The sequence below is a fragment of the Geotrypetes seraphini genome, chromosome 11, assembly GCF_902459505.1.
Source record: "Geotrypetes seraphini chromosome 11, aGeoSer1.1, whole genome shotgun sequence".
NCBI lineage: Eukaryota > Metazoa > Chordata > Amphibia > Gymnophiona > Dermophiidae > Geotrypetes > Geotrypetes seraphini.
Window position 1 is genome coordinate 6,582,163 of NC_047094.1, and position 144,179 is coordinate 6,726,341.

Genomic DNA, 144,179 nt, shown 5'->3' on the forward strand with positions numbered 1-144,179 from the left:
GTGGAGGGTTACAACCCCCCCAAACCCCCCATAACGCCGGCGCGATGTCTATTAAGTAAAGTGGGGGGGGGTTCCCCAACAAAACCCCCCCGTCGGAGCCCCTAAAAACAGTCATTTTGAGCGGCGCGCGCCTCCGCGCTGCGCTCAATTGTCTGGGCGCGCCTTTGTCTTTCGTGCCGTTGTCTATGAACCCCTGCATAGTGTTGATATATCTTAAAGATGGAATAGAAAGCAAGTGCTGATTGACAGATTGGAGAGATCGTGGGGGGAATATGGAATTAGGAGCTTATTAATAAACTCAGGTTGACCAGAGGCTTTAGTTTTGAACGTTAATAATAGAACTTTATATATGATTCGATGCTCTACTGGTAACCAATGTACATTGATCATCAATGAAGTTACATGGCCAAATTTACTTGCATAAGTGTTCTGTACAATTTTTAAGCATCTTATATCTTTTTTGGTTATTCCGTTATATAATGCATTACTGTAGTCAAGACATGAGATCATCAGTGAATGGATTAGAATGTTTAGGGCAGATGTGTTTAGCAATTTGGCGAGCAAACATATCATACGTAAGCGGTGGAAGCACTTTTGTACAACTGAGCTAATTTGGTCATAAGATAATTTCATGGATTGACCCATGAATTCATTAATCTTATGGAATTCAGTCAGATAGGGAAGGGGGTCTTGGGAACAGCCAAGGATTCGCCTTGTTCAATTTCCACTAAGCTTCCATAAATTGAATCCAAGGTTCTAATTTTAAGTTTCACTGCTTCACAATTGCTATAATTGGTCACGCAAAGCTTATTAATGAAGGATAAACTACAGCTGAGTGGCTACGTGAGGGAGCGGCTGCTCTTTGCAACCTGCAAATGCAGGTTTGAATAGGCCAAGGCTTGTTATTTTTCCATTCTCTGTATTATGTGTGCAATTCAAATCAAATGTTATTATAATTTCTTGAACATGACAATGAAAACGACTTGAGTTAAATCAGCAGTACGGTTCTCAGCTTTTTGCTTTAATCGCTGGGCTTCCAATGGCGTCCATGCTCACAGTTTCAGCTTTCTTCAGGGTGTTGCTTTTTTAAAGATTCATTTGGCATAATCAATAGTGCCTCTATGAGACTCTTGAGTCCATCTGTCAATCTGTCCGTCCATCCTCATGCATCTGTTTATTTGAGCACGTGCAAGCATATGGATGCATGTGCTTTAGTTAAAATCCACCTGTTAATAATAATAATCATTTTATTTTTATATACAGTTCACATACAGTAGTAAAATTATACAATCGATGAATAAAAATACAATGCTCTAAATAGTACTATAATTATACAGTAAAAGAATAAAATACGATTTACTAAAATACAATAAAAATCCTCAAAAATGTTCTAGCTGTAAGGTCAATTTGCAATTTGCCTGTCAATATTCTGGAACACCGGTTTACAAATTTATCAAATAAATTAGTTTTTACTAGTTTTCTAAAGGACATATATGAGTGGGAAATAATAGTACTTAGCCATTGGTCCATTTTACCTACCTGAAAACTGACCAATTTATCGAAAAATCTCTTGTAACGACAAGGTTTGATGGTCGGAAAAACAAATAAATATTGCCCTCGAGTAATTCTTTTAGGTTTGTATCGTTCAAAGCATAGAGACAAGTAAATAGGAGCCAAACCAAACAGTACAACCAAACTAAAGCAATATTCTAGCCTCAAAAGGCAACCAATGTAACTGTCTGTAAGATGGAGTGATGTGCTCATACTTTTTCAACCCAAAAATCAGTCGGACCGCCGTGTTCTGTATGAGTTTCAATCTCTTTTGAAGCTTTTTATGAGATCCCAGATATATTATATTACAATAATCCAGTATGGACAGAACGGATGATTGTACCAGTAATCTAAATGATGCACTGTGAAAAAATTTTTAACGTCCGAAGTTTCCACAAGGTTGTGTATCATTTTTTTACTAGAAAAAAAAAAAAGAAAAGTTACACAACCTTGTGGAAACTTCAGACGATAAAAATTTTTTTTGATAGTGCATCATTTAGATTACTGGTACAATCATCCGTTCTGTCCATACTGGATTATTGTAATATAATATATCTGGGATCTCATAAAAAGCTTCAAAAGAGACTGAGACTCATTCAGAACACGGCGGTCCGACAGCAGGTGGTGGGAAGATGAAGCCTCACCCTTAGGAAAAGAAGCTAGCTGGCTGGGGGCAAAGAGGAAAAAGTTACAGGAAGTGGAGATGTTTGGAATAGACCTGTTTAGAAGCGTCTAAGTGCCGCAAAGGGACCCAAACTGACCAGATACATTAAGGTCTGACCCCTCCAGAGACCCCCCTCGCAAGCCCCCAAATCTGAATGAAACAGTACATATAGCAGCAATTGGTTTGAGAAATCCTAGTAGAGCATTGCACAGATGTCATAAGTAGCCGGGTGGGTGGGTTAGTGAGCCATAGACAGGAGGACCCAGGAAATAAAACACTCTTACCACTACATTTATGGTAGAAAGTATGAGCCCACTAAACCTCACAAAAACCCTAGTCTGATGCCACCTGTAGCCATGAGGGATATTGGAGTGGTAGACAGGTGGGTCTAGTATAGGGTTACCAGATTTTACATATTAAAGTGCTGGCTTTGGCCCTTAAAGCATTTTACAGACATTTTACAGGATATCTGCTACTACTACTATGAATTATGCCTATAGTGCTACCAGACATACACAGCACTGTACAGAGTCACAAAAGAAGTCAGTCCTTCCTCGAAAGAGTTTACAGTCTAAACCAGTGTATCTCAAACTGTGTGCCTCCTGGTATTCCAAGGGTGCCGCGGTACACTGAGGAGGAAGAGAGCACCTGCCAGCTGACTTCCCTACGCGGTACAGCGCCAGTGCTGCCCGATATGTCGAAGGGCTGCATGTTTCCCCCCTTCTCTCTAGCGTCCTCCGGCTTCCCCCCTGGCCTCCCGGTCTCACTTTTAATGCTAATTACAGCAGCCTGCAGAAGATCACCGGTAGGTAAAATGATTTTATTTTCAATGTAGTGATTGAAATGTGTCAGTTCTGAGAATTTATATCTGCTGTGTATATTGTGTGTATGTGAAAAATGAATGGAAAAAAATTGCATTTAGTAAAGGGGGTGGGATTTGGGACAGAGCTTGGGTGAGCCTAGGGAGGTCTGTGGTTGGGGTACTCAGTTGATATTTGTTAGACTTAGGGGGTACTCAGCTTGAAGTAGTTGAGAAACACTGCTTTAGGCAGTGCCTCTTCTTCTCTCCGGCCCTCTTCCCTGGTGGCACCCTCTACTGGCGTATCAGGGAGGGTCTCTGCACATGCGTGGACATTGATGTGATGATGTCATGCATACGTGTGATGTCATCACAGCGACGTCTGCGCACCTCTGGGTGCCTCAAGCCATGGCCACTACCTTTAGTGTGCTCCGGTTCGAGAACGTTTGAGAGACACTGATCTAAATAGACAGGACAGACAAACAGGATGTCATGGATCCAGTTAAGGGGAAGGGTTAATCAGCTGGCTGGGTTGGAGGGCAGAGGAGAGTCCAGGACAATCAAGCCATTGTAACATCACTGATGAGGTTGGCTCTTATTGGTGGAATGAGGCATTATGACATCACAATCTCAGCTCTGCTGCCCAAAGACTGAAACTCTTCACCCTACTACTATGAATTATTTCTATAGCGCTGCCAGACGCACCTAGCGCTGTACAGAGTCACAAAGAAGAAGACAGTCCCTGCTCCAAAGAGCTTACAATTTAAACAGCTAAGACAGACAAACAGGATGTCATGGATACAGTTAAGGGGAAGGGTTAATATCTGTATTCTATGCCCCACCCCTATACTCCAGTTACAATCATCACAAGATAATAGACTGATTAGACCAGATTTTAGAAGGGTTACATGAACCAAGGCCTTGAATGATATGGCACCTGTTTTGTGAAATTATTTATTTAAAAGATTTCTATACTGCCCATAAACAAAGCGGTTTCCATAAAAATAAACATACATCATTATAAACAGAAAAAAAATTACAGTTCCATTAATTTCATTCTCAAAGCAAAAAGGAAAAAATCCTTCCACAATATGCTCGTGCAGAAGCCAATTTTAATCATTTCAAGGTTTTGTGACAAACCATTTTCTTTAAACAGGCTTTTGAGGTCGATTTGGAGGATTAAAGCGGCAGAATATTCGCCGTTCTGCAGGTCACAAGATTTCTGAGACAGACTCTTGATGTGAATCTTTCTAGGCTTTCCTAGTGTATCAATGGAGTTACTTTAGTTTTATAGACTGTAAACCGCTTTGTTCGAACGTTAAGCGGATTATGAAGTTTAAATAAGCCTAAATATAAACATCCTAACATATGAGTCTGGGCCGCTGAGCCATCCACCCGTTCTATTCCTGCGGGCGGCTTGACACTTCTGATGCGCTGCGTGGCAATAGTGCAAGCCAATCAGATTTCATTCTGGTCGAGGTAGCTTGAGACCCTATTCTGAAAATGGCAGCTCCTCAGGACCATCTAAAAACGAACCTCGTTGTCATCCTTGTCATTTCTTCGTACAGCTTCCTTTTAACCCTTCAGGTGCTGCAGGCACTGATTTCCCACTACGATTTTGTGATTCATTGCCCAGGGCTTCCCAGTTCATTACCTTCCACTTTTCTTATATTTCTAATTATGTGTCTTCATTATCTATCAGAATGTTGACACGTGCATTCAACTCTTCAGACGTGCTAAGGCTGCAGATAATTTGTCCTGTACATATTCATTTACTTGCTCTGTTATTTCAAATTCAGTGACATTTACTGCAGGCTGGCTCACAGCTTTATCCCACAGACCTGATCAAAATTCGTGAAAGCCTGGCTATGCAAATGTCAGGATGGGTGCAGGCAGATCACTGGAGAGCACTTTGTAACCTGGACAATAAGGGGTTTTACGAACTCACACCAGAGATCAGAGCTGGAGAATGGGCATCTCTCCCACTGCAGGGGGTGGGGGTGGGGGGGTCGTTTCTCAAAACGGCTTTTCTAGCAGTCTCCGACACTGCCGTGCCGCGGTTTTAAACAGTGCCGTCACTGTACCGGCACCCCCTGGACCAGTCACAGATTTTTGTCGCCAAAAGCCAACGCCGTTCTTGGAGAATTGCTCGGCGATCTTAAAGAATCCACCGGAGTGCTCATTTTAATGTTGAAGAGCCCGTTTGCATGTCAGTGTCGGAGACTGCTGGAAATCTCGCTAAAGACAGAGATAATCCGTTTTGATAATCTACCGCTGAAGTGCGTGCAGGCGAAACCGTCGGAAAACAGTTTAGTGACGGCGTTAAAATTTTGAGAACCTGGGCCTGGGTCTCCGAACTCATGACACAGCTCCCTCACAAATAATGCAGTCTAGCCCTTAGTGCCAGACATACTCCGAAAGCCTCAACTAGCATCAGTGCAGAGCTATGAACCAAACCGATTTTATTCTCTTTCATTTGATTTTCTATTTCTCTTGTTTTATGTTTCTCTTCATTTATTTGTTCAGTTTCTTTACAGCAGGAACCCCCCCCAAAAAAAAAAACAAAACTGATTGACAACTGCCAAAAGAAAAGTGTAAAATCTGAACCTCATTCCTCTGGCCCATCATCAGTGCTGAACCTCCCAAATACTCTATGTTCTCTTATCCCATCTATCAATTTAAATAGGACAATAGGGGTCCCCAGTTCTTCCAGTGATGCTTTATTTCAAATTGACACTAGCTGGCCGGAGGCTGTTCAGCTGATTCTGCCATGAAACAAACGGTACATCCCTCAAGTTGACAAGCAGCAAACAGCCCCTGCTCGATTTAAATGCATAGATTTTGACAAAGTTCCTCATGAGATGCTCCTCAGAAAATTGAAGTGTCATTGGATAGGTGGCAAAGTTCAGTTGTGGATAAGGAATTGGTTATCGGATAGAAAACAGAGGGTAGGGCTAAATGGCCATTTTTCTCAATGGAGGAGAGTAAACAGTGGAGTGCCACAGGGGTCTGTATTGGGACCGGTGCTATTTAACTTATTTATAAATGATCTGGAAATTGGAATGACGAGTGAGGTGATTAAATTTGCAGATGACACCAAACTGTTCAAAGTTGTTAAAACGCATGCGGATTGTGAAAAATTGCAGGCAGATCTTAGGAAATTGGAAGACTGGGCGTCCAAGTGCCAGATGAAATTTAATGTGGACAAATGCAAAGTGATGCACATTGGGAAGAATAACCTGAATCACAGTTATCGGATGGTAGGGTCCACCTTGGGGGTTAGCATCCAAGAAAGGGAACTGGGTGTCATTATAGACAATACAATGAAACTTTACACCCAAGGTATGGAGAACCTGGACTACGAGGACGACTTAGGAGACTGGGATTGTTCTCTCTTGCTTGCTCTGGATCGGTAGCATGGAATGTTGCTACTCTGGGGATTCTGGAATCTTGCTACTCTTTGGGGGTTCTGCGTGGAATGTTGCTCCTATTTGGGGTTCCGGAATCTTGCTATTCTTTGAGATTCTGGAATGTTGCTACTCCTTGGGTTTTGGCCAGGTACTAGGAACCTGGACTGGTCACCGTGAGAACGGGCTACTGGGCTTGATGGACCATTGGTCTGACCCAGTAAGGCTAGTCTTATGTTCTAATGACATTTCTCATGCTATTTCAAATGACTGCACATCCCCTAATACCCAGGTTTCTCTTCCAGTTTGTACTTCAGACTCCTCCAATAAGTGCTTAGAAATAATCAACAAAATAGGACATTGAGTGTAGTTTTGGGAAAGGACTCTGAATACGAAGGGGGATAGATTCCGTGCAAACGTAAGGAAAGTCTTCTTCACCCAGAGAGTGGTGGAAAACTGGAACGCTCTTCCGGAGTCTGTTATAGGGGAAAACACCCTCCAGGGATTCAAGACAAAGTTGGACAAGTTCCTGCTAAACTGGAACGTACTGAGGTGAGGCTGGACTCATTTAGAGCACTGGGCTTTGATCTGAAGGCCACCGCGTGAGCGGACTGCTGGACACAATGGACCACTGGTTTGACCCAGCAGCGGCAAATCTTATGTTCTTATGAAGTTGTCATACCAATAAGACAAGGGAAAATCTCCATAGCTGTAAGTTCACACTCTTGAAAGCAGAGGCAACGCTCAGTACTCAAATTAATTAATCAAGCCAGATGGTAAATGTGGCAACAAAGTCTTTTAGTCTCAAGTAGATTTGAAGAGTCTTTAGCTTCAAAGACATTCTTTATTCCTAATACATCTGCCAATGGGAAACCCAAAATGAGGGTAATTATCAGAGTCTTTTCTGCACCTAACAGGATTTTTAGTTTTTTTTTAAAAAAGGGCATTTTCAAAATTGCCCATCCTATCTTTTGTAATGAGACTCTCATCAGTAGGAAGGGGGAGAGGGGTGACTGTCCAAAGTACGAGGCGAGAAATAGGATGGAAATCTCCTTTTATCTGCCCCCAGAATGAGGAGGCTGTAGCTGCTTTCCCCTTGGGTTGATCACTTGGATGCTAGCGGCCACAAAGCCCTGGCTGCATCAGATCTGTAGGTAGTGGCATGATACTGACTACAGGGAAAGCGATAACATGAAGACAGAGTGGCCTTACTTCTTCAAAATATACTATTTATCTGCCTTTATGTTTCTATGTAATAGGAAAGAACAATCAAATCCCTTTCAAATTGCAATATCAGCAGAACCAGCCCACTGAAGAGCAGGAACAAAGAAGGCCTAAAGACGCAAAGAAGGGAAAGCCATCAGATTGGGCCAAGCACGTCCTGAAAAAAGAACATCTTCAGTTTCTTTTTAAATACTTCCAAAGAGGAAAAAGGGAGGGAAGCCTAGCGCAATGGCCCTGCCACACTGAAAATGTTTTAGCTGAGAGTATGCAAGCAGATAACACGAAAAGAAGGTGCCACTAATTGATATATCTGTTAGGAATAGAGGGAGTCAACAGCAGGAGACAAGGATGATAAATTTTGGGAACTAACAAAAGAATCCTAAATGTTATTCTGATGGGCTACTAATGCTCCTGGGAAAGCAGTGGAGATACTGGGTCAGATTTCCTAGCATTTGGCGGCCATATTGTGTACAATTTGTAATCTTCTAACTTGGAGGTTCAGGTACCACTGAATACATCATTACAGTATTCTAATCGCCTAATAATACACTCATGTACAAGGACACGTGAAATAGCCGCTTAAAAGCTGCTTAAAAGTTCTCAGGCCAACCAAGAAGAAAAAGATGTGGAGCCAGGAAACTTACAAGTTATTCCACACTTTTCATTTCAATGAGGCAAATGCATCTAGTAAATGGGCTCAAGTGTAGGGACCAAGCTACTGTGACATCACCGATGAGGTTGGCTCTTGGGCATTGGTGGAATGAGGCATTATGACATCATAATACGAGGGGCCGCTGAAAAGTTCTGAGCCTAGCCAAAAAGAGAATGGTGTGGAGCCAGGAAACTTACAACTTATTCCACACTTTTTTCAACACTTTTCGTTTCGTTTCATATCATTGAAACAAAAAGTGTGGCATAACTCGTAAGTTTCATGGCTCCCCATCATTCTCCTCTTGGTTGGGCTCAGAACTTTTCAGCGGCCCCTCATATAAACGCTGCATGGAATAGCACCTCTGAAGCTGAAAACCTCCCCAACTTTATTCACTGTTATTTGTTGATTTAATTGTACACCGAAAACTTTCACAGAAGTGTTAATGCAAAGCTGAGATCCAGCAATTATAACAAGGGCAGAAAGATCCGGGCCAGTTGTCTGAGTGAACAGACTTTCCAGGGTTTAATTTCAGCCAAGGGCAGCTTGACACTTCACATCCGTATCAAGTTAGCTATTAAAATCACAAGACTCTTGTGGACCCTGAGCTCCTGCAGCGGACGGACAGCTCTTCCCATCCTTGAGCTCTGCCATGTTTCTACTAATTACTGCCAGACAAGAAGCAACAGGGAGATCAGTTAATAAGAGATGCCTTATTAATCGCTTCAGTGCTGGAGTGCCAAATTAGTGAGCTCAAAGCAAAGCTTTTCTCTTTCCTCTCATTAATAAATGCATTTAGAAATATGATGGCAGATAAAGGCCAAATGGCCCATCGACAGTAACCATTATCTCTTCCTCTCTCTAAACCAGGGGTGTCCAACCTGCGGCCCTGTGAAGTATTTTGTGTGGCCCCGGTCGAGGGCGATGCAGTGTTTTCCTCTGCTGCCCCCTGGTGTTTACCGTCTTGCCGGCTCCCTCCTCTGTCTTGCTGCAGCATTTGCACGTTTGTGCAGCCCCAGAAAAATTTTTTTTCGGTCAATGCGGCCCAGAGAAGCCAAAAGGTTGGGCACCCCTGCAAGAGATCCCACGTGCCTATCCCAGGCTTTCTTGAATTCAGACACAGTCTCTGTCTCCACCACCTCTTCCGGGAGACTGTTCCACCCTTTCTGTAAAAAAGTATTTCTTTAGATTACTCCGGAGCCTATCACCTTTTAATTTCATCCTCTGCCCTCTCATTCCAGAGCTTCCTTTCAACTGAAAGAGACTCAACTCATGCGCATTTACATTACATAGGTATTTAAATGTCTCTATCATATTTCCTCTCTCCCGCCTTTCCTATTTGCAAAGATAGGGGATCAGCATGGCCACGAATACAGAAAAACCACAAATAACTACATATGTTATTTGCGGTTTTTCTGTAAAAAGCCCCCAAAAGAAACAAAATCACAAATAATCTTACCTGTTCCTGTGAAGAAAGTGCCGTGATTTTGTCTGTGCATTGCTGGGAGCAGCGACTTCCTGTGATGTAAATTTGGGGAAGGAGCCTGCGCACAAAAAAAACAGCAAATAACCGAAACTGCGAATACAGAGGGGGAATGTATGTGTACGCTACTGGGTTTTGAGAAGGGTTTGGATGAATTCCTGAAGGATGGAGAATTACTATGCAGGTCCTTGACCTGATGGGCCACCGCTGGAGCGGACTGCTAGGAAGGATGGACCTCTGGTCTGACCCAGCAGAGGCACTGCTTATATCCTTATTTGTGTGTAGTATATGTTGGGTGGGAGGTGGGGTTATTACATATTTGTAATTACTGTTCCTGCTGGACAGGAGAGGGGGAGGGGGGGGGGCTTTTGTGGGAATTTTCCACATTCCAGTCTGAACTCCCTTCTCCACATCCTTTCCGAAAGAGGATTCCATGAGTCCAAAGTGATGAGGATTTATTTCTTTCGTTTTCTGTCAATCCCTCCCCCAAAGAGCTCAGAACGGGTTACAGGTTAACATATATAATATTCCACAATATCACACGCAGTTCTATGGTTCAAAAAATTCTTTTAAATTCAAAATAATAAAGAAACAAAGAAAAATATGTTTTAAATAAATACCATCATACTTCTAGCGTAGTGTTTATGGCGTGCTCAGTGCTCCAACATATAAGTAGATAAGACTAATATGAAGAGGAACCATCACCGTTGCACCAAAGTTCCTCCTGCAATAAAGTTGCTTAAACAATTACCTATTTTGTTACTTTTTAGCTAAGAATTATAATGTGTTGCGTTGTCGACATGGATCTCCTGTCTGTCACGTCTGTCACTAAGGGCTTGATTATATAAATGGCACCTAGCGGAATCTACATTTTGTCCCTTAGGTCCTCTTCATAAACTGAATGTTGTCAACGTGTCACTACTCATGACATGAATATGTCCTTGTGAAAAAACCGAATAAACCGAATAATCCAAAGCCAAAATTTGTAAAAAAAAAAAAAGTCCAAAACTTCTGATTATCCAAATATTTTAAAAATCCTTGGAGAGACTCCATAAATATAACATATATAATCAACAGATTTAAAGGAGATTTTGATATCTGAAGGTATATTTTATGGCTTTTAACCAAGAGTGCTCATTGGAAGGATTTCAGGAGTGGTTATAAGGAGAGCACAGGGAACAGAGACAGTTGGAGGAACAAGAAGACTAGGAAGGAGAACTTTGAAACAACAAATTCTTGAACAGATGTTAGTCCTTGAAAACCTGAGTTGTCGCTTGAGATTGATTCTTGGTATAGGAGAAGTGATTGGTGTTGCTATTTTTGTCAGACTGGATCTCACATTGTTCGGGACTTGGCGAGGTTTCCAACAATGCCGGAGCGACTTCTCCAAATGCCGCTCTCGAGTCATCCGAATTCCCCACTCCTGCTACAGATGACAAAAAACCTCGGACAGAGGGCTGGGCCTGCACTAATCATGGGCGGGTGAGTAGGCGCTTTCACCCGCCCTTTCCTTTTCTTGCCCATCCTCGCAAACCGGAGAGCTAAGTTAGCATCTGATCTCTCTGCCGCCATCTTGCCTCCCACTCTGAAAAATCCATCTTGGTTGTGATTTATTTATTTATTTAGATTTTTATCCCGTCCTCCCAATAGCTCAGAACGGTTTACAAATGAACATACACAGTGGGGAGAGACAGGCTTTTCTATAGCGTTTGTGACAGGTTTATCTAGTCAGTCTCTGGTTTTTGGTACAAGATGTCATTACCACCACATTCTTGGTCATTTTAGTAAGCTGAGGTGAAGCAGTACCATGGGAACAGAAAGACATTTGTTCTGAGACTAGAAATACATAATTTGATTGTAGTTAGATCAAGCAAAAGAGAGCAGAGGAAGGAAGGAAAATGTCAAGGTTTGCTATTATCTAGGAGAAGATGTCTGGAATGAGAAATGTAAGTCATATCGCTTGCAGCTCTTTGAAATAAAACCTTACAATATTACTTAGAAGGAATGTAAAAATGCCATCTTATCTCCTGTGTTTCCTCTTATCTACTGGAAATGATTATAATCATCCAAAGTACTTTGGGTAGATAGAGGTTTGTCGTCTAGAAAGTGAAATCACTGCTATATGTAATCAAAATGAGGGAAGTATAGAGCAATCAAGCCTTTGTGACATCACTGTTGAAGTTTGCTCTTATTGGTGGAATGGGGCATTATGACATCACAGTATCTGCTCTGGCTACCAGAGACTGAAACTCTTCACACAAAGGGGGGAGGGGGAGGATGAGTTATCAATGTGGGCATCTCTGAACATTTTAATACACTCGTTAGTCATATCAAAAATTGACTACTGCAACGCTTTGTACAAGGGAATAACCTTAAAAGAAATATGTAGATTACAAATCCTACAAAACACGGCAATAAAAATAATTACTAAAAGGAAAAAATTTGATCATGTGACTCCCCTTCTAAAGGAAAAGCATTGGTTACCTGTAAATCATAGAATCTAATATAATAAAACCCTAAACCGCGCATGCGCACTCCCACCTGCGTGTGTCCGTTTTCCGTGAGATGTAGGGCACCGCAGGTAGGAGTGCGCATGCGAGCGAATCTCTCTCTCTGGCCGGCAGAGAGTCTGTACACGGGACTCCCTGCTCTTCAGCTCCTCCAGGCAGTGGCAGACCAAACAGGACCCGATCGCGGAACCCAAGGTAATGTTCTGACCAAAGTTAGTTTTAAGTTCTAAGCCGCCGCCGCGGCTTTTCTCACGAGCCGCACCTGCGTCGGAGAAGGCTTCCGACGCAGGCAGGGATCTTGAGAGAAGCCACTGCCGCGGCTTACAACTTAAAAACTAACTTCGGTCAGAACTAAAGGTCGTCGGCGGCGTCTTCACTCCTCTCCCCGGCACACCCGAACCCCCGTTCAGCCTCCCATCCGACCCTACCTTCGGCTCCCTTAGTCCCTTGCCGCCGCTCCTCTTCTCTTCTCGCCCCACGGTCCCGACAAACGTCCTTACTCCAGCAGGGGCCACAGCACTCTAAACACGCTGCTTCACGGCCTGCTACTGCCCTAATTTGCTCTGCTTAACATGGCAGAGCAAATCAGGCCAGTAGAAGGCCGCAAAGCAGCGTGTTTAGAGCGCTGCAGCCCCTGCTGGAGTAAGGACGTTTGTCGGGACCGTGGGAAGGGGGTGGCAAGGGACTAAGGGAGCCGGCCACACCGCGGGATGGGAGGGAAAGGGGGCTGCTTTGGGGGAGGGGTGTGCTGCGAGGCAGACAGCTTTGCTGGGGGGGGGGGAAGACAGAAGAGGGGTCACGGAAACACAGTCAGGGACGAACTAGAGAGGGAGAGGGAAAGGGGGCTGCTTTGGGGGAGGGTTGTACTGGGAGACATACAGCTTTGCTTGGGGGAGGGAAGACAGAAGGGGGGCCATGGAGAGACAGTCAGGGAGGAACTGGAGGGGGAGAGGGAAAGGGGGCTGTTTTGGGGGAGGGGTGTGCTGGGAGACAGACAGCTTTGCTTGGGGGGAAAGACAGAAGAGGGGCCACGGAGAGACAGTCAGGGAGGAACTGGAGGGGGAGAGGGAAAGGGGGCTGCTATGGGGGAGGTGTGTACTGGGAGGCAGACAGCTTTGCTTGGTGGAGGAAGACAGAAGGGGGGCCACGGAGAGACAGTCATGGAGAAACTGGAGGCGGAGAGGGAAAGGAGGCTGCTTTGGGGGGGTGGGTGTTGGGAGGCAGACAGCTTTGCTTGGGGGAGGGGAGACAAAAGGGAGCCACAGAGAGACAGTCAGGGAGGAACTGGAGGGGGAGAGGGAAAGGGGGCTGCTTTCTAGCTTTAACACTACTTACATATAAAATAGCATTACTTGCACACAAATTTTTAACGAATAAAGCGCTTGCATTCTTAAAAAGGCTTCTAATCCTTATATTCCTACAAAATCCTTAAGATCAGAAGAGAAATCTCTCCTCTTAGTCCCTTCATTAAGACTCATTTATTCAAGGAGAGACACAATCTTTTCCGTTACGGCCCCTCAAATCTGGAATTCGCTCCCAATCAATATAAAGGAAGAAATTTACTTAGTAAGTTTAAAAGTCTCCTAAAAAGCTTTTAAGTGAGTTATGCAAATTTTATATATTCAGGATGTGTGTTAGAGGACTAGTAATGCTGATAGGTGAAAACTGAGCAGGTATCCTTTTCCCCATCCTATTGTTTCATCACCTCGCCCTTTTTATTTGTTTATAAATTGTATTTAACCCTTTATTTTTTACCTTATGTGTTTGGTTAGTCTAAAGTTGTTTTAACCGTCTGGTTTGATTAATGTGTTTTGCTTTTTTACCCCAAGTTTATCATTATTTGTAAATCGCATTGAATTATGATTTTGCAATCAAATCAAATTTTTATTAAACTTGAAACTACTGTCAAGATGGGTTATTCTAACACAAATCCCCTTTTATGAAGTGAGACCTAGTTAGCAATATCTGGAGTTAACTGTATATAACTCGTCTTAATGGTTACTAACACTGACAACTCTATGTAGGGTTACTAGCAAGGCAGATGATGGGATGTATCAGTAGAAGCTTTGTCAGCAAGAAGCCTGAAGTCATAATGCCATTGTACAGAACCATGGTGAGACCATAATCTGGAATACTGTGTACAATTCTGGAGGCCACATTACCGTAAAGATGTGCTTAGAGTCGAGTCGGTTCAACGGATGGCCACCAGGAGGATCTCGGGTCTCAAAGGTCTCTCGTACGAGGAGAGACTAAACAAACTACAGCTCTACACTCTAGAAGAACGTAGGGAGAGGGGAGACATGATTGAGACATTTAAATACATCACAGGACGTATCGAGGTGGAAGATGATATCTTCTTTCTCAGGGGACCCTCTGCCACTAGGTGGCATCCGCTCAAACTCAGGGGCGGGAAATTTCATGGCAACATCAGGAAGTATTTCTTCACAGAAAGAGTGGTTGACCGTTGGAATGAGCTTCCAGCGCAGGTGATCGAGGCCAGCAGCGTGCTGGACTTTAAGAATAAATGGGATACCTATGTGGGATCCCTACGAGGGTCGAACTGGAACATCGGTCGCTAGGTATAGACTTAAGAGGATGGGTCAGTAGGGTGGGCAGACTTGATGGGCTATAGCCCTTTTCTGCCGTCATCTTCTATGTTTCTATGTTTCACTACTGTAAAATCCGGACCCATGGCTCCACCCCTTTACCGTACTCTTACTGAACTGCATGTCCTGTAGCTACAGACAGAAATGAGATGGACTCTCCCGGATTCATGTTCACTGGGGATGGGGGAAGGACACCTATTTCAAGGCTTTCCTTGTAGGCAAAATCAACTCCAAGCTTGTTATGCAAATCAAGATACTATAGGCTCAAATCAGCTTCTAAAGATTTGTCATTTAGGGATGCACAAGGCCAAAACCAAACACAAAAAAGTTCATTTTCATAATTTAAGAACATAAGAACAGCCTTACTGGGTCAGACCAATGGTCCATCAAACCCGGTAGTCCATTCTCACGGTGGCCAATCCAGGTCATTAGTACCTGGCCAAAACCCAAAGAGTAGCAACATTCCAGAATCTCAAAGATTAGCAAGATTCCAGAATCCCAAATAGGAGCAACATTCCGCGCAGAATCCCAAACAGTAGCGAGATTCCAGAATCCCCAGAGTAGCAACATTCCATGCTACCAATCCAGGGCAAGCAGTGGCTTCCCCCATGTTTTTCTCAATAACAGGCCATGGACTTTTCCTCCAGGCAGATCTTAGGAAACTGGAAGAAGACTGGGCATCCAAATGGAAGATGAAATTTAATGTGCACAAATGCAAAGTGATGGACATTGGGAAGAATAACCTGAACCACAGTTATCAGATGCTAGGGTCCAACTTGGGGAATAGCACCCAAGAAAAGGATCTGGGTGTCATCGTAGACAATACGATGAAACCTTCCACCCAATGTGCAGTGGTGGCCAAAAAAGCAAACAGGATATGCTGGGAATTATTTAAAAGGGGATGGTTAACAAGACTAAGAATGTTATAATGTCCCTGTATCACTCCATGGTGTGACCTCATCTAGAGTATTACGTTCAATTCTGGTCTCCTTATCTCAAGAAAAACATATCGGCACCTAGAAAAGGTTCAAAGAAGAGCGACCAAGATGATAAAGGGGATGGAATTCCTCTAGTATGAGGAAAGACTAAAACGGTTAGGGCTCTTCAGCTTGGAAAAGAGACAGTGGATCGATTTTTCACTCCGTCAAAAATTACAAAGACTAGGGGACACTTGATGAGGTTACAGGGAAATACTTTTAAAAGCAATAGGAGGAAATATTTTTTCACTCAGAGAATAGTTAAGCTCTGGAACGCGTTGCTAGAGGATGTGGTAAGAACAGATAGTGTAGCTGGTTTTAAGAAAGGTTTGGACAAGTTCCTGGAGGAAAAGTCCATAGTCTGTTATTGAGAAAGACATGGGGGAAGCCACTGCTTGCCCTGGATCAGTAGCATGGAATATTGCTACACCATGGGTTTTGGTCAGGTACTAGTGACCTGGATTGGCCACCGTGAGAATGGGATACCGGGCTTGATGGACTATTGGTCTGACCCAGTAAGGCTAATCTTATGTTCTTAAAACCAGCTACGCTATGCACTGTTACTACAACCTCTAGCAACGCATTCCAGAGCCTAACTATTCTCTGAATGAAAAAAAAATTTCCTCCTATTGGTTTTAAAAATATTTCCCTGTAACTTCACCGAGTGTCCCCCTAGTCTTTGTAATTTTTGACGGAGTGAAAAATTGATCCACTTGTACCCGTTCTACTCTACTCAGGATTTTGTAGATTTCAATCCTATCTCCCCTCAGCCATCTCTTTTCCAAGCTGAAGAGCCCTAATCGTTTTAGTCTTTCCTCATACGAGAGGAGTTCCATCCCATTTATCACCTTGGTTGCTCTTCTTTGAACCTTTTCTAGTGCCACTATATCTTTCTTGAGATAAGGAGACCAGAATTGAACGCAAGGCTGCACCATGGAGTGATACAGGGGCATTAGAACATTCTTCAGTGCTGAGCAGCTAAAGTTAGTGGCCGGTTAACTTTTTAGTAGCCAGGAAACCCTTGATATCCAATGCCGGTCACTGGATATGGCCTGACATTGAATATCCGCAGTCAGTGCCAACTACAGAAGTAGGTAGAGCATCTTTAACAATCTCATTAATGCTTCTTAACCTTTTACAGGGCACACTATCAAGCTTGCTCAAGGTCTTCAAAATACTGAGTGGAGTGGGCACTGCAGATGTGAATTGCTTGTTTACTGTTTCCAAAAATACTAGGACCAGGGGGCATGCAATGAAGCTACAAAGCGGTAAATTCAAATCAAAGTGGAGAAAATATTTCTTCACGCAACATGTAATTAAACTCTGGAATTCGTTGCCAGATATGTTGTAAAAGCAGTTAGCTTAGCAGGATTAAAAAAAAAAAAGTTTAGATAACTTAAGCACATAAGCATTGCCTCTGCCGAATCAGACCATAGGTCCATCATGCCCAGCAGTCCGCTCCCGCGGCGGCCCCCCAGGTCAATGACCTGTAGTGATCTATTACTCTAAAGCATTTTGTACTGTATAGTAACCCTCTAATTGTACCCCTGGATCCCCTTTTCCTTCAGGAACTCGTCCAATCCCTTTTTGAAACCCAAAGTCGTACTCTGCTCTACCACCTCCTCTGGAAGCGCATTCCAGGTGTCCACCACCCTCTGGGTGAAGAAGAACTTCCTAGCATTTGTTCTGAACCTACCTCCCTTCAATTTTTTAGAGTGCCCTCTAGTTATTGTTGCCCCCGCCAGCTTGAAGAATCAGTCCCTCTCTACCTTCGCTATACCCTTCATGATCTAATAAGTTTCTATCATATCCCCTCTAAGTCTCCGCTTTTCCAGGGAATAGAGCCATTATTAACAGAGACTTGGGGAAATCCATTGCATATTTCTCGGATAAGTAGCAAAAAAATCTGTTTTATTCTTTGGGATCTTGCCAGGTTACCTGGGTTTGCCACTGTTGAAACAGGATCCAGGGCTTGATGGATCTGTGGTCTGTCCCAGGATGGCAACTCTTATGAGACTTGCTCAAGGTAAATGCCGATGGCTTGATTCACATCTTCAGTGATTCAGTCTGAAATGGATTTTTCTTTCCTAATATCCTTTCTTCACCTTCCCAGTGCAACAGTGTTTCTGATGGATCGTAAGCTTTTACAATTAATGTTACCCAATTGAATATAAAGGCTATAATTTAATTTCAGGAATCGGACTTTCATAAACGATATGAGCTTTCCAATTATGCTTAATGAGGTCAGAAGGACTCCTTGACTGAATTAAAGCTTTGGATTTAATCAGGCAGAATATGATTTATGCCGTCCAGTATATATTCCGGCACAACCTCCCTGAGCATTTCAACCATTCAAGTTGTCTCTGCAATAATCAGCTTTTCTCTTGAGTAATTAAATTAGACCTTCCTTTGTAATTCAACAACCACACTCTATAGAGATGAGCTAAATCTATCCCTTGACAACAGGACATTATAGTGTAGACTCGGATGCTTAACTCCTGTTCCGCTTTGATCCTTTTCCTTTGGTTCTGGTCACAGAACGGATGCTTTTAGCAGTATAACTCACTGCACTTTATCACGGATCTTGCCTAGGCTGGATTGCAAGATGATGACAGGTTCATTGAGTTCAATCTAGAGAATGACATGGGGACAAATTTTTCCCTGTCCCTGTAGGAACTCATTTTCCCATCCCGGCGAGTTCTTTTTCTGCCTCCTGCCCCCATCCCTGCAAGCACCGTCCTCATCTGCATAAGCCTCAAACACTTGAAAATCATAAGGGTTCAAGTCTTGTGCGTTTAAGGCAGAGCTTACAGGAATGGAGCAGGGATGGTGACAAAACTCACAGGGACGGAGGAAATTGAGTTCCTGCGGGGATGAGGACGAATTTGTCCCCGTGCCATTGTCTAGTTCAATCTTTACCTTCAAGTCATCTCTATCTGATATACCAGAGAGAGACAAATATATATTTTTAAAAATAGTGATTACGTATTTCAAGCCAGTTTTTCAGAATAATCTTTCCTGACCCCAGAAATGATCTGCAAAAGCCCCCGAGCCAACCCTCTTCCAATCTAATTAAATCTTAATTAAGAATTTTCTGTAAGCTCCCAATATACGTATTCCTGCTATCAAGACAGACTTCTTGGGTCACCAGGCCGCCTAGTGGTATAAAATATTAAGTGGATTTACTAAAAAGAAATTAAAAACTGGTTTAAGAGATATTTGGAGCATTGAGATTAAGCATGAAATTACTGCATCTCAATGGCCACGAATTTGGTCTTGGAGGATGAAATGTACGGTGTCGGCATCTATGAGACAAACTTGGTTTTTTCTGTTGCATAGAGCGTTATGGACCCCTGTTAGGTTACAAAAATTAGATAGTTCTTTGTCTAATAGATGCTGGCATTGTCATCTAGAAGTAGGAACTTTAGATCATTTATTGTTCCATTGCCCATATATTATGAATTTTTGGAAATCAAATTGGGACCAAATTAATAATTTATTAGATAACCCAGTGGCATTATCTTATGATACTGTGATATTTGGTATGGAAATGAGAGCAAAAAGTCAGATTTCTGCAAATAATAATAAATTACTGCTTATAATGACTGCTGTTGCCATTCAGCAAATTACATATAATTGGAAGGATTGGAGGAGATTAAATTATAACTTTTGGTGGAATTCTTTATGCCATATCTATAAAATGGAAAGATTTATTGCTTTACAAAGGGGATACTTTAAGAAATTTCAGGATGTGTGGAAACCATTAACAAAATATTGTAAGGATTAAGTAAAATTATTTCCCTTTTAATTATCAGTTCAGGATATAGGGAGAGGGGTATTTTTATTATTACATATATTATATAATAATGGAAGATATGGATGGGAGGGATGGGAAAGGGGAAGAGATAAAATTTATATAATGTACCAATGATTGTTTATAAGTGATATATTTATTGTTACTGTGAATGAATATATTTTACACTTAATGTAATTTTGAAAATGAATAAAGAATATTAAAAAAAAAAAAGAATTTTCTGTAAGCTGTGATACTTTTTAGTTTGACCAACATAAGAATGATCTAAAAATGATGCATAGGAGCTTGTGTGACCTCATAAGTTCTCTTTTCAGAACATTTCAAAAACATTTGTCTCAAGCACTCTTCCAATGCTGGAAGCTAAGGTGAAAACCAATCATAAGGTTGCAGGTTCCATCCACATTCTCTTTCTTTAATCTCTCTTCTTTTTTGTGGAATTATTTTCTACACTTTTCTTAATTTTGCTTTCACTTTGTTTCATCTGCTGTTGTATCAATCCTTGATTGTTTCCAGGTCTTCTCCTCTTTCATGGGAATGGCCTTTGGTATCTGGTCAATTAGAGTCTTAAGCCACTCTCTGTGTATGCCAGAATGCACTGGGAAGGAGGCCTAAGACTCTGATTGGCCCCTCACTGGTGCATTCCAGGATGCACTGGAAAGGGGGAGGCCCGCCATTGTGAAGAGGCAGGCCTGGCAGCTGGAGGAAGTAGGTATCCCTCCGGTTGGGGGTCTTTGAGGGGGGGGGGCGGTGGCAATGGGAGGGATTGGACATCCCTCTTGCCGCAGACAGTGTTATGACCACAGACTTCCCTGCCAGAATTTAAAATTAGGTCCAAAGCACGTTCCCACCAAAATTGAAATATCCTACCAGAATTCAAATCTGTGACCAACAAACTTAAGAACAAAAAACATAAGCAGTGCCTCTGCTGGATCAGACCAGAGGTCCATCATGCCCAGCAGTCCGCTCATGTGGCGGCCCATCAGGTCCAGGATCTGTATAGTAACCCTCTATCTATACCCTTCTATTCCCTTTTCCTTCAGGAAATTATCTAATCCCCTCTTGAACCCCCAAACCGTACTCTGTCCTATCACACCCTCTGGAAGCGCATTCCAGGTGTCCACCACCCTTTGGGTGAAGAAGACCTTCTTAGCATTGGTTCTGAATCTGTCCCCTCTTAATTTTTCCGAATGCCCTCTCGTTCTTGTAGTTTTCAAACGTTTGAAGAATCTTTCCCTCTCCACTTTCTCTATGCCCTTCATGATCTTGTAAGTCTCTATCATGTCCCCTCTAAACCTCTGCTTTTCCAGGGAAAAGAGCCCCAGTTTCTGTAATCTTTCAGCATATGAAAGGTTTTCCATACCTTTTATTAATCGCATCACTCTTTTCTGGACCCTCTCAAGTATCGCCATATCCTTCTTAAGGTACGGCGACCAATATTGGACGCAGTACTCCAGATGCGGGAGCACCATCGCCTGATACAATGGCAGGATGACCTTTTTCGTTCTGGTTGTAATACCTTTCTTGATAATACCTAGCATTCTATTTGCCTTCTTAGAGGCTGCTGTGCACTGTGCCAACGGCTTCATTGTGTTGTCCTTTTCTTGGGTATTTTCACCCATTACTAGCCCTCCCATTGTATAGCTGTACTTCGGGTTTCCATTTCCTACATGCAAGACTTTACATTTCTCTACATTAAACTTCATCTGCCATCTCGTTGCCCACTCTTCTAGTTTGTTCAGGTCCCTTTGTAAATCCTCACAGTCCTCTTTAGTCACAACTCCACTAAATAGTTTGGTGTCGTCTGCGAATTTTATTATTTTGCACTTCGTCCCTGTTTCTAGATCATTTATAAATACATTGAACAGCAGCGGCCCGAGTACCAACCCCTGTGGAACACCACTCGTGATCCTTCTCTAGTCAGAGTAATGGCCCTTCACTCCTACCCTTTGCTTCCTACCCGCCAACCAATTTTTGATCCATCTATGTACGTCTCCTTCCACCCCATGGTTCTTCAGTTTCTGTAGTAGGCATTCATGGGGTACCTTGTCAAAGGCTTTTTGGAAATCTAAGTAAACGATGTCTATGGGGTCCCCTTTGTCCATTTGTTTGTTAATTCCTTGGAAGAAGTGCAATAAGTTCGTTAGGCACGATCTTCCCTTGCAGAAGCCATGCTGGCTTGTTTTCATCAGTTTATTTTTTTCTAGATGCTCATCGATGCTGTCTTTTATCAAAGCTTCCGCCATCTTCCCCAGAACCGAAGTCAGACTTACCGGTCTGTAGTTCCCCAGGTCACCTCTCGATCCTTTTTTAAAGATGGGCGTAACATTAGCTATCTTCCAATCCTCCGGGATCATGCCTGTATTCAGGAATAGGTTACAAACGTGCCATAGTAGTTCCGCTATTACCTCCTTCAGTTCCTTCAAAACCCTAGGATGGATTCCATTCGGGCCCGGAGATTTGTCACTTTTTAATCTATCTATCTACTTATGTACATCTTCGAGGCTTACCTCCATTGAAGTTAATTTTTCTGCTTGATCTCCTGTGAAGATTTTTTCAGGTTCCGGCACATTGGATGTGTCCTCCTTTGTAAATACTGATGAAAAGAACATGTTTAGTCTATCCGCCACTTCTTTTTCTTCTTTTACCACTCCTTTTTTTATCTCCGTCATCCAGCGGTCCCACCTCCTCCCTAGCCACCTTTAACATATCTTTCCTGCCACTTTTCAAATTTGTGACCAATGAGCTTTCTTGCCAAAATTCAAATTCATGACCAACAGATCTCCCTGTTCTCATTCAGGTCAGTGAACGCACTATATTTAAAGAAAAACTGCAGACCTCACAGCATACTCTGAAGAAAGCCAGAGCATGATTACGGAAATGTCGGTTCTACTTGACAAGACACAACGAGATCCGGAAACCTGCAAGAAGCATGATGCCATGGAAGCCTAAGAGAATATAAGGGTAGATAGAGTGTGAGCCCACCGGGACAGATAGAGAAAAATGCTTGAGTACCTGAATAATTTGTAATCCGCAAAGTAGGATATGTGGAATATAAATAATTAAAATAATTAAAAATTTTTTATGATACAAGTCTCACTTCTCCCTCTTATGTCCAGAGTTGAGGGCAAACCTGAACATAGCAAAAATGCCCAGTGCCTTCTAGTCCTGTTTCCATTTCTATGGTGATTCTAAGATTAAATACTGTGTTTTCCTGAAAATAAGGCAGTGTCTTATATTCATTTGGGGCCCAAAAAAGGCACTAGGTCTTATTTTCAGGGTATGCACATGATCATCTCTCTCTTCCTCTCCTTCACCCTAATTCTTCCTCTTTCCTTTCTCTCCCCCACATGTGCAGCATCTTTCCTGCCCTCCCTCCCATCCCCCTGTGCAGCAGAAGTTTGCCCAGTTTCTATCCTTCCCTCCCTCCCTCCCTCCCTCCCTCCTATCCCTTGTGCAGCATCCCTTGTACAGCAGAACCCTAGAGCACCCCCTGCCCTCACCGTGCAGCCGAACCCCTGCTGACCCTCCATCCTTCCCTTCCCGCGAGCGAGCCCTACCTTCAACCGAAGCAGCGTTGGGCCGGAAGCACTCTACACAGGCTGCTTGGCCTTGTCAATCGGGAATTTCACTCTGCTGCGTTGCTGATGTCATCCACGACGGAGAAGGCCAAAGCAACCTGTTTAGAGTGCTGCTGGCCCGACGGTGCTTTGGTTGAACGTAGGGCTCGCTCGTGGTTAGCGGGGAGGGAAGGATGGAGGGTTAACAGGAGTTTGGCTGCACGTGGGGGGGGGGGGGGTTTGAAGAGTTGAAGATTTGCTGGCGAATACTGGGACTAAGGCTTATTTTTGAGGTAGGGTTTATATTAAGGCTTACCCCGAAAATGATGCTGTCTTATTTTCAGGGAAACACGGTATTAGACTCTCCCATTTATAACTCTCCCCATCTCACCCTTTCCATTATCCTTGCTACTTATCACTAGACTGCAGCACCTGTCTGCTGCGTTCACTTTAAGTATTACCACAGAGAACAGAAAGCCTGCAGAAGCTCGAGATACGCTTTTTCGTTTAGAATAATTCTCACCTTCTGAGAATTCTGATCATGCCCTGAAATTAATGTCCCTGAACTAAATAATAATTCTTCACTTGCCCTTATGCAAAAAGATGATGCATTTATTTTCACTAATGAAATACATCTTTGGCTTTCAGCTAGAGTGAAGTCCATTATAAATTGCCCTTGTAACATTTACAAGTTCGAATAACAAGCAGAGGGCTTGACCTGCCCCATAGATCTGATGTTTGCTGTGCAGAAAACATTGCTTTACAATTGCAGGATCTTTTTTTCCTTATGGTGAAATTCAATTTTGCTTGACGTGTGGTGTCCAGGAAAACCAAGCAGCTCATTGAGATTTTATTGCATCCTACTTGGCCTAACTTTCTCTTTAACTTGCTGAATTATGAAGAATGAGTAATATCTTAGATCAAAACTTTTAAAGATACAGTTAAATCAGGTCTGACTTAAAAGTGTTGTGGGGCCACTTTTAGCTCCACCCCTTAGGTCACAGAAACTTCTAGTGCTTGGAAGACCCGTTCGATGCATGGGGTTCCTAGGAGCACCAGGCCTGGGATGGTCACCTTTTGCCCTCCTCTATAAAACACCTTTTTGAGTTAAAGATCTTAGGACCAGCTTTAGACTATGAGCAATGCAAAATGCCCTCAAACTAACTTCCCCTGCGCAATTCTTTCTGTTTTAGTACCCAAGATGTGTTTCATAGCAGATTCTGTACAACTCTTTATCGTGCATACAAATTAGAAACATTTCATCCACAATTTTCCCCTTTTCAGGTTAAACAAGCAAGACTTTACGACTCTGAAACTTCTTTTGTCCTTCACGACTCTGGGGCTATAGAATTATTTTGCTCGTTCTCTCTCTCTCTTCCTCTCAGGGTGCAAAACATCTGTGAGGTTTGCCCAATGTAGATCTTTTTACCCATTGCATTTGGGCATGGACGCTTTCTTTGTCTGATGCACTATCATCTTTCTTCTTTAGTTCATTCAAATGATAGTCTCTTCATAGCGACATGCTGCCATTTTGGGGAGCGAATAGCGAATAACCTTTAAGAAAGGTTTGGACAATTTCCTGGCTTTTGGGCTCCCCTGTTTCCTTTGGCCATTCTGAGTAGCACCTCCTCCTTTTCTAGTAAATTTTCCCTCTTCACATGTCCAAAATAGGTCAGTTTCTGTCTGGTAATCTTGCCTTCCAGGGACAACTCTGGGTTTATATGATCAAGAGCATCTTTGTTGGTGATCCTAGCTGTCCATGGGATTCGTAGAAGTCTTCGCCAGCACCACAGCTCGAAGACTTCAATTTTTCTTCTATCTGCTTTCGTGAGTGTCCACCACCAGGAGTGCCTCTCACTTTCACTATGCCACTGGCCCCTGTGTTCCTGATACAGTTTAATTAATCGCTGGCCATCATAGGACTGAAACTTCCTTGAAGGATATTTATACAAGTGAAATACTAAAGTTAAGGATATTTTTCATCAATTGTTTTTTTTTGGGGTCTTTTAAAAAAAAAAAAAAAAAATATTAAAAATATATAGAAGGTAAGTTCATAAGAATTGCTGCTGCTGGGTCAGACCAGTGGTCCATCGGTGACCCTTAGGTCAAAGACCAGTGCCCTGAGACTAGCCTTACCTGCGTATGTGTGATTGTCCTACCGGACCCTACATGGTCCTTGTATCAGCAAAACTGCCTTCCTCAGGACCCCCAAAACACGGACTATGTAGGGTCCGGTAGGACAATCACACGTGTAGTACAAACCCAGACTTTTATTTGTGTTTTTATGTTGAAAGAAGAGTGACCAGGATGGTAAAAGGGATGGAACTCCTCTCGGAGGAGGAAAGACTAATAAGGTTAGGGCTCTTCAGCTTGGAAAAGAGACAGCTGAGGGGGAGATATGATTGAAGCCTACAAAATCCTGAGTGGAGTAGAACGGGTACAAGTGGTTGATTTTTGCTTGTAAATGCCAGGGCACCTGCATATAATATGCAGTTGCTTACCTGTAACAGGTGTTCTCCGTGGACCACAGGATAATGCAGACACACCTGGGTAGCCTCCTCATGTGTCTGCATTAGCCTGTTCCATGGACAGTGCCTTTTATAAAATACCTCAGATGCATAAGTAGGCATAATGGCAAGATCACACCGTACTTGTACATGTGTTTGATGCAGGCATCAAACTGGGGCAGAGTATGGGTGAGTCCGGCCCTACTAATGTACTTTATAAAATACACTTATATTCATGGCGTGCTCTGAAGCCGCTGTAACACTAGCACCTTCAATCTAAGGGCCATTTCTGCAGGATTTATGATGGTATTTTATAAAAATATCGTGCTACCTTGGTGCCTTTATAAAAGGCATCCTGTTGCTTCCTCAATCCAGGTGACCAGTTATAAAATTACACCCTGAAAATTTACGTGCTGCTTCGTCCTGCGACAACTTTTTAAAAAGCACATATTTTTCCTTTGAAAATTAGGCACAATGCACTGTGGAAGTTTGCTTTTAAGCAGAAACTTGAAAATTGCCCTTTAATCTGCTCAGCCAGTCACTGCCATGAGGTATATTTCACGCAGTATGTAGGAATGCACCGCTGTTTTCAAGGAGATTACAACAGCATTTGATGCTTCATTTTGTGTTATCTATCTTTTAGCAAAACTAACAGCAAAAAAAATGAATGAAAAATAAAAACAAGCTTTGTTTTACCATGCACAGGCCTAAATTGTGACTGGAAGAGCTCTTCATTAACTTTTCTGTTATCTCTGCTGCTATTATATTTAATTTAGGACTTTGCTGAACTTTCCATTTGCCCTTCGCTGGATTTGCCATTTCAGAAATTTGACCTGATGGAGCAGAACTCGTTAGCATAAAGACAGAAGATGGTCATTTTAATTCTGCAGCATGCGTGACTGCAGGGACTTTGTATAATGTCAACCCTGTACAGCAAATTCACGTGAGATAAAATATAGCAGATGGAACAGCTCCACAATTCTTGCTTTCTTCCATTGAGTTTAACTAAGTAATGAAAGATGAACTGTAAAACATTTGCTTGAATACTCCCCCCCAAAAAAAATGGGCCACAGAGGGTAGGCCTACTGCAGTCATGGGCAGTCATAGTTGCAATTTTCAAAATGGCCCCATGGAAATTGTTCATAGGTGGACAGTACCCACAGACTTTTGCATCTAGTTTTTCTGGGGATAAAAAATCTTCTAGCCGTCCTTCTCCCTCTTCACTGAATGTGAAACCAACAAGGGATATCTGTTTCTATGACAGCTTCAGGTATTATAGACATTTTTAACAGAGTAGCATGAGGTGAGGAGTAAACTAACAGTTAATACAGTGGACTGGGCCTCAAGGGAGCCAGGTTCAAATTTCACATCAGGTTTTGGGTTTTTTTTAAACTTCTGAGTCCTCTGTATACTTTGGAGGACAGGCAGGAGAGGGGAGATGTGATAGAGACGTTTAAATACCTACGTGGCGTAAATGCGCATGAGTCGAGTCTCTTTCATGTGAAAGGAAGCTCTGGAATGATAGGGCATAGGATGAAGTTAAGAGGTGATAGGCTCAAGAGTAATCTAAGGAAATACTTTTTTACAGAAAGGGTGGTAGATGCATGGAACAGACTCCCAGAAGAGGTGGTGGAGACAGAGACTGGGTCTGGGATAGGCACGTGGGATCTCTTAGAGAAATAATGGTTACTGCGGATGGGCAGACTGGATGGGCCATTTGGTCTTTATCTGTCGTCATGTTTCTATGAATATATAAGACATAAGCAAGCCTGAAGACTATTGAAGTGCTGTACCTTCAGGTGCAATAAGAATTTTTCTGTTCCTGGAAGGCTCGCAATTGAAAAAACAAAATCACAAACAGCTGAACTAGAATTTGAACCTTGGTGCCCTGATTCTCAAACCTCTACTGTAACCATTAAGCTACTCTTCTGCTCTGCATGGACAGCTCTGTGACCATTTTATAAGATGGATGTTCCAATTCAGCCACACAGGGTCCATGTCCCATGTTTCCCCCCCGTTCATAATCTGGACATTTCAGTTTGTAAAATGGATGTTCATGCTGGAAGTTTCCAGCACATCTCGCATCTTAAAAAAACGATCTTAAAAAACCGACACTGGATCCAAGATCCTTGAAAAGACTGTACTATCACAATTCCTAGCCATTGTTGACAGACAGAAAGCCCTCTCCCCTTACCAATCAGGATTCAAAAAATTTCACAGCATGGAAACGGTCTTAGCAGACTTTATTGTTGACTGCTGGAACATAGTAGACAAAGGGAGCGATGGACTACTGGTCCTTCTAGACCTCAATGCCGCCTTCATTACCATTGACCACTACTGCCTCATTGCCAGACTCTCAACCATTGGAATAAAGGATCAAGCGCTCCAATGGTTCTTGTTATTCCTGAGCCATAGGACCCAAAGCATTCTACTAAAATATACTCTATAGTGAGCTAAACCGATAAAATATGGAGTACCGCAGGGCATCCTCCTGTCCCCTTTGCTTTTAATCTCTATATCAGACAATAATCAATAATTAACAATCTCTAATTAAAATATCATCATAACATGAATATTACAAGAAGTCATATAACAGTTTTCAAATTTTCACAAAACCTTAAGTAATTGAAATCAGTCCTAATATAAACATGGCAGTGTAAGCAAAATGTTTTGCTTGCATGTTATCTATCACAACCACTGATGACTACCCACCCAATCAAAGACCATTTCTCTTAGCTCCAACTTCTTCACATCACCTCCCAGTCTAGGAAATCAAATATAGTTCAGCCAAAAAGGTTTTCTCCCCCTTATTCATAACAAAAATCTCATCCTGCATAGCAATACAAGGCACAAATTCTTTAATATGCTCCCAGTGGAACAACCCTGGTAGGACAAGACTTATGTTCTTCACACCATCACATACACTTCATCTTCCGTGGCGTATGTCATATGCCCTTCCGCTTTAATATATGTTGGATGGACTACCAGACAAATCAAAGTTTGATTACAGGAGTATAGAAGCAGCCTACACACTGCTGGTTACTGCTCCTATGGTCCCTCATTATTTAGAACAGAACCATGTGGTCGTGGATGGGTGTCATGATCCAGACTTTAGCAGGGATCTGCGGTCTGGTTTGGTCACCTCTTATCACCATGGCCACTTTGGGTCACTCTAGTAACATAGTAAATGGCAGCAGATATGGACCTGAATGGTCCATCCAGTCCTCCCATTAGTTACATGCATTATAAATTCATGATTAAATTGTCTTTTTTCTTGATATTTCTAAGTCTACCTGGCACTGTCCTTAGGCTGTCAAAGCTAACTCCAGCCCATCTAACCATCTCGTCATTGTAAACTGCGCTCAACTGCATATTACATTCCCTTGCATTGTATTAGAGAATGACACGGGGAAAAAATCTGTCCCCGTCACCGCCCCGTCACCGGCCCACCATCCTCTGCACCGCCCCGTCACCGCCGATCCCTTCACCGCCCCGTCACCGTCACCGCCATCCCTTTCACCGCCCCGTCACCGCCACTGCCATCCCATTCACCGCCCCGTCACCATCCCCGCTGCATCCATATAAGCCTTTTTCCTTTCACTCCCTCCTTCCAATTTGAGCCGGGAACACTAGCGATCGCACGGTCCCCGCGGCCACTACCTGCCTGCCCGGTCGATCCTGGTGTTTGGCCGGCTCTCTCCCTTCTCCTCACCTTGGTTTGTGGGTTTTCTTTTTCGGCAACCTGCGCGCTTTCCCAGGGAGCCGCACACGCGCGGCTGCTCAGTGTTCGATCTTCTGCTCTGCTGCAACTTCCTGTTTCCGGTTGCGTCAGAGCAGAAGATCGAGGCTGAGCAGCGGCGGGTGTGCGCGGCTCTCTGGTAGCGTGCGGGTCGCCGAGGAGGAGGATCTGCGGACTGGGGTGAGGAGAGGGGAGAGAGCTGGCTGGACACTGGAATCGATTGGGCGGGCGGGTGTGAGCTGCGGGGACCGCGCGATCCTTCATGCCTCACTGCGGGGGACAAGACCATTCACCGCCCCGCGGGCGGTGAATGGCCTTGTCCCCGTCGCCGCAGTGACTGCTAGTTTTCTTCCCCGTTTTCGGCGGGTGACCCGCGGCTAAAATGCGGTGGCCGCGGGTAAACCGTCACCGTGTCATTCTCTACATTGTATCTTCGCTATGTATGTACAGTCTCTCTTACATTGTAAACCGCTCTGAACTGTTTATGGTATTGCGGTATACAAAAATAAAGTTATTATTCTTATTACAGATATAGACTGTAAAGTCTGCCCAATAACATCCTCATGTTACAAGTTGCTGGAGTGCCCATCAATGTCCTCCCTTGCCCATCCTTGCCATATTCAGGACACAGACCATGCAAATCTGCCCAGTATTGGCCTTAGTTCTTGAATATTTACCATTCATTTTCTAATTAGAAATCTGTATTTATCCCCTTTTAAAAAAATTAATTCCATCAATGTTTTCTTTTCCATCTCCCTGGGGAGGGCAAACTTTTCCACCATATCCCTCCGGTCACTCCAGGTCGCTCTGATCACTCTCATCGTTTTGGGTCACTTGGAGTATATTGGTCTTTGGCCACATAAGGTTCTCTGTCTCTTGGCCCTGGATGTCCTCTTCACTCATCCCTTTTCTGTTCATGATGAAGCTTAGGAGTCTTTGTAACCGTTTCAGAAACTTGTCAGTTCCTACCTCCTAAGGTTCAGAAGATGGACTTGCTTCAAACATAAGCATAACAGAAAAACTTGCTTCTATTGTCCTGGGAGGCTGCTTGAAAATTTGGAATCCATATATTCAAAATCTTTCCCATAAGAGCTCGAAGTATGATTCTTAATGTTTTATATTGAGGAATAAGAGACTTTCATTGCATCTTAATACTTTGCATCTTTGTAATGTGTCATCTTTCATTCTGGGGGTGGGAAGGGAATATGATTGATGATGGTAATAGTTGGAATTTCTTGAACTGCATATTTGTATAATTAATTTATTACACTGTTATAATTGGAAATAAAATTTAGGGGGACTGGGAAAGGGTGGGAAGGGGGAAGGGGAGAAAGGTATGGTATTATGAATAGGTAATATGGAAAATATATTTTGGAGGAATGATAAAACTATTTATGGAATATTTGAATTTAATTGTAATGAATATTTATTGTATTATTGTAAATTTATTTGATTCCTTCAATAAAATGTTTTAAAATAAAATATTTTTAATGAATGAGAAATGATAAAAAAAGGGTTTGAAAATGAGAAAAATGACCAAGCACACTTTCAAAATAATGCACACATTTTGCAAAAAGAGCACCCTCCTTCCTTTGTAGAAAAAGATGCCACTCAGTTTCTGCCGAATGCTCTTCTGTGCTGGGTACGAGTAAAGGAGGAAGGTCACTGACAATCTCTTAGGGTGATATTATAGGTTGAGCAAATGTGGCAGACAGCAGGACCTCTCAGGTCTCCAAATCATGTCTCTGGGTAACATAATGCCATTGAGAAATGGGTTACCATATGGCTCCAGAAAAAAGAGGATGGAATGAGACATCCAGATTTTACTTCCTCTGCTTTCAATGGATGTAAAACCCGGATGTCTCAATCCATCCTCCTTTTTCTGGAGCCATATGGTAACCCTAATTGCTTAACTGGATAATGATCCTGAGTTGAAACAACAAAGACAGTCTTAATTTTATCTGGTTAGTAATCCAGCACTAGCAGTCACTGCTAAATCTGGATACCAGTGCTGGATAGTCAGCATTAAATTCTCCCCTCCTTAGAAATGCTGACCATCCGGCCAAATATTAAGTCAGATGTTTTATGTAACCTCGTGTTGAGCAAAATATTAGCATGATGCACTTGGATGCTGTTATTAAAACAGATATCCTGAAACCTTCATCTTTCTGTGGACAATACAAATGAAATCATAGAAACATGATGGCAAATAAGGGTAAAACGGTCGATCCAGTCTGCTCATATGCAGCATCCACTATCTCCTCCTTTCCCTGAGAGATCCCACGTGCCTGACCCACGTTTTCTTGAAGTGTAATAGTATCTAACAAGAGTCACATATAACCCGATTCGCTCTTGGTCCTACTTGGTGATTATGTCATGGAAAATAAAAGGCCAAATGGCCCATCTGCAGCATCCACTATCTCCTGCTCTCCCTGAGACATCCCACATGTCTGTCCCATGCTTTCTTGAACTCAGACACAGTCTTTGTTGCCACCACCTCTACTGGGAGAGTATTTTTTTATTGTATTGGCTCGTGCTGTTTAGAATAAAAACTTTTGAGCCTTGTCAAGATTAAAGAAAGACTGAAATGGGAGAGAGACATTAAACTCCCGGGTCTCACTGTTTCTACAATATTCAGAGTTGTGGTCAGGAACCGGAAGTAGAGTTTATAGGAGTTTAGTGCTTTTAACAAAAATATTACCCAGATCAATAAGAAATGTCATAGTGATGTTTCTCTCCTGGATAAGTACTGAGGACAGGGTCATGAATTGTTTTTGGCTTGCTTTGCCTCCTCATACAGGCCTAAGTGACATTAAACCACAGTGTGCATTATTTTTAACATTTATGGTCAAAGTTTGAGTAAGGTTTAAACTAATGCCCAAAATTAAACAGGGATTTCACAAAAATGCATTCCTTTGGTTGCTGAAAGATGATCTTTAGATGTTACAAGCAATACTGTGAGAATTATTTAGCTGTTCAGTAGATGGAAAAGGCTCTGTATTTATGTTTGCCCTAGAAAAACTCTCAGGGCCAGAGGCACAAAGCTCGGACACCACAGGCAGCATGCTAGCAATGCTTAGCACAATAGAGCATGCACATTATATGCACACAAAAAGGGGGGGGGAGGGGAACTGTGCCTGGCGCTTGCTCATAACACTCACTAGGCACAGCTCCTCCCTCCTGTTAAGCTAGATGCTCTCCTTGTCCCAAACAGCTGAGTGGCTTCAGGGCAGGGGGAGAGCCCAGATGTGCCCATTAAAAAAAAAAAAGTTACCACCCCTTGTACTTTTTTTTAATAAGCAGAAAAGATGCCCACTTTCTTCTGCTGCTGCCGCGCCAACAACCACCCACCCCAACAAGGGGCCTCCCCCCAACCCACTCATGTCTCCCCGTACCTTTAAAGTGAAGATCGACAAAATGACGAGCCTACCCCTTCCTGATGCATCCTGGGATGTACCGGAAGGGGCCTAATGCCCTGATTGGCTCAGGCACATAAGGCCCCTCCTCAAAGATGCACTGGAAAGGGTTAGGGCCCACTATTTTGAAGAGACAGGCCTGCCAGCAGGAGGGAGTGGGCATCCCTCCTGCCAGTCTTCATTAGAAGGTAAGGAGGTTGGGGTGTGTGGCGGGGTCTAGACAGCGGGGGCTGAGACAGGAGGGAGGGACTTGGGAGCAGCATCAGGAGGGAGGGGGGCTCAGCATGAGGAGGGACGGGATGGCATTAGAGGGGCTTGGGGGCATACATGAGGGGATCGGTTGGAGGGAGGGGTTGGTTTTTTTTTTCTAATGGTTGCCAGGGCCTTTGCTGGCAGGATGGACTGCCACAGCCTTACTTTCCTGTCAGTGCCTGAGCCAATCAGCGTTCAGGTACTGACGGGAAATTAAGACTATGGCAGCTCAGAACCTCTCGGTAAAGTTTGCATGGGAAACAACACATTTCTCTGCTTTGCATTACATAGAATACTAATGAGCTCCTTATAATGCATTAGCGGAGGATTCTTGGTGGCTACTACTGATGATAGGTAGCAGCCATGGATAACCCTTTTGTGCATCAGCAGGAGACTTTCTTTACAACAGAATCTTTTATGTATCGGACCTCAGTACTCAATCTTTATGCATGTACAAGCTGTTACTAATTAGAATCTCATTTCTAGGTGTTATCTCTATCCGGGTTACCAGATTTTGCAACTGGAAAAAGAGGATGTGTGGCCCCACCCCATTCTGCCCTCCAATCCCAGCCCCACGCAAACCTTGTCTCTTCGGGCTGAATTTGGAGTGTCGCATGCATGTGCTGTCACATCCGCACATGCGTTAATGCACTCCAGACTGGCACCGATCTCAACAGATTTTCAAAACCCGGACAAAGTGCCAGCATTTGAAAAGCCATCCGGATGCCCAGACAGTCCTCTGAAAAGAGGACATGTCTGGGTAAATCCGTACTTCTGGTAACCCTACCACAGATCCCTCTCATACAATAAATTAAAGCACTGCACTACAGATAAACAATCTTATCCTGTTATCTACCGAGTGTAAAATTTCACTAAAAAGTTTAACATTTCTGTTCTCCTTCCAAGCTAGTCACTAGTCATAGCCTAACAGTTTCATTATAGTGGGATAGCGAGTGCGATGGGTCATGCACTTTTCTCTGTCAATAAACAGACTGTTGGTTTTAACAGCGATCTCCTTTTCTAGAGACATCCGTGTATCTTCCAGGTTCTTCAGTGACTGCTCAGCTTCTTCCAGCTTGCGTTTCAGAGCCTCTATGGAAGCAAGGATTTCTTCGACTTCACTAATCAATCTGCAAGTTGAAGGAAATAAAAGATATTGATAACCATCATCAAAAACACAAGGTGAGTGGCCAGTCTGAAGGTACTATAAGAACATAACAATGGCCTTACTGGGTCAGACCAAAGGTCAATCAAGCCCAGTAACCCATTCTCATGGTGGCCAATCCAGGTAACTAATATCTGGCCAAACCCCAAAGAGTAGCAACATTCCATGCAAGCAGTGGCTTCCCCCATGACTTAATAACAGACTATGAACTTTTCCTCCATGAATTTGTCCAAACCTTTAGGAATTTGTACTATTTCTGTATGGAGGAGAAAGGGAAAAAAGAAGCCAGAAGCACTAACTAGTGTCTGATAACAGGATTTATTTGAGAAACTATCTATCAAGGCAAGGTCATAAGAACATAAGCAATGCCTCCGCTGGGTCAGACCTGAGGTCCATCGTGCCCAGCAGTCCGCTCATGTGGCGGCCCAACAGGTCCAGGACCCTCTATCCCCTTTTCCAGCAGGAAATTGTCCAATCCTTTCTTGAACCCCAGTACCGTACTCTGCCCTATTACGCCCTCTCGAAGCGCATACCAGGTGTCCACCACACATTGGGTAAAGAAGAACTTCTTAGCATTCGTTAGGAAGGTCTTACAGCAAAGGTGATTTTGTCAAAGCCTGATATGTTTTGGCAGCTAGAGTGCCAGCATCAGGGGCACATTCGGTCTTTGTAAGAAGAGCAAGATACACCTTGAGATAGGAATTTCAATGCAAAAAGATTGCCTACAAGTAAAAACATTTGTCCAGCTGCCGAAACATCCTTTTGCCAGCCACTAGTTGGTTCTTCTGGCTGCTTTTTTCTTTTCGCTGTAGCTTAACTTTGCCCGTCTGCTTCCCCAAGTTACGCAGTTTGGTAGGATGCAGAAAAGCATTCACAGTTTTTGATCAACATGGGAGTCCCTGCTGTCTCTCAAAGATGACATCTACTGATTCACGTACGAGGGCTGTTCAAAAAGTATCAGTAGAGCAGGTTTCAGAGATAACTGGTCTGCAACTCCTGGCTAAGAACTGTTGATGTTATGGCTGAACTTGACAGAAGAGGGTTAAAAACTGCCTGATGGTTGCAAATGAAGACTCGCAATGATGAAGCTCTTCGGACTGAGATGGAAATCCATAGGAGCAGAAGAAAATTGTCAGACCACAATAAAAACCGGAAATCCACAGCAAGACTGTAAGAAAGCAATCTTTGTCTTCAGACTTGCCCTGTTTGGGACAGATGTTCTGTCATTGTGATTTATCACCATGCTGAAAGTATAATAATTACGATCCATTTTACCAGGGAGCCTAGATTATCTCCAGGTTCCTCAGTGTAAATAGAAGCTGGTTCCGCTTCACTGTCAGGTACAGCACGTGAAATCCTACCTTACCCCTGACTGCACCACAAGCCATTATCTTACTGATAACACTGCCACGTCTCAGGTTCTTATTCTAGCTACTCTGCAGGAGCTCATAAGCAGCATTCCTCTCCCTGCAAAAAAACATTTTATCCTGCTCAGTTATTGCTTTCAAATTTGAAAAGTATTCTGAGCCGTTCCCCTGAACATTTGGAAGCTATTAGGATCATGTGAAGCATTTTGAATCCATCAACTATGATATGAACGTAAGTGATGTTTGAATTCTATGAACTGGAATCATACAGGTTGTGATCTTTCAGTGGACTAATGTGGTTTAAACAGATGTTGTTCCGAGTAAACTTCTGAGCCGGCTGTGATTAAAAGAAGAAGAGATCTGTGAGGTTTCAAAAACTCATTTCCAGCATTTTCATAATGTTCAATAACAGGGAGAATAGTCTGCAATAAATCCAGGACTGATATAGTTAATAGAACAAAAGACTCTAAAGCAATCACAGTCCTGTTTAGTGGAAGGTAATGCATGAAACCCTTTTGAACACAGCTGAGCTCAAGCAAAAAGCACAGGAGCTGTTTCAAGGCTTTCAAAGAGAACTGCAGTGGATGCTGAGTGCATAAGAGCTTTTGAAAAATCATTTTGCAGGTACATTTTGGCTGTAGAGAAGTCACTCTGGGAGTAATTCCATAACTGGGTGCCTCATATCGACTCATGGCTGAACTCCCTGTGTGCCCAGGCTCCTTTATAGAATGCCAAAGTAACCCACAAAAGAGCCACCTGCCTTTCTGTACCTGTGGTCGATGGCGTAGCGAGGGAGGTTGGTGCTTGTGGCAGTGACACCCGGCATCCCTGCACCGTGCGCGCCCCCTGCCACTTGCGCGTACATCTTGAAATATTTGCTGATACGAGCAGCATTATCCACCCACTGCCGTGCCAGTGTCAGCTCCCTAATGTCAGAAGGGAGCCGACCCCAGCGCAAGCAAGCAAGTGGAAGATGATACTCACACCACCGAACATTTAAAGAGGTACGGGGGGAAGCAGAGAGGAAAAAAGGCACCATCGTGCTCCCCCCCCCAGCTCAGGGGTGATATGATAAAGGTCTATAAAATGTTGAGTGGAGTGGAAAGGGTAGATGTGAATTGCTTTTTAACTCTTTCCAAAAATACTAGGACTAGGGGGCATGCGATGAAGTTACTAAGTAGTATATTTAAAACAAACCGGAGAAAATATTTCTTCACACAATGTGAAATTAAACTCTAGAATTCATTCCTGGAGAATGTGGTGAAATCAGTTAGCTTAGCAGGGTTTTAAAAAGGTTCATAGGCTATTATTGAGATGGCTAGGGAAAATCCACTGCTTATTCCTAGGATAAGCAGCATAAAATCTGTTTTACTACTTGGGATCTAGCTAGGTACTTGGGACTCCAGGATGCTGGGCTTGATGGACTTTTGGTTTGTCCCAGTAAGGCAATTCTTATATTCTTATAGGTATTTAAATGTTTTTATCATATTGTGGACCCCCTCGTGGTGGAGTACGGTTCTACTAATAGGTGTAGAATACATACGAATAGACAGAGAAATCCTTGCCTTAGAAAATTCACAGTACAAAAAGAAAAGGCAAGGAAGATGTCCTTCCAAAACAAACCTTTATTTGTTTAAAGTCTGAACCAGGATCCTAGTTTCGGTGGATCTAAACGCCTTCCTCAGAGAACAATGGTCAAAGTGGTTGTAAAGGCAAAAGCACTTGGTAAAGCAGTCAAAAAGCCAAGAGAAACGCATCAGGTAAAAGGATGATTCTCTTGGCTTTCTAACTGCTTTGCCAAGTACTTTTGCTGCTGTTTTTTTTTGTTGTTTTTTTCAAATTCTTTATTTGTTTTTCCATCTTACATCAAAAACACAATATTGCATCATTTAACCTTAAAAACATCACTTGTATTTCTTATAACTTCATCTTAAAAACATAAATTTAAACCCTCCCCACCCACCCTTCCTACAAATATTTTAATCAAAAAGTCATATCTATTAATCAAATCTTTAATATAACTTTATACCCTCCCCCTCCCCACTATGTATGAGAGTACTTTCATTGGATAAATGGTGTCTAATCATTGCAATAATTTGTCATTTGGACTCAATGGCTGGCAGGGATGTCGAAGCCCTGCCAACCACAAAGATTCACTGCCTGAGCCATTCCCCTCCTGCTTGTGTTGCTGAAGCTGCCAATGTCGGCACTCCCCGAGCATGCTCAGCTCTTGTGCAAACTGAGAATGCTAGAGAGGCTAGAGAAACTGGGCCTCTTCTCCCTCGAATAGAGGAGACTGAGAGAGGACATGATCGAAACATTCAAGGTACTGAAGGGGATAGACTTAGTAGATAAGGACAGGTTGTTCACCCTCTCAAAGGTAGGGAGAACAAGAGGGCACTCTCTAAAGTTGAAAGGGGATAGATTCCGTAAAACGTAAGGAAGTTCTTCTTCACCCAGAGAGTGGTGGAAAACTGGAACGCTCTTCCGGAGTCTGTCATAGGGGAAAACTCCCTCCAGGGATTCAAGACAAAGCTAGACAAGTTCCTTCTGAACCAGAACGTACGCAGGTAGGGCTAGTCTCAGTTAGGGCACTGGTCTTTGACCTAGGTCTGCTGGGCACGATGGACCACTAGTCTGACCCAGCAGTGGCAATTCTTATGTTCATAGGAGATCAGGTGTCAGTAGCTGGAGGCATGCCTAGGATTCCCATATTTGGAGCCTCATGAACCCAGACGCATAGCCCTGCCCATTCTGCCCCATCCCGCCTTGTTCCACCTCCAGCCATACCCAAATGTGCCTCAAGTCCCACCCCCAGCCCCAGCCCTACCCTCTCAAAGCCTCTGCTTCCCCGACGAGCTCTGGCTGCATCTGGAGGGCCTCGAACATGCAAGGGTGTGTGTGACATCATCTGTGCATGTTCAGAGGCCCTCCAGAAGCGGCCAGAGCTCATCAGGGCTTTCCAAAACCCGGACTAACTGCCGGGTTTTGGAAAGTCCGTCCAGGAACCCAGACATTCCTCTAAAAAGAAGACATGTCCGGGTTTTCCCAGACATCTGGTAACCCTAGGCATGCCGACAAACCTCCTCTTTTCTCCAGCAACAAGAGAAGGAGGGGGGGGGGGGGCTCAGGCAACAAATCTCTTTAGGTGGTAGAGTAGCGAGGCTTCGGCTTCCCTGTCAGCTAAGTATTATTTTTAATGGGATGGAGTAAATGCATGCGTCCCCCAAAACAGTTGACTGGTTATACCCCTGCGCCCAACACACACTATTTAATATCTGCTTGAATTCCCTGTTGCACAATCTGCCTTCTGTTCCTGTCCTGGTTCTTGTTCCCAGCCTATCTGGACCATCCTGCCCTGGACCTGGCCTCTCCATCACACTCCAGCCCAGGTCCTGCTGCAGGGAGTTTTTCTTTGCAAGCTGCCCAAAAATGCTTTTAGTATTGAGGGAATCACTGCAAACCCTACAGACTGTGGGATTTATTTGGGCTTCGGGAGTATAGGAGGTGAAATAAATAAATGATATTAAATTAGCACTAAGCTAAGTTTTTTAAGAGCTTTGTGTTTCTAAAGAGAAAGAATTGCGTACTGCAACCCTCATCCCTGAATCTTTTTATGACATCTAATCCCTTTTCCTAAAAGCAAAAGGCATCCAGCTCTTCTTTGAGGAAGGTACCATGCTTGACTTTCACTTAAAGAATACCCAGTTTGTTTGACATTTTCTTGTTCACTGAGTTTAAACATGTCTCGTTCACCGCATACAGGCAGTGGAACTAACAGAATTTGACAGGCTTATTTGGCTTTACTGATTCAGTACAGAAGCCAAGGGAGTATCTGTGGAGCAGGGGAGGGGGGTTAGTTTTACCTAAACAGGATTCCAATAAGGACCTATCTTATAAAAGCTATGTCCCTCCATAAAACAGTGCATCCCTTCTTTTAAGCTCCCGTGTGCACAGCCAGGCAACATTAAGGGCTCTTTTCCTTATATGAAACTGGCTTAGCACATGGAAAATCCTTGAAAGGATTATCTTCTATAAGTTTGCAGCTAAACTGATTAACCACTGAATTACTGCACGCAGGAGATTGCTATGATGTGAGCTGAACATCTCATTTACTGGGCGCTACTAATTGTATCAACTATAAAGACAAGCCATTAAAAACAGCGCTGTTGGCTGGACACAGGACACGGTGCATGCTGGACTGTCATGTCCTTAGCACCGTGTAGCTTGTTGAGCAATTAGTGAGGTTCATTATCCCACGAGACTGCATACTTTTGACTTGCATTTATGATACTAGCCGTTCCACTCTAAGGAAGGAAATAGTAAAGAGAAAGGGCTTGAGATTCAGCTGGTGATGATCAGCATTCGGTTCGCCACCACCGGCATTAAACCTGGAAATTTAATGCTGGGCCATGTCCAAGCTCCAGCACTGACTTTCCGGGTCTGAGGAGTCAGCTAACACATAGCCAGTTAAGTATTTCAACATTTCACCAGCTACGGGTTACCTTGCGCTATTTATGTGGTTAACCTGGCTGCTTAAGTGCTAAGTACTGGCATTTAACCAGCCAAGTGCCTTCTCCACCCCAGAACACCCCCAAAATAGATGGTTTTCAGTTCAGCGCTAACTTGTTAATTTGAGCGGCACTAAGGCCCGTATTCTCTAAATGGCGTTGGTTTTCAGTAGGCATTCAAGCTCAATGAAAAATGCCATTTCAATGAAGTTTTCACAGATTTTCGAGGCACTTATCAACACCTAAAAAATTGGGTCTCAGTAGGCCTTTATGGCGCTAACGCCACTGGAAGCTGGAATTGCTGTAAAGTGCTAATGGAGCCTTATTGAAAACAAATGTTAATCCAAAATATGTTGAGACCAGAAAATGACCTTCTACTGTGCAGGGGTTAAACTGTGGAATTCACTTGTCAGCCAATTACGAAAATGCTGTGAAAGGGGCAGTTTTAGAAAACGACTTAAGAGGCAGTTATTTGCCTTTTCCTAAACAATGATTCTTTATGATTGCAGCTTGTTGAAGAATTTTCCTGATTCTCTGTAGAAGCCTTTTTGGCTTTCATTTTTATAGTTGATTTTCTGAGGATTATTTGCTTATGTCTGTCTGATCTTATTTGTTTTATAGCATTATGTATGTAAAATTATGTAAACCATTTAGAAATTTTTAAAATCTAATCTAATCTAATACTTGGCTTTATATACCAAGTCTTCATTCTAAGAAAGCTCGACCCGGTTTACAATAGTTAACTTAAAAAAATATAAACCATAAAATAAAAATTTTGAAAAGAATTCATTTCCAAAATGTTTAGTAAATAAAGTAGTTTTCAAAAGCATACGAAAAAATAGAAGAGAACCAGAGCTTCTTATAAGGAACGGAAGATTGTTCCAAAGTTGAGAAAACTTAAAAATCAAAGATTGGCCAAAAATCTCAACTCCTCTAATCCCTTTTCTGGAAGGGAGAGATAATTTGTATTGTTGGTTGTCCCTTGCAAAAGAGAATCTGTAAAGATTCCAGGATAAAGGAACTAGAGGAGTGAAGATACCATAAAGAATTTTAAAAATAACACAAGCACATTTAAACCGAACTCTAAAATAAACAGGAACCAATGAAGACTCTGAACCAACAGTGTCACATGATCGAACTTACGTTTCCCAAAAATCAGTTTCGCTGCAGTATTCTGGACCAGATTTTTGTAATACTGAGGTAGATGACATTACAATAATCAAATAAATAAATAGATAAATAAAGGCAGGCCTGGAAAACCTTGGCCTATATTTCCAGCGCCTACCTTTGCCGGAGGTGGCACCATTTCGTGACTGACATGCGATTGGCAGCTGCCAATAACAGCGTCGGTTAGAGAATCAGGGCCTAACTGATTAAATGCCATTGAAAATGAGTGGTTAGCCCCAAACAGGTGATTTAACCATCCAGGATCCATTTCTGGCCATTTAAATCGCTATGAATATCGACTCTCAATAGATTTTTGAGGGAACTACAGGGCAAAAACCTGATTAACATAATTCTGGAAACATACCCAACCAGTCTGGCTTTCCAGATGATCACATAAATATGCATAGGAAAGATTTGCATACACTGGGTCTCCAATGCATGCAAATCTCATGTAAATTCATTATTGATGTCCAGAAAGCAAGAATGATTAGGTGTGCTTCCAGGACAAGTGACATTTCCCCTTCAGGGGCCCATTATGTCCAACATTAAAAGATTCAATCAGGCCTGTTATGTTCTGGACTTTATCAGAGCCTTGTACCGCCAGCGCAGACATGATTTATTGTTCTATCCCACTGGTCCGGTGTTTGCATGCATAAAAACCTCTCATTTTGGAGCATAAGCAGGACTGAGATATATGGGCAGCACTGTTTTCTGCTGGGAAGAGGCTGATAAATAACACCTAAGGTGGCCTATGTCATGAAAATGTCCAGGTCAGGATACCTGGCAAAGTTGAAAAATTAAACAAAAGCTTTAAGTGTACTTAAGGGGAAATTCTGTAAAAAAGATAGGGGCCTATTACAGAATCACGCCCAACTTAAAACTTAGACTTAGGATTTTAAAGGACAACATTATAAGCACCTATGTCTTTTAGAGCAGTGGTTCCCAACCCTGTCCTGGAGGACCACTAGGCCAGTCGGGTTTTCAGGATAGCCCTAATGAATATGCATGGAGCAGATTTGCATGCCTGACACCTCCATTCTATGCAGATCTCTCTCATGCATATTCATTAGGGCTATCCTGAAAACCCGACTGGCCTCCAGGACAGGGTTGGGAACCTCTGTTTTAGAGAATAGAGACTAATGGTGCCTAAGTCCTTCTGCAGCCCTAAACACTCCTAGTTTGGCATTAGGTGTTGTTAGGCACCATGCGATGGGCGCTTAATCGCCCCTAAGATAGGCGCCTATCACCCATTTAATTTTAATTTTTTCCAACTGAGTTTGTTAAAGCTCTCCCCCCCCCACCCCCCCCCGGTAAGTTAAGTGCTCTGACATTCTTAGGAATTCTTGGAGTTTTGGAGCATTTACTGCGCCAGTTTGTGCTAAAAACCTCTAGCACAGCTTGATAAAAGGGGCCCTAAGTCAGATGCTTCTTAGAAAATGCCCCCCTTAAGAGTCCTCTTTTTCTTCTATAGTTACAAAAAGAGAAACATTTTAAAAGACAGACTTGCATTTGGTTTACAAAAATGGTCAGTTTAAGTTGTCGATTCTTTTCAGTATTTCAACTGGTTTCCAACGGTGGCCAACCCAGGGTAATAATGTGCCTCCAATCTCTATCTCTTTCAGCTACAACAGCATAAGGGATAATGTTTTAGCTTTGTATACCTGAATTGAGGTGAGTCTTTGCAGAGCTCAATGTGTGGCCTGTATGATCTATGATACAGCCTAGTCTGAGCCACCTTCAGTGCCGTTTCTTTATCCTTAATGGCCTGTCTAAGAGCTTCAATGTTATTCTCCTGATCGCCAATCTCTTCTAGGACCTGTTCAGAAGAAACAGGGAAATAAAATATTAGTTGCTATAATTATTCAGGACTTTCTTGAACAGCTTTCAAAAGATGCCCGACAATAGTTTACATTTATTTATTTATAAAATGTATATTCCGCTTGAAACTAAGCAACTTACAATAAAAACAGTACTACACATGAAGCTCAACTTTACTTATAACAATGATATTGGAACTGAGGTGTCAATTCTGATGGTATTTTACAAAAGGCTCTGCTAAACACAGAGGGCTAGATGCACTAAAGCAGGGATCTCAAAGTCCCTCCTTGAGGGCCACAATCCAGTTGGGTTTTCAGGATTTCCCCAATGAATCTGCATGAGATCTATGTGCATGCGCTGCTTTCAATGCATATTCATTGGGGAAATCCTGAAAACCCGACTGGATTCGGCCCTCAAGGAGGGACTTTGAGACCCCTGCACTAAAGTCAGTCGGTAATACCGATTGGATCACTGTTTGCTGATTCTCTGTCAGATTGTATACCAGTGATCGATGTGTTACCAAGTTTGCATGCAAATAATATGCACGGAGGTGCAAACCTGACAGATCAATCGCTCATTGAGGCTTTTTTTTATGGGACAAATATTTTGTGTGTGTAACACATGCAAAATATCTGTGACATTGAAAAAAAATGAAAAAACCCCTGGCAGACCTGTTGTTAAGTTTCAAGTTTAAGTTTATTAATAAATTTGATAAATCGCCTATTAGAATCACTAAGCGATGTACAAAATCAAAATAGAGTATAATAAAAAGAAACAAACATTTAACAATATACTTTCATCAAAAACAAACATGAGTTGGGAGGGAAAGAATAAAAGTTACAAATTTTCAATTTAGGGTAGAAGGAATGGAAAAAACAAAAGGGTAAGGGGAAGTTAAACCACAGCATGATTTGGAATCTCACTAAACATTAAAATATTGAAAGCATCTCTAAATAAATAAGATTTTAAAAGTTTTTTGAATGTTGTAACGTCTTTTTCATTTCTGATGTATTGTGGCAGGGCGTTCCACCATTGAGGTCCCATCACAGAGAATATGTCAGCTCTTCTTGTTCCAATAATTTTCAGAGAGGGGACTGTAAGGAGATTTTGACCAGAAGAGCGGAGTTACTGGCAGGACTAGACCACTTGGTTTCTTCCGGTAGCTAAAATCCCTGGCTTTTTTTTTCTTTTTACATAGCCAAGCAATGTTAGTGCATCAATCGCATGCCTACTGTGCATGGGGTTTTAACTAATTTGCATGGCCGGATCAGAAAATAGGCAATCGAGGGGAAAAACACGTGGTGAGCCATTTTGTGCATCGGGTCAGTAAAAGCGATTGTCGCTAAAGGTTTAACGATGATCGCTCATGTTAGTGCATCTAGCCCAGAGGCTTTTATAAAATCCATATAAGGAATTGAAAGACTGCCTATATATTTGTTGATATATATAGCGAGAGCAGCCATTTATCAAATTTTACATGTGCACAAACAAAGCGGCATCATCACAATATTTTCTATGTACCGGTAAGTTCTAGCAGTTTTATATCCTAAAGGATATAAAACTGCTAGAGAGGGTGCAGAGACGAGCAACGAAGCTAGTGAATTGGTATGGAGAACGTGAACTACGAGGAACGACTTAGGAGACTGGGATTGTTCTCCCTTGAGAAGAGGAGACTGCGAGGGGATCTGATCGAGACTTTCAAAATATTAAAAGGATCCGACATAATAGAGCAGGGAAAGCAGCTATTTACAATGTCCAGTGTGACACGGACTAGAGGACATAGACTGAAGCTGAGGGGGGGACAGGTCCAGGACGAATATCAGGAAGTTCTGTTTCATGCAGCGAGTGGCGGACACCTGGAATGCTCTCCCAGAGGAAGTAATTGCAGAATCCACCGTTCTAGGATTTAAGAGTAAACTAGATGCACATCTCCTTAGGAGTGGCATAGAGTGACACGGGTAAGGGTATATTAGGTGCACATCTCCCTTGGGAAGCATACAGTGACATGGAGACTTAATCTATGCCAGGGCACCGGACTTGATGGACCCAGGGTCTGATCCGGAGATGGCAACTCTTATGTTCTTACACATGGAAGCAGAAGGTTAGCAATTCCATGTGTAGCTGCTGAACTTACACAAGCAGCTGGTTCTAGTTTACAAATCTACACATCAAGACATGTCAATAGGTTAGTGAGGTCACAATTATTATTTTCTTTTTTGGAGACAGAAACAAACAAGAGGGGATTATGAAAAATTACTTCCTTAATATTTATGTAAATCCCTGGGCAAAGCAAGTTGCCACACACCCTGTAACCAAGACCGAGACATACTTTATTAATTGTACATACAATTTTCCTTCCACGAGACACCCCCTTATTTAGTCCAATCCATTTGCTTCACCCATTGTATTATGCTGACTTTGTATCATTATGAACATAGGGACATAGTGGATGATGGCAGACAAAACCTGATATGGTCCATCCAGTCTGTCCAGTGCCAGTTACCATCTCCGTGGTTTGTTAGGTAAAGCACAAGAGTCATTTTTCAGCTGTTTTGAGTCAAGGTGTCTTTTAGGGATCCACTGTGTTTAGCTCACTCCTTTTTGAATTCCAGCATCATTTTTTGACTCTGGCATCTCCTTTGGGAGGACATTTCAGGCATCGAGCACTCTTTTCCTAAAGACACATTTCCTGAAGTTGTTTTTGTAGTCTCTTGTTCTAGAGTTTCTTCTAATGTGAAACCGCTGCTTTGTTTTATAAGTTTCAAGTCACTGAAAAATCTGTCTCTCCTTTCCTGTAGAGTTAAATATTTAAAATTTCGTCTCTTGTCACATATCTTCTATTTTGGTTTCTCTCCTTTGAATCAACTCTAACCTCTTTATGTCCTTAGTTCAGTGGTTCTCAACTCAGTCCTCATGATACATCAAGCCAGCTGGATTTTCAGGATATCCATAATAAATATGCATGAGGTAGATTTGCATGTACTGCCTCCTTGCTATGTAAATCTCTCATGGATATTTGTTGTGAATATTCTGAAAATCCATCTGGCTAGGTGTGCCCTGAGGATTGGGTTCAGAACCAGTGCCTTAGTGAGTTATGGCCTCAAGAACTGAACTCAGTCGCCAAGTGAGACATGGCCAATGACCTGTACAGAGACATTATGGGCCGGATTCTGTAAATGGTGCCACTAGGATTCTCTTAGACTCTAGCTACAGAAACTTGTCCTGTTTAGTCCTAATTACTAATTACCTCCTATGCCATGACTCAGAAGGGTTTAGATACATATACATTTGTTATTATCTTGATAGATTTATCAAGTGTTGTTAGTAAATCTATGTATTACTTATATTGTACACTTGTTGAAAGATTAAAAATGAATAAAGAATTAAAAAAAAAAAGAAGTCTTTCATGAGGTACTTTGTCAAATGCCTTTTGAAAATCCAAATACACAATATCAACCGGCTCACTTTTGAAGACAAATAAAGGATTTTTGTATAGAATTTTCAACAAAATGTCTTATTATGGATTTAGAATTGGATGAAAGGCAGAAAACAGAATAGGTTTAAATGGTCAATATTCTCAATGCAGAAGGGTAAATAGTGGGGTTTCCCCCAAGGGCCTGTGTTGGGACTGCTGCTTTTTAGCATATTTGTCAATAATCTAGAGATGGGAATAACTAGTGAAATAATTAAATTTGCTGATGACACAACGTTGTTCAAAGTTATTAAATTGCAAAAGGATTGTGAAAAATTGCAAGAGGATCTTGTGAGACTGGGCATCAAAATGGCAGATGACGTTTAATGTGAGCAAGTGCAAAGTGATGCATGTGGGAAAGAGGAACCCAAACTAAAGTCACTGTCCAAGAAAAGGATCTAGGTGTCATTGTTGAGGATACATTGACAGCTCAACGTGTGTCAGTGGTGAAGAAAGTGAATAAAATATTAGGAATTATCAGGAAAGGAATAGAAAACAAAGATTAAAATGTTATAATGCAATTCTGGTTGCAGTATCTCAAAAATGATATAGCGGAATTAGAAATGGTACAGTGAAGGGCGTCAAAATGATAAAAAAGATGGGACGACTAAAGCGGCTAGGGTTCTTCAACTTGGAGAAGAGATGGCTCAGGGATGATATGATAGAGATTGATAAAATAGAGTACTCTTTCCACAGATACTAGGACTAGGGGGCATGTGATGAAGCTACTAAGTGGTAGATTTAAAACAAACTGGAGAAAATATTTTTTCACACAATATGTAATTAAACTCTGGAATTTGTTGCCGGAGAATGTGATGAAATCAGTTAGCTTAGGAGGATTTAATAAAAGCTTGGATAATTTCCTAAAAAAGAGTCCATAGGCCATACTCTTCAAGAAATCCCTGAAACAGCCCTAATTTCAAACTTACCATCCTTCCCTCTCCCTCTTCCCGCCACACAGAAACTACATAACCTACTCTTTACCTCTCTAGAAAGGACAAATGTTCTTCCATTGTAACCCTCAGTTTTTTATCTCTTTTATAATCCGTCTTGAACCGCAAGGTAATGGCAGAATAGAAATCTCTAATTTAATGTAATTATTGAGAAAGCCTGGGGAAAACCACTGCTTATTCCTTGGAAAAGCAGCATAAAATCCGTTTTACTACTTGGGATCTAGCTAGGTACTTGGTACCTGGGTTGGCCACTGTTGGAAACAGGATACTGGGCTTGATGGACCTTCGGTCTGTCCCAGTATGGTCATTCTTATGTTCTCATGTGAGCCAAGAATAGAACAATTGAGCCATTGTGACATCACTGATGAGGTTGGCTCTTAGGCATTGGTGGAATGAGACATTATGACATCACAATCTCAGCTCTGGAATGTTGCTACTCTTTGGGTTTCTACCAGGTACTTGGGACCTGGGTTGGGATACTGGGCTTGATGGACCTTCGGTCAGTTCTAGTAGGGCAATTCTTATATGAGCCAAGTATATGTGACAAATCAAGCCATTGTGACATCACTGGTGAGGTTGGCTCTTAGGCATTGGTGGAATGAGGCATTATGACATCACAATCTCAGCTCTGGAATGTTGCTACTCTTTGGGTTTCTGCCAGGTACTTGGGACCTGGGTTGGGATACTGGGCTTGATGGACCTTCGGTCATTTCTAGTAGGGCAATTCTTATGTTCTTAAGCCCTTTGAAGTCTCTTCTTATGTCTTATTCTTTCAGTGTAGAAGAAAAGGAATAAATTAGGTTAAAAATAGCAGTTCTGACAAACAATGATATTTATACTCTCCAATTTAAACAGTGTGAAAAATAAAATAAATTTGCTGCAGTTATCCAGGTGCCATTATCTAGTTCCTAAGAATCGCTGGCCTCCTTTATCATCATGTTTGCCGTCTTATTGGGCCGACTTGATGGACCATGAAGGTCTTTATCTGCTGTCACATACTATGTTACTATGTTTGTTCACAACAGTGATGGTTGCCATCAGGCAGTGATGGGTCAAACCAGTCCTCGGACTGGGAGGTGTTACCTCCTGCTCCCTACAGTCCAGACATGAGTCCACCAGACTTTGACCTTTTTCCAAAGTTGAAACAACCTATGCGTGGACATCGTTTTGCATCTCTGGAAGAGCTTTCTTCTGACGTTACCCGAGCCATTCGGCAACTGAACAAAAACAGTGTTTTGGATGGAATAATGAAGCTTCCCGGACGTTGGGACTCGGTCATTGCAAAGCAGGGAGACTATATTTTTCTTTTTTTCCAAATTCTTTATTCATTTTTCATCTTACATCAAGTACACAATATTACATCATTTAAAACTTTTACACATCACTTGAATTTCTTTCTATTGTCATCGTAAATACATAAATGTATTCCCTCCCCAGGGAGACTATATTGAAGGATTGTAAAGAAATACTTGAAAAAAAAAATAAAACATGTAAATTTAAAAAAATAGTGTGCATTATTTATGAAATGACCCTCTTATTAAGAAATCAATAAATGATGGGCGTTTTTAGCGCACGCAGCATTTTGGCTAGAACTAACGCCAGCTCATATATACCACATGAAAATAATATCTTACGACAATCATCTATATATTCTTAATGGAAAAACAAGAAATCCCCCCCCCCCAAATCCACATGTGTATTAAGATTGGGAAAAGTGTAACGTATTCATTACTATCTATTCGTTGTATATGAATTTGGGAGGGGGGTGGGGGTTAAATCTTCTTGATGTATGATATTGAAAATTTGTTGTATTATATTTGGTTGATATTTACTGTACACTTGATGTAAGTTTAAAAATAAATAAAGAAATTATAAAAAAAAAAAGAACTAACGCCATCTCAATGCTGGCGTTAGCATCTAGCGTGCGCGGCAATTTAGCATGCGCTATTCTGCACGTTAATGCCCTAATGCGGCTTAGTAAAAGGAGCCCTATATATATACTGTTGCTTAGTTTTTTTCGCCATATCCCTGTCACTAGAGAGAGAAAAAGGCTTTCCTGAATCCAGGGTGTGGTTGATCCCACCATATGCAAACGTTCAAAGTGTCGCCATACTCCATAGACATATTATCCTAGCAGTATATGTAGCATAATACAAAGCAAATATAAATCAAAACAGTCATATACAATACACAGTAAAGACAAACCATCTGGCAGCAATAAATAAGGGCTTTCCTTGTCTCACACAATTTACAGTTTAAGCGGTTGCACTATGGGGTAAATAGAAAGAGAAATGGAAAATGCAACTCTGACAGTGTCAAGTGGTAGTTTCTTAGTGATTAATGGGTGGAATATTTCCCTGTGAAAGTGACGAGTCCCAGAAGCAGGAACGAAGAAAATCAGATCTGGTAAGTGAGAAAAACCAGGATGGATGATGTCGGGAGAAAGAAAAAGAACTTATACAGAGTGAGGAGGGATGAGAAACCAGTTTCCAACCCTACATTTAAACCCTGAGGCTATGATTCTCAAAACTGCACCATATGTTAGCTGGTGGTAAATGCCCTACGATGAAAACAAAAACAAAAAACTGTGGATACAGATGTTCTGGATAAAACATGAAAATTCAATGAAAAAAGTACAATGATAAAAAATACAGTGGTAAATCCATGTTTTTATATGTCAGTGTATAATAAATTATCTCCAGAACATCTGTATCCACAGTTTTTTGTTTTTGCTTTCATCGGTGGATTCTTTTCACTGTGGATCTTTGGGTCTCCCCATTTTTCTTTGGTAGATTCCCTACTACAGGCTTTATTAAAATTTGATATTCCGCTTATCGAGCTTCTAAGCCAGGGGTGTCAAAATCCCTCCTCGAGGGCCGCAATCCAGTCGGGTTTTCAGGATTTCCCCAATGAATATGCATGAGATCTATTAGCATACAATGAAAACAGTGCAGGTAAATAGATCTCAGGCATATTGTAGCCCACTGTAGCCCAGACCAGGGCTCTACAGCACTCCAAGTGGCAACACAAAAATAGAACACCAGCGTGTGACCCGAGATGGAGTCACCCTGCAGGACTGAACTGTTCTTAGACAGGAACCAAAATCAAATGCACCACAATTAAAGTTCATAGGCAAATAATTCAACTTTACTCATTCTTTCATGAAGGTAGGTAGTTCATTATTACAGCTGCAGAATTGTCAGAATTCTCAAACAGCATCAAAACAAAAATGCCAAAAGGATTGAACAATAAACAGCACAAAATAAAGTCCAAACTTTCTGTGAGCACTAATTTTAGTCCCAGCTGCACCTGAGGTTCCAGCTTTCCTCAGAGCTAGCTCTGCCTGCTTCCCAGCAGATAGTTGCACAAACACAAATAAAGGTCAGGGCACTTGTTCTCCAAACTATAGTGCTCAAAGTTAAAGCCTCTGGCAGTCTAAAATATCACTGCCAGGTAAAGGAGAGTGCCATAGGTTTTGCAAGTCAAAAGCACAACAAATTGCTTCCAAAAATTCCCTCCCTGGGTGATAGCAAAACCTCTTCCCACAAATCACCCTCCTAGCTTGCACAACAAAAATAGTCCCCAAACAGTCCAGAGCAAAAATCACCACTCACTGTTCACAGGTTGAGGCCCAGTCTACCTGCATGGCTTCAGAAACATCAGGAGCATACTCTGTCAGACTCTCCTCATACTCCATGGGCTGTTCTCCTGGAAATAACAGCTCCTCAGCTTGTCCAGCCTCTAGCAGCTCCATGGGTGAAGGTTGGTTGCTCCTGCTTGGCCCAGGGGACTCTCTAGGGAGAAAAGGTTTAAACCCTCTCCCTAGCTGGCCTCCCTGTCTGTTCTCAACTGCAGGTTTAAATACCTTGGGGCAACGCCCTACTCTGGGTGACTCAGCAGTGTTCCAGGGGTCTCTTGAGCTCCCCCGGTGGTCAATGTAATTATCAAGCTCAGAAGCTACCTGTCCCTTTCCAATTCCTCTCCGGGATTTCTTTTCTCCTCCATTTTCTTTTGTCCTAACTGGGACCTGGGCAGGGAGAATACCTGGCTGGTCACATACCCCCTCCCTTAAACCTTGCTTATCCCTATAAGCATGGGGTTGGACAGTGTTTTCTGGGATCCGGGAAAGAATGTCAACATTAGTATTTAACTTGCCCGGTCGGTGTACCACTGTGAAACGGAAGGTTTGCAGTGCAAGATACCACCGAGTGAGCTGTGCATTATTGTTCCTCATCGTGCTCAAAGTTAAAGCCTCTGGCAGTCTAAAATATCACTGCCAGGTAAAGGAGAGTGCCATAGGTTTTGCAAGTCAAAAGCACAACAAATTGCTTCCAAAAATTCCCTCCCTGGGTGATAGCAAAACCTCTTCCCACAAATCACCCTCCTAGCTTGCACAACAAAAATAGTCCCCAAACAGTCCAGAGCAAAAATCACCACTCACTGTTCACAGGTTGAGGCCCAGTCTACCTGCATGGCTTCAGAAACATCAGGAGCATACTCTGTCAGACTCTCCTCATACTCCATGGGCTGTTCTCCTGGAAATAACAGCTCCTCAGCTTGTCCAGCCTCTAGCAGCTCCATGGGTGAAGGTTGGTTGCTCCTGCTTGGCCCAGGGGACTCTCTAGGGAGAAAAGGTTTAAACCCTCTCCCTAGCTGGCCTCCCTGTCTGTTCTCAACTGCAGGTTTAAATACCTTGGGGCAACGCCCTACTCTGGGTGACTCAGCAGTGTTCCAGGGGTCTCTTGAGCTCCCCCGGTGGTCAATGTAATTATCAAGCTCAGAAGCTACCTGTCCCTTTCCAATTCCTCTCCGGGATTTCTTTTCTCCTCCATTTTCTTTTGTCCTAACTGGGACCTGGGCAGGGAGAATACCTGGCTGGTCACATACCCCCTCCCTTAAACCTTGCTTATCCCTATAAGCATGGGGTTGGACAGTGTTTTCTGGGATCCGGGAAAGAATGTCAACATTAGTATTTAACTTGCCCGGTCGGTGTACCACTGTGAAACGGAAGGTTTGCAGTGCAAGATACCACCGAGTGAGCTGTGCATTATTGTTCCTCATCGTGCTCAAAGTTAAAGCCTCTGGCAGTCTAAAATATCACTGCCAGGTAAAGGAGAGTGCCATAGGTTTTGCAAGTCAAAAGCACAACAAATTGCTTCCAAAAATTCCCTCCCTGGGTGATAGCAAAACCTCTCCCCACAAATCACCCTCCTAGCTTGCACAACAAAAATAGTCCCCAAACAGTCCAGAGCAAAAATCACCACTCACTGTTCACAGGTTGAGGCCCAGTCTACCTGCATGGCTTCAGAAACATCAGGAGCATACTCTGTCAGACTCTCCTCATACTCCATGGGCTGTTCTCCTGGAAATAACAGCTCCTCAGCTTGTCCAGCCTCTAGCAGCTCCATGGGTGAAGGTTGGTTGCTCCTGCTTGGCCCAGGGGACTCTCTAGGGAGAAAAGGTTTAAACCCTCTCCCTAGCTGGCCTCCCTGTCTGTTCTCAACTGCAGATTTAAATACCTTGGGGCAACGCCCTACTCTGGGTGACTCAGCAGTGTTCCAGGGGTCTCTTGAGCTCCCCCGGTGGTCAATGTAATTATCAAGCTCAGAAGCTACCTGTCCCTTTCCAATTCCTCTCCGGGATTTCTTTTCTCCTCCATTTTCTTTTGTCCTAACTGGGACCTGGGCAGGGAGAATACCTGGCTGGTCACAATATTCATTGGGGAAATACTGAAAACCTGACTGGATTGCGGCCCTCGAGGAGGGACTTTGACACCCCTGTTCTAAGCGGTCTACATATTTAAAACTATAAATTCAGGTAACAAAGACTATAAGAAACAGACGTACTGTAACGAGAGGGATAAGGGGTAGGAAGCACATGTCAAATAGAAAAGAGAGATATTTAAGGGTCATTCATTGGGTGGGGAAGTTTGTCTGTGAGCTGAGGATGAAAAAAAGAGGCTATGTTAAAGGTCAAAGGCATCTTTGACTAACAATGGTTTTCATTTTCCTTTGAAACGTTCTAATACTGTTTCTTCCTGTAATTCTGTGGGCTTTGCATTCTAGAGTGGGGGGGCTGTGACAGAGAAGATTGTTGATCGGGTTGTGCTGAGTAGACGGATCGATGGTATAGTTACCAAACATATGCAGTGCTATAGAGAGTCACAAAGAAGACAGTCCCTGCTCAAAAGATCTTATAATCTAAGCAGACAAGACAGACAAACAGGATGCATGGATACGGTTCAGGGGAATGGTTAATCAGCTGACTGGGTTGGTGGGCAGTGGGGAGTAGGATTGTGGATTGAAGGCTTTATCAAAAAGGTGGGTTTTCAGTCTGCTTTTAAACAAGAGAAGGGCCTTGACGGACAAACTCGGGTAATTTAATCCAGGCGTAGAGGGCAGCTAGATGAAAGGAACAAAGACTGGAATTGGCAGTGGAGGAGAAGGGTAACGCTAAGAGCGGCTTATCTGAGGAACGGAGCTCTCTGGGAGGTGTATAAGGAGAGAGAAGTGAGGAGAGAGATTGAGAGGCAGCAATAAGATCTTGAACTGTATACGATGGCAGATAGGGAGCCAGTGAAGTGACTTAAGGAGAGGGGTGACATGAGCGTAGCAAGGTTGATAGAAGATGAGTTACTTAGCAGAGTTTTGCACAGATTACTGCTGCACTACTTAATTGGTTTAGTTGGTGATAAATGGTGCAGTAATTGACTGTGTCGTTTAAAACCAGTTAAAAAGTCACCTGAAGCCACTTCCAAGAATGCCGTCCATGTCCTTTCTATAGAGACGCCTACTGGAACCTATGTCAAAAGTAGGTGTGGCTTGCCCCAGAAGTGGATGTAGGGGCCGGAAAGCGCCATAAAACCCTGGCCTGCATTTGCGGCACCTACTTTTCATGTGGCTGCAAAAGGTGCTGTAGCGTGATTGATACGCGAACGGCATCGCTTTTGTAGGCGGCTGCAAAGGACCCAGGTCTCCTCAGCTGCAGTAAAGCAAAGCAAGGGGTGGTGTGAAATATCCTTCTGCCAGTTACTTCACTTTGCTCTTCTCTTTTGATAGAAACCTTGGAGTCAATATTTAGGTCCTCTTTTACTAAGCTGCGCTAATTGCTAACGTGTGCATGTTAGTCTATGGACGCTTCAGTGTTTAGCGTGCGCTAATTCGATTAACTAATTAATTAGTAAAAGAGGGGGTTAAAGTGATTTAACAGGACAGAACTGGCTCCTGGCCAGTTAAATCACCTGTTTAGGGCTAACCACTAATTTTCAACAGCACTTAACTCCTCAACGTTAGGAAAGCAATAAGAACATACCTCTTCGCCTAACTTCCCTGCCCACGAATGAGGGATTACAAAGAAACGTGTATTGGTACTAGATCCCGGTAGGTGGCGCATTACGATAAAAACTTAAAATCTTGCACTGTAACTATGACAATTTGCAACCTGAGAACTGTATATTATGTACAGTAACATAGAAACATAGAAAACATAGAAACAATAGACGGCAGATAAGGGCCCACGGCCCATCTAGTCTGCCCACCTTAATGTCCCTCCCCTACCTTTGCCCTGTGAATAGATCCCATGTGCCGATCCCATTTGGCCTTAAAATCAGGCACGCTGCTGGCCTCAATCACCTGTAGTGGAAGACTATTCCAGCGATCAACCACTCTTTCAGTGAAAAAGAATTTCCTGGTGTCACCTCGTAGTTTCCCTCCCCTGATTTTCAACGGATGCCCTCTTGTTGTCGTGGGACCCTTGAAAAAGAAGATATCTTCCTCCGCCTCGATGCGGCCCGTAAGATACTTGAACGTCTCGATCATGTCCCCCCTCTCTCTGCGCTCCTCGAGCGAGTATAGCTGTAATTTGTCAAGCCGTTTTTCGTATGGTAGATCCTTGAGTCCCGAGACCATCCGGGTGGCCATTCTTTGCACCGACTCCAGTCTCAGCACATCCTTGCGATAATGCGGCCTCCAGAATTGCACACCTCTATAGAACCTCTGTTAACCCAAACTCAATTAACCCAAACTCTCAAGCAACCAGAATAAAAAAATCTAAGAAATACTGTAATACTTTAAATAAAAATGAAATAAAATCAATTTCTGGCAGACGCCACACCTGAGCTCGCCCACACTTTACCTACCACATGTCCGGTAGTTTGTCTGGAACAGTTTATGGTACGGCATAGTATGGGGTATAGTATTACTTAGGCCTATTTTTTAATAGTAACTCTCAAGCAACCAGAAACTACATTTATCTGGTATCTATCAATCCCCATGCGTGCTGGTTAACTAAGAGTCTACTGGATATTGGTATTAGATCCCTAGTACGTGTCAAGTTAGGATACAGACTTGTATCACAAAATTTGTCCCGTAACTATGGCAAATTGCAAACTGTTAACTGCATATTGTATATGTTTAACCTGTGAGCCGTTCTGAGCTTTTTGGGGAGAAAGGGATAGAAAACGAATTAAAGAAATGAAAATAAAGAAATAGTGCTGCTGAAAATAACTTGATTTCACCTCCAGAGTCTTGGGAAATATTCTTCCCTTACCTTTAACGATCAGATAAACTCCTTGGTAAACATTATTTGCTATTGGTACAGTCCACCGTGCTCGCTCAGTTGGACTATTGTAACTGTTTATTTGGGTATTAAACAGGAAAGAGAAAATATGATCATCTATCTCCACTGTTGAAAAAACTTCATTGACTTCCACTCCGTTACAGCTACAATTTAAGTGTGCAGGTGTGGTTTTCAAACTCCTTTATGGAATATTCGACCCTTTGATTCCTGGAGGAGTGTGTGGCACAGTGGTTGGATCTACAGCCTCAGCACCCTGGGGTTGTGGGTTCAAACCCCGCGCTGCTCCTTGTGACCCTGGGCAAGTCACTCAGTCCTCCATAGCCCCAGGTACGTTAGATAGATTGTGAGGGAAAATGCTTGAGTACCTGATTGTAAAAACCGCTTACTTAATCTTGATAGGCGGTAGATAAAAAATCCTAATAAACTTGAAACTTCTTAGTTGGAATTCTTTCAGATCTTGCTATTCAAGGATCACAACAATTTATAAATTAGCATTCCCTTTTTTGAAAGGAGTTAAAGCTTAATGAATCTATCATGTTCAAATTGGTAGGAATTTGGAATGGACTTCCAGACCCCCTATGGCTGTTAGGTTAATTAAATCAATTCCGAAAAAGTTTAAAAACCTGGTTGTTTTCACAATAGTCACCCAAGATTTTCAGCTGATAAACAGTAATGGAAGTAATTTTGTACTCTTTCCTCTTAATCTGTATGATCCATCTAATCTTAACTAATAGCATTTTTATTTCATAGTCTATTAGTTTGTTACTCTTCTTTTTAACGAACTGTAAACCGAGTCGACCTCCTTAGGGAGATGACCCAATATATAAATTGAAGATTTGATTAGAACTTAAAACTGCTCATTTTTGGGGTGCTCAAGGGGTGGAGTCAGCACTTGGCCAGTTAAATGCTGATATTCAGCTATTAACTGGCCAGGTTAGCTGACCTATAACACAGGTTAGCTGGATCCAGGACCCAGACATGGCCCGGCACGGAATCTCTGGGTTTAACATCGGTGCTGGCCAGCAAAATGCTGATTTCTGCTGGATGAATATTGGCTCCCTTGAGCTGACTTGGGAGACACTTACTTTCCTCAGATGGCTTTCCAGTTTCTTTTTCGCATCATCCACCTCCTCACAGCGTTTGGCAAAGGCCTTATTGACTGCAGCACACTGCAAACGCATATCCTCTGATGTGTCCTGAATAATATTATCTATCAAGGTGCGAAGGTTAGTGGAGGCCAGCCGCTCTCGTTCTGCCCTTTGAATGTTGTCCTGGGTGAACTGGGCCCAGGTTTCTGGAGTAGAGGCACTGGAAGAACCAAAGACAAGAGCAAAATGAGGTGTTTTACAACCCCAGAAAAGAGTTTCTTACAATTGAGCCAAACAGAAATGTTAGCATAGAAAGCACAGTTACTTACCGTAACAGGTGTTATCCAGGGACAGCAGGCATATATTCTCACATGTGGGTGACGTCATCTACGGAGCCCCAGCGCGGACAGCTTTTCAAGCAAACTTGCTAGAAGTTTCAAGTTTGCACACTGCACCACGCATGTGCTAGCCTTCTTGCCCACTAGAGGGCGCATCCCCACCTCGTGGTCCTCAGTTTCATATCATAGCAAAGAAGCCATCCCCGGGGAGGTGGGCGGGTTGTGAGAATATATGCCTGCTGTCCCTGGATAACACCTGTTACGGTAAGTAACTGTGCTTTATCCCAGGACAAGCAGGCATGATATTCTCACATGTGGGTGACCTCCAAGCCAACCAAAGAAGGGCAGGTGGGAGGATGGCAAATTATGAAAACAGGTTACGTAACACCGACTGGCCAAACCGGCCGTCGCTTCTGGACAAAGTGTCCAGACAGTAGTGTGAGGTGAACGTATGAACCGAAGACCAAGTGGCAGCTTTACAAATGTCCTCCATAGGTGTAGATCGGAGGAAAGCCACAGAAGCTGCCATCGCTCGGACTTTATGACCCGTAACACGACCCGCAAGCGGGAGACCAGCCTGAGCGTAGCAAAAAGAAATACAAGCAGCTAACCAGTTTGACAAGGTGCGCTTTGAAACCGGGTGTCCCAAACGATTAGGATCAAAGGACAAAAATAATTGAGGAACCTTCCGATAAGACTTGGAGCGTTGGAGATAAAAGGCCAACGCCCTCTTACAGTCAAGGGTATGAAGCGCCGCCTCACCAGGATGAGAATGGGGCTTCGGAAAAAACACCGGAAGGACAATAGACTGATTGAGGTGGAAATCAGACACAACTTTAGGTAAAAATTTTGGATGGGTGCGAAGAACCACCTTATCATGATGAAACACCGTGAAAGGAGGATCCGCCACCAAGGACTGTAGTTCACTGATCCGACGAGCAGACGTGAGTGCAATCAAAAAGACTACTTTCCAAGTAAGAAACTTAAGATGCGACTTGTCGATGGGCTCAAAGGGAGGCTTCATCAGCTGAGCCAAGACCACATTAAGATCCCACACCACCGGAGGAGGTTTCAGAGGAGGATGGATATTCACTAGCCCCTTCATGAAACGAGTCACCAGAGGATGAAGAGAGAGAGAACGACCCTCAAGATGTCGATGGAATGCTGCAATGGCACTGAGATGTACTCGAATGGAAGTCGTTTTCAGGCCAGACTCAGACAAATGCAAAAGATACTCCAGAACCGAAGCCACAGGCACCGAATCCGGTTCCAGACGATTCAAAGAACACCAGGATGTAAACCTGGTCCATTTCTGAGCATAGCAAAGCCGAGTCGAGACCTTACGCGAGGCCTCTAAAATGTCCCTCACGGCCCGAGACACCGGAATCGAAGTCAGGGGGAGAGAAACCAAGCAGTCAGATGTAAAGACTGAAGATTGGGATGCAACAGCGAACCCCGACTCTGAGACAGCAGAGAGGGAAACACCGGCAGAAGCAGAGGTTCCCTGGTACTGAGTTGAAGAAGTAGGGAGAACCAGGGCTGTCTGGCCCAACGAGGCGCAATGAGGATCATGGAGGCTCCGGTCGATCTGAGATGAACCAACGTTCTCAAAATCAGCGGAAACGGCGGAAACGCATAAAGGAACTTCCCCTCCCAATCGAGAAGGAAGGCATCCGCCTCGAGACGATCCGGAGAGTAAATCCGAGAACAATAGAGGGGCAGTTTGTGGGTCTCCGGTGAGGCAAACAGATCCACCTGAGGAGTTCCCCAGCGGTCGAAGACCATGCGAAGGACCCGGGAATTCAGAGACCACTCGTGCGGCTGGAGAAGACGACTGAGCTTGTCCGCCAGCCGGTTTTGCTCTCCCTGAATGTAAACTGCCCGCAGGAATATGTTCTGCGAGATCGCCCAGTCCCAAAGGCGGAGAGCCTCGTGACACAGAGGCCAAGAGCCCGTACCCCCCTGTTTGTTGACATAGTACATCGCTACCTGGTTGTCCGTCCGCACGAGTACCACCTGGTCGTGCAGTAGGTGGACAAAAGCTCGCGCAGCTAGAAAAATGGCGCGAAGCTCCAGCACATTGATGTGACAACGACGGTCCTCGGCCGACCACAGAGCCTGTGTCCGCAGACCGTCCAGGTGAGCTCCCCACGCGTACTCGGAGGAGTCCGTCGTCAAGACCTTGGTGTGAGGAGGAACGAGAAACAGCAAACCCCCTGACAAATTGGAAGAGTCGGTCCACCAACGGAGCGATCGACGTAAGCAAGGGGTCACCGATATCCGGGAAGACACCGGGTCGCGATCCTGTCGCCATTGCGACGCCAGAGTCCACTGCGCGAGCCTCAGGTGCAAACGAGCGAAAGGCGTGACGTGAACCGTCGACGCCATGTGACCCAGCAAAACCATCATGTGCTGGGCCGACACCTCCCGCTGCCCCTGACAGTGGCGGCCCCACCGAAGCAGGGTATCCCGCCGAAGAGGGGGGAGAAAAGCGCGGAGGCGAACCGTGTCCAGCACGGCTCCGATAAACTGGAGAGACTGTGCCGGGCACAATTGAGACTTGGGAAAGTTCACTTCGAACCCCAGGTCTTGTAGAAGATTGATAGTCTGTCGGGTCGCTAAGATAACCCCCTCCCTGGACGGGGCCTTGATTAGCCAATCGTCCAGGTAGGGAAAGACCTGTAGACCCCGCGTGCGCAGGGCCGCCGCCACCACTACCATACACTTGGTGAACACCCGAGGGGACGACGCCAGACCGAAGGGAAGAACCCGATACTGCAGGTGCAAATCCCCCACTTGAAAGCGCAAGAACCTGCGGTAAGCGGGATGCACCGGAACATGGGTGTATGCTTCCTTCAAGTCCAGGGAGCACATCCAATCCCCCTCCTCCAACAGCGGATAGAGAACCGGAAGCGATAACATACGGAACTTCTCCCGGACCAGGAACTTGTTGAGCTTCCGTAGGTCCAAAATGGGGCGCAAGTCCCCGGTCTTTTTTGGGACCAAAAAGTAGCGGGAGTAAAACCCCCGTCCCCTCTGATCGGGAGGAACCACTTCGACCGCCCGGAGGGTCAACAAGGCCCTGGCTTCTTCCTGGAGAAGGGCCAACTGGTTCCGATTGGGAGGGCAAGCCCCGGGTGGCAAGTCTGGAGGCTGACTGGAGAAGTTGAGCGAATAGCCCTCTGAGATTGTCCGGAGCACCCATGCGTCCGACGTGACGGCCGACCAGGCCCCGGCAAAGGTCGTCAGCCGACCCCCGATGGGGAGGGGATGGTGCGATATTGCGGTGAGGGCCCGCCCCCAACCGCCTATCCCGTCAAAAGGACGGCGCGGCCTTGGCGGCCCCCTGCGCAGCAGGTTTAGAGGGGCCACCCCTACTCTGTTGGGGCTGTCGCCGTGGCGGCGGTCTGGAGAAGGCCGGCGTCGACTTCTGAGGGTACCTCCTCGGGGGCTGCCGGAAAGGACGCTGGGCAGGAGCCTTAGGCTTCGGCCGTACCAGAGAGGCCAGGGAGCGTTCCTGTTTGGACAGTCGCTCCGTCGCCGCATCCAAAGAGTCATCAAATAATTCCACCCCAACGCAAGGCAAGTTTGCCAGGCGTTCCTGCAAATTTGACTCCATCTCGAGGGTACGAAGCCACGCCAGCCGGCGCATGGCCACCGCACAGGCTGACACCCTCGAGGCGAGTTCAAACGCATCATAAACAGCGTGGAATAAATATAGGTGCAGCTGGGCCAGATTCGAACTAAAGGTGGCGAACCGGTCCCTATGCGACTCAGGCATCACCTCACGAAAAGAGGGGAGGTCCTTCACCATCGTACGGAGGAAGGAAGAGTACGAAAATGCGTAGTTCAGGACCCTTGTAGCCATCAGAGAGTTCGCATAGAGACGACGCCCAAATTTGTCTAGGGTCCGGCCCTCCCTACTCGGCGGGACCGTCGCCGAGACCCTGGAGGGCTGCGATTTCTTGACCGCCGATTCCACTAGGAGCGAAGTATGGGAAAGTTGGCCCTTCTCGAACCCCTTGATGGGGAGGGTACGATACTTAGACTCCATTTTGGAGGGGACCACAGCGACCGTCAAGGGAGCCTCAAGATTCCTCAGGAAGGTCTGACAGAGGACCTTGTTAATCGGAAGGCGCGGGGACTCCCTAGGGGGGGCAGGAAGATCCTGCTCCTCCAAGAACTCCTTGGTGTAAGTGGACCCTTCAGACAAGTCAACACCCAAAGCCGCCGCCATATCCTGCACAAACCTCGTAAAGGATGAGGGTTTAGCAGGAGGAGAGGGAGACCGAGACTTCCCGGCGGAGCCGAAGGGAGAGGCCTCGTGGGAGTATCTGGGCTCCCTACCTGACCCCGACCCCAACGAGGCACATTCCTGCGACCTCGACGGAGTCGGAGACCGTGTGCGTCTGAAGGAACCTTTCGGGGATCGCCCCGGGGTCCGAGGCACCGAGGCCCGACCCTTCGGCCCCGGCGAGGAAGCCCGGGAGCTCTCCCTGGCCGGAGACCGGAACAAAATGGGGTTATCGACCCGCAGGTCCCGCACCTGCAAGGCATCGGCCCCGGCCGGCGACGAGCGACCACGCCGCCGAGGCGAGGTCCGAGACCGCTTGGCCTTCCTCGGGCGGCGCCTCGCCCGAGACCTGCCCGAGGGCGATGAACCTCGCGAGGACCTCGAGGACGAAGACGAGATTCTTCGCACCCGGCGCACCTTGTCCTTTGGGCGCACGCTACGCTCCGGCGGATCCCGCGAAGCCGGGTCCGAGGGTACCGCCGAGGTCGAGGCCGTGGGCGCCTCGGGAGCCGAAGCCCCGGTACCCGAGGCCGAGGTCGCCAACTGCGGGGCCACCGAGGCCGAAGCAGCCGAGGCCGAAGTAGCCGAGGCCGAAGCCTGCTGCAGCTGGTCAATGGCCCCGGTGAGCTCCGAGGCGATTAACGCCCGGAGCAATTCTTGAAACACGGGGATTGTCATTCCCTGTGGCAAGACCTGCCGCTGCTCCTCAGAGGGCGACCTCGGTATCGAGTATTCCCTCGGGGCGGCGGACGCGGGCATCTTGGGCTTAACCGAGGCGGACCCACCCGCCGACGAGCCCGAGGATGGCTTTTTGGACGATCCCGGAGCTGAGGAGGGAAGCGGAGACTTACCCGAGGCCTTGGAAGAGGCCAGTTGCTTCGAAGGCATCGAGGCCCGAGGCGAAGCCGATGGTCCCGAAGCTGAGGTCGAGGTCGATGTCGAGGCCGAGATCAAGGCCGGGGCCGAAGCCGAGGCCGAACTCGAGGCCTTCCCCGGAGGGGACTCGACCGAGAAAAGTTCTGCCATGCGGGCTTTGCGGCGTTTAAGTGCCCGCTTCTGGAAAGTGGCACACTTCTCGCAGGACGCCGTCGGGTGTTGGGGCCCCAAACACCGCAAACAGCACCCGTGCGGATCAGTAATTGATAAAAGCCGATCACAGCGCCCGCACTTTTTAAAGCCCGTGACGGGCCGGGACATGGGCCCAAAAGAGAGCCGGGAACAAGCGAGGTTCCTCGGCCACGGCTACCGGGAGCCCCCGGTAGCTACGAAACGAAACGAAATTTAATTTTTTTTTTTTTTGGAAAAGAAAGAAAATAAAGAAAGAAGAAGACAAAAAAAACGCAGCGACCGTGCGAAAATCCCTACACAGCCGCGGCGACAGAAGGCACAATTTAGCACAAATTCTCCACAGGGCTTCTGGCTCCGCGGATGAAAATGAACTGAGGACCACGAGGTGGGGATGCGCCCTCTAGTGGGCAAGAAGGCTAGCACATGCGTGGTGCAGTGTGCAAACTTGAAACTTCTAGCAAGTTTGCTTGAAAAGCTGTCCGCGCTGGGGCTCCGTAGATGACGTCACCCACATGTGAGAATATCATGCCTGCTTGTCCTGGGATAATGGGTTCTTTCAAATTAACCAAGCTAAAGGTAGCTCGAAACTTGGTAAAATCAAAGCATTTTATAAATTCGTAGAAACCAATCAAACTATAAATATTTTAATTTAAACTCAAACACTTTAATATAGTAGATGAAGAATATTACATGAATTAGGTAACAAGACAGAGATTAACAATGACATCAACCTTCTGTGGTAGATGGGGACAAATTTGTTCCTGTGTCATTCTTTATGTGGAATTAGGATATATCTCCGTCCCCGTCCCATCCCTGCAAGCTCTGTCCTCATCTGCACAAGCCTCGAACACTTTGTCATTCTCTACGTACTAACCTAATTTAAAGAATTCTAATAGATATCTATAATGGAAAAAAAGCAATTTTGTGCAATTCATGATATAACCTTATTTTTCATCCAACAAATATAGGGCACGTTCTTCACTGTTATCAGCACTAAAGGGATGCAACCATATCCCTTTAGAAAGATGCTTTTGGCTGGATTCACTGCTCACCAGATACTAGAAAATTGCTTAGGTCCAGATTATTCTTGCTGTACACTGCTATCAGTACATAAATAAAATAGGTCTTCCGTGAAAATAATGAAGGCGCTCACCTTAAAACCTAAATTCTGTTTGTCATTTCATGATACCATGGGGTCTTTTCACTAAAATGGGTTAGTTGCTTAAAACGGCTGATAATGTAGGGTCACATTCATTCTTAGAATGTGCTAATCTGCTTCATTAAACTGTTAACTCAGAAAATGCCACGTAGAAATAGAAACAAGCAGGGATTATGCTTTGCAGCTAATATAGAGGTCATTACCACACATTAATGGTCAACACAGCGGAAGATTAGGTAATTCCCGGTACCTTTAAATCTTCTTTCTAGTAAAGAGGTACATCATTCTGGAACACTTACGTGGTATATCTTTGGTCACGAGTAGAGAATGACACGGAGACAAATTTGTCCCCCTTGGGATCTATTTCTATCCCTGTCCCTGTCCATCCCTGCAAGCTCTGTTCTCATCTGCACAAGTCTTGACATTATTCTTTATAGGACTCTGCATATCATGGGCCACAGCGGGAAAACATACAGTCATGGACATGGCTGCACCTGGGTATCCAGACCGGCACTTCCTGGCTCGTATCTTCGACTAATGAACTGAGATGTTTTCTTGTTGGTCGCTGATGCCATGAGGTTGAACGTCGGGTGCCCCCCACTGACTCACAATGCTGTCGAACGCTTCCCAAAACAGAGCCCATTCTCCAGGATCCAGAGTCTGCCAGTTGAGGAAATCCGCTTGCACATTGTCTTTTCCCACTACATGTGCTGCTGAGAGGGACAGTAGGTGGAATAGCATTTCAGCCTCCAGCTATAATGGAACACTCTTGGTACCTCCCTGCCGATTGACATAGGCTATTCCAGTTACATTGTCTAAGAAAACTTGTACTGCTTTGTCCTGAAGCAGCACCAGGCGGATGGCTCTTAGCTCCAACCAGTTGATTGACCACTTTCTCTGGGCAGGAGACCAGTGTCCCTGTACCAGTTGACTTTCACATTGAGCTCCCCTACCGTAAAGGCTGGTATCTGTCATCAGGATAACCCACATTGAGATGCGAAGCAGCACTCTGGGATAGAGACTGTGGCTCCAGCCACCAGTTCAGACTGTATTGCGCCTCTGTTGTCCAAGGTAGGGGCATCTGCAACGCAACCATTTGTAGTAACCAGCGGAATAATAGTGCATTCAAGAGAGGGTGTTAATGTGCCCTCACCCAGGAGACCACATCTATCATTGTTACCATTGATCCCAGCACTTGCAAGTAGTGCTAAGCCGTCGATGCTGGCCTGGCCCCAAACTGCCTGAACTGATAAGTGAACTTTGCTTTGCGGACTTTGGGGAGAAAAACTTTGTTGTCCTTCATGTTGAAAAGGACTCCCAGATAGTCCAGGGACTGTGTCAGCTCCAGGTGGCTTTTTGGAAGTTTATGACCCAGCCCAGATTCTGCAGCAGTTGGACTACATACTCCATTGCCGTCCTTCAGACAGAGCTCATATCATCCAAGTATGAATGCACTCATGTCCTCTACTTGCAGAGATGCACTACTACTAAAACCATCACCTTGGTGAAGGTGCATGGAACTGTGGCAAGTCCAAATGGAAGAGCCAAGAACTAGAAGTGGTGCTTCAGAACATGGAACCTCAAGAACTTCCTGTGATCCAAAAAAATATGGATATGCAGATAGACCTGTCAAATCCGGCGAGGCAAGAAATTCCCCCAGTGACATGGAGGCAATGACTGATCTTACCGTTTCCATGCAGAAACATAGTATCTTGAGAACCGCATTGACCAATTTCAGGAGTTCAGGGCAGAAACTGAGGACAGGGGCCGAAAGTGTCCTCCTTCAGCTTTAGGACCTGTAGCATAGGTAGAGTTACCAGACATGTGGGAGGGTGTGGCACAGTGATTAAAGCTACAGCCTCAGCACCCTGAGGTAGTGGGTTCAAACCCTCACTGCTCCTTATGACCCTGGACAAGTCACTTAATCCCCCCATTGCCCCAGGTACATTGGATAGATTGTGAGCTCACCAGGACAGACAGGGAAAACTGCCCGAGTACCTGAATAAATGCATGTAAACCATTCTGAGCTCCCCTGGAAGAACGGTATAGAAAATTGAATTTAACCCCCCCCCCCAAAAAAAAAAAAAAATAATAATAATAATGTCCTCTTTTTAGAGGACTGTCCAGGCTCCCAGATTTTCCAAAATCCAGCAGTTTGTCCGGGTTTTGGAAAGCCTCTACAAGCTCCGTCTGCATCTGGAGGGTCTCTGAGAATGTGTGGATGATGTATCATGTATCTGCACATGCTTCAGGCCCTTCAGACGTGGCCAGAGCTCGACCGCAAAGAGAGATGGCTCTCTGGGGTTGGGGTTAGAGGGCAGAATGGGGCGGGGCTGGATGCGGAACAGGGCAGGGTCATGTGATCAGGGTTTCCTTTTTTTAAAAAAATTATGGTAACCCAAGACATGGGGGCCCAGCTCAGTAAAGGTGTAGGGTGGGGGTAAAGATGGCTGGGGGAGGTAATGGCACACCACCACACTGATAAGTCTGACAAGAAATTGTCATGCAAGGCAAGCTCCATAAGTCTTTCACCACTTTTCCCCTGTTTGCAGGAGTTTCTCTGTTTAGCTCAATTATGGTTTTCTGTCAGAAGAAATGGGAATCTGTGGTACTGGTTCACCATCTACTGAACCTCCAGAGAAACTGCACCTTTATCCACACGAAGTGGCTGAAAACTCAGACACAGTAATACAGAAATCAAATGAAAACCAGAATGCAAATTGCACTGAAACTATAAAAACACTTGCTGAAAAATAAAATAGTAAAAAAACTGTACTAAATGTTTACAGTGAAATGAGCCCTATATTCAATGCACTTATCCAAGGAGGAACTATTCCTTACCCACATAAGTTGCTCACTGAAGCCATCCTTGGATTTTCAGTCGAATTGTCCAGACAATGTCACTAAAAAAGCTTGACTGATGTTTTTCTTTTTAGGGGGAGAGGGGCCCCAAGGATGTACTGAGGGGGACAATGCACCCCTTTGATGCACACACATTAAAATTATTACTTTTGCTATTGGAGATGCCAAAGCCCCGTCAGTCAAAGAAATTTCACTGCTTCAACCGATCCTCTCCTCCTCATGCTGCTGCATTAAAGAGAAACTTGCTATACCAGGACTCCTCAAGCAAACTCAGTGATTATGCACAAAGAGCCCCAGTGTCGGCAGCTGGAGGTATGTATGCCACCTAATTTCCCTTTACTGCCGCTGGTAGGGCTTCAGTATGCCTGCCAACCACTTAACAGATGCTGCAGGTTTGGAGGAAGCCTGAGCCCAATCTATGGAGGGGGAAGTCCCCTTGGGGCTATGCCACTGGGCCAAACAAAAGCAGAGCTGAAAAGTTATTCAGATATTACCAGAATTCAGTGACAGGACCTGGGTAACTGCCCTAAATTCTGAAAGCCACTCTATACCCAGATGTTCAGCCTTGATGTTAGGGTACCTGCCAGTGCCAAATACCCAGCTGTAGGGTCTGAGTCTAATTCTGATTGTGGATATTTATATTACATGGGGGACAAATTTCATCATAACGCAGATCTCGACTTTAAAACGTAAGAGGAATTTTAGCTGGTATTTTCCTGTGGGGTTCAAAATGAAGGTTTGACAACAGCATTACTGCTCAAATGTTCTGTTGTGCTAATTCAGTTGCCATTCTGAAGTCAGTGGCCTAGTGGTAAGGGCTGAAGCCTCAGCACCCTGAGGTTGTAGGCTCATGCTCAGCGCTGCTCCTTGTGACCCTGGGCAAGGCACTTAACACCCCGTTGTCCAAGGGACAGTAGTCAGATTGTGAGCCCACCGGGACAGATAGGGAGAAATACTTGAGTACCTGAATGTAAACCGCTCTGGCTATAAGTGGTCTATAAATATTAAAAAGAATGCAAATATAAACTGACACCCCCCCCCTTTTTTACAAAATCGGCTGGCATGCTAAGTGCTCTGCGCAGCTGCTGTGACGGTCATAGAGTTCCTATGAGCATTGGAGCAATGCCGGCCGGTGCTATAAACCTCTTGTGTGATTTTGTAAAAGTGTGTGTGTGGGAAACATAAATAAATATAGATATGCTTAGATAAAGGGTGTCCCAATAAGTGCACAGGATTGATTGATTTTTTTAAATAAAAGGCATAACTTAATCAAAAAGCGCTGACAAATATCCCCCACCACTCTTTTTCTCTTTTCACTAAATTTAATTAAACCTCCCCCCCCCTTTACTAAGCTGCAGAGAGGCTTCTACCATGGCCCGGAGCACTAAATGCTCCGACGCTCACAGAATCCCTTAGTAAAAGAGGACCTAAATTATGCCTTTTAATTTAAAAATTCATAAGTCATGGCAACTAGTCTTTAAGCCTTAATGGGTGCTAGAATAGATGTGTCTGTCTGCCTTTCTTTCTTTCTCGCTCCTTGGCCGCTGTCTGTCTGTCTGTCTCTCTGGCCCCCTGTCTGTTTGTCATTCTTTCTGTCTATGTCTCTCCCTGGCCCCTTGTCTGTCTGTCTTTCTTTCTGTCTCTCTCCCTGGCCCCCTGCCTATCTCTCTCTGGCCCCCCAAGCAAACCAAGATTGCTGCCTGCCCCCAGCACACCCTTCCCTCCAAAGTAGCCCCTTTCCCTCTCCCCCTCCACCTCCCTGTGCAGCAGTAGCAGCCAGATGCCTCGCAGCACCTCGAAGGACACCCTCCTGCCGTTGCTTTCACCGCCGCACACGCTGCAAACCGTCGCACGCTGCATGCGCCGCAAATGGAACACGACATGAAAGCACAAATCACAGCGGCAGGGATCACACCATTTCAACTGCGCATACACGGGTAAGGGCTTTATTATAGAGGATATGTCTAAAATTGTGTGCCATGTACTTCTAAATGTTGTCACCAGATAAGAGATGAGTGCAGGTGTCTCTGGAAGAGAAGCAAAAAACATGACATTTGAAATCATTTTTTTATTATGGGACAGACCGAAAGTCAATCAAGCCCAGTATCCTGTTTCCAACAGTGACCAAAAACAAAAGGAATTGACCCCAAAATATCCACAAAGAAGAAAATCCAGAGAAAACCAAAAAAACTCTGTGGAGTGACGATGTTCCTACATGGACTTTATTTGAAAGTGTCAAAGTTCCAAAGGTACACTGAAATCATCCACATAAAAATGAATCATCCACATAAGAGCCTTAAAGGACCTAGTCTGCTAGGGATACAAGACCCAACACGGTCTGCGTTTTGACAAAAAGTCTTCTTTTTTTTATTTTTTATAATTCTTTATTCACTTTCATATTTTACATGAAGTGTACAAAATATTGAGTTACAACTAATGAATACACAATATCACTTTTATATCTATTACATAATATTCTGAACAAATTTTTTTTATCCCTTCTCCCACCCCCCACCCTTCAAGTACTTTCCAATCTTCTTCAGGAGTCCCTGGGGGTCCTTTCCATTGCAAATGCAAGCAGTGTCTCACTTCCGGCTCACCAATGAATTGTTTCCCACGTATTCACCTTTATAGGACCTCCAGGGACCCCTGAAGAAGACTTTTTGTCGAAACGCGGACCGTGTTGGGCCCTGCATCTCTAGCGGACTAGGTCCTTTAAGGCTCTTATGTGGATGATTTCAGTGTACCTTTGGAACTTTGACACTTTCAAATAAAGTCCATCTAGGAACATTGTCACTCCACAGAGTTTTTTTGGTTTTCTCCAACAGTGGCCAAACCAGGTCCCAAGTCCCTAGTTAGATCCCAAGAACAAGACAGTACCAAGCCAGTGTTCCCGCTAAGCTGCGCTGGCGTGCGCTGGCGCACAAAATATTAGGTCGCAGCGCACAAGTTTCTCGTCACAGCGCAGGACCGGCAAAATTGACTCATTTGAACTTCCTGCCGGTCCGCGCAGGACCGGCAAGATCAGCATCGGAAGCGTGCGCTGGGCCGGAGAGATCTTGGGGAGCCTCCGACAGTGGCTTTCTCCCCTCTCTGCAGCTCTCCTTTACTTCCCAGCGCAGCGATTCACGAAGGCAGCCTCGGGGCTTTTGCTGAGTCGCGGCTGCCTCTGAAGATGCAACTTCCTCTTTCCTCAGAGGCGGCGCGACACAACAAAGGACCCGAGGCTGCCTTCGTGAATCGCTGCGCTGGGAAGTAAGAAGAGCTGCTGGGAGGGGAGAAAACCACTATCAGTCTGGGAAGCTGCTGGGCAGGGGAAAAAAGGGACAGCTGCTACTGGAAAGGGAGAAGGAGAGATGCTTCTGGGAGGGGAGGAGGGAAAGGAATCTGGGAAGCTGCTGGGCCAGGAAAAAAAAGGGACAGCTGCTACTGGAGAGGGAGAAGGAGAAGGAGAGATGCATCTGGGAGGGGAGGAGGGAAAGGAATCTGGGAAGCTGCTGGGCCAGGAAAAAAAGGGACAGCTGCTACTGGATAAGGAGAAGAAGGAGAGATGCTTCTGGGAGGAGAGGAGGGAAAGGAATCTGGGAAGCTGCTGGGCTAGGAAAAAAAGGGACAGCTGCTACTGGAGAGGGAGAAGGAGACGGAGAGATGCTTCTGGGAGGGGAGGAGGGAAAGGAATCTGGGAAGCTGCTGGGCAAGATAAAAAAAGGGACAGCTGCTACTGGAGAGGGAGAAGAAGGAGAGATGCTTCTGGGAGGGGAGGAGGGAAAGGAATCTGGGAAGCTGCTGGGCAAGGAAAAAAAAGGGACAGCTGCTACTGGAGAGGGAGACGGAGAGATGCTGCTGGGAGGGGAGGAAGGGAAGAGAGTTACTGCTGGACAGGAGGCTGGGAGAAAGAAAGAAAGGGGGCAGGCAGGGAAACAGAAGGAAAGAAGAGAAACAGAAAAAAAGAAAGAAAGGTCAGGGAGAGAGGAAGAAAAAGTTGGGGGAGGGAATGAGGTGTGGAGGAGAGAAAGCATACAGGCTGATAGAAGGGAAGAAAGATTGGATGCACAGTCAGAAGAAGAAAGTGCAACCAGAAATCACCAGACAAGGTAGGAAAAATGATTTTATTTTAAATTTAGCAAAGTGGAGGCAGTATTACCACAGTTTTCAAAGGAATTTGCCCAAATAACTTAATAGTTAACTGGGTAAATTCCCAGAGATGAAAACTTCCCTTCACTTACTATGCACAGTTCTGAATTTATATCTGCTGTCTATATTTTACAATATGGTCCCCTTTTACTAAACCGCAATAGTGGTTTTTAGCGCAGGGAGCCTATGAGCGTCAAGAGCAGTGCTGGGCATTCAGCGCAGCTCCCTGCGCTAAAAACTGCTATTGTGGTTTAATAAAAAGGATGGAGGGTATATTTGTCTATTTTTGTATGCTATAAAAACCAAATACAGAGAGAGACTGAGAGCTGTTGACGAAGAGCTACGTGTGTGTCTTTCTTCCATTCCAGCCAGAATATCAGCTTTGTGTTCAGCCAAACAGGCCCAGGTTTCACACTGAATAAAGTATTTTATAATTTTTATTTCATAATAAAGTAATTATAAAATACTTTCTTTGTGTTTATTTGATTCCTATTCAAGAGAATTACTTTATATATAGTCAATATAGGCAGAGAGTTAAATTTTTTAACATTTTCTAATGGTGGTGTGCCTCGTGATTTTTTTCATGAAACAAGTGTGCCTTTGCCCAAAAAAGGTTGAAAAACACTGGTCTAGAAATTGAAAGCATCAAACGTATTGTCTTCTGGACTGTTTTTAATTTACAGTTTACACATATGGATGTAACAGACATAACTACATTTGTTGTAAAACATTTATTAAGATATCATTTCATCCCTACAATTTCTGTGTTCTTAAAAATATTATTTAACGTTATTTAATTTAGCGTGTAGGCCTAAAATTCCTTTGAATACCTCGTCCTCATGTATCAGCAACTTTGACAACATATTTATTTGGCTCATAACTTGCTGGCGCCCGATATTTTTAGCTCACAGTGAAAAAAGTTTGCTCACAACACCCGCCCGCTTAGAGGGAACACTGGCTACCAACAGAAACTGTTTAACTGTTATCCAGTTTGTGAGGGACACTCTGAATACACAGCATTACAAGTCACTTCTGCAGTACCACCTGCGTCGTGCAGTATGGGAGAAACATCCGGAAAACTGTTGCACAATGCCATAATCCTACATGACAATGCTTTGAAGGATGTTAACAGTTAAACATACTTGCTCTCAAGCTGATTCTGTGCTTGGTTTACTGAAACAACTAACATTTATTACTTGTTTGCTAATAAAATAATGATCTCAAATGTCATGTGTTTTGCTTCTGCCGTACCAGAGACACCAGAGGCCTGTTTATTAAATAAACATTGATATCCAGCACGAGGTTGAATAGTGAATCCAAGTGAAAGTGCTGGACTCATTTGGGCTTTAAACATCAAGATTTGGTAGCTACCAGAGCCACCTGCACTCATCTCTTATCTGGTGGCAACATTAAGTACATGGCACTCCCTTTCAAACATATATATTAGATTTCCAGTGTTGGCACATTTTCGAGAGAAAGAAAATAGTTGCCATGACTTATGAATCAACCTTCGTATATAACAAATGGAGAAGTCCAGCTCATAGATTTATTGCATGTCCTTAAAAGCAGACATAAAGCCTGACGTAGCCATTTTCCCTGTAAGATGCTTCGTGGGTAAAATTAGGGCTGTTCAGACAATTTAAAAAAATCTAATTGTGATTAATATCACAATTAAAAATAGTAATCTTGAGTTAACTATTACTTCAAGTTGTATTGACAATGCTCTAGAAAACCAGCAAAACACATTGTTGTAATAATGAATGAGCATCAATTAAAGAAATGCTGTGAAGTATTCAAACAATGGTAAAAGTTTTAAAAAATGCTGCAGAGAAATTAAATTGCTAAGTCAACAACACACATGACAAATGATTCATTTTGTTCACTAAATCAGTTGCCCAGGCAAGTTGCTGGCAAAGAGCGATGCCCACTTTTTCTCACGTACATGACACAAGCAAAAATAGTGTCTTGCATGGCAAAATTGCTGCAAGTGATAAATACAGTACACTTCTCCCTCCATATTCGCTGTGATGGGGGATTAACAGACCCGCGAATACAGAAAAACCGCAAATAACTTTTTCATATGTTATTCACTGTTTTCTATTAAAACCCATCGTGAATATGGTGAAACCGCGAATAACATGGTGGGAGACCTGGCCTGTCTCTGAAGGAGAGGCAAAACATGGCGAAGAAAGTGCTGGGAATCGGCGATTTTTCTCTGTAAACGCTTGGAACCAGCGATTTCTCTATGCAAGCTCATGTAATTTGGGGGTAGAAGCCAGCAAGCTAAAAACCGTGAATGCTGAAACCGTGAATATAGAGGGATAAGTGTATGTCAATGCAAGCTGTGCAACAAGTGCCATAGCCAGAGCTCCAGTTTTCTCTTCACCCCTTCCTAACTCAAACTATCCTGCCTATACTCTTCCATTTCTGCTCCTCTCCTTTTGAACACATCCATCTCTCTAGAATTCTCTTATCTGCCACCTCTTTTCCTTATTCCTTCTTTCCACACCCATCTTTCAGGTCTGCTTTCCTCTTTGTCTCGCCTTTTTCCATCTCTCTTTCCTCCACCTCCTCTCCTTTCTTTATCTCTCCTTCCTATTTATTTCCTCTCCCTCCTCTTAACTCTCCATCTCTCACCTTTTACTCCCCTCTGTGCATACTTCACATAATATTTAGCAGCATAGAGAAAAACAGAGTAACTTAAGCCTGAAAACGGATACTCAGAAGCTTACTATACCATACCAACAATAAATCCAAGAATTCAAACTGCACCGACCCTTCCTATGAAAAGTCAGTAACTGACCTCCAGTTTATTTTTTTTTTTTTTTTCCATTATATTTTTATTTTCAAATTTTACAAAAAGTGTACATAATAATAAAATACAGTTGATAAATGCATGGTATCACTTTTTTATCTAACACAACAAGGCAGACTGCTACAGCTTGCTACACAGAACCTACATGTCAACATTATCCTTCTCCTTGTTTACAATAGAACCAGAAACTATAAATTAAAAATAAATAAAAAGATTAAAAAATGGAAGCACCCCAAAAGCGGACCCTATGAAGAGTGGAACACTGAAGAAAAAGAAACAAATGCATTTCCTTCTGTAGTGAGCAAGATATAGGAAATCAACATTTTCAAAATTTACATTTTTCATGCTCTAAAAATTGAAAATAAATATTTTATAGCTTCGTCTGATCATTTTTTAAAAATTTAAATATATATTTATTAATAGTGAAGTTATACAAACAGCCAGGAGTCAACAATTCCAGAGCAGACAATTTGGGTTAATCCTGGCCTATCAGTTTTGCTTGTTGGCTTTCTCTTAAGTTCTTTTCCAGGATCGCCATTCTCAATTTTGCTTTTGGGTTGTTGTTTTTTTCATTCATCCTGTTTTTCCCCTTTCATCTAACTCTGCCATTGATTCTTCTGTTTCATCTTTTTCTCGAATCTACCTTTTTATCTTCCTATAGCTAGAGTTTATTTCTCTTGTCTCCTCAGTTTCTCTCCACTTCCTAGCCTAATGGTTGGAATTGAACCCAGATCCTAGGGAACTGGGTTCAATTCCCACTGCAGCTCCTTGTAACCCTGGGCAAGTCACTTAACACTACATTTATTGGGGTAAAATGCCCCCCCCCACAGCAGATTGTGAGACCACTAGGGACAGAGAAAGTACCTGCACAATTCCAGGAGCGCTATACACATTATAGGGGTCCACTACCCATGGTGTTTGCAACAATGATCAAAGTAAAACTAAGTGGCCTTTTTATTAAGACGCACTAAGAGATTTAGAACACATCATTATATACTTATGGGTTGCATGGCACTTAACGCATACTAATTCATTAGCAATACCCATTACTGAGGAAACAGATCAGCTGGGTCTAACACAGATTTCTACACAGAAACTGCATGCCAACAGAATAGCATGTTTTAGTCACACATGCAAAAAATAGACAGACGCTCAGTAAATATGGAACAGATATGAAGAGTGATTATACTAAATTAAATTATACATTTTGGTGGAATTCAGTTTGTCACATATATAAGATGGAAAAGGTGTTAGCGTTACAAGGGAATCTTCATAATTTTAAAAAAATATGGGAACCATTGACTAATTACTCTAATGATCAGATATCTTAGCACATGGGTAGCACATATGTGGGGATGGGGTGGGAAATGTATATCATATGGAATTAGGAATATTGATAAAGACTATTTGTTTGTAAATACAAGTGATATGTGAAAATTGTTTGTATTATGTTTAATTCACTTGTAAGAATTCAAAAACGAATTTAAAAAAAAAAAAGAATGAGGCAGGGGAAATAAGCATGAGACGTGGAGATGGAAAGCTGATAGGTAGGTAGAATGGGGACTAGAGATGAGGAGGAGGCTGGCAAAACATCTGTTGGAGGTATTCCCCGTATTTTGGGGATGGCTGCTATGCAGTTAATGCAGAGCAAAGTTTGCACATATACATCTTGACATAGCAGATAGAATAGAGATATGAAGGCAGAACAAATTGAACTGGAAACCCCAAGAAGTCAGACTCTGCAAGCACTGCATTTCCGCTTGTACTGAACAAAACATAAAAACATCAGAAATGCAAATTTCTCAAAAATATCATACATGTATTATATTCATAAATATTGATTGAACCTATAATATAACTATTTACCACCCCCCTTTCCTTAATTATAATTATACTTTCAGTGTAAAAAGGCGTCTAATAAAAAAAAAAAAAAAAAAAAAAAAAAAGAATCCAACACAGTTTTGCCATATTACTACTGTATAGTGGTTTCTGCCACTCTGGTCATCTCTGCTCTTCTTTTTTTCTGGTAATCTGTGCAGTTTCTTCTCTATTTTTTTGTATATTCCAAATAATAAAATAAAAATATTTTTTTTCACCATTGTTGCCTGAGCATTTTATTTTTCCAGTTAAGATGTCTCAGTTTCTCTTTTCTGCTTTCTTCTGTTTCTGTTCTCCTAATCTCATTCCAGGGTTTGCTGCCATTTTTCATCTCTCCTCCAGTCTTTTAATCTTTACAACTTTTTCCTCCATGGCTTTCTTTTCTACCTCCTTCTCAATGCTAGTTTTCAATCTTTCTCTTTTTACCTACCTAACAGCTTTCCATCTCTTCTTCTGCCTTTCTAGCCCATGTCCTCACACTTGCTCTCTGTCTAGCCTTCCTATTTCTACTGCTTCACTCTTTTCGCAGCATGCTATTCCTTTCTGTCTTTCACCTTCTTTCTATTATCAGATTTCCACCTTCTGAACTCACTTCACCCCAGCCCTCATCTATTTTTCTCTATCTCTTACTCCATCCTAGTCCACAACTCTCTCCCTTCTGGTCATTTTCTGGAGGCACTTTCTCCTGTCTCTTATACTCATCAAGCCTCAGACCATCCCCTTTTACCTCCTTCCCAGGTCTATACCCATCCTCCTCTCATTCATCTCCTTGCCAAATTCATCCCCCATGGCTTCTTCCTCAGGGCTCCTATGCTCCTTTTTTTTTTTTTTTTTAAATATCTTTATTAGCAATTGCAAGGAGAACATACAACCAGTAGGGGGAAAAACAGAGAAAAGCTGAACAGCCAGGGAAATCAACAAGTGAAAATCATGGCAACAAATAAGGCATATTACAAAAACCCTTTAGTTGGATGTCCAACACAACTGACATTTTGAAGTACCAGAAAATCCCCAGACAAACACACACAGGCCCCAAACACCCAGCCACAAATCACAACAAGCATAGACCAAGCACCCCACAATCATACCCCCCAACCATCCAAACACACACACCAGTGCAACCGTTCAAGGGATCCAAGAGGAAGGAAGCGGCCACCATTCCCAGAGTAATTAGAGGAGTGGGTCCTCAGCCTCCGGCCCTGAACCGGAACCCTCACACCTTTGCTGATCGAGCAGCAGCACAGCAATTTCTAGACTCCATGCCGGCGGTGGCTGACGGGGGGGGGGAGGGGGGCACTGGAGGTTGATCCGGCCCTTTGATGCGGCAGCTTGGCCTCAGTATTTTTTCCTCTGCTCCTAGTGCAGCATTTTCCCTCGTTTTTTCTCTTCCTTCCTCTTAGTCCAGCATCTCGTTTCTCTTTCTCTCTTCCACCTTCTTCTACTCCAGCACTCCCCCCTCTATTCCCCTCCAGCCCATCTCCCCATGTTTCTCCTCCACCACCATGATCCAGCATCTCCCTATTCCCTCTTTTCTACTTCTCCCAGTCTGTCATCTTCCAGATCCATCTCTTCCCCCATAGTCCACATTCCCTTTCCTGTAGCCCAGTTTCTCCTTATGGGCCAATGCGTCTTCTCTCTTTTCTTCTTGCCTCCTTTCCCTCTGAAGCACAGAATTTCCCCACTCCCTTTTTTCCAGAATAGTCCAGCATCCCCCCTCTCATCCACAGCCCTGCATCTCTCTGTTCCCTGTTTCCTCCATAGTCCAATGTCTTCCACCTTTTCTTCTTCTCCAGCAATATAGCATCTTCACTTCATTCCCCCCTACCATAATCCAACATCCCCTGTTCTCTATCCATGGTTCAATATCTTTTCTATTAAACACCATGGTGGCAAGGGATGGGATGGGCTATTCAAAAGAAGAATCAGCTACAGTATAGCAGGAAGGCTGTCACTTAAAACACAAAGCATGTGGGGCCTCAGCACCTGTGTGCACTGAAGATCTGTCATCTACGCCACTCAGATGCAGACTTCCTGTTACAGAGAGAGTGTGGACACTTGCAGGTGCTGAGGCTCCATACTCACTTCTTGCTTTAACTGCTGGCCTTCCTGCTGAGCTGTGTTGCCATCATGTGGTCTTCCTAATGGGGGAAGGGCCTGGTCTTCAAGGCCCCCCTATGGCTATGCTTCTGGCAGATGCCAGGGTGGGCAATAATTAAAGAGCCTACCTCTGCAAGAAAAACAACACTGATCTACTATAGAAATGTCTTTGATTATTGCTCTGCTTATAACTTCCAAAAAGAAAGATTTTCATGCTTTTAAAAAGGGAACCTTACAAATCTGCAAGTCTTGATGAGTTGTGATGGAACTGGATGTCAGTGCTCTGATTGTTCAATCTGCCACATTTATCATCGATCTCATAGGCTTCACGTTTATCAGACCAGTCCATCTCCAAAGTCTGCTTGACATCTCTGTTTGCTCTGAAAAAGAACCCAAAGAACAAGTGAATCACCAGTATGGCTTTATTTAAGAACCTAAGAATTGCCGCTGCTGGGTCAGACCAGTGGTCCATCGTGCCCAGCAGTCTGCTCACGCGGCGGCCCCCGGGTCAAAGACCATTGCCCTAACTGAGACCAGCCCTACTGTTTGCTCTTCCTATGCAACTCCATTACACAAGGAGGGTACGTTTGTAACAGTCTTCCAAATTATACTAGTTTTCAAAGGGAAAGTACTTTCTGATCAAAAATACCTCCTCATACTTACACCCTCCTGTACAGTACGTAAGCAAATTTGAGGAAATGTATGTGCATACTTAGGAAATCCCAAATATCTGGCCCCAACACTGCCTCCAGGAACAACTTTCTTCATGGTAGTAAAAGCATGTGTGAAATAGCATTACAAAGATACTTCTGTCATCAAACTATTCTTGCGAGCTTTTACTATTGGCAAGGAGCTGGTGAGATTAGGGTGTCTACACAGGTACGAGATCCTTTATCCAAAATTCTGAAAAGCAAAAATCTCCAAAAACTGAAATTTGACGCTTCATTTATGTTTGATGTTTGCTCCAGTCACATGGTTTGGAACATGTTTGTGTTTGAAGTGTTTAATGTTTACCTTATTTTGAAATAAAAAAAAGTCTGGGGGCAATTTATGGTCTGTCTTTTTCTGACTTAACATTACCATTCTGAAATCTAAAAAGTTCCAAAAACCAAAATATGCCTGGTCCCCAGGATTTCAGATAAAGGTTCTTGTACCTGCACAACTATGCCAGCCACTATATAGTCTGTGGTCTCTCCTGCCTATCATAGTGGCTATTATAAAATGGCAACCTCTAGCCGTAGCCTCACGGTACTTGCCAGTAATTACATCTAAAGCCAGATTAGAGTTATTAATTGCCAATCGGTCTTGCTAAACAATTAAGTTGTGAATGCAAATCAGCTGTGCACACTGATTTGTGCGCACTACTTATGGCATTATATACAGAATTTGGAGCAATGTCCAAGCTGTGACAGGCAGTTTGATTTTCTTGCTATGTAAAGCCATGTCACGTTTTACAGCTCAGTTTATAGGTCAAACTTCTTCTCCACACATCCAGTGCTGACACACTAAAATTGAATTCAAATCTAGGGCAGGAGTTTTCAACCTAGCCTCGGGACACACCCAGCCAATCAGATTTTCAGGATACCCACAATGGCTATGTATGAGATAGATCTGCATACAGTGGAGGTGGTGGTTGCAAATTTATCTCATGCAGAATCATTGTGGGCATCCTGAAAACCAGACTGGCTGGGTGTGCCTTGAGAACCGAGTTACATAAGAACATAAGAATTGTCAAAGTGGGACAGACCGAAGGTCCATCAAGCCCAGCGTCCTGTTTCCAACAGTGGCCAACCTGGCAGAGACCCAAAGAGTACCAACATTCCAGAGCTGAGATTGTGATGTCATAATGCCTCATTCCACCAATGCTTAAGAGCCAACCTCACCAGTGATGTCACAATGGCTTGACTATCCTCTAATTGGCTCATATAAGAACATAAGAATTACCTTACTGGGACAGACTGAAGGTCCATCAAGCCCAGTATCCTGTTTCCAACAGTGGCAACCCAGATCCCAAGTAGTAACCATTGATCTAGAGACACACACTGATCCTAGTCTGATGATACGAGTCATATTAACTCTAGTGCAGGGGTTCTCAACCCAGTCTTTGGTTAGCAGGATATCCTTAGTAAATATGCTTGAGCTAGATCTGCATGCACTGCCTTCACTATAAACAGATCTATCACATGCATATTCATTGATGACACCCTGGAAACCTGAATAGCTGTCGTGAACCCCTGCCCTAGATTCTAATTTGTTTTTAATGTGTCTTCACTTGAGTGTATAAAAAGAGGTTTGACATCCAGTATAAACTGAACTGTAAAATGTGACATGGTTCCACAAGCAGGAAGATCTCAGTTTATAAACTGTATTCAAACTGATTGTCACATCATGACCATTGTGTTTAAGACAAGATAACAGATTAAAGTTATAGCTAATGGATTCCTTAAGCATTCCCAGAGAAGACACAAGAAAGCCTCTTACCTGACCTGGTCCACAGCTTGCTGCAGAGTTCTTTTTAAAAGTTCCTGAACATTTTTGATCAGTTCCAATTCCTAGAGGAAAAGTGAGTAGATATTACAGAATATGCCATAGAGAAAGCGCTAAGAAAAAGAAAGACACTTATCTAGTCAAGTCGTAATAAGCTTTTACAGGTGAAGGTAGAACAAGGTAGTTTGAATCCAATGAACTCTGCAAGGTGTGTATAGGGTCAGCTGAGTGTAATGCTCTATGGGTTAAGCATAGGATTTTAAACTGAATGTGATACTGAACTGGCAACCAATGAAGGCTCTTCAGAAGTGAGTACAATGAGCAAATTTGTGGACAATGACTAAAAAGCAGGCTGTAGTATTCTAGAGCAGTGTTTATCAACCTTTTTACACCCGTGGACCGGCAGAAATAAAAGAATTATTTTGTGGACCGGCAAACTACTAGGACTAAAATTTAAAAACCCCATTTCTGCCCCATCTCTGCGAGCTCAGTCACCTCAGTAACTATAGAAAAATAGACAAATATAGTGCAAAATATAGACAGCAGATATAAATTCTCAAAACTGACACGTTTTGATCACTAAATTGAAAATAAAATCATTTTTCCTACCTTTGCTGTCTGGTGATTTCATGAGTCTCTGGTTGTGTTTCCTTCTGTCTATGTATCCTTTCTTTCATTTCTTTCTTTCTGCACTCAGGCCCAAGAATTGTCCCTTTCTATTCCCTCCCTCTTTCCTTCCTATGTCCTTAGTGCCCCCGGTGCCTCCTTCCCATGTCTTTAGTGCCCCCAGTGCCTCCTTCCCATGTCTTTAGTGCCCCCAGTGCCTCCTACCCATATCCTTAATGCCCCTTCCTGTCTTTAGTGCCCCCAGTGCGCCTTCCACACTTTGTCCCACCCCCACCCCCCAAGCTAGCCTGCCTGCCTGTTTACCTCTCTCCCTCGCTCCCTGGCCAAAGCCAGCCTGCCTACCTCCTTCCCTCCCTGCTGCGCAAAAAAAAAAAGCCTCCCTCCTTCCTTTCCCTGGGTCGGCTGCTATCTTACCGCCCTGCTGCTGCTACTGCTAAAGCCGACACAAAGTCTTCTTTCCGACGTCAATTCTGACATTGGAAAGGACATTCTGAGCCAGCCAGGCAGCGATTCTTAATACTTTATATTAAAACTATGTAAATGTTCTTTGCATTTTTATATACAGTATTTGGTATTTCATGTCACCTTTCGTTCTAGGGTAGGGGAGAAATAAGAAGGATGATTTTAATATGTGCTAAATTACTTGAACTGTCTTTCTGTTTAATTCATTTATTATAATGTTGTAACAATATTAAAACAATGGGGGGGGGATATGTGGGGTAGAGGATAAGGGGGGTCGGAAATTGAGGGAATATATTGAGAGATGTAATAGGTACTTTACTTTATAACATTTTATTGAAGAAATACAATAAATACATAATAATTTAACACAAATTGACCATATTAACTTCTAATAAATGTTTATCATTCCTTCAAAATAAATTTTTATATCTCTCAATATGTTCCCTCAATTTCTGACCCCGTATTTTATACCATAACATTTTATTGAAGGAATCAAATAAATAAACAATAATATAATACAAAAAGACATTCATTACAATTAAACATTTGCATACACATTTTATCATTCCTCCAACATATATTTTAATATATCTAAACTATTTTTTCCCTATATCCCCCTTATTACTTTATCTATATTAAAATCATCATTCCTATTTCCCTCCCTACCCTAGAATGAAAGGTGACATAAAATACCAAATAAATAGAAATATTACATTTATTTTGAAGGAATGATAAGTTAATAAGTAAATGTATCATATTATTATGTATTTATTGCATTTTTTCAATCAAATGAATAAACTTGTAGGTAAGAGATGGAAGAAAAGTGGCCGGTGCGAGCTGGGACTCCAAATCCCAGCATGCCCGCCCGCACGCACGCACCTTGAGGAGCTCCACCTCCACCACGTCGCGCACCAGGTCGGGGCCGAGGCGGCGCTCGCGGCACTGCAGGTTGTCGCTGGCCAGCGTGAAGGGCACCTCGGTGGCGTCGAGCGCGCGCTCCAGCCGCCGCTTCTGCATTAGCAGCAGGTCCGTCTCGGCCGTGACGTCGTCGATCTCGCGCCGCAGCTCCGAGCGCCAGAAGTGGAAGTCCTGCAGGCGCTCGCCCAGCTTGCGCGTGGACTCGGCCTGCGTGCGCTGCGCGAGCGCCTCCGTCTCGTCGGCCAGCTTCTTGGCCTCGTGGCGCACGCGCTCGGACTGGTCGCGGTCGGCGAAGGCCTCGAAGTAGCGCGCGTAGTTGTTCTGGTGCCATTCCTCCGTCAGGTACTTGGCCGTGCGGAAGCCGGCCGTGGTCAGGCCCGACGAGCTGTGCTGGCCCGTGTTGTAGGCCACCTCGTGCTCCTTGGGCGGCATGGCGCCCATCGGGATGGTCTGCGGCGTCGGCTGCTGCGTGAGCAGCACCTCGGTGGCCATGGCGGAGTTGGCGGCGGCGCGGCGCGGCGTCTCCGTCGCTAGGAGACGCGGTTGCTAGGGACGCCGGGGGCGGGGCTTTCTAGGATGACGTTACCAAAAGCCTTGGCCTGGCCTTGGGAGAGCTTCATGGCTATTGCATCGGCCTTTTAAGATTCTGTCCCTCCCCCCCCCCCCCCCCCTCCGTATTGGCAGAGCCGGCCCGCCAATATTTAAAAAACTGCAAATAATATTCGGGCTGGTTCTGCCCCTAACTCCCACTTCCCCCTTTAAGCCTTACCTGGTGGCCTAGTGGGTTTTTGGGGCAGGAGCGATCTTCCTACGCTCATAGGAAATGGCTGCCTTGAGCTCCCGTAGTCTCTCGCGCCGTTTCCTGTGAGCGTGGGAAGATCGCTCCTGCCCCGAAAACCCGTTAGACCACCAGGTAAGGCTTAAAGGGGGAAGCAGGGGTTCGGAGCAGAGCCGGCCCGCCAATATTTAAAAAACTGCAAATAATATCTAACCCCCGCTTCCCCCTTTAAGCCTTACCTGGTGGTCTAGTGGGTTTTTGGGGCAGGAGCGATCATCCTACGCTCATAGGAAATGGCTGCCTTGAGCTCCCGTAGTCTCTCGCGCCGTTTCCTGTGAGCGTGGGAAGATCGCTCCTGCCCCAAAAACCCGTTAGACCACCAGGTAAGGCTTAAAGGGGGAAGCAGGGGTTCGGGGCAGAGCCGGCCCGCCAATATTTAAAAAACTGCAAATAATATCTAACCCCCGCTTCCCCCTTTAAGCCTTACCTGGTGGTCTAGTGGGTTTTTGGGGCAGGAGCGATCATCCTACGCTCATAGGAAATGGCTGCCTTGAGCTCCCGTAGTCTCTCGCGCCGTTTCCTGTGAGCGTGGGAAGATCGCTCCTGCCCCAAAAACCCGTTAGACCACCAGGTAAGGCTTAAAGGGGGAAGCAGGGGTTCGGGGCAGAGCCGGCCCGCCAATATTTAAAAAACTGCAAATAATATCTAACCCCCGCTTCCCCCTTTAAGCCTTACCTGGTGGTCTAGTGGGTTTTTGGGGCAGGAGCGATCATCCTACGCTCATAGGAAATGGCTGCCTTGAGCTCCCGTAGTCTCTCGCGCCGTTTCCTGTGAGCGTGGGAAGATCGCTCCTGCCCCGAAAACCCGCTAGACCACCAGGTAAGGCTTAAAGGGGGAAGCAGGGGTTCGGGGCAGAGCCGGCCCGCCAATATTTAAAAAACTGCAAATAATATCTAACCCCCGCTTCCCCCTTTAAGCCTTACCTGGTGGTCTAGTGGGTTTTTGGGGCAGGAGCGATCATCCTACGCTCATAGGAAATGGCTGCCTTGAGCTCCCGTAGTCTCTCGCGCCGTTTCCTGTGAGCGTGGGAAGATCGCTCCTGCCCCGAAAACCCGCTAGACCACCAGGTAAGGCTTAAAGGGGGAAGCAGGGGTTCGGGGCAGAGCCGGCCCGTCAATATTTAAAAAACTGCAAATAATATCTAACCCCCGCTTCCCCCTTTAAGCCTTACCTGGTGGTCTAGTGGGTTTTTGGGGCAGGAGCGATCATCCTACGCTCATAGGAAATGGCTGCCTTGAGCTCCCGTAGTCTCTCGCGCCGTTTCCTGTGAGCGTGGGAAGATCGCTCCTGCCCCGAAAACCCGCTAGACCACCAGGTAAGGCTTAAAGGGGGAAGCAAGGGTTCGGGGCAGAGCCGGCCCGCCAATATTTAAAAAACCGCAAATAATATCTAACCCCCGCTTCCCCCTTTAAGCCTTACCTGGTGGCCTAGTGGGTTTTTGGGGCAGGAGCGATCTTCCTACGCTCATAGGAAATGGCTGCCTTGAGCTCCCGTAGTCTCTCGCGCCGTTTCCTGTGAGCGTGGGAAGATCGCTCATGCCCCGAAAACCCTCTAGACCACCAGGTAAGGCTTAAAGGGGGAAGCGGGGGTTCGGGGCAGGGCAGAGCCGGCCCGCCAATATTTAAAAAACCGCAAATAATATCTAACCCCCGCTTCCCCCTTTAAGCCTTACCTGGTGGTCTAGTGGGTTTTTGGGGCAGGAGCGATCTTCCTATGCTCATAGGAAATGGCTGCCTTGAGCTCCCGTAGTCTCTCGCGCCGTTTCCTGTGAGCGTGGGAAGATCGCTCCTGCCCCGAAAACCCGCTAGACCACCAGGTAAGGCTTAAAGGGGGAAGCAGGGGTTCGGGGCAGAGCCGGCCCGCCAATATTTAAAAAAACGCAAATAATATTATCCCAGGACAAGCAGGCATGATATTCTCACATGTGGGTGACGTCATCTACGGAGCCCCGGCGCGGACAGCTTTTCAAGCAAACTTGCTAGAAGTTTCAAGTTTGCACACTGCACCACGCATGTGCGTGCCTTCTGCCCACTAGGGGGCGCATCCCACCTCGTGGTCCTCAGTTCAAATTTTTCCGCGGAGCAAGAAAGCCCTGTGGATCTGAGCTCCAGTGTTTTTGCCTTCTAGCTGCCGCGTTTAGTTTGTTTATTGATCGGATTAATCGCGGTGCTGCTTTATTTTTCGTCCGTCTTACAAAAAAAAAAAAAAAAAAAAATAATAATTGTTTTTCGTTGGGCTCCGGGGGCTCCCGGAAGCCTGAGCCGGGGAACGTCGGTCGTTCCCGGCCTTCTTCTTTTTCTCGTCGATGTCCCGTCCTGTTACGGGATTCAAGAAATGCAGCCGGTGTGAGAGACTACTCTCCATCACCGACCCTCACCGGTGGTGCATTGTCTGTCTTGGGCCCGAACATCCAACAGCCTCGTGTGATCGCTGTGCTACCTTCCAGAACAGGGCCCTCCGTCGCCGTAAGGCCAGAATGGCGGAATTGTTCGCCGTCGACGCGCCGCCCAAGGCCTCGACGTCGGCCCCGGCTTCGGCCCCGGCCTTGACCTCGGCCTCGGCGTCCTCGGGGGCCTCGGCGTCGCCTCGGCCCTCATCTTCGAAGCCGTCGTCATCGAAGCCAGCTTCGGGTAAGTCCTCTGTTCCATCCCCTTCAGCAAAGAAGCCATCCTCGAGTCAGGCCAAAGCGGGTGGGTCGACCCCGGCCCCGCATCGGACCTCGACTCCGCACACCCCGAGGGAATACTCGAGACCGAGGTCGCCCTCCAGGGAGTGTGCCCCGGACTCGGAACTCCCCACCTTCGTGGGGATTCCGGCCTTCCAGGATCTCCTTCGAGCCTTGATCTCATCGGAGCTGTCGGGAGCCCTGGAAGTGCTGCAGCGTGCTGCGGGCCCGGCGACGTCGACCTCGGCCGGGGCGCCCTCGGCCTCGGAGGCCCCGGTCTCGGCTCCCTCGACCTCGGGAGCCCCGGCCTCGGCGACCTCGGTCTCGGGTATTGCGGCCCCGTCCACCTCGGTCTCGGCCCCGCCCCGGACCTCGACCTCGGGGGAGCCTCCTGAGCGCAGTGTCCGCCCAAAAGAAAAGTTCCGCAGAGTGCGCCGACTTTCCTCCTCGGCTTCGGGATCTTCCCCGGACGCCTCGCCCTCGAGGCGACCTCGGACGAGGCGCCGATCGAGGAAGCCTAAGCGACCCCGGGGCTCGCCTCGGCGCGATCGTTCCTCGTCGTTCGGGGGCGAGGCGCTGCAGGTGTCGGAGTTGCGCCTCGATAATCCGAGGCTCCTCCGCTCACCTCGGGGAAAGTCTTCCCGCGCCGCCTCGCCGAGGAAACGGGAGAGGACCCCACGGACCCCGGGATCCTCCCCCAGGGACTCCCCTAGGAGGATGATTTCACCCTCCCCCTCGAGGGCCGTGGAGAGAGGATCCTGGGATTCAGGATCGGTTAGGAATCCTCAGTATTCCCATGAGGCCTCCCCCCGCTCCTCGGTGGGACGGTCGAGAACCCCGTCCCCCCAGGCTAGGCCGTCCTCCTTCTCATCTTTTGTCCAGGACATGGCCCAAGCCCTGGGGATTGACCTGATGGTAGGTTCCAAATATTCCAAGGAATTTCTAGAGGAACAGGACCTTCCCACTCCCCCTAGAGAGGTACCTAGACTCCCTCTCAACAGTGTCCTCCTGCAGACCTGGCTGAAGAACTTGTCGAGCCCTCTTACAGGCACGTCTGTCCCGTCAAAAATGGAATCAAAGTATAGGACGATTCCCCCGAAAGGGTTTGATAAGGCGCAGCTCTCCCACCAGTCCCTCCTGGTGGAATCTGCCCTTAAAAAATCACAGCCCTCACGGGTTTCTGCGGCGGTTCCACCCGGCAGGGAGGGGCGGACCCTGGACAAGTTTGGCCGTCGCCTCTATTCAAACACTCTGATGGCCACCAGAGTTCTAAATTACTCCTTCACCTTTTCCTCCTACTTGCGTGGGATGGTGAAGGACCTTCCTCAATATCGGAACTCGTTACCGGACTCCAAAAGAGCAGGATTCGATAAGTTTATGTCCAACCTGTCTCAATTGCGGTTGTACCTTTTCCATTCAGTGTACGACACCTTTGAGCTGGTTTCGAGGGTGTCGGCCCTCGCAGTGGCCATGCGCCGCTTGGCCTGGCTTCGCACCCTCGACATGGACCCAAACCTGCAGGAACGTCTTGCAGACCTGCCCTGTGTGGGGTCCGAGTTATTTGACGAGTCTTTGGAGGCGGCGACCAAACGGTTGTCGGAACAGGAACGCTCTTTAGCATCCCTGGTCCGCCCCAAACCTAGGCCCCCGCCACAGAAACCTTTCCGGCCTCCGCCGCGCCGGTACCCCCAGAAGTCGACCCCGTCCTTCTCAAGACCGCCTCCGAGACGTTCGTCTCAACGAGGCAGAGGGGGACAAACCCAAGCCCCGGCGCAGGGCCCTTCTAAGCCCGCGCCTTCCTTTTGACGGGCTGAGCGGACGGGGCGGGTTCCCCTCCGCACCTTCACCAGAACCCCTTCCTATCGGGGGGCGTCTTCGGTCCTTCCGGAAGGCATGGACCGCGATTACCTCAGACGCTTGGGTGCTCCGGATCGTCTCCGAAGGCTACTCGCTCAATTTTGTGTCCTCACCACCGGACAGTCCCCCAAGTTTAGCCTGGTGCAACCGGTCGCAACTACCGACCCTTCTGACCGAAGCCAAAGCTCTCCTGAAGCTTCGGGCGGTCGAGCCGGTCCCCAAGGACCAGTGGGGGACGGGATTTTACTCCCGTTACTTTTTGGTCCCAAAAAAGACCGGGGACATGCGCCCCATACTCGACCTCAGGAAGCTCAACAAATGCCTGGCCAGGGAGAAATTTCGAATGCTATCTCTCCCGGTCTTGTATCCTCTCTTGGAGGAAGGGGACTGGATGTGCTCCCTCGACTTGAAGGAAGCATATACCCATGTCCCGGTGCACCCCACCTGCCGAAAATTCTTACGATTCCAGGTGGGAGACCTACACCTCCAGTACAGAGTCCTGCCCTTCGGCCTGGCCGCGTCCCCACGAGTATTCACGAAGTGCATGGTAGTAGTGGCGGCAGCCCTGAGGTCTCGCGGGCTCCACGTGTTCCCTTACCTGGACGACTGGCTCATCAAAGCCCCGACCAGGGAGGAGGTTATCTCAGCGACCCGACAGTCTATTGCCTTCCTGCAAACCCTCGGATTCGAGATAAACTTTCCAAAGTCTCAGTTGAGGCCGGCTCAGTCTCTTCAATTCATAGGTGCGGTGCTGGACACGGTGCGCCTGCGCTCCTACCTTCCGACCCAACGGTTGGAAGTCTTGGTACGGATGAGCCGCCAGGTCTCTCAACTACCAAGGGTGTCGGCCAAGCGCATGATGATGCTGCTCGGCCATATGGCCTCGACGGTACACGTCACGCCATTTGCGAGGCTGCATCTGAGGATCCCTCAGTATACACTCGCATCACAATGGCGCCAGGAGTGCGATCCGGAGTCGCGCCTCATTTCGGTGACTCCGCTTTTGCGGAAATCGCTAAGTTGGTGGACAGACTCTTCAAATCTGTCCACGGGACTAATGTTTCGCACTCCCCCATTTCGCAAGGTTCTGACCACGGACTCCTCGGACTACGCGTGGGGAGCCCACCTCGACGGTCTTCGCACACAGGGCCTGTGGTCGGCGGAGGACCGTCGCTGTCACATCAACGTGCTAGAGCTTCGGGCCATCTTCCTAGCACTTCGAGCCTTCGTTCACGTAGTACAGGACCAGGTGGTCCTCGTCCGCACGGACAACCAAGTAGCAATGTACTATGTGAACAAACAGGGGGGAACGGGGTCGTGGCCCCTCTGCTCCGAGGCCCTTCGCCTCTGGGAGTGGGCGGCCTCCCGGAACATCTTCCTCCGGGCGGTCTACATCCAGGGGGAACTGAATTGTCTGGCGGACAAACTCAGTCGACTCCTGCAACCCCACGAGTGGACTCTACACTCAGCAGTTCTGCACGAGGTCTTCGCTCGCTGGGGAACGCCACAGGTAGATCTGTTCGCCTCTCCGGAGGCACACAAACTACCACTATATTGTTCTCGGATGTACTCGCGGGATCGTCTGGAGGCGGATGCCTTCCTTCTCGATTGGGACGGGAAGTTCCTCTATGCATTCCCTCCTTTCCCTCTGATCATGCGAACGTTGGTACACCTCAGATCGTCCACGGCCACGATGATTCTCATAGCTCCTCGGTGGCCGCGTCAGAACTGGTTCTCCCTACTGCTCCAACTCAGCGCCAGGGAACCCCTTCTTCTGCCTGTCGGTCCTTCTCTGCTATCTCAGAATCAAGGATCCATGTTACATCCCAATCTGCAGTCATTGCACCTGACAGCTTGGTTTCTTGTTCCCTGACCCCTCCGGACCTGTCTCAATCAGTGAGGGAAGTGCTGGAAGCCTCCCGCAAGATCTCGACGAGGCTTTGCTATTCGCAGAAATGGACCAGGTTTTCCACCTGGTGCTCTTCTTTCCTCCTGGACCCGGTATCGGCCCCGGTACCCTCGGTTCTGGACTACTTATTCCATTTGTCGCGCTCTGGCCTGAAAACCACTTCGGTGCGTGTCCATCTTAGTGCGATTTCCGCCTTCCACCAACACCTGGATGGACGCCCTCTGTCTCTCCATCCCTTGGTGACACGCTTCATGAAAGGATTACTCAGGGTTTGTCCCCCGCTCAAACCTCCCCCAGTCGTATGGAATTTGAATGTGGTTTTAGCTCAACTGATGAAACCACCCTTTGAGCCACTCAACAAGTCCCTCTTGAAATTTCTGACTTGGAAGGTGGTGTTTCTGATTGCCCTCACCTCCGCTAGGCGGATTGGGGAACTACAAGCCTTGGTTGCGGACCCACCCTTCACCGTATTCCATCATGACAAGGTGGTCCTCCGCACCCATCCTAAGTTTGTCCCGAAGGTTGTTTCTGATTTCCACCTCAATCAGTCCATTGTCCTTCCTGTGTTCTTCCCTAAGCCCCACTCCCATCCTGGCGAGACGGCGCTTCACACGCTTGACTGTAAGAGGGCGTTGGCATTTTACCTTCAACGCACCAAGTCCCATCGGAAGGTCCCGCAATTATTCTTGTCCTTCGATCCCAATCGATTAGGGCACCCAGTTTCCAAGCGCACTCTGTCTAACTGGTTGGCGGCGTGCATCTCCCTTTGCTATACTCAGGCTGGCCTTCCTCCCCCGGGTCGAGTCACGGGGCACAAGGTCCGAGCAATGGCAGCTTCGATAGCCTTCCTCCGTTCCACCCCGATGGAAGACATATGTAAGGCTGCCACTTGGTCTTCGGTTCATACATTCACCTCTCACTACTGTCTGGACACTCTGTCCAGGAGTGACGGCCGGTTTGGCCAGTCAGTTTTACAAAATCTGTTTTCTTAAAATTGCCATCCTCCCACCTGCCCTTATTGGTTTGGCTTGGAGGTCACCCACATGTGAGAATATCATGCCTGCTTGTCCTGGGATAAAGCACAGTTACTTACCGTAACAGGTGTTATCCAGGGACAGCAGGCATATATTCTCACAACCCGCCCACCTCCCCGGGGATGGCTTCTAAGCTAGTTATGGAACTGAGGACCACGAGGTGGGATGCGCCCCCTAGTGGGCAGAAGGCACGCACATGCGTGGTGCAGTGTGCAAACTTGAAACTTCTAGCAAGTTTGCTTGAAAAGCTGTCCGCGCCGGGGCTCCGTAGATGACGTCACCCACATGTGAGAATATATGCCTGCTGTCCCTGGATAACACCTGTTACGGTAAGTAACTGTGCTTTCGGGCTGGTTCTGCCCCGAACCCCCATTTCCCCCTTTAAGCCTTATCTGGTGGTCTAGTGGGTTTTCGGGGAGAAGCGATCTTCCTACGCTCATAGGAAATGGCTGCCTTGAGCTCACGTAGTCTCTCGCGCCGTTTCCTGTGAGCGTGGGAAGATCACTCCTGCCCCGAAAACCCACTAGACCACCAGGTAAGGCTTAAGGGGGCGCTTACAGGGCTTAAAATAGCCCGAAAAATGAAAATGTATTTTTTTGATCTAAAACCGTGAATAAGCGAATTTGTAGATACGGAATTCGCAAATATGGAGGGGGAAGTGTACTCTTCATCATTTCTGTAGTAGGACTGTACATTTAATATGGCCCTTGCTCAGAGCAGCTTACAATTTAATTTGGACAGACAGATAGGATATATAGGGGGGTTGGGGAGTTTCTTGCGCAGAATGAATTTAAAACCATGAACGGCAACAGTCCAACATACCTAAACAACCAGACAAAGGAGAACCCACCCCAATCAGAGAAGTCGAAAGGAAAAAACTGTACAATGGCCTCCTGGCCACACGAGAAGCCACATTAGACCACCAACTCTACTTTGCCGAGAACGACCCCAGACTACAGAACATGTAGGAAAGAAAGAAAAGCCATACTATTTAACAAAAAAAAAACCTCTGATACTAAACAATCGAAACCAACCTAACGCCATCTCTACTCCCTAAAACAGGGGTCTCAAAGTCCCTCCTTGAGGGCCGCAATCCAGTCGGGTTTTCTGGATTTCCCCAATGAATATGCATGAGATCTATGTGCATCTGTTAATGCATATTCATTGGGGAAATCCTGAAAACCCGACTGGATTGCGGCCCTTGAGGAGGGACTTTGAGATCCCTGCCCTAAAACAACCTAATGCCACAAGAACCATCTGTTCGAACCAACCTGTCTATTCTATAATTCCTCTGGAAATGGACAGATAGATCCTTGAACCGCAAGGTAACGGCGGAATAGAAATCATTAATGTAATGATAGGATAGACATAGGCAATTTTACACTGAGTGGGAGTTGAGAGTTGAAAGCAGCCTCAAAAAAGTAGACATTTATTCTAGAAAAACTAGACAACCAAATCTCCAACCTACTGACAGCGACCCCAGACTACAAAACATTCAGAAAAGAAAGAAAGACTATACTTTTCAAGAAATCCCTGAAAAAGACATAATATCACAAGTTTCCTTTTTTCCTCCCACTAACTCCCTGACCCCCCCCCCAAACAACTTGCTCTACTCTTTATTTTCCCTGAAATCCACCCTCTTTAACTCTTTTGTAATCCGCCTTGAACCGCAAGGTAATGGCGGAATAGAAATCCCTAATGTAATGTGATACTGCTAAAGAAGGAGCCTGATGTAATGACTCAGTCTATATCATACATTTGATGCAGCAAGATAGAAAGAATGGAGTCTGCAGTTGGCAGTGGAGGAGAAAGAAATGGATAGGAGGGACTTGCCTGATGAACAGATTTAATGGGGAGTGGAGCATAGGGGGAGAGAGATATTGAGGGGTTGCAAAGTGAATGTACATTTGTAGGTCAGTAAAAGGAGTATGAACTGTGTCCAGAAATGAATAGGCAGCCAGTCAAGTTAGTGACTTGAGGAGAGGGATAATGTGAAAATTTTGCACAAACTGAAGGGGAGAGAGATGGGTGAGTGGAAGACCTGAGAGAAGCATGTTGCAGTAATCGAAGCTTTAGCAGTTTGTTGGATCTGAGCGGAGAAAGAGAGAGGAATCAAAGATGACCCTGGGGAGGAGGAGAGTGTTTTCTACAGAAATAGAGAAGGGAGGAGGTGGGTTTCTGCTGAAAGATAAGGAGCTCAGTCTTAGCCATATTCAGTCTTAGATGCTGCTGATAGGTGGCAATTTTCATAGTGAACAATTATCAAAGCAAAAATAACCTATTGCTATTGTGACGTTTTGGAGTTTGATCATCTACTATTTCAAATTGAAAAATAGCATTTACATTTAGAAATTATAAACGCGATTTCAAATAAAATTAGCATTTGTAATGAAAGAGTGTTTCCAGCCTTTTTATTTACCACTACCATCAAATGCATTTTTTCATCATTTTAATATTTTTATCATTGGAGATAAAGCTTTTAGTTCCTTTGTTTGTGAATGTTCTGATTAGATTTCTAAGATTCGTTTTAGGTACAAATGAAAACAACTTTTCAGAAAAGACAGGAATAATTTGAATATGTTAGCATTAGCATATGGCCATTAAAAATTAGGATTCTTTTTACGAAGCTGTGGAAAGCATAAACACGTGCTTACAGCATGAGGAGTAGTGGCTCGTGGCCAGTAGGGGGTGATGTTTATGGGATGGTAATAGAATGGATGTCGGCGCATGATAGTGCAGTATTTTTGTGGAGTTTTTCTACAAAAGTGCCTGTTTTTCATATGATTCTGGGTAATTCTAGTTAGATACAAATATATGTGTTAGTTAAGGCCACGCCCAATGGAAGCGTACGACAAACTGGTGAATATAAATTTAAATATAAATGTAGATAAAGCCAGAAAAACACACTACAGATTAATATAAGGGAAAGAATGGTGTTCTTTTTATGTACTTTGCTGTTGGACCAGATCATAAAGGAAAACCAGAGGAATCCATTTTGGTTCTCTGTCTTTGCTATATTTTCTGTCTTTTGGAATCCATTTGTGTTTCCAGGTCTTTGTTCTCAGCATCGTGGTGTTAATTAACACCAGCTGTGCTTTCGACTGGTAAAAGAAAGATAGGGTGTCCCAAACTAAGATATAACAGGAATTAAATATAGTTTTGAATGTATGGAAGGCTTGATCAAGCAAGTGCTGGAGTGTGTGTATGACTGTGTATTTGAACAAAAGAATGGGTTTTGAAAAACATAAGATATATCTTTGCAACCTAAAGAAATCCTAAAGCAACATCTGGAAGTAATTAAGTCAGAGACTCCTGCTCTAACATAGGAGGGCTTTTGTGTGAAGCTGTCAGCTCACTCCTTCAGGCTGACAACTTTTCAGCACTGTGTGCGGATGAAACTTAGCTGACAAGCAGGCTCAGAACTTTTCAGCATCTTTTTAACAAATAATTTCTCTTAATATACTTTTGTGAAAATTATGATTTATATTCAGAAACGACTATAAGCAAACAAATGTACTTTTCTGAAACTTTTGTCTTTGTCTAACTTTTAAGACCACCCATGTTATTTTATTGGTTGTCAACCTGATGATGTCACTGAGCCAAAAGTATATAATAGAATGACCGGAGATATTAAGGTGAGCTCATTATTAGAAGGCCAGCATTTGGCAACTATAACGATCTCCCATTAGCGCAACTGTTAAGCAATTATGCTTGATTCTTTTGATCTCATAATGGAAAAATAGAAACAATAACTCAATAAATCTTAATTATAATTTTTAAAACCTTGCGCTGGTGTCATTTTGCATGTTTTATTATTTTTCAAACCTAAGCTTTCAAGAGGCGTCGATGTCCCTTGCTCAAGCAGCAAAAAAATGGCATCATACAGGGCACACTGAGGAATTTTGCAGTAATTTTTGGGATGTACATGTTTCCTCTCCCCCCCCCCAGCAAAAAAATAAAAAAAATTTAATTTCTTCTTTTGTTGCACAGGGCAAGTCTGGGACAGAAAGGCAAATTCTGTACTAATCTGTTAGTGCAGCTATCAGTTCATGAGCCTTATATAAGTTAATGACTTTCTGCTAACAGCAAAATTAGTACATGGCCACTAATAGAAAAAAAGGAAATTGTACTATTTTATCCCAGCTGTAAAAACAGCCTTAGGGCACAGGAAAGACCCTCATAAAGGCATACTAAGGCCACTTTTTACCACGTTTGGTAGCAGAGCCTCTTAAGGTTTAGCTTGGTAGTAATGTCAAGTGCTAGCTAATTAGCTAGCTAAAAAGTGCTTCCACATCCATTCTCTGTGCCTGACAATCAAGCAGTCCAAAAGTGAGTAAGTGAGACACATAATGGTGGCAAATTTAGGTGGGAGAAAAATGAATGGAAAAGAAAAACAGGAAAGGTTAAAAGTGAGCTGAGTGGTCAGAAGCGGCTGACTCTTAAGAGGACCTGGTCTGGAAGAGTACTAGTGGATGGTCCTGATCTGTGAACTCTGAGGGGGTCTCTGAGGTCTGGGGTTGGGCAAATGAAAAGAATATGTTAAGGAAGAAGTAAATTGATGCTTTTTTTTTTTTTTTTTAATTACAATTGTGCAACAAATGATTCACAAATATGAATACTTAAAAACAAGCACAATGGAACTTACAGACTTCAACGTACAATTATATTATCCCCACCCTCCCACCTCATATACAAGTAAAATAAAACTTCATGAAATCCCTAAATCAAGTTCCTATTCCATTTCCTCCTCCCCCCTCCCTGGATGTTTACACGTCTCTAAAATAAAACTCATTTATTCCTCCTTACAAAATTTAGCCAATGGCTCCCAAACATCCATAAAGCTCTTGTAACGTCCCCGTTGTGTGGCCATGCAACGCTCCATTTTAAAGGTATAACATAGAAATTCCCACCAGAATGTGTAGCTCAACCTGTCCCAGTTTTTCCAGTTTCTTAAAATGAGTTGCAAGGGAACCCCTGTCATTACAAAAAGTAGCTTATTATTTCTCATTGATAAAATTGGCTTTTAGCTCTCATAAGTGTACCAAATAAAATAGTATCATACGATAAAGCCACTGGATTCTCCAAAACTGCAGTATCAAGGGACAATAGTATAATAAATGATCCAACGTCCCAGCTTCGAGATGACAGTGCCAGCATCTATTAGACTTGGAACTATCTAATTCAGGTGCGGCCCTGTGAAGTATTATGTGCGGCCCCGGTCGTGGGCGATGTGGTGTTTTCCTCTGCTACCCCTGGGTGTGTACCGTATTGCCGGCTCCCTCCTCTGTCTTGCTGCAGCGTTTGCGCAGCCCCAGAAACATTTTTTTGCAGCCAATGCGGCCCAGGGAAGCCAAAAGGTTGGACACCCCTGATCTAATTTATGTAATCGAACAGGGGTCCAAAACAGCTCTATGTAATAAGAAAAACCAAGATTGTCTCATAGATGCAGACAACGTACATCTCATCCTCCAAGCCCAAATTTGTGGCCATTGAGACACAGTAATCTGATGCTTTATCTCAATGCTCCAAATGTCACAAAGACCAGTTTTTGGTTTTTTATTCAAAAATCCAGATATGAATTTATACCATTGAGCGGCCTGGTGCCCCAAGAAGTCCACCTGAAAACATAAAATCGGCAAGCTATACTGATTTGTAAGATTTTTCCACTCAGAGAATCCCTCCTGAATGGCCTGCTTCAACTGCAACCATCTGTAATTTTGTGATTTATTAAGGCCGAATTTGTGTTGCATTCGTGAAAAGACAAGCAGCTTACCATCAGATATTACTTCCTCCAAAGTGCGTATACCTGCCTTCAATGATCGAAACTATAAATACTGTATAAAGTTATTACCCTTGTGAGAATGATCTCTTGAGTGCTGTTCAATAAAAGTTCATTGTTTTCATAAATACAAGTGTGGAGCAGATTATTTATGAATTGACATACTCTCAGTTGGGTGAGAACCCTTCTGGCATACTGGAGACCACACTGGCCCCAGCCTGTGCCCTGAACTATAAACTGAATTATGTTTCAAGTATACTCAATCTATGGCAGCTTCCTGGTAACTTCCAGAGGGTAAAGTTGATCCTCAAAGCTCTGTCAACCACAAGGGAAGCTGAGTCCGTTGTGGTTGACAGAGCTTTGAGGATCAACTTTACCCTCTGGAAGTTACCAGGAAGCTGCCATAGATCTGAATATACTTGATTGGGCTTTCTTTTCTTTCCTGCTTGTATCATTAGTTCCATAAATGTGAACAGAATGTGGTAAAATTCAATTTACAGCAGAGGGCGCTGTTGCCATTTCAGTACAAATAATATAAGTCACAAATTACTTAACTGGATGAGAAAATGGGTCTATCACACTGGTGCAGTATTTAGTTTTTCATTTTCTTGTATAGTTTTTGTGTCCATTGCAAAGTGACCTTAAGAATAGCCCTACTGGGTCAGACCAATGGTCCATCAAGCCCAGTAGCCCGTTCTCACTGTGGCCAATCTTGGCCACTAGTATCTGGCCAAAACCCAAAGAGTAGAAACATTCCATACAGAATCTCAAGGAATAGCAGGATTCCGGAATCCCAGAGAATACCAAGATTCTAGAATCCCAAAGAGTAGCAACATTCCATTATCTCAGAGTAAGCAAGATTCCGGAACCCCAAATAGGCGCAACATTCCAAGCAGAATCCCCAAAGAGTAGCAAGATTCCATGCTGCTGATCCAGGGCAAGCAGAGGCTTCCCCCATGTCTTAATAACAGACTTTTCCTCCAGGAATTTGTCCAAACCTTTCTTAAAACCAGCTACGCTATCCGCTTTTACCACAACCTCTGGCAATGCATTCCAGAGCTGAACTATTTCCTCCTTTTGGTTTTAAAAGTATTTCCCTGCAGTTTCATTCAGTGTCCCCTAGTCTTTGTAATTTTTAATGGAGTGAAAAATTGATCTGCTTGTACCCGTCCTACTCTCAGGATTTTGTAGACTTCAATCACATCTTCCCTCAGCTGTTTCTTTTTATTTCTTTATTTATTCAGTTTTCTATACTTGTCTCCCAGAGGAGCTCAGAATGGTTTACATTAATTTATTCAGGTATTCAAGCAGTTTTCCCAATTTGTCCTGGTGAGCTTTCAATCTTTCTAATGTACCTGGGGCAATGGAGGGATTAAGTGACTTGCCCAGGGTCACAAGGAGCAGCGTGGATTTGAACCCACAACCTCAGGGTGCTGAAGAGCTTAACCTTTTTATTCTTTCCTCATAGGAGAGGAGTTCTATCCCCTTTATCATCTTGGTCGCTCTTCTATGCCTTGCTAGAACATCTCAGCTCCTTGCAGAGCCGTGGACCTCCCCGTGGGGTTAGAGGGTAATTCAGTCCGTCATGCTTATGCAGTCCTTACCATTTCTGCTGATGCTCTTAACAGGGATGCCAGTTGTCTTGCCGTCACTGATCAGGACAAGCAAGGACTCAGTAATGCAGATTGATGAACTGCTTGCCTGGCGTTGTACGTTAGAAGGCTTACACAGCACCTGCGGCACTGTACCTGACTATTACTTTCTCACGTCTGTGGATAATGAAAACTGAAGTACGGTGGAATGATTAATGAAAACAAGCTTGTGGATTGTATGGCAGCCTCAGGTTGACAGTTGTAATGAGAAGGGAGATGCAAGCACACCACTGTTTGTGAAAAGGCAGATACATCTTTGTTAGGCTGTAATATGGAGTATTAGAATTCAATTGATACACTTTTTATGTCTCTCATCCTACTCCCTTTTATTTTCTGGCTTCTCGTCCGTGTTCTTCCTCTTTTTGGGATAAGGTGCAAATCAGGTGACCTTTCGATACTGTGTATATTACATCTTTCACACTTAGATACAAGTAAAGCCTTGTGGCCTTTTAAAGCTACACTGTTTTGACTTGCAAATGATGTTTGCTCATGATTTCGAATAGAATTTCTGTGCCCTTCCTTACCGTACATTTGCCCCCCTCATCATAAGAGATCAGAAGCCTCTGGTACTTCATTGCGACAGTAAGGATAATCCTATATTTTCTTCCAGGTCATGATGGCGCTGCTTGAGTGAATCATCTTTGGCGTAAAGAAGGTGATAGCATGCCTCAGATCAATTAAAGTTCTTTATTTTGCTTTCAGGAGCTTGAATAAAAACTGGGAGAGATTCTTTGATTACAAGCATCATTAGACATTAGGGTTTGGTTGATCCTTGGAGGTCTTTCACCTTCTTTCGGCATGATGAGGTGTATGTTGCTTTGTGATTTGCAATTATAAATCATGAGAAAAGTGGAATGTTTCAGCGCTGGACACTGACTGCCACAGGCAAAATAACATTCCTCAAATAGTATTCCAGTGTAAAAGGAACGTGACCACTGGGTTATTCACCTCTACTGGGCTGGGGAGGGTTTCAATGGCTGGGAGGGCGTAAATGGGCTGAAGTAGGTTTTAACAGAGATTTCGGCAGTTGGAACCCAAGCACAGTACCGGGTAAAGCTTTGGATTCTTGCCCAGAAATAGATAAGAAGAAAATTAAAAAATTTTAATTGAATCAGGTTGGGCAGACTGGATGGGCCATTCGGGTCGTTATCTGCCGTCATCTACTATGTTACTATGTTACTTGTGAGTTTTTGCAGAAGACATAATCTACAGCAGTGGTTCTCAACCCTGTTCTAGGGGACCCCCAGCCAGTCGGGTTTTCAAGATATCTCTAATGAATATGCATGAGATCTATTTGCATGCCTGTCTCTTCTGTTATATGCAAATCTCTCTCATGCATATTCATTAGGGATATCTTGAAAACCCAACTGGCTGGGGGTCCCCTAGAACAGGGTTGAGAACCGCTGCTCTTAGGCTTTGCCTCCTTGTGTCAGTGGGAAGTCCCCATCACCAATGAGGTTGGCTCTTAGGGGAGAGTGTGGCGCAGTGGTTAAAGTTACAGCCTCAGCACCCTGAAGAAGTGGATTCAAACCCCCACTGTTCCTTGTGACCCTGGGCAAGTCACTTAATCCCCCCCCCCTTGCCCCAGGTACATTAGATAGATTGTGAGCCAACCAGGACAGAGAGGGAAAATGTGTGAGTACCTGACTAAATTCATGTAAACCGTTCTGAGCTCCCAAGGGCGAAGGTCATAGAAAATTGAATAAAAAAAATAAATAGGTATTGGTGGAATGAGGAATTATGACATCACAATATGAAGAGTTGCTGAGAAGTTCTCAACCCAGCCAAGAAGAGAATGATGTGGAGCCATGAAACTTACAAGTTATTCCACACTTTTCTTGACACTTTCAATGAGGCAAATGCATCTAGAAAATGGGTAGCCAAGCCATTGTGACATCACCAATGAGGCTGGCTCTTAGGCATTGGTGGAATGAGGCATTATGACATCACAGTATGAGGGGCCACTGAAAGTTCCTCAGCCCAACCAAGAAGAGAATGATGTGGAGCCAGAAAACTTACAAGTTATTCCACACTTTTCTTGACACTTTCAATGAGGCAAATGCATCTAGAAAATGGGTAGCCAAGCCATTGTGACATCACCAATGAGGCTAGCTCTTAGGCATTGGTGGAATGAGGCATTATGACATCACAGTACGAGGGGCCACTGAAAGTTCCTCAGCCCAACCAAGAAGAGAATGATGTGGAGCCAGAAAACTTACAAGTTATTCCACACTTTTCTTGACACTTTCAATGAGGCAAATGCATCTAGAAAATGGGTAGCCAAGCCATTGTGACATCACCAATGAGGCTAGCTCTTAGGCATTGGTGGAATGAGGCATTATGACATCACAGTACGAGGGGCCACTGAAAGTTCCTCAGCCCAACCAAGAAGAGAATGATGTGGAGCCAGAAAACTTACAAGTTATTCCACACTTTTCTTGACACTTCATTTCATATCATTGAAACAAAACATGTCAAGAAAAGTGTGGCATAAATGTCCCCATTTTGAAAGGAGGTAACTACTGTAGTGACACCTGACAGACAGCATTCATGTAAGTAACAACCAAACACAAAAATTCAATATTTTATTGTTTAACTAAGTTAGTATGAATTTGCCTATTCCATATCAAAAATCTGTATGCAACACCTCAGTTCCACATTTCTTGGGTTTCCATATTTGTGAAGACAAAAAAAGAGGACAAATCCACACCCCCACCCATTTCCTTGACCTCCCTTCCCATCCTCTGGACTTTTTAGTGCTTCTCTCTCTCTCCCTTCCTCCAACTCTCCTACCCCATGGGTGCCTTTCTGTCTCTCCTTCCAAGCCCCCTCTCCTATGAGTGCTTCTTTCTTTCTCTCTCTCTCTTTCTCCTAACACCCAACCTTCCCATGGGTGCCCCCTCTCCCCTTCAAACCTCCTCTCCTGCTGTTTCTGTCTCTTCCCTCCCATCCATCACTACTCTACTCCATGCTCTTCTCCAGCACTCTCTCCAGCCCTCCCTTCCATGCTGTGTCTCTCTCCCTGCCTCCCTTCATCCATGCTGTTTCTCCCTTCCCCTTTGTAGCGACTTCCTGTTCCCGCATAGGCGGGACTTTCAGAGAGGCGGCTTCTGGGGCAGGCTGGTGGTAATAGAAGTTGCTTACCTGTAACGGTAGTTCTCCTTGGACAGATGGATCTTACAGCCACACAAGTGGGTGACGTCCCCTTGACGGAGCCGACCCGGCAGTCTAAAAGCTGCAAAGCTCAAGAGCTTTGCACATGTGCCAGCCCTCCCCCTACAGGGTCCCACCCCGTACCTATATAAGCCCACCCCCAACCGGCAAAATCCAGTTAGGTATAAAGCTGGCGGCAACAATAGGGGAGGCTGGGCGGGATTGTGTGGCTGTAAGATCCATCTGTCCAAGGAGAACTACCGTTACAGGTAAGCAACTTCTATTTCTCCCTGGACAGGGATCTTCCAGCCACACAAGTGGGTGCCTCCCGAGCTGAAGGTAACAGAATATAATCATGCTATTATAATAATAATAACGATCTGTTACCTGAGATGGAGAGGAGGAGGGAGGTTGACGCCTCATATAGCCGCTTGCAGGACAGTAGAACCCAGTGATGCATCTGCGCCGGATTCCACATCAAGGCAGTAGTGTTTGGCAAAGGTATGAATCCTGGACCAGGTAGCCGCTCGACAGATCTCTTGGAGAGGAGCGAGGCGAAGGTTAGCCCAGGTGGTAGCCATAGCTCGGAGGTCATGAGCCGTGACATGCGGAGGGATCTCCAGAAGAGCAGGACTGGAGGTAGATGCGTAACAGTACGCAATGAGCTGTGTAATCCAAGAGGACAATGTCAGCTTCGTAACAGGTCTAGGAGAGGAAGATGGGCGTATGGAGAGGAACAATTGAGACGGGCACTGAGGAGTCGCAGTTCTGTCCAAATAGATGCGGAGAGCTCTGGCACAGTCCAGCGTGTGGAGTCGTTCGGCCTCCGGCGAAGGGTGAGGTGGTGGATGAAAAGTAGGCAGCACAATGGATTGGTTCAAATGGAATGCTGATACCACCTTGGGCAGGAATTTAGGATGAATCCTTAACCGTACTTTATCATGAAGAAATTGTGTATAGGGACTATAAAATACCAAGGCATGTAGCTCTCCAATGCGGCGAGCCGAGGTAATAGCAATGAGGAATAGAGTCTTCCAGGTAAGAAATTTGAGTGGTGTAACTGAGAGAGGTTCAAATGGTGGAGCCATGCGAGCCTGCAGCACAAGATTGAGATCCCAGACCGGTGTAGGAGGTCGTAGGGGAGGATGAAGACGAAGAAGTCCTTTGAAGAAGCGCTTGACCACTGGATGGCGTACCAGAGAGATCGCGTCTACGGGATCATGGTACACTGAGATGGCCACCAGATGTAGGCGAATGGAGTTGTAGGATAGTCCGCAGACCTGCAGAGAGGTAAGGTATCGGAGGACCTGAGCCAAGGGGGAGGTGCTGGGGTGAACCCGACGGGTGGAGCACCAGCTCTGGAAACGTGTCCACTTGGCGGCGTAGGAGCGTTGAGTCGCAGGAGCTCTAGAGTATAGGACCTCCGGAGGGAAGGCCGCATCCCCAGTCAGCGTGGGAGCAGTAGCCAGGCTGTCAATCTGAGAGACTTCAGATTGGGATGTAGCAGCTGCCCCTCATGTTGCGTGAGAAGATTCGGGAACTGCGGGAGAATCCAAGGAGCCTGAGACGCCTGGTTGAGGAGGACGGGGAACCAAGCTTGTCGTGGCCAATATGGTGTGATGAGGATCAGGGAGGCATTGTCTGCGATGGCCTTTTGAAGGACTCTTCCAATCAGAGGAATCGGAGGAAACGCATAGAGGAGATGCTGAGACCAGTGGAGGAGGAACGCGTCTTCTGCCAGACAGGTAGTTTCTCCGTACCTGGAGCAAAATCTGGGACATTTGGCGTTCGTCTGGGCTGCAAATAGAACGACGTGTGGAGTGCCCCATTTTGCAAAAATTTTTCGCGTAACTGTGTTCTGAAGTGACCATTCGTGAGGACAGAGTTGCCTGCTGCGTCTGTCTGCGAGCTGGTTGTCCGTGCCAGGAATGTAGACAGCTTGCAGGGTGGAGTGGAGCTGGAGAGCGAGGTTCCAAATGGAGACTGCTTCTCTGGACAGGTGAGCGGAGCCCATCCCCCCCTGTTTGTTCACATAGAACATGGCCACTTGGTTGTCGGTGCGGATTTGTATGACCTGACTGTGTAAGTGGCGCTGGAACACCTGTAGAGCGAGATGAATGGCATGCAGTTCCAGGAAGTTGATGCTGTATCGAGTCAATGCAGGGGACCAGGTGCCCTGCGTGGACCAAGTGAAGAGATGGGCGCCCCAGTCTTTCTTGGAGGCATCCGTCGTGATTGTGACAGTATGCTGAGGAGGATGAAATGGAAGCCCATGAGAGAGGGGATCCACATGAAACCACCATTGCAAGTCCTGAAGCACTTGGGGTGTTAATTGTAGTGGCGTGGAAAGAGGCTGAAGGAACTGGTTCCAAAGGGTCTTGAGGAACCATTGGATCGGTCTCATCTTTAGGCGAGCAAACTGCAGCACTTGTACTGTGGTCGCCATGTGTCCTAGCAAGGTGAGAACGTCCCTGGCTGTGACCCAGAGCCCTGGGTACCAGGTGGACATCAGCTGTTGTATGACTTGTGCTCGTAGCGATGGGAGGAAAACCATAGCTTGCTGAGTCTGAAACGTTGTCCCGATGAACTGCAGCGATTGTGATGGGAGGAGATGAGACTTTGGAAAATTGATAAGAAATCCCAACTGTAGAAGGAGATTGATGGTTTTGCTCAAAGCATGGCTTGTGAGGCAGGGTGTCATAGCTAGACAGGCCCTGTTTGCGCAGATGCGCTACTATGGTCATGACACATTTGGAAAAGACCCTTGGTGATGACGAGAGGCCGAAAGGGAGAACTGTGTATTGGTAGTGAAGGTTCTGAAACACAAACCGGAGGTATTGTCTGTGTGAGGGATGTATGGGAATATGGAGATATGCATCCTGAAGGTCTATAGACGTGAGCCAGTGTCTACTTAGAGCCGAGGAGCGATGGCGGAGATCGGGAGCATGCGGAACTTCTCCCTCAGTATGAATTTGTTTAGGTTCCGTAGGTCTAGAATCGGGCGGACGCCTCCTGTCTTCTTCGGGATGAGGAAGTAACGGGAATAGAACCCCTGGCCCCACTGGTGGTCGGGGACCGGCTCTACGGCCCGAATTTCCAGCAACCGAGACAGCTCCTGTTGTAAAGGCAGCAGATGAGATGGTTGAAGTGACTGGTGTGAAGGGGGAAGCGAAGGCGGTATCCATGTTGCATGATGCGCAAGACCCAGGTGTCAATGGTTATCTCTTGCCAGGCCTGGTGAAAAAACTTCAGCCGACCTCCCACCGGAACAGCGGGAAGGGGAAGGTTGTTCAAAAAGAGGGTTGGGGCTTCTGGCCCGCTGAACGGGTTTAGGAGAGCGACGGTCTCGTGGGGCTCAGTTGGAGGATCGTTGCCGATAGGGCCGAAACTGCTTTTGCGGATATGGAGCATCTGTGTTGAGTGATGTGCGGTATCTTCCTCCAGAGCCTCCATTGTAATCCTCTTCAAGTCTCTAATTTAGATTCTAAACCATGTCTCCGAACAAGCTGTCTCCGAGACGAGGAGCATCCGCCACCTTCGCAAGAATGACCACCCCCAGTGTAGAGTATTGCAACCCTGCCAGTCCGCGGGGGGAAAGACGTGTAGCCGTTCCCCGCATGGCGGTACGTAAAAACCTCCTGCGTGGGCACCGATAAGGTCTCGACCAGGTTTCTCATCCCCTTCATGTTAGAAAGAGGTGATGGATGGCAATTCGCCCAGACCGCATGGAGTTTTGGTAAGCTTGTTTACCCATGGAGTCCTTGATGCGCATCACGCGGACCGGTGGAGGTAGGAGCAAAGTATTTGGAGGATTTGAATATCCGCAAGGCAGAGCGTACCAGCAGAGATTGGTGAGGGAGTTGAGTTTTGCCCAATCCCGTCACCTCATGGACTGTGTAGTTATGGTACAATGTCGTGACCCGGGACGCGGAGGGAGTGTTCCCGATTGCTTTCTGAGAATCAGTCAGAGTAGCATGATGGGGCAAAGAGATCAATCCTTTAGGGAAATGAAGATACTAAAGGACCTAAAGTCTCTGTTCCCGGGGGTCCGTGTGGTCAATTGAAAAGAAGACGCCAGCTTGGATAGGAATCGTGGGTAGGAGTAGGAGGTGTCTTCCGGGGGTGATGCCCCATCCCGCTCAGATGGAGTATTCACATGAGCCAGAGAAGAGAGCAGGGGGTCCGTCTGCGGATCAGGTGAGTTAAATATTGTACTTGAAATCTCCATTTCCTCAGGCTTGGTAGCAAATTCCCAGCAAAGTTTTACCAGAGAAGATTTTTCTGTCTCTGAAGCTACACTGGGAATTGATCCCAATTCCCCAGGATTGCAATCTGTTGCATTAACCATCAGGCTACTCCATTCTACTCTGCTCCATTCCTTCAGGAGCTATTGAGAAAGCTGGTGGGCTGGAGCAGTAGCAGCAGCCAAAGTAGGAAGACCCTAAGTACAGAGGCAGCAGCTTAAACAGGGAGCCACTGCTGTTCCTTGCTATGTTACCTCTCCTGAGTGGGCTTGAAGCAGGATGCCTATGCCGGTCTGGGGAGTCAGAAAGCCGAGCTGCAGGCTCTGTAGCTCGGTGCCGACGGCCAGCTTCAGTCGGTGCCGAGGGCGGGACCAAGAGGAAGCTATCCGGTCTTGATTGGTCAGTGGGAATAGCCACTGAGCCAATCGGCAGCGGGGAGCAAGAGAGCCAATAGGCAGCGTCCCTGCGTGTGACGTCATCGGGCTCGACGTGACACACGCAGGAGACGTCGGTGCCTTAGCTGGTGAGTGAAGTACCAGCTTCGGCACCGTGTGAAGCAGTCTCTGCGGCTCCGATACCCCTTGCAAGCAGGCGGAGGGGAGAGCGGAGGCCGCAGCAGGGTACGAGGCAGTCCCTGCGGCTCCGATACCCCTTGCCAGCAGGCGGAGGGGAGAGCGGAGGCCGCAGCAGGGTACGAGGCAGTCCCTGCGGCTCCGATACCCCTTGCAAGCAGGCGGAGGGGAGAGCGGAGGCCGCAGCAGGGTGCGAGGCAGTCCCTGCGGCTCCGATGCCCCTTGCACACAGGCGGAGGGGAGAACGGAGGCCGCGTTAGGGAGCCCTGGTTCCTTTGATTGATGAGCAATTTCGCGCAGGGAGCGCAGGAAAACCTCCGGTGGAGGGGACCTAGGCGACTGACACCCAGGAGGCGTGCGGGTCCGTCGCCGACGTCTTCAAGGCGCACGAGGAGCAGCGCCCGAATCCAGGTCTGGATGTTTCATAAACAAAAATGTTGAATAAAAGAAAAGTTGAAGCGATAAGGAAAAACGGGTTGTCCCGTTACGACTACCGAGTCGGAGAGTATCGCGGAAACTTTAAAAACTGGATTTTGCCGGTTGGGGGTGGGCTTATATAGGTACGGGGTGGGACCCTGTAGGGGGAGGGCTGGCACATGTGCAAAGCTCTTGAGCTTTGCAGCTTTTAGACTGCCGGGTCGGCTCCGTCAAGGGGACGTCACCCACTTGTGTGGCTGGAAGATCCCTGTCCAGGGAGAAGTAGGCTCACCTCCTCATTGCTGCTGCTGGCTGCTGAAGATTCAATTACAGCAGCCAGACCTGTGGAGGAGTCAGGAGAGCCGGCTAAACCTGGACAGACTCCTCCATTTTTTTTAAAAAGCTGCCCAGTACCTGGCCATTCTTCAAAAAAGAGGACATGTCCGGATTTTCCCAGACATCTGATAACCCTACACATTTTTCACTTTCCATACACCAAAACAAATATATTTTCAAATTCTAGTATCACCTCAGTAACAGCAACACAAAAAACCTGCAAATATTCTGCTCAAAACACAAGGGGCCGTTGAAAAGTTCTCAGTCCAACCAAGAAGAGAATGACCTGGACAGGGTTCAATCAATGATCTGAAACAAGGTCAAAAGAGAGAATTTCGTTTCTGCAAATTGGCACTTAAGAGAAACAAGATAACACTCTTTTCAGCTACAGTAGTTAAATAACGCTCAGAATTTAGGAGGTTGGTTGGATGGGCTGAGAACTTTTCAGCACCCCCTGGTATGTAATAAAAGTGAGCCAAGTACAGGACAATCAAGCCTTTGTGACATCACTGATGAGGTTGGCTCTTATTGGTGGAATGAGGCATTATGACATCACAATCTCAGCTCTTTACACTACCAAGGGGTGCTGAAAAGTTCTCGGCCCAATCAAGAAGAGAATGACCTGGATAGGGTTCAATCAATGATCTGAAACAAGGTCAAAACATAGAATTTAGTTTCTGCAAATTGGCACTTAAAAAAATACTCTTTTCGGCTACACGGGCAAAATGACGCTCAGAGTTTAGGAGGTTGGTTGGTTGGGCTGAGAGATTTTCAGCACCCCCTCGTATATAGCAAACAAAATCTATGAACAGCAGACCAGTTGGGACTGGAGGCAGCTGTTATCATTGGGGGGAATCTGATTCAAGACTGCTGGTCTTTGTTTGTAAAGGAAACACAGGATTGCTTTCTATACCAAATTTTCTGGGACACACTGGATCAGAACCACTGATTTTAAATGAGCCATTTACAGCCATGAAGGATATCCCTCTTGGTATCGCTTCATAAACGGTCCTGATTTTCTTCAGTAACTCATGGCAGAGCTTTCAATGTATTATATTCCAGCAATTTAACTAATCCAGTTTCCTGTTAAGCCAACAGAGCAAGGTCACGTTTCCAAAGCACAATAAATCATGCAACCAAGATTCTCCATCCCCTTCACAAACTTCTTGCCGGATGCTGGCATTAAATCGAACAGCTTTCATGTTGAAAGGGAAAAATGTTTTCTGCAAGATCCAAGTGCCAGCTGCTTGTATAGGGAATCTCTTGGAAGACAGACTCTGGTTTCTATTGCAATTTATTGTTCCAAAAGAGGAAAAATAAACCTGATGCGATGGTTTTATTACCCCATGCTTAGATCATCTGAAATTTATGGCAGGCTTAGAGCTGTTTGATAAAAACGCATCATTCTAGGAACTGCACTCAGTAGATTTTTTTTTAATTGGTCTTTGTAGTTACTATATCTGGACAGGACTTCATCTAAGTCTTGTAGATCTAAGGCCAAGTAACTCTAAACCAAAAAAGGAAAGAGTCAGTTGATTAGCTGAGATGTTTATTTGGAGCTTTTTTTTAAAAAAAAAAAACAACCCCAAAAAACCCACTGAGATCTGTTTAAGTTAGTTTTGTTTCCATACCATGAGTGAAAAAAAAAGAAAAAAAAATTAACACAGTAAATGAAGACAAAAAAAAAAAAAAACACCCTCCCAGTACATCTAGTCTGGCAATAAGGCAGCCAGAGCTGTGCCCACCACTCTGTGCAGGCCCCAGTCACCCATGTTCCAGTGCCAGTTGGTATGAATGCGTCTGTATTGAAAACCATCTCAGAAAACGCTAACTCTGTGTTGTAACACCTTTCCAGAAGCTCATGCAAACTACTTCTATGAATTATTTCTATAGCGCTACCAGACGCACGCAGCGCTGTAGAGTCACAAAAAGTAAGGAAACAGTCCCTGCTCCAAAGAGCTTACAATCTAAACAGGCAAGACAGACAAACAGGATACCATGGATACGGTTAAGGAGAACGATTAATCAGCTGGCTGGGCTGGAGGGCAGAAGGGAGTACAGGACAATCGAGCCATTGTGACATCACCGAGGAGGTTGGCTCTTATTGGTGGAATGAGGCATGATGACATCACAATCTCAGCTCTGCTTCCCAAAGACTGAAACTCTTCACACTATTACTATTATGAATTATTTCTATAGTGCTATCAGACATACACAGCACTGTACAGAGTCACAAAGAAGAAAACATTCCATGCTCAAAAGAGCTTACAATCTATAGCGCTGAAGGGCATACGCAGCGCTGTACATCTTGACATTAAATAGACAGTCCCTGCTCTAAAGAGCTTACAATCTAAACAAACAGGATGTCATGGATGCAGTTAAGGGAAGGGTTAATCAGCTGGCTGGGTTGGAGGGCAGAAGGGACTCCAGGACAATCAAGCCATTGTGACATCACTGATGAGGCATTATGACATCACAATCTCTGCTTCCCAAAGACTGAAACTCTTCACACTAGTACTATGAATTTTTTTCTATAGTGCTACCAGATGTACGAAGCGCAGTACAGAGTCACAAAGAAGACAGTCCCTGCTCCAAAGAGCTTACAATCTAAACAGACAAACAGGATGTCATGGATACAGTTAAGGGGAACGGTTAATCAGCTGGCTAGGTTGGAGGGCAGAGGAGTAGGGTTAAGGATTGAAGGCTATATCAAAAAGGTGGGTTTTCAGTCTGCTTTTAAACAAGGGAAGGGGCTTGGCGGACAAACTCGGGTAACTTATTCCAGGCGTAGGGGGCAGCTTGATGAAAGGAACAAAGTCTGGAATTGGCAGTGGAGGAGAAGGGTAACGCAAAGAGTGACTTATCTGAGGAACGGAGTTCTTTGGGAGGTGTATCCTATATAATAAAAAGCTAGCTGCGCATGCGCACTCATACCTGCGTGATCTTTGATCCATGATCCGTAGATCCGTGGCTAACGCTCCCTCTCTCGCAGACCGCAAGGTGATGTGCGGTCTTGCATGCTCTGCCTCCCTTATTTTAAAGTTCACAGTGGCGGCGGTGGCTCCTCTCCCGGCTCCCTTACACTTAGAGCGCCTCCTACCCCCCCCCCCCTCCCCTTTCCGGGACGAAACGAGAAATGGAGCCGGGCCGGCCTCCGCAACAGACCAGAGGAGTCCGAGTCCTTTGCCCCCCCCTTCCCTTCCCTTCCTGCGGACCCGACTACGAACCCGGCGATCAAGCAGGGTGTGCAGCAGTCTTCACATGCTGCTTCGGGCCCTTCTACTGCCCTGATTTGCTCTGCCGCATCTCTGATGATGTCATCAGGGACGTGCCAGAGTAAATCAGGGCAGTAGAAGGACCCGAAGCAGCGTGTGAAGACTGCTGCACACGCTGCTTGATCGCCGGGTTCGTAGTCGGCCCGCGGTACGTGAATGGGGGTGGGGGCGCCAACGACTCTGTTCAAATAAAGCACTGAAGCAGCGGTTAACAACTTTTGAACTGCGAAACACAGGCCACTTTGGGACAAACAGAAGCGGATTAACTATTAGGAGTGCTGTGTGTATGATCTGAAGCAGATATAGATTGGAGGCCAAAAATTTTGAAATACAGCAGATAAGTACTGTTAATGAGCAAGGAGAATATAAGAGGTGCTGATGGACAGGGGGGAGGTAAAACAAAGGGGGAAGGGCTGCTGCTGGATAAGGGGGGGCAGTGAAGGGGTGGTGGTGGACACAGGGGAGGTAAAAAGAAGGGAGAATGGACAGGGGGAACACGCAAAGGGTGGTGGTGGACAGCCAAAAGAAAGAAATACAGAAAGCGGCTAAGGAGACAGAGAGAGAAAGAAATAAAGACAGACACACACATATATTCTAGCACCCGTTAATGTAACGGGCTATAAAACTACTCTGAATTGACTCCCCGATCATTAGTAGCGGTATAGAAGCTCACAAGAAATGCAGACTGTAGAAGTCTGACCGGCATCATCGTCAGTTCTCTTAATGATCAACATCACTTTTATTAGAAAAGGAGGGGGCTTATGGTTTGTTTGTTTTTTATTTATAATCCGCCTTTCACATCATCACACATATAATAAATCTACACAAGCAACATTACAGGCATTCTAGAAAAATTAAAATCGCCACATAATCATGTAACATGGAAGATAAAAACTTAACAGCGATAATATCACACAAACCCCAAACTTTTCCCATCGTTGACCCCTCCCCCCCCAGTAATCACATAACAAGTCACTTCTTCTCCACCCACCATCTGATCTTTTTTCTCATTTCGAACTTTATAGTCCTATTAAGATTACTCAACGGTTTGGTTTATTCACTTTTCCCGATCCTAAAAATTGTCGCCATCATACATTTTCGGATCGAATGGCCTATCAAGCAGGTAAAGTTGAAGCTTGGTTAGATGAGATGATTCGACAAACTGCATCTTATTCTACTTTTTAGAAAATCAGTTAAGAGTTATTTGCTCAAAAAAATTTATGGTCTGATCAATGACTACATTATAGTATTCGTAATTTTATAAGTGGAATATTGTACTGTGCTTTCTTAAGTATTTTGTAGTATCACTGAATTGTTCAGTCCTCTTTTTAAAAAAAAAAAATTTATTTAAATTCTTTATTTTGATTATTCAATACAATAATAACAAATATTCATGAATATCCACAAAGACTCTGTATATAAAATACATTGAAACATATATAAGGTAATAAATCAGCCATGATCTAGTCCAATGGTTCCCAACCCTGTCCTGGAGGTCCACCAGGCCAATCGGGTTTTCAGGCTAGCCCTAATGAATATGCATGGAGCAGATTTGCATGCCTGTCATGTCCATTATATGCAATTTTAATTTTGAAAACATTTTCTCCCCGTAGCGCAGTTTAGAGTGCTGGCCGCGGCAGTAACAGCTCCGAAGCTCATAGAAGTCCTATGAGTGTCGGAACTGTTACCGCCGCGGCCGGGGCTAAAAACCGGGCTATGGTTTTGTAAAAGAGGGGGGGGGGGGGGTGGTCCATGAATCGCAAGGAGACATTTGTTGTTGGTTAAAATTGCCCTCCTACGCCTAATTCCGTAAACATACATGCATGCAGAATTTGACACAACGTGCAAAGCTGCCTGCGCAAGCCATATAACTGTGCCAATTATACGTGTAACCTGATTGGTGCATTAGGCAATTTAATCTAATCTTTAGTCTTATATACTGGGTCATTCCCAGAAGGACTCGAACCGGTTAACAACACATAGGGCTCCTTTTACTAAGGTGCGCTAGTGTTTTTAGCGCACGCAGGAAATTACCACGGTCTAGCACGCGGGGCAATGTAGCACGCACTATTCCGTGCGTTAAAGCCCTAACGTGGCTTAGTAAAAGGACCCCATAATCTTAAGACCGTAGATCAACAATAACAAAGAAGGGAAAATCAGTAAATGTCAGCTAAGGATTTCTATCAGTTATCAGTGAGATACGTTTTCAAAGTTTTTCTAAAGCAGGTCAAGAACATAAGAACATGAGCAATGCCTCCGCTGGGTCAGACCCGAGGTCCATCGCGCCCAGCAGTCCGCTCACGCGGCGGCCCAACAGGTCCAGGACCTGTGCAGTAATCCACTATCTAAACTAAACTAAACTAAACCTTAGGTTTGTATACCGCATCATCTCCACGTTCATAGAGCTCGGCACGGTTTACAGGAGATGGGATAGAAAGGAGCTACAATGGAAGGTAGAGGTTTACAGGAGGAGGAGAGAAAGGAACTAAAATGAAGGTTAGAGGACCAAGTATGAAGAGGGCTTGGATGCCAGAGATGGAAGAGTGTCAGATTTAAGCTAAATTAAATCTATACCCCTCTATCCCCTTTTCCAGCAGGAAATTGTCCAATCCTTTCTTGAACCCCAGTACCGTACTCTGCCCTATTACGCTCTCTGGAAGCGCATTGGCTAAGGCTCTTAACATTTGCATCTCCTCTTCCTATAGGCTAAGGCTCTTTACACCTGCATTGTGATGTCACAGAACTTTAGTAACATAGAAACATGATGGCAGGTAAAGGCCAAATGGTCCATCCGCAGCATCTGCTATCTCCTCCTCTCCCTATTGGCTAAGGCTCTTAACATTTGCATTTCCTCTTCCCATTGGCTAAGGCTCTTTGCACCTGCATTGTGATGTCATAGAGCTTTATGGTTATAGAAACCTAGAAACATGATGGCAGATAAAGGCCAAATGGTCCATCCGCAGAATCCACTATCTCCTCCTCTCCCATAAGAACATAAGCAGTGCCTCCGCTGGGTCAGACCTGAGGTCCATCGTGCCCAGCAGTCCGCTCACGCGGCGGCCCAACAGGTCCAGGACCTGTGCAGTAATCCTCTATCTATACCCCTCTATCCCCTTTTCCAGCAGGAAATTGTCCAATCCTTTCTTGAACCCCAGTACCGTACTCTGCCCTATTACGCCCTCTGGAAGCGCATTGGCTAAGGCTCTTAACATTTGCATCTCCTCTTCCTATAGGCTAAGGCTCTTTACACCTGCATTGTGATGTCACAGAACTTTAGTAACATAGAAACATGATGGCAGGTAAAGGCCAAATGGTCCATCCGCAGCATCTGCTATCTCCTCCTCTCCCTATTGGCTAAGGCTCTTAACATTTGCATTTCCTCTTCCCATTGGCTAAGGCTCTTTGCACCTGCATTGTGATGTCATAGAGCTTTATGGTTATAGAAACCTAGAAACATGATGGCAGATAAAGGCCAAATGGTCCATCCGCAGAATCCACTATCTCCTCCTCTCCCATAAGAACATAAGCAGTGCCTCCGCTGGGTCAGACCTGAGGTCCATCGTGCCCAGCAGTCCGCTCACGCGGCGGCCCAACAGGTCCAGGACCTGTGCAGTAATCCTCTATCTATACCCCTCTATCCCCTTTTCCAGCAGGAAATTGTCCAATCCTTTCTTGAACCCCAGTACCGTACTCTGCCCTATTACGCCCTCTGGAAGCGCATTGGCTAAGGCTCTTAACATTTGCATCTCCTCTTCCCATTGGCTAAGGCTCTTTGCACCTGCATTGTGATGTCATAGAGCTTTATGGTTATAGAAACCTAGAAACATGATGGCAGATAAAGGCCAAATGGTCCATCCGCAGAATCCACTATCTCCTCCTCTCCCATAAGAACATAAGCAGTGCCTCCGCTGGGTCAGACCTGAGGTCCATCGTGCCCACCAGTCCGCTCACGCGGCGGCCCAACAGGTCCAGGACCTGTGCAGTAATCCTCTATCTATACCCCTCTATCCCCTTTTCCAGCAGGAAATTGTCCAATCCTTTCTTGAACCCCAGTACCGTACTCTGCCCTATTACGCCCTCTGGAAGCGCATTGGCTAAGGCTCTTAACATTTGCATCTCCTCTTCCCATTGGCTAAGGCTCTTTGCACCTGCATTGTGATGTCACAGAACTTTAGTAACATAGAAACATGATGGAAGATAAAGGCCAAATGGCCCATCCAGAGCATCCACTATCTCCTCCTCTCCCTATTGGCTAAGGCTCTTAACATTTGCATCTCCTCTTCCTATAGGCTAAGGCTCTTAACATTTGCATCTCTTCTTCCCATTGGCTAAGGCTCTTTGCACCTGCATTGTGATGTCACAGAACTTTAGTAACATAGAAACATGATGGAAGATAAAGGCCAAATGGCCCATCCAGAGCATCCACTATCTCCTCCTCTCCCTATTGGCTAAGGCTCTTAACATTTGCATCTCCTCTTCCTATAGGCTAAGGCTCTTAACATTTGCATCTCTTCTTCCCATTGGCTAAGGCTCTTTGCACCTGCATTGTGATGTCACAGAACTTTAGTAACATAGAAACATGATGGAAGATAAAGGCCAAATGGCCCATCCAGAGCATCCACTATCTCCTCCTCTCCCTATTGGCTAAGGCTCTTAAAATTTGCATCTCCTCTTCCCATTGGCTAAGGCTCTTTGCACCTGCATTGTGATGTCACAGAACTTTAGTAACATAGAAACTTGATGGCAGATAAAGGCCAAATGGTCCATCCGCAGAATCCACTATCTCCTCCTCTCCCATAAGAACATAAGCAGTGCCTCCGCTGGGTCAGACCTGAGGTCCATCGTGCCCAGCAGTCCGCTCACGCGGCGGCCCAACAGGTCCAGGACCTGTGCAGTAATCCTCTATCTATACCCCTCTATCCCCTTTTCCAGCAGGAAATTGTCCAATCCTTTCTTGAACTCCAGTACCGTACTCTGCCCTATTACGCTCTCTGGAAGCGCATTCCAGGTGTCCACCACACGCTGGGTAAAGAAAAACTTCCTAGCATTCGTTTTGAATCTGTCTCCTTCCAACTTTTCCGAATGCCCTCTTGTTCTTTTATGTGTTGAAAGTTTGAAGAATCTGTCCCTCTCTACTCTCTCTATGCCCTTCATGATCTTATAAGTCTCTATCATATCCCCTCTAAGTCTCCTCTTCTCCAGGGAAAAGAGACCCAGTTTCTCCAATCTCTCAGCGTATGAAAGGTTTTCCATCCCCTTTATCAGACGCGTCGCTCTCCTCTGAACCCTCTCGAGTAACGCCATGTTCTTCTTAAGGTATGGCGACCAATATTGGACGCAGTACTCCAGGAAGGAAGCTCATTCCAAGTTTTAATCATAGTCAGTGGCAAAGAATGTGAAAGCCTACCTAGAGTTTGAATCTGGCAGGGAACATTCATGTAAATTTATGTCTATTTCTTGTAGACTGAAAATGATAAGAATTAAAAGAAAGGGTGCCAATTTGTGTGTGAAGCTGCCCTTAGTCGGAATTCTCCAAACTGAGCGCGCCAAATCTAGAGTGCGCAGTTGCAAAGGGCTGTGAACCCGGGATGGGCAGGACGTTTCTAGCTATCAGCTCGGCACCTAATTGACAGCAGTTAGGCAGAAGCCTTTCCATCAGTCATTGGTCTAATGGAAACACTGGGTGTTCTGCAAAGGGAACTAGACCCACACTGAGCGCTTATCACTCTGATGCCTACTTAAGGCAGCCTGTAGAGCATTACCCCCATTCTGTCTGAAACATGCGTGAAATCATTGCTACCCAATGTTATTTAGATTAGAATCTGTTAGATGAATTTAAAAGCACTCTTGACAGAGCACAATTATGAATCTAGCTACACGGGTCTAGAATAGAAGCATGTCAACATATAATCAAGGCCAGGGCTGGATTAACCCTCTATAGTGGGCCCTCAAACATATATTGATGTACCTCTCCCCCATTATGTGATGGAAAAGAGACGGCTGAGGGGAGATATGATTGATGTCTACAAAATCCTGAGTGGAGTAGAACGGGTACAAGTGGATCGATTTTTCACTCTGTCAAACATGACAAAGACTAGGGGACACTCGATGAAGTTACAGGGAAATACTTTTAAAACCAATAAGAGGAAATACTTTTTCACTCAGAGAATAGTTAAGCTCTGGAACGCGTTGCCTGAGGATGTGCTAAGAGCAGATAGCGTAGCTGGTTTTAAGAAAGGTTTGGACAAATTCCTGGAGGAAAAGTCCATAATCTGTTATTGAGAAAAACATTGGGGAAACTACTGCTTGCCCTGGATCGGTAGCATGGAATGCCACTACTCTGGGTGTTCTGGAATGTTGCTGCTCTTTGGGGATTCTGCACGGAATGTTGCTCCTATTTGGGGTTCTGGAATCTTGCTATTCTTTGAGATTCTGGAATGTTGCTACTCCTTGGGTTTTGACCAGGTACTAGGAACCGTGAGAACGGGCTACTGGGCTTGACGGACCATTGGTCTGACCCAGTCAGGTATTCTTATATTCTTATGACAGTAGTTTGGGAGTGAATGGGGAGGTTTAATGGTTAGAGCTTGAGATCTGCCAAGTTACCCAGTTCCAAAAGGGACATTCTGAGCCAGTCCTGGATTTCTGCAACTGGGTCATTCCATGCCAAGTGATTCAGAACTCCCCCCCCCCCCCAAAAGCAGCAAACCATAAGTCATCTTGAAGGAATTCATCAAAGAGTTTTGGGTGAGAATGCTTTGCCAGGAGTTAGTGGCTATCTGCAGCTTTTCTTAATTAAGCAAAATGAAGCAGGATCTTTTTTTTTTTTTTTAATAAGCTTTGTAATTTTCATTAGTGCTACTTGAGATATTAAAAGCTGCTTAAGGTCTCAATGGAAAGCCCTTGATTGCAGATAAGAGGGTTCCATTGTAGCTTTCCTGCGTTTTGCTTAACTTATATTTCAGCTGGTCTTTTGACACAATAAATTGTATGAAAATCAGATGATAAAAAAAACAGTGCAGTTCTCACCCACTGGTCTACCAGATGCACACAGAAGTGACATTGCAACACTAATCTAATCTAATACTTGGCTTTATATAGCGAGCCATCAGTCCAAGAAAGCTCAACTCGGTTTACAATAATTAACTTAACAAATAAAAACCACAAAGAATAAGACTAAGTTTCGGAAGATTAATTTTCAAAGTGTTTCAAGTGCTTGTATGACTGTGTATGATGTGATGGTGCAGCGTTCTATTAACTGCCCTGGTCCTGAGGAAGACTGAAATATGGGTGCACTGTAGAGCCTTTTAATGAACCAGCCAGAAGACGTTACAACAGAGAATAAGAATAAGAATTTATTTTTATATACCGCCATACCAAAAGTTCTAGGCAATACATACAATACAGATGAATGCATCAATTAAAATACATCTAAAGAGTCGGCGAGATTAAATGCATACAATATAGGTAAAATGCAGCAATTTAAAATATAATCTAAAGGTAATTAAATTGAGAAGCAAGATACATTAAGATATCAGCCTATCGAATAATTGTGGCTTTATCTGTTTTCTAAAATCAAGATAAGAGGAAACTTGCAACATAATTTTTGCAAGCCATGTATTCAGTTTGGCGGCCTGAAATGAGAAGGTTCTCTCGAGGAACCTCTTATAATGACAAGATTTTATAGAGGGATATGCAAACAGATGAACTCTTCGTGTATTCTTATTAGTATAACTCAGGGTAAAATGAGGAGTAAGATAACCTGGTAACGTACCAAAAGCTACTTTATAACAAATGTAGGGGAGAGTGTGGCAAGGTAGTTAAAAGCTACAGCCTCAGCACCCTGATCCTTGTGACCCTGGGCAAGTCACTTAATCCCCCCATTGCCCCAGGTACATCAGATAGATTGTGAGACAGAGAAAAATGCTTGAGTACCTGAATAAATGCATTTAAACCGTTCTGAGCCCCCCTGGGAGAAGAGTATAGAAAACTGAATAAATAGTGTGAAAAGTTTCAGCCTCTGATAATCAGAGCTGGTATTGTGACATCATAATGCCTCATTCCACCAATAAGAGCCAACCTCATCAGTGATGTCACAATGGCTTCATTGTCCTAGACTTGGCTCACTTTTGCTACATTTTGATTTCTAGAGTGGTGCAGTGGTTAAAGGTACAGCCTCAACACCCTGATCATTGTGACCCTGGGCAAGTCACTTAATCCCCCCATTGTCCCAGGTACATTAGATAAATTGTGAGCCCACCAGGACAGACAGGGAAAAATGCTTGAGTACCTGAATAAATTCATGTAAACCGTTCTGAGCTCCCCTGGGAGAAGAGTAAAGAAAATTAAATAAATAAATAGTGTGAAAAGCTTCATCCTGTGATAACCAGAGCTGGTATTGTGACATCATAATGCCTCATTCCACCAATAAGAGCCAACCTCATCAGTGATGTCACAATGGCTTCACTGTCCTAGACTTGCCTCACTTTTGCTACATTTTGATTTCTAGAGTGGCGCAGTGGCTAAAGCTACAGCCTCAGCACCCTGAGGTTGTGGGGTCAAACCCATGCTGCTCCTTGTGACCCTGGGCAAGTCACTTAATCCCCCCATTGTCCCAGGTACATTAGATAAATTGTGAGCCCACCAGGACAGACAGGGAAAAATGCTTGAGTGCCTGAATAAATGCATTTAAACTGTTCTGAGCCCCCCTGGGAGAAGAGTATAGAAAACTGAATAAAGTGTGAAAAGTTTCAGCCTCTGATAATCAGAGCTGGTATTGTGACATCATAATACCTCATTCCACCAATGAGAGCCAACCTCATCAGTGATGTCACAATGGCTTCATTGTCCTAGACTTGGCTCACTTTTGCTACATTTTGATTTCTAGAGTGGTGCAGTGGTTAAAGCTACAGCCTCAGCACCCTGATCCTTGTGACCCTGGGCAAGTCACTTAATCCCCCCATTGTCCCAGGTACATTAGATAGATTGTGGACAGACAGGACAGACAGGGAAAAATGCTTGAGTACCTGAATAAATTCATGTAAACCGTTCTGAGCTCCCCTGGGAGAACGGAATAGAAAATTTGAATAAATAAATGCAAGAAAACTTAAACAAGACTCTTGATTCCAAAGGCAACCAATGGAGTTTTTGATAGAAAGGGGTAATATGCTCCCATTTTTTTAAACCAAAAATGAGGCGAACCGCACTATTCTGAACCACTCTCAATTTTTTGAGAATTTTCTTGTAGGCACCCAAATATATAATGTTACAGTAGTCAAGAACTCTTCTGAACAGCCGTATATGGTCACTGAGGGGATTATTCTATAAGGAGGTGTGTATTTTACGTGAAAAAAGTACACACCCACTGGGATATTCTACGTGTACGCACAGATGTGACAACATCTATGTTTAAATGACTCCGTACAGAATGCCAACTAGTTTAAAAATACATGACATCATGGCACAGACTTTGCCAGTAGGTGTCCGCAGGAGTGGCGTTTTGACGCAACGTGCACAAGTACCAGATATACCAGTGTGTGCTTAAATGTATATAATATTGTCATTCGTGTGGGTTTTTACAAGCTCAAATGCTTAGCGGCAGCCTATCTGGTCTTTTCCCAATTTTCAAGAATACGACCTGGAAATAACTCACACAGACACTCAGAAAGATTAGATATAATACTTAGCCTTTTATTGCTTATAGGTTAAAGGTCAGACAAAACAGATAATTACAGCACTGGGGCAGCTGAAAGCAATCAGATGAGCATAGGAACAGCTGGAACTCTGACCCCCAATCTGTCAGGTTTCAGGTTCAGGCTGAGGGGAGATAGGATTGAAGTCTACAAAATGCTGAGTGGAGTAGAACAGGTACAAGTGGAGGTTATTGCACAATCGACCGTCCTAGGATTCAAAAGCAAACTAGATGCACATCTCAAGTTTCAAGTTTATTTAATTTCTTTGATTACCTCGCATAGTCCAAATCCAATGCAATTTACATAAGTTCAAAAATTGCGTAAAATATTAAAAACCGACAAACATAACATTGTGGTTGACAGCAATTGACATAAATACAATTCTAAAAAAAATGAAAGTAAAAATAAAACCAGGGGAGGGTCAAGACACAGAAGGTTGGGGAACAGGTACCCGCTTAATTCTATTAGAAAGGCATAGAGGGATATGGATGAGTAAAAATTACCCCAGGTGTACACTTGGCAGGGCCTCCGCGTGTGCGGATCGCCGGACTAGATGGACCGAAGGTCTGATCCGGAAATGGTGCTTCTTATGTTCTTAAGTGGATCGATTTTTCACTCCGTCAAAAATGACAAAGACTAGGGGACCCTCGATGAAGTTACAGGGAAATATTTTTAAAACCAATAGGAGGAAAAAAATTTTTCACTCCGAGAATAGTTAAGCTCTGGAACGTGTTGTCAGAGGTTGTGGTAAGAGCAGATAGCGTAGCTGGCTTTAAGAAAGGTTTGGACAATTTCCTGGAGGAAAAGTCCAAAGTCTGTTATTGGGGGGGGGGAAAGCCTTCTTGCCTTGGATCGGTAGCATAGAATGTTGCTACTCCTTGGGTTTTGGCCAGGTATTAGGGACCTGGATTGGCCACCGTGAGAATGGGCTACTGGACCATTGGTCTGACCCAGTAAGGCTATTCGTATGTACAGGTCCCGAGTTACAAAAGTATGTCCAGGACTTCTCTACAGAGAAGTCTGCTGCAGGTCTGTCCCATGTGCATGTGTGAGCCAGACAGCAAAAATATACAGTAAGTATTAAACCCTCTGCATTCAATCAGATCCAATGAAACTGGTGGACACCTAGGAAAACCATTGATGAGTAGCTAATGAATAGCTTGCATGGGCTATGAGAAAGAGGTGGAAGTTTTTTCTTCAGCCCACTGCTCTAATAATAGAAGAAACGTCTCCCCTGGTTTTTGGGGAACCTCTCTTAGCCAACAGAAGAAATCTGTGGTTTAAAAGGGCAGTGGAGTTTGGGTCCAAGCTGAATCCCTGTGTTTCTAATTTCCAGTGATTTAAAAAAAAAGCTGCGGCTGTCACAAATTCATTTGCTGTATAGAGCGACGTAGTCGAAACATGGACTTTGCGCCAAAACGTGGACCGTGGTGAGTCCTAATATTCACCACCGTACATTGTGACCTGTATATTATTCCAGAGAAATTTTTTAAAAATGTTTTTGGTTTGTCAATAAATATTTTAAATTTTTATTGCTTTTACCTGTGTCATCCCTTATCCTGTGTTGTTCCCACTTTGTTGTGGACGCTTTTTTCTTGCTGAGGCCACAACCCTGACTTCCATACATGCACTGGTTCCCATCATTCCACCTCTTGGAAAGTCAAGCTGAAGGAGAGTATGGCGCAGTGGTTAAAGCTACAGCCTCAGCACCCTGAGATTGTGGGTTCAAATCCCACGCTGCTCCTTGTGACCCTGGGTAAGTCACTTAATCCCCCCAATGCCCCAGGTACATTAGATAGATTGTGAGCCCACCAGGACAGACAGGGAGAAATGCTTGAGTACCTGAATAAATTCATGTAAACCGTTCTGAGCTCCCCCTGGGAGAACGGTATAGAAAATTGAATAAATAAATAACAGTATAATACACTTAAAAAAACCAGATATAGTGTACACTGTATTTATAGGGGAGAAGAGTGTGGTGTAGTGCTTAGAGCTTCAGTCTCAGCGCCCTGAGATTATGGGTTCAAAACCCATACTGGACCCTAGGCAAGTCACTTAATCCTTCACTGACGTAGATACATTATGTAAATTGTAAGCCCACCGGGACAGACAGGGAAAATGCTTGAAGTACCTTTGAGTGTGGTTGTAAACTACCAAAAGGCAGTTATCCAAGACCCAATCCCTTTCCCTGATGTCATAATGCCTGGCAGAAACCCAGAGAGTAGCAACATTCCAGAGCTGAGATTGTGATGTCATAATGCCTCATTCCACCATTGCCTGAGAGCCAACCTCATCTGTGATGTCACAATGGCTTCATTGTTCTATACTTGGCTCACTTGTAATATTGTATTGAAGGAGAGTGTGGCGAAGTGGTTAGAGCTACAGCCTTGGCACCCTGAGGTTGTGGGTTTAAATCCCATGCTGCTCCTTGTGACCCTGGAAAAGTCACTTAATCCCCCCCCCCCCCATTACCCCAGGTACATTAGATAGATTGTGAGCCCACCAGCACAGACAGTGAGAAATGCTTGAAGTATCTGAATGTAAACTGCTTTGAGTGTGGTTTGATTGCATAACTAGAAAAAGGCGTCCTTTAGGTGTGTATGGGATAAGTGATTTTAAGATAAATTGTGGTTCGCTGAATGTGAGGGTCTTAAAAATTAGGAACATCAGCTTGTAGAGGATCCTATGGTTAACTGGTAACCAATGCGCGTCAATTAATAATGGGGTGACGTGATCGAATTTTTTTGCATTGTAGGTTAACTTTATGGCTGTGTTCTGAATGATTTGCAGTCTTCTTTTTTCTTTTTGGCTGATATTTAAAAAAAGGGCGTTACAGTAGTCTATTTTAGTTATGATGAATGAATGGATTATTTATTTAAGGACGCCTTTGATTTATAATATAACTAAAGGACGCCCTTAAACAATTTTAATGCATAAATTTTTTACGCATAAATTTTTATTCATAAATTTTACCCTACCTTTCGTTCTTTCCTGGTTTTTTGTTTTTTTCTTCTCCCACATTGTAACTTTACCCTCCTTCCCCATCTTTCATGTGAGTCTTAATTGATTTTGTAATTTTGTTAAAGTTTCTATATTATATTATTATGTACATCGCCTAGAATTTCGAAATAGGCGATCCATCAAATGTGAAATAAAACTTGAAACTTGAAACTTGAAACTACAAGTCCCAATCTCTTTCCCCTTCCTTGGCCAGCTTTTCATTTTACCTTTGGTAAAAGCGGATGAGTATATTTCCCATGCATACACCGTGTAATGCGTGTAGGACAAATCCTCAATCGGCAGGAGCTCTCTCATTTATTCAATGCATCTATGAGAGAAGAATCAAATCCTTGAGTCTAAACAAGCACAAAAAGCCACCGTATATCCTCTTATGGATGGAAATTAAGACCTCAGGCTCTCATGTGAATCTGTACAGCTAAGGTATAACAATTTTTTTTTTTTTTTTTTGCAATGATAAAGTAATATTTTCATCTCACATTGACGAATCGCTAAGTCTATAATTCTGAATTGTTTCCAGGAACAGTAAAGAAGATTCTAAAATGGTTAGTCCGGTCAATAATGTGGCATTAAAAATCTCCAATAATCAGTCATACAGCTGTTAAGAACATGCTATTATCTTCATTATAAATTATATTCCTACCTCTGATCCAACTCGGGGGATAGCCGTTAATTTTCCATTATTGATTTTCTATCGCTGTTGTCTTCTAGTTCAATTCACTTTGCTTGTTTTGATAGTAAAACGCCACATATTGGTTTGTAATTACGTCATATATGTATGCAATCTCGTATTGGACCGCGCTTTCTCTCCTCTGCCTCCTCTGAAGATACATGAAAGATTGTTTCAAGAGCGCATTACAGCGAAACATTTCTAGATATGAAAAGTGACATAATAGAAATGATAAGCCCAGTACATTAAAAAAAAAAAAAAACAACCCAACTAGTGATATACAAGAGATGAACATAAGAAGTTGCCCCCGCTGAGTCAGACCAGAGGTCCATCTTGCTCAGCGGTCCGCTCCCGCGGCGGCCCATCAGGCCTAGTGCCTGAACAGTGGTCCCTGATTAATTTTGTAACTTACCTCTAATCCCATCCCTATAATCTACCTCTACTCTTATCTGTACCCCTCAATCCCTTTGTCTTCCAAGTACCTATCCAAAGCTTCTTTGAACCCCTGTTTATCACATCCTTCCTTCCTTCATCCACCAGTTTCAGAAACTAAGGGGCTCATAATAAAAAGAAAGTCGGTACTTGGACAATGAAAATGACAGGTCGTCCAAGTACCTGTAGATGTATTTAAAACCAGCTTAGGCCTTTTCAGTGCTGCTGTACGCCCAGAGTGAAAAGGGGCGTTTTTGGAGGAGTGGATAGGGCAGGAGGTGGGCTGGCCTAGACTTAGTCGTCTGGCAGCCATAACCAAAAAAGTCTGACAGGTTATGCCAGACTGTAACTTATACATTTTGACTTAGATGAAGTCAAAACAGGCTTAAGTTCCGGATAGTGCCGCTGAGCTGATCCGCGGCTGCCACGACCGGCTGAGCAGCCCAGGCAACCTGTCCAACCGCACCTGTAATGATCGTGGCAGGAAAGATGCCCAATCTCTCCTGCCGCCACCCACCACGACCCCGCTGACATTATGGCAGGAGAGATGCCCAATCTCTGCTGCCGGAGCACTCCCCCCAAATGGACGTGCTCTTCACTGGCAGGAGGGATGCCCAGTCCCTCCTGCTGGACACCTCCCCCAAAGCACTCTTCACCAGCAGGAGGGATGTCCATAATGCCTCATTCAACTAATGCCTAAGAGGCAACCTCCTCGGTGATGTCACAATGGCTTCATTGTTCTATACTTGGCTCACATAAGAACATAAGAGCTGCCCTACTGGGACAGACCGAAGGTCCATCAAGCCCAGTATCCTGTTTCCAACAGTGGCCAACCCAGGTCCCAAGTACCCACCAGAAACCCAAAGAGTAGCAACAGTCCCAAACTGAGATTGTGATGTCATAATGCCTCATTCTACTAATGCCTAAGAGGCAACCTCCTCGGTGATGTCACAATGGCTTCATTGTTCTATACTTGGCTCACATAAGAACATAAGAGCTGCCCTACTGGAACAGACCGAAGGTCCATCAAGCCCAGTATCCTGTTTCCATCAGTGGCCAACCCAGGTCCCAAGTACCTGGCAGAAACCAAGAGTAGCAACAGTCCCAAGCTGAGATTGTGATGTCATAATGCCTCATTCTACTAATGCCTAAGAGCCAACCTCATCAGTGATGTCACAATGCCTTGATTGTCCTATACTTGGCTCACATAAGAACAGAAGAATTGCCATACTAGGACAGATCGAAGGTCCATCAAGCCCAGTATCCTGTTCCCAACATTGGCCAACCCAGGTCCTGTTCTTTAGTGTCTATTTCCACCTCAGTCCTTCTACACCAGCATTCTTCAATGCAAGGCTTGAGGGTCAGTGGCGATGCCCATTCATTTTCTGATTTTTCCCTCTCTCCTTAAAAAATGACACGGGATGGTTTCCCATGGTTATCCATGGGGACAGCGACAAATTCTGTCCCCATGTCATTCTCTAATCTCAACCGTAGTCCTTCCACACCAACATTGCTCAACGCAAAGCTTAAGGGTCAGCACCTGAGCCCATTCATACTCTGATTCTTCCCTCTCTCCTTAAACAATGATACAATGGTTTCCTGTGGGGATGGGAACGGGGACAAATTCTGACCCCGTGTTATTCTCTACAATTGCAGCCTCAGGGTGACTGAGGCAGCAGCTCTAACCCAACAAAAGAGATGGATTGGAAAGCCAAACATACGAGATGAAAAAGGATCTCAGAAACTGAAATCTGGATCTGATGTCTCAGACTTAAATCTTTCTCATGTTTTCATCAAACATTGATCCTGCAGCAGCTCTAACCACAAGGCAACCACTATTGAGGGAGAGCCCCGTTTCTTAAAAAGCTGACAGATACTCTAACATGGTTTTTTTTTTTTTTCTTTATTCAAGTTGTTATCCAGATTTGTTCAAAAAGACTTTCCCTTTTTCTCAGTCTCTAAGATATCGTAGGATCTGTTGAATAGAAATCTAATCTAATCTTCGGTTTATAGACCGGGTCCTCTCCCAGTGGAGCTCGACTCGGTTCACATATAATTAAGACTAGAGTACAGAGCAGAAAACATAAGAGAAGGAAGAACTAATTAAAAAGTAAAGTACATAAGAAAAGCATAAGAAAAATAACTATAATATTATAATTTCGTTGAGGCTGTAGTTAAACCATTTAACAATTGCGAGAACAACAAAGTTTTCAGGAATTTACGAAATAATTGCAGCTGGCCTAAAAGCCTAATGGAGTCGGGAAGTTCATTCCAGATCTCTACAAACTTGAAAACAAAAGATCGACTGAGCTTCCCAGCAGATTTAATTCCCTTTAAGGAAGGGAAGGCTAGCTTATATCTTTGGGTGTTTCTCAAATGGCAAAGTCATAAGGGGACAAAAGGATCAAATATTCCATAGAGAAGCATTTAAATTGGATCCTAAAGCGAACTGAGAGCCAGTGAAGCTTTATCAACAAAGGGGAAACATGATCATACTTTCGTTTCCCAAAAATGAGCTTACCTGCAGTATTCTGTATTAACTAAAGTCATTTTAGACTGCTCTGCTTAATGCCCAGATAAACTGAGTTACAATAATCTAGCTGAGAAAGCACAGTGGATTGTACCAATATTGAGAAATGTTCTTGATGGAATAGTGATCTGACCATCCTCAACATGCGCAGACAAAAAAAAATAGAATCAAAGTTTCTACTGAAGAGATTGATAGAAAGGAGTTTTCTGACCAATGGGTTCAAGGGAGAATACATGAGACCGTTACACAATAAAAGAGATTCATAGCTTCAAGCCAGAAGCACATTACAAGAAGATCAATTTATGACCCGTTGGTTAAAATACTCCATTTGTACCAGTTGACTAGTCAAGATTATACATAAGTACTGGACCATTATATCAATACATCCAAGAAGCGAAAAATTCCCTACGGAAGAGGCAGAAATTCAAAGAAATAGTGATGTCCTTCAGAATTGGCTTTCAAAACTTAGAAACTATTGACCTTGCAATCTGATATTATGAATAACAACATTTAGAAATCCTAGCGATCAATGAATGCAGAATTGGAGATGTTTGACCTTGCGGACCACAGAATGTGTTTTATTTTTCGTCCTTGTAATAGAATTGACATGGGTCAAATATCTCGATTGTTCAGAATTAGAATGAATGAACAGTACAATGTTTTAATAAAGATCATATTTTGGGATTGTTTTGATTGCGTCCCATCAAATGTTTGAAGATCTTTGTGATATGAGGGTTTGAATGAAAATGTTTTTGGGTTTTTTTATTCTCTTTCGAACAGTAACTGCGACTACATGACTGTTCTTAAGCTTTGCACATCTTTTGATGGGACTGAAGTGACTGTTTTCTTTCAGATAAAATAGGTCCATTATTCCCTGCTGTAGCAGAGAAAAACACTGGCCACCATCAGAATTGGACTTGCCTTTTTTGCTGTCAGACGACTAGTATTTATTCATTGTAAATATAATCTCATTTACCTTATAAAAGAAGTCTATATTGTATACAAAGGAATACTTTATTTATTATATGTTAGGAAGGTTTTTTAATGCCAATGACTGCATTTCAAAGTTTGCATCTCTATGGCTTTTTCCTTCCTAGAATATAATTCTACTTGCACTCAGTTTTATACACAGTGATACTGAGTAGACTTTCTTCCTTTGGAAGCTGTGACCTAAATAGAGAAGAAGAAAGAGACGGTATCTATTGAAAAATGCTTTCGATGCTGTAATGCAGTTTTTGTCAGCCAATAAATTGTGACATCTCATGAGCATTAACAAGAGAGGATATAGTGCATGTTGCAAGTCAAAGATGAGACAACAATTAAAAAAGTTTGTTTTATCAGATAATTATTTTGGTATTAAGCTCTGATGCTGTGAAATCTACTTAACCTTTCTTGCTTCTTGATTGGGCAATCAAATTCCAGTTGATAAACTGAAACCTGAATTTTGCATAGGTCATCTTGGTATGTGAGAACATAAGAATAGCCTTACAGTAGTCCGTTCTCACAGTGGTCAATCCAGGACACTACTACCTTGCCAAAAACCCAAAGAGTAGCAACATTCCAGAACCTTAAAGATTAGCAAGATTCCAGAACCCCCAAATAGGAGCAACATTCCATGCAGAATCACCAAAGAGTAGAAGATTCCAGAACCCCAAATAGGAGCAACATTCCATGCAGAATCCCCAAAGAATAGCATGATTCCGTAACCCCAAATAGGAGCAACATTCCATGCAGAATCCCCAAAGAGTAGCAACATTCCGGAAACCCAAATAGAAGCAACATTCCATGCAGAATCCCTAAAGAGTAGCAAGATTCCGGAACCCCAAATAGGAGCAACATTCCATGCAGAATCTCCAGAGTAGCAACATTCCATGCTACTGATCCAGGGCAAGCAGTGGCTTACCCTGTGTCTTAATAACAGACTATGGTCTTTTCCTCCAGAAAATTGTCCAAACCTTTCTTAAAACCAGCTACGCTATCCGCTTATACCACAACCTCTGGCAACGTGCTCCTTTGGGTTTGGGTGTCATTATTTTAACATAGTCATATGAGCGTCCATGACTTTTGGATACTGCCATCCAGTGTAGGACTTTTAGACATCCATTTGGCAATGCCAAAAATTCCTACTTATAGTATTGCTTGGTGGAAAGCAGGGCCCATGGCTGTTTGCTGCTTTGGACAAGGGTCCTTGAAGCAGAAGAGGAATATGGACTGGTCATTAAAGTGCCTGTGAGGAAGGACAGAATAGGCTTCCAGAAGAACCATCCTCGCTCACAGGCACTGCCTGAGACAGCCCAAATCTCCCTTCTGACCGAAACAGTGAACAGCCTCCACCAATGAGTACTGGAGGTCAATATGGGGGAGGAGTAAAATGAAGAATTTTTGATGCTTCCATTTGGGGGCTGTAAGGGACTGAAAGGCTCAAGGTGTAGGGCCCTTTCTACGCTGTCCAAATGGTAGTGCCGAAATGGCAGTATGTAATGTCCTGTGTAGTAGACAGAGGACCTAAGGGGAGCTTGAGTAAGAAATCGTAAGTCTAAGGAGGAGGACGAGGTGCCAAAAGGAGGGTCCTACGGAGGAATAAGAGAACACAAGGGATAAGGAGCTTTATGTAAGCTAACAAGGAAGAGACCTGACTTTAAGTGAAGAGGGTTATGGCCAGGTACTAGGGCTTGATGGCCATTGGTCTGACCCAGGAAGGCTGTTCTTATGCTCTTACGTGTGCCAAGTATAGGACAGTCAAGCCATTGTGACATCACTGATGAGTTTGGCTCTGAGGCACTGTGGAATGAGGCATTATGACATCACAATCTCAGCTCTGGAATGTTGCTCTCATTGGGGTTCCGGAATCTTGCTCTTCTTTGAGATGCTGGAATGTTGCTACTCTTCAGGTTTTGGCCAGGTACTAGTGACCTGGATTGGCCACCATGAGAACGGGCTACTGGGCTTGATGGCCATTGGTCTGACCCAGGAAGGCTGTTCTTATCCTCTCCCGACATTCAATGGAACCAAACCGAGCAGCTGAATATCACCTCTAAGGTGGCTTTAGGGAGGAGCCTGGGGTTATGTACGTGTCGGTAATAATCAGGGTCAGCACTGGCATAGCTAAATGGCCGAATTTAGGGCATCTGAAAAGGTGTCAATAATCTCAGCTAGGGTTACCAGACATCCGGAATTTCCCTTTTGAGGACATGGGACGGCTTTTCAAAACCTGGCACTTTGTCCGGGTTTTGAAAAGCCTCCTCAAATCGCGTCGGGCGGGGAGGAAGTCCGCGCAGGCAGCGGGGGCAGGGCTAGGGCGGGATTGGGGGCAGGATTAGGGCATTACAGGGGGGGATGGGCAGTTCTGGAGGGGGCAGGTCTAGGGGTCCGGATTTTCTGATTGGAAAATCTGGCAACCCTAATCTCAGCGGGGAGGGGGGGAGCAGGGGGGGAGTTTGCTTGTTGAATTAGGGTTTGATAAATAGCTGCTTTTTTTGATGTGGGTAAAAGGTCATTGCGGAGTTGAAAAGCTTTCACTTGTACCAAATTGAGTAGACAAACTTCAAACGGACATAAACCTATCACCCCCTTTGATTTTTTTTTTTTTATAAACACAAGTTTTCTAGTGACCCACTGGTATAGTTTCCACAACTTGCTAGCTAACCCTAGGAGACTGTGGCCCAGTGGTTAAAGCTACAGCCTCAGCACCCCGAGATTTTGGGTTCAAACTCACACTGCTCCTTGTGACCCTGGGCAAGTCACTTAATCCCCCCATTGCCCCAGGTACATTAGATAGATTATGAGCCCACCAGGACAGACAGGGAAAAATGCTTGAGTACCTGAATAAATTCATGTAAACCGTTCTGAGCTCCCCTGGGGGAACAGTATAGAAAACTGAGTAAATAAACAGTGCAAAAAGTTTCAGCCTCTGATAACCAGAGCTGGTATTGTGATGTCATAATGCCTCATTCCACCAATAGGAGCCAACCTCATCAGTGATGTCACAATGGCTTGATTGTCCTATACTTGGCTCACTTTTGCTACATTTTGACTTTTAGAGTGTAGTGGTTAAAGCTTCAAACCCACGCTGCTCCTTGTGACCCTGGGCAAGTCACTTAATCCCATTGCCCCAGGTATATCAGATAGATTGTGAACCCACCAGGACAGACAGAGAAAATGCTTGAAATACCTCAATAAATTCATGTAAACCAAGAACAGTAGAGAAAACTGAATATATAAATAGTCCAAGTGCACAGTATATTTTATATACTGGCCTGACCAATACATCCAGTAGATTACACTGACCTTAACACTGAGGATGGAAAGTTTTTGTATGTGAAAAGCATACACACGTTTACTTTGCATGTGTAAACCCTCCAAATTTATATGCATAAAGCTGATTTACACACATTAGTGAAAATTTCCACGCATTAAGTTCTGAAACAAACAGAAAATGATATTGAAAACCCTAAAAGCAATCTGCAAACGAAAGGAAAATGTTTTTCCTTTCACATCATCTGCAGAAGAGAGAGCTCCTCCATGAACAGAGAATTGCCCTTCTGGGCGTAATAAGACTTTTGGAAAGCTGAAGAAAGTCCTGCCAACGCTCGGACAATTTTTGCTGTTCCTGGAATCCCATTACGGAGCCTCCATAGCTTTAGGTTTGCAGTCCTTGGAGTTTGATTGCTGCTTCAAACAAAATGGTCTCATGGAGACAGGAAAGCAATATTTTAAAAATGTTTAACTGTTTCATCCCATACTAGCTTGAAATAAAATTGCTGCACGTGGTAACATAGAAACATAGAAACATAGAAGATGACGGCAGAAAAGGGCTACAGCCCATCAAGTCTGCCCACTCTGCTTACCCAGCCCCTGTCTATGCCCTAATGACCCTCGTAGGGATCCCACATGGGTATCCCATTTATTCTTAAAGTCTGGCACACTGTCTGCCTCGATCACCTGCACTGGAAGCTTGTTCCAATGATCAACCACTCTCTCTGTGAAGAAATACTTTCTGGTGTCGCAATGAAATTTTCCGCCCCTGAGTTTGAGTGGGTGCCCTCTTGTGGCCGAGGGACCCTTGAGAAAGAAAATATCATCTTCCACTTCGACACATCCCGTGAGGTATTTAAATGTTTTGATCATGTCTGAAGAGAGCAGATGGCTTTTGTATAACATATAGAGAAATAAGAGTGAGGTCCATTAAAAGATGGACTTTAATGATGAAAATATATAACATAATAATTGTCAGCTGGCATATAGGCGCTCTACCCGTTGCCTTGTAGTCGGGCATCAGAAACCCTACTTGTACTGTTCCCTAAGCTGAGCAGGAGTCCTCCAGCTACAATCCTGCCAGTAGGGGGTGCTGTTCCACGACAGATTTTCAATAGTGAGAGACAGGCAAGTTCTGCCGGAGTCCTGGGGACCTGCCTGTCCCTAGTGATTGCAACACAATCTTGAAGCACCGCCCCCTGCTGGCAGCAGCGCACTTGGAGGGAACAGTGTGACTACTTGGCCTCTGTTCATCTCCATGGTTTGCTCTTACCCTTTCTTCGGCATGGTTAGGGTTACCGGACGTCCAGGAAAACCTGGCCATGTCCTCTTTTTCAAGTCTCAAGTTTAATATGTATTTGATTAATTGCTTATCTTTTTTACTAAGCGATGTACAATATAAAATGATAAAAACATATTTTAACTGAAGCACCGAAGACTGACAAACAAGAGGAACGAGAGGAAAAAGGGTAGAATTAGAATAAGATCAAGAAAAAGGGGTAGGGGGGGGGGGGAGATTTCCTTTATGGAAACCATTTCCTTGAGGGACTGAGATCAATGCTTGAAAGTATCTTTAAATAAGAAGCATTTCAGTGATGTCACAGTGGCTTCATTGTCCTGTACTTGGCTTTTATTACATACCAGGGAGGTGCTGAAAAGTTCTCAACCCAACCAACCAACTTCCTGAATTCGGAGCATTATTTTGCCACTGTAACGGAAAAGAGCGTTCTCTTATTTCGTTAAGTGCCAATTTGCAGAAATGAAATTCTCTGTTTTGACATTGTTTCAGAATGAGAATGACACGGTGACAAAATTCATCACCGTCCCCGTCCCCGCGGATAACCACGGGAAACCATCTTCATGTCATTCTTTAAGGAGAGAGGGAAGAATCAGAGTATGAATGGCCACAACCACTGACCCGCAAGCTTTGCTCTGAAGAATGCTGGTGTAGAAGGACCGAGGTTGAAACAGACACTACAGAATGACAGTCTCTGGTATCCAGAGCAGATATTGTGATGTCATAATGCCTCATTCCACCAGTGCCTAAGAGCCAATCACATCAGTGATGTCACAATGGCTTCATTATCCTTGGCTCCCATAAGAATCAGAGTATGAATGGCCACAACCATTGACCCGCCAGCTTTGCTTTGAAGAATGCTGGTGTAGAAGGATTGAGGTTGAGATAGACACTATAAAATGACATGGGATTATTTCCCGCGGTTATCCGCGGGGACGGGAACGGTGATAAATTTTGTCACCGTGTCATTCTCTATTTCAGATCATTGATTGAACCATATCCAGGTCATTCTCTTCTTGGTTGGGTTGAGAACTTTTCAACACCCCCTTGGCAGTGTAAAGCATTTCAGTCTCTGGCAACCAGAGCTGAGATTGTGATGTCATAATGCCTCATTCCACCAACAAGAGCCAACCTCATCAGTGATGTCACAATGGCGTGGCTCACTTTTATTACATACCAAGGGGTGCCAAAAAGTTCTCAGCCCAACTTCCTAAACTCTGAGCGCCATTTTGCCACTGGAGCTGAAAAGAGCGTTCTCTTATTTCCTTAAGTGCCAATTTGCAGAAATGAAATTCTCTGTTTTGACCTTGTTTCAGACCATTGATTGAACCATATCCAGGTCATTCTCTTCTTGGTTGGGCTGAGAACTTAGCAGCAGCTCCTCATATATACGAGTATATTTTTATAAACTGAAAAATTGTCTTCCTCTTCAAAATGCTAGGGATGTGATATTACAGCATTCTGCTGTGTTTCATTGTCACCCATGGGATTTCCGTGGATAATATTTTCATGATAATGAGCTGGACAGAAAGAGAAACTGGGAGCGAAATAAATTCCCTCGTCTTTCATTGTTTCCAGCTTTGGTTTTCTTTTCTCCCAGATCGTGACTTATTGCATCTCGATCTAAACTCCCTCCCTCTCTCCTCTTTCTCCCTCTGTATTATTGTTTTTCATTGTCTCTCTCTCTTTCGCTTTTGTCCTTCAGACGTAAACTATCAAGAAAAAGCCTCTTCCCTTTTTTCCCTAATGTATCAAGTTTGTGATGTAACTCCTTAAAGTTCTAACATTGTATGTTATAAATTTTTGCCTTTCAAAAATTTGTTAAGAAGTTTTGTTTTTAACACTATTTGTTATCATTTATGATATTTTACTGTACATCGCTTAGAAATTGTTATAGGCGATACATCAAATAAAATTGAACTTGAACTTGAACTTCAGTCTTTTCTGATTTTTCACCACAGCTTTTGGCGGCTCTTTGTGGGGGGGGGGGGAGAGAGAAAAAGACAGAATGTAACATAAAAGAGTATCCTTTTTAGTTCTCTTGTGTGGGAAAATTAATCATTTAGAACTAATATTAGGAGCATCGTATTCAAATGGGTTTCAGCTGCCCAATTAAACCCCACTGAGCTGATCATTCACCGCAAAACCTTCACATATTCCATGCATTTTTCAGTGTTTTCATTTAAATATCCTTTGTTTCACCTGAGCTATGTAAAGTCACATCTATTTTAAACAATTGTTCCTGTTCATTTTCAACTAATTCATGATAGATTTTAAAAAAACTGTAGTCAGACAAGGGAGAAGCCGCTTCTTGCCCTGGATCGGTGGCATGGAATGCTGCTACTCTTTGGGTTTCTGCATTAGGTACTTATGACCTGGGTTGGCCACTGCTGGAAACAGGACACTGGGCTTGATGGACCTTCAGTCTGTCTCAGTATGACAACTCTTATGTGAGCCATTGTGACATCACTGGTGAGGTTGGCTCTTAGGCATTGGTGGAACTAGGCATTATGACATCACAATCTCAGCTCTGGAATGTTGCTACTCTTTGGGTTTCTGCCATTGTGACATCACTGCTGAGGTTGGCTCTTAGGCATTGGTGGAACTAGGCATTATGACATCACAATCTCAGCTCTGGAATGTTGCTACTTTTTGGCTTTCTGCCAGGTACTTGGAACTCCCGCAGCATCAGGGAAAGTTTTGGCAACGGTATCTTATAGAAGCAATGCAATTTCTGTGTGCCTATTCCATTCGGTTCTCTGTTTCTATAACCGTAAAGCTCTATGACTTCACAATGCAGGCGTTTAGAGCTTTTGCCTATAGGGAGAGGGGGAGATAATGGATGCTGCAGATGGGCAGACAAGATGGGTCATTTGGCCTTTATCTGAACATAACATAAGAACATAAGAGATGCTGCTGCTGGGTCAGACCAGTGGTCCATCGTGCACAGGAGTCTGCTCACGTGGCGGCCCTTTTGGTCAAAGGCCAGTGCCCTAACTGAGACTGGCCTTACCAGCATACGTCCTTGTTCAGTAGGAACTTGTCCAACTTTGTCTTGAATCCCTGGAGGGTGTTTTCCCCTGTGACAGGCTCCGGAAGAGCGTTCCAGTTTCTACTACTCTCTGGGTGAAGAAGAACCTCCTTATGTTTGTACGGAATCTATCCCCTTTCAACTTTAAAGAGTGCCCTCTCGTTCTCCCTACCTTGAAGAGGGTGAACAACCTACCATCATGATTCTATGCTTCTATCAATTCTATAACATCTCTGCTATAATAGCAAACATTTGCAATCTCCTGACTTGTTCCTCAGGTTTTATATTAGATTTCATTTTGGCACCTGAACTTATGCATGGAATTTTATTCTTTGAAACGAAACGGATACTTTGAAAAATGAGAAGCAGATTCTCGGTGTGCTCCTTGGATCCTCAGGGGTTGCTCTTTGTGAACCTCTTTGCACAATTTCAATGACTTTTCTTCCTACAGAAATCTTTCTTGCTGCTGTATTGTTCTGCCTGGAAGAACGTTTGTCTTGAGCCCTTTGCTAAGCCAAGAGAGAAATGCCAGAATGGTTCATTCTACTAAGGAGATTATTACTCCAGCATTTTGTGGATGAGAAGTCCTGGAAGGCACTTGTTTAATGCCTGTTCTATAAGTTAATATAGGTGCCTGTAAGCCATAGTAAAATGGGCTCCCACATCCAGCCCCAATTCTGAGGCAAATGAACACATTCATGATACTTCGAATCTGATGTCATAAGAACATAAGAATGGCCTTACTGGGTCAGACAAGTGGTCCATCAAGCCCTGTAGCCCGTTCTCACGATGGCCAATCCAGGTCACTAGTACCTGGCCAAAACCCAAGGAGTAGCAACATTCCAGAATCTCAAAGATTAGCAAGATTCCGGAACCCCAAATAAGAGCAACATTCCATGCAGATACCCAAAGAGAGTAGCAAGATTCCGGAATCCCCAGAGTAGCAACATTCCATGCAGAATTTCCAAAGAGCAGCAAGATTCCGGAATCCCCAGAGTAGCAACATTCCAAGCAGAATACCCAAAGAGTAGCAAGATTCTGGAACCCCAAATAGGAGCAACATTCCATGCAGAATCCCCAAAGAGTAGCAAGATTCCGGAATCCCCAGAGTGGCAACATTCCAAGCAGAATACCCAAAGAGTAGCAAGATTCTGGAACCCCAAATAGGAGCAACATTCCATGCAGAATCCCCAAAGAGCAGCAAGATTCCAGTGGCTTCCCCCATGTCCGACTCAATAACAGACTATGGACTTTTCCTCCAGGAACTTGTCCAAACCTTTCTTAAAACCAGCTACGCTATCTGCTCATACCAATAAAGTACTGCTTGGTGGGGGGGGGGGGGGGATGGCTGTGTGGATTTGAACCCATCACCTTAGGAAGATGGAAGAAGTGCCTTTAACCAAGGAGCCTCAGGAGCTACCACAGTTCTCTAATGACCACTTCAACCCATTAATGTATCTTACCGAACCCCCAAATCCACTAGTGTTTCCCACTGTGCTCCAAAACATCAACACATCCCCGCTGTTCTCATCAGTCCACCTACATACACGTGGACCCCAACTATCCTAATGCCCTCCCCCCACCCCCCATCAACACATTTATTATCCTCTGAATGTTTCTTTAAAAATGAAAAGCTTCTGCACCAGTTGACTAAGCAAGTACAAGTTAATGCAGATATTGAGTTAAGTTAATCACACTTTTTTCTGGGGGTCTAGAGGGGGGACTTCAGGTGTTTGAGCCAGTTACACAAGAGTTGAATCATAGTTTAGCATAGTAGATTTTTATTATCTACCCTTTTGGATTGAAACTTAGGGAGGGATTCCAGACTGCAGCTTTTTTATACTTTATTTTTTATTCAGGAGGTTATATTTATTTTATCTTTCCTTTTGTTCATGGCTTATCTGCTGTTACTGTGAAGGGAGATCTATAAGTACTAATAAGAATAAACATTTGACATTTTCCTATTACCTTGTATCTGTGTAGAAACATTTGTTTTTTTAAAACCCTTCAGGGCATGTGGATAGCAAGCAGTGGCCTCTGGGACTCAGTGGGCCCTGGGTGGGAAGAAAGAGATGGGGGTCCCACGTAGCCTGCTCCACATTGGCCCAGCATTCACATCCCGTGCTAAGCTACCTATCCTCTCACTGGTTCTTCCACAATGTGGTAAAATCAGTTAGCTTAGCGGGGTTTAAAAAAGGTTTGGCTAGTTTCCTAAATGAGAAGTCCATAGACCATTATTGAGATGACTTGTGGAAATCCACAGCTTATTCCCAGGATAAGCAGCATAAAATCTGTTATACTACTTGGGATCTAGCTAGGTACTTGGGATCCGGGTTGGCCACTGTTGGAAACAGGATACTGGGCTTGATGGACCTTCATTCTGTCCCAGAACGTCAACTCTTATGTGAGCCAAGTATAGGACAGCTGAGCCATTGTGACATCACTGATGAGGTTGGCTCTAAGGCACTGGTGCAATGACATCACAATCTCAGCTCTGGAATGTTGCTATTCTTTGGGTTTCTGCCTGGTACTTGGGACTTGGGTTGGCCACTGGTGGAAACAGGATACTGGGCTTGATCAGGGCAGGATTAACCAATAGGCCAAGTAGGCACGTGCCTAGGGCCCGAAATAGTCAGGGGGGCCCAATGAAGGAGGGCATCAACATTGTTTTTTCCAAACGGTGATGGGCCCCTCCAGCATCAATTGGCAACACGGCCCCCCCGTTCGGCAATGCGGGCCCCACCCCGATTGGCAACGCGGCTCCCCCCCAATGACAGAAAGTAAGACAAGCAAGCAACGCGGGTAAGAAAGGCAACGGGAACTGTAATTGTGCAAGCGGTGCTGCTTGCCCAAAGCTTCCCTCTGATGCAGCTTCCTGTTTCCGCCTGGGCGCATGGTGGGGTGGGGCGGGGCAGGGGGCCCGGTGTACTTGGGTGCCTAGGGGCCCTCGACGAATTAATCCTGCCCTGGGCTTGATGGACCTTCAGTCTATCCAAGAACGGCAACTCTTATGTGAGCCAAGTATAGGACAGCTGAGCCATTGTGACATCACTGATGAGGTTGGCTCTTAGACATTGGTGGAATGAGGCATTATGACATCACAATCTCAGCTCTGGAATGTTGCTACTCTTTGGGTTTCTGTCTGGTACTTGGGACCTAACTGGTATCCCGCAGTGTCGCCTCTCCCCTTACAATCTATGCAAAACTCTGCTGGGCAATTCATCTTCTACCAACCTCGCTACGCTCATGTCACCCCTCTCCTTAAGTCACTTCACTGGCTCCCTATCTGCCATCGTATACAGTTCAAGATCTTATTGCTGCCCCTCAATATCTCTCCTCACTTCTCTCTCCTTATAAACCTCCCAGAGAACTTTGTTCCTCAGATAAGCCGCTCTTTGCGTTACCCTTCTCCTCCACTGCCAATTCCAGACTTTGTTCCTTTCAACTAGCTGCCCCCTATGCCTAGAATAAATTACCCGAGTTTGTCCACCAAGCCCCTTCCCTTGTTTAAAAGCAGACTGAAACCCCACCTTTTTCATATAGCCTTCAATCCTTAACCCTACTCCTCTGCCCTCCAACCCAGCTCACGGATTAACCCTTTCCCTTAACTGGATCCATGACATCCTGTTTGTCTGTCTTGCCTGTTTAGATTGTAAGCTCTTTCAAGCAGTGACTGTTTTATTATTCTTTGTGTCTCTGTACAGCGCTGCGTGCGTCCATTAGCACTATAGAAATAATTCATAGTAGAAGTCGTAGTAACTGAATTAAGTGGATTGCTTGTGGGTAGGGGATACTAGATTTGGAGGTGGCTCTGGCTTGGGGGTCTTGGGCATGATGATCCTCCAGTTTGTAAATTTAAAGGCAAAAGTAATGCTCATACATTTTAAATGTACCTGGCCCCGGTAAAAACATGCACCATGCACCTAGCATAATTGCACCCAGTTTGCTCCAGTGGCTTTTTTAAACCTCTGGTCCAACAGCATTTTTTTTTTTAGCATCAACACGATTTATATCTCAACTAAAATCTGGCCTCCATTTCTCTTCAGGTGTTAATTGATCAGCCCTTGAATCTGTGCAGAGCTAATCACACAAAGGCTGGAAGCTTTTGTATTGCTTCGGGGAAACCCACACAAAAAAACCATAACCAGCTGAAGAGGTTAGCCAGGAGCTGGACTATCTGGGTTTTGCATCCAAGCATGTTGTTTAATTAAATAATATCACTTTCACAGCAGCCACATTTAAAAGGCCACTCACAAAATGACACTCCAGAATACCAAGTTCCATCCTGCTACTCCAGATGTGCGCATTCACAGATGTGCTTACTTGGAGCCTGCTTTCAGCAGCTTTTTCTCTCTCCAGCGTCTCCCGGTAGTCATTGGAAGAAAGTTATTAACTGAGCCAAAAAGAAAGTCATAGATACAATTTCACTGCTGTCAAATCTGAGAAAGGAATGCTAAACAATTAACACAATACTGTAATTGGTTTTTTTCAACTCTAAGTGTCGACCTGAAAATGGGATCCCGGTTCTGAAAAAAAACAACTCGTCGGCAATATTAGGTTGTGTTAATTAATTAAATTTATTATTTTTATGTATTTAGGATTTTTTTTAAAAACTTTTTCTTTCCTTTTGAATGGAGTTCTTTTCAAAATTTGTTTTAAATTATATATATTGTAAACCGCTTGGATCCTTTTTTGGCTATATTTAGTAGTATATAAAGTTTTTAATAAACAGAAACATATATGAACTCAGCTCAATAAAAGGATCTCACTTCTAACTTGTCTGTGGGTCTTTATTTTAACATTTATATAGAATGAAAGGCATTGTGGAAAATGTGATACCTTCTAATAAGAAACTCGACAATTGAATTGCATTGTTATAGACTTTTGCCTTTCATACGGCTCATCCCACGAGCTCGTTGTCTCCAGGACGAAAAGAATTTCAGCACCCCCTCGTCTATTGGAAGGTATTGCGAGGACGAGTCCATTTGGTTCCTGCAAAACTCATTTTGCTTTTTAATTGGGCAGAGATTCTGGAAGCTTGTGCTTCCCTATTCTATAACTCATAATGAAAACGAGATAGCAGTGGTCCATAGGGGATCCTGTGCCATTAAGGGAAAATAACAATGGTTATGAACTTGGAAAACGGAGCAGCTCTGGGAAGGTAATGGCAGATTAATGAAGGAAATGAAGGCTTTTATATCAAACTCTTCCGTTGTAATTAGAGGGTAATTTTCCATTTGGAAATGTTCAGTAGTGTACAGAACAACGCTCTGGAGCTCAAACAGGAAAAATATTTGGCTAGCACTGTGATAGAGGTCCACAGACTGTATGAGAGTGCGTATATAGACCATATGGTTCTCATTATTATCATGTACCCCAGGGTGTCAAACATACCATCCTCTGAAATCCTTCATTCGGCTCTGTCAGTTCCATACAGAATTCTGCCTGGATGAACCTATGACCTCCAGCCTGCAGGTGTCAGTAGGATCCACATAGCTAAATGGCTACCTAGGCTGACTCTATACCCTGCTTACACCACCAGATCACTAGCAATTGGAAGTAGAGAATGACACGGGGACAAATTTTTCCCCGTCCCCGCAGGAACTCATTTTCCCATCCTATCCCTTCCCGGCGAGTTATTTTCCTGTCCCTGCCCCATCCCTGCAAGCTCCGCCTCATCTGCACAAGCCTCAAACACTTTAAAATCTTAAGTAGCAACATTCTAGAGCTGAGATTGTGATGTCATAATGCCTCATTCCACCAATGCCTAAGCTCCGTCCTCATCTGCACAAGCCTCAAACGCTTTAAAATCCTAAGTAGCAACATTCTAGAGCTGAGATTGTGATGTCATAATGCCTCATTCCACCAATGCCTAAGCTCCGTCCTCATCTGCACAAGCCTCAAACGCTTTAAAATCCTAAGTAGCAACATTCTAGAGCTCAGATTGTGATGTCATAATGTCTCATTCCACCAATGCCTAAGCTCCGTCCTCATCTGCACAAGCCTCAAACGCTTTAAAATCCTAAGTAGCAACATTCTAGAGCTCAGACTAACTTCCTCCTTTCCTCTGATCCTCATCTAGCCCTTTCCTTGTAGTTCCTTTCTCACTACAATTCCTGTAAACCATGCCGAGCTCCACAACCTTGGAGATGGTGCGGTATATAAACCTAAGGTTTAGTTTAGTTTAGTTTAGACTATTTTCTTAACTAGCTTCTGTCGCTCGAGGCTGAGCAGGGGAGTAAAAGGAGATCTCCTGTAACGGATGCATCTTGCTATTTTGCTCTTTCCATTTCGTTCAATCATGTCACTGTGCTGATTAAATAATGCAGAAGTAGCTGTAAGGAAGTGGCACAATTAGGAGCCGTAATTGTTATGGAATCCTCTCCAGAAGCAGAAGCAGATCAAGAGGCAAATAAACACCTAGTAAATGAAAGGGATTTTATTGACTTTCATTACAGCAAGTCAATTGAAATAAAGCCATTTGCAAACCCTCCTCCCTCCTGTTCACCTTCTTCTATGAGTGCCCTCTGCTTCGTTACAGAGCATGACATTAATGCAAACTGTGCTCTCTCGCATTCATCAAAGAGGGCTTATGACCACCAGTAGAGGGTTTGTTTGGGTTTTTTTTTCTTTTTAGAATTACTGCACAATCTTGCATGAAATGGGAAACATCTCCCTGCAGTTATCCTCATGCAGTTCACTGAGTGACCAGCAGATGTCACCATGACAATGCTCACCTCTGCTTTGCTCTGATTTGATTCCCAGGAGCAGCAACAGTGGAGTCAAGTCATTCCTCTGCTCCGTGGGGCACATGCCAAAATTATTGACTGCTCCCATTAACGAGTGCAAAATGGATGCACCCGATAACTGCTGCTTCACCTTCTACTGTCAAAAACAGCCTTCGGTGAACTTAGCATCCCTCCGGAGGGGTGTCCTCACAGGTCTGGGTTTTACTGATACCTAGGGCTCCTTTTACGAAGCCGCGTTAGCGGTTTAACGGGCGTAATGGTGCACGCTAAACTTCCGGCCGCGCTAGATGCTAATGCCAGCATTGAGCTGGCGTAAGTCCTAGCCGCATAGAGCGCGCTAAAACGCTGCGTGCGCTAAAACCGCTAACACGGCTTCGTAAAAGGAGCCCCTAGCGTGAAAACAAGAAAGCTCCTTTTTAGACTTTAAATGAAAATGCAAACAGAGGCGTGTGATAAATGCAATTCACCTTAGTAATGATTGTCCTAGGCTTTGACTTAAAAAAATACGGTCAAATGCTATTCACTGAATAAAATAATTGTATTCTATATTCAAAAAGAAAAAAACAACAATACAGCTCTCAGGATAGCTTGCATTTAAAAAAGGGGAAAAGGCTGGGAGTTCTCAGTGTAGGGGGGGTTCCCCCAGGAGCGCAAGGACTTCTAGGTGTAGTGGGAGGTTCCCCCCATCCCCCCGTTAGAGCACAAAAGGGAAGGCCTCAAAGCAGCGGAAGCGGCGGCGTGCCTTTCTCCTGCGCTCAAATGTCGGTGCAGGATTTCGGTGCGTCGTTGTCCTCCATGGTTTTGTTTTGCTGTATAACAGTGAGAAATCTGGGCTCACCTTCACTTCCCTTCCCCCCACCATCTTTAGCTCATCCCTGCCATGAACGGTAGCCCCAACCTGCTGCTTTCACCGGCATTGGCTCTCCCTCTGACATCACTTCCGGGTCCCGCGCCTAGGAAGTAACGCCAGAGGGAGAGCAAGCTGCTGATGCTGCTCATGCCGGGGAAGTTAAGGAGGTGCAGAAGGGAAGGGGAGGGTGTAGTTAGGGATACCGGACGTCCAGATTTCCCGGGACATGTCCTCCTTTTCGAGGACATGTCCGGGGGTCCGGACGGCTTTTCAAAACCCAGCGCTACCAACAAGCGACATTGGGACGGCTTCTGCGCGGATTCAACGCGGTGATGTCATGAGCGTGACATCACGCTTCACACTAACCCATGGGCAGATGCCGCCCCGACGAGCAAACAGGTTGAGGGGGCAGGGCTGGGGGGCAGAATGGAGCGTGACTCGGACGGAACAGAGTGAGGCCGGGCGGAATGGAGCAGAGCCATGGGTCCAGATTTTCCTTTACATGTGGTCAGCAGGTGGGGGGGGGGGTAGTTTGCCCTCGCCCCGGGCGCCTCTCACCCTTGCTAGGCCGCTGTCTGGGCTGATGTGTTGCAGATAGCTTTTTGATATGGGACAGGCAAATTCATAGCAAACGTCCAGTTAAACAATGAAATGTTTAGCTCTGCCTTGTTCAGTAGTGAATTTTCTTGTTTGCTGGGTCACACGCATGAACCTTGTCTGTTGGGGAGTGTGTGGCGCAGTGGTCAGAGCTGCAGCCTTTGCACCCTGAGGTTGTGGGTTCAAATCCCACGTTGCTCCTTGTGACCCTGGGCAAGTCACTTAACCCCTTCATTGCCCCAGGTACACTAGATAGAGTTTGAGCCCACCAGGACAGACAGGGAAAAATGCTTGAGTACCTGAATAAATTCAGGTAAACCGTTCTGAGCTCCCCTGGGAGAACAGTAGAGAAAATTGAATAAATAAATAGTGTGAAGAGTTTCAGCCTCTGAGAACCAGAGCTGGTATTGTGACATCATAATGCCTCATTCCACCAATAAGAGCCAACCTCATCAGTGATGTCACAATGGCTTCATTGTCCTAGACTTGGCTCACTTTGACTACATTTTGATTTCTAGAGTGGCGCAGTGGTTAAAGCTACAGCCTCAGCCCCCTGAGGTTGTGGGTTCAAATCCCTCGCTGCTCCTTGTGACCCTGGGCAAGCCACTTAACCCCTCATTGCCCCAGGTACACTAGATAGAGTTTGAGCCCTCTGGGACAGACAGGGAAATATGATAAAGTACCTGAATGTAAGCACTTAGGCTATCAATAAAGAAGATATCTTATGACATAAGGTTGAGAATCACTGACATAGACCGAGTGCCTGAAAGCGACTGAGTGGGAGGTGAGTGAATGGCAAGAAAGTGATACCCCCGTATCCATCACGGTCTGGCTCTTTCCAATGCTTGTATGAGTGCTTTTAGGAAACGATTGCCCCTCTGCGAAGGATAACCAGAATCTGGAACATTTTTAGATG

The 144,179-nt window shown here is 44.7% G+C and overlaps 1 protein-coding gene across 1 annotated transcript; it reads right to left on the bottom strand.

Moving 5' to 3' along the window:
• Positions 1-30,905: 30,905 nt before the first annotated feature.
• On the bottom strand, positions 30,906-82,944 carry TEKT4 (tektin 4). The gene is made up of 6 exons (XM_033914063.1): positions 82,374-82,944; positions 80,400-80,470; positions 78,155-78,298; positions 57,271-57,493; positions 43,027-43,181; positions 30,906-34,285 (listed from the first exon to the last, which is right to left on the bottom strand). Exons 1-6 carry the CDS (start codon positions 82,902-82,904, stop codon positions 34,069-34,071), a joined length of 1,341 nt encoding a protein of 446 aa, XP_033769954.1. The 5' UTR covers positions 82,905-82,944; the 3' UTR covers positions 30,906-34,068.
• Positions 82,945-144,179: the final 61,235 nt, after the last annotated feature.

What these genes read in the sequence shown, in the direction of transcription:
- TEKT4 (XM_033914063.1), bottom strand. Translation starts at nt 82,904, where the DNA reads ATGGCCACCGAGGTGCTGCTCACGCAGCAGCCGACGCCGCAGACCATC. An exon ending in CAAGCTGTGGACCAGGTCAG is followed by an intron (nt 78,299 to 80,399) that starts GTAAGAGGCTTT and finishes GTTCTTTTTCAG; the next exon opens with AGCAAACAGAGATGTCAAGC. An exon ending in TCATCAAGACTTGCAGATTT is followed by an intron (nt 57,494 to 78,154) that starts GTAAGGTTCCCT and finishes TGGTTCTTCCAG; the next exon opens with TGCCTCTACTCCAGAAACCT.